At 43.3% G+C, this 109823-nt stretch overlaps 7 protein-coding genes and 1 long non-coding RNA gene across 11 annotated transcripts in view; 5 read left to right on the forward strand and 3 right to left on the reverse strand.

Moving 5' to 3' along the window:
- Positions 1-951: 951 nt before the first annotated feature.
- On the reverse strand, positions 952-23822 carry dusp16.L (dual specificity phosphatase 16 L homeolog). Its single transcript, XM_018240888.2, has 7 exons — positions 23665-23822; positions 7335-7824; positions 6276-6417; positions 5363-5526; positions 3925-4084; positions 3631-3754; positions 952-2268 (listed from the first exon to the last, which is right to left on the reverse strand). Exons 2-7 carry the CDS (start codon positions 7563-7565, stop codon positions 1158-1160), a joined length of 1932 nt encoding a protein of 643 aa, XP_018096377.1. The 5' UTR covers positions 7566-7824; positions 23665-23822; the 3' UTR covers positions 952-1157.
- Positions 23823-30976: 7154 nt separating this feature from the next.
- On the forward strand, positions 30977-37049 carry crebl2.L (cAMP responsive element binding protein-like 2 L homeolog). Its single transcript, XM_018240889.2, has 4 exons — positions 30977-31229; positions 32920-33117; positions 35246-35390; positions 35484-37049. Coding segments are annotated over exons 1-4 (360 nt in total). The 5' UTR covers positions 30977-31214; the 3' UTR covers positions 35486-37049.
- A 9797-nt stretch (positions 37050-46846) lies between these two features.
- On the forward strand, positions 46847-52884 carry gpr19.L (G protein-coupled receptor 19 L homeolog). The gene is made up of 2 exons (XM_018240890.2): positions 46847-46987; positions 50949-52884. The coding sequence occupies exon 2, from the start codon at positions 50971-50973 to the stop codon at positions 52216-52218; it is 1248 nt and encodes a 415-aa protein (XP_018096379.1). The 5' UTR covers positions 46847-46987; positions 50949-50970; the 3' UTR covers positions 52219-52884.
- Positions 52885-56291: 3407 nt separating this feature from the next.
- Positions 56292-57780, reverse strand: LOC121401376. Its single transcript, XR_005966188.1, has 2 exons — positions 57505-57780; positions 56292-56571 (listed from the first exon to the last, which is right to left on the reverse strand). It is a non-coding gene; the product is annotated as an uncharacterized LOC121401376 (long non-coding RNA).
- A 2696-nt stretch (positions 57781-60476) lies between these two features.
- pex26.L (peroxisomal biogenesis factor 26 L homeolog) lies at positions 60477-69785 on the forward strand. Of its 4 annotated transcripts, none has more exons than XM_018240837.2 (6): positions 60477-60867; positions 64120-64332; positions 65451-65591; positions 65694-66016; positions 67140-67286; positions 69002-69773. In XM_018240837.2, exons 1-6 carry the CDS (start codon positions 60824-60826, stop codon positions 69097-69099), a joined length of 966 nt encoding a protein of 321 aa, XP_018096326.1. In that variant the 5' UTR covers positions 60477-60823; the 3' UTR covers positions 69100-69773.
- A 2613-nt stretch (positions 69786-72398) lies between these two features.
- Positions 72399-77862, forward strand: tuba8.L (tubulin alpha 8 L homeolog; the record flags this gene model as incomplete). Its single annotated transcript, NM_001096986.1, is given in 5 exon segments — positions 72399-72464; positions 74374-74596; positions 76018-76166; positions 76668-77348; positions 77506-77862. Coding segments are annotated over 5 exon segments (1371 nt in total). The 3' UTR covers positions 77800-77862.
- Positions 77863-95242: 17380 nt separating this feature from the next.
- On the reverse strand, positions 95243-103693 carry atp6v1e1.L (ATPase, H+ transporting, lysosomal 31kDa, V1 subunit E1 L homeolog). Its single transcript, NM_001086298.2, has 9 exons — positions 103597-103693; positions 99003-99068; positions 97404-97513; positions 97216-97282; positions 96666-96755; positions 96512-96580; positions 96262-96356; positions 95785-95872; positions 95243-95641 (listed from the first exon to the last, which is right to left on the reverse strand). Exons 1-9 carry the CDS (start codon positions 103627-103629, stop codon positions 95579-95581), a joined length of 681 nt encoding a protein of 226 aa, NP_001079767.1. The 5' UTR covers positions 103630-103693; the 3' UTR covers positions 95243-95578.
- A 4706-nt stretch (positions 103694-108399) lies between these two features.
- The window catches only part of bcl2l13.L (BCL2-like 13 (apoptosis facilitator) L homeolog), a 27730-nt gene continuing 26306 nt past the window's right edge, over positions 108400-109823 (forward strand). Inside the window, exon 1 of the mRNA XM_018240891.2 lies at positions 108400-108555. The gene's annotated coding sequence lies outside the window, so the exon portion shown is untranslated. The remainder of the gene's footprint in view (positions 108556-109823) is intronic.

The raw sequence follows: 109823 nt of genomic DNA on the forward strand, positions 1-109823 counted from the left end.
AGCCAAGAATTTACCCAAGGAAAGATGACAAATCAACACAAAGGATAGAAAGCGTTCGTCCAGGGGGCAGAATTTCGAGAGACCTGATTGGGCTGAATTCACGCACACTGAGCGGATTCATATGAGAGATGATTACAGGTTGGAATTCGGTAGAAGTTGGTTAGGGGAGAGGGAACCCTAGGCTGGAAATACAAGTACCTGCCCAAGCTTGGCCTTGTGTTGTTGCAATACAAACATCCCCTCGACAACAACACAAACAGCTGCAGAAACATTTTATATTGTGTCCTGCCTGCCTTACCCCAAAACCAGCTCTGAAATCAGAAATGGAAGGTTCTAGTGCACACGGTCTAGGGGCTCCCTGAGGGGTGGAGACCTTATGTATCCAGAGGTGGGGGGCACAGTGCTGAAAATACAAATTAAAGGGTAACTATCGCAAAAATTAAAATTTAATATAAGCTTCCTCATACTGAAATAAGAAACTTTCTAAATACAATCAATTAAAAATTCTGTAGCGTTTCTGAAATAATCAAGTTTATCGTCACTATTCCTCTCTCAGCATCTGTTTCTCCTCATTCAGCAGTTGGGTGTCAGATGAATGATCCAATATATCTTATACGGGGGCTCATTTTGCCTGGAAGATGTATTAGAGCTCACTCTATTAAACTCACCAGACATCACGTCTCTCTACATGCAGGATTTGTGCAAAAGTTATATTTCAACAAAATAACTGCCTTTTGCACAAACTCTGCATGTAGAGAGACGTGATCTCTGGTGATTTTAATAAAGTGAGCTCTAATACATCTTCTAGGCAAAAGGAGCCCCCCTATAAGATGTATTGGATCATTCATCTGACACCCAACTCTTGAATGAAGACAGAATGAAGAGAAACAGATTCTGAGAGAGGAATAGTGAAGATAAACTTGATTATTTCAGAAACGCTACTGAATTTTTAATTGATTGTTTTTAGAAATCATCTCATTTTAGTATGATGAAGCTTATATCGAGATTTCATTTTCACAATAGTTCCACTTTAAGACCCAGCACTTTACTGTACGGATGACTGATTCAGATTAACAGGGAAAAGAAGAAAAACAAACAACGAGACCAGAAGCTCAGCTCGCTGACTCCCTGCTACCCTCCCCAACCCGCAGCCAGTCTCAGGACACCTCGATGATCTCCATGCTCCCGGAAAAGTTCGACTGGCTGCCTACTTTCCCCAGTTCTTCTCGAGATCTGCTGTCTGCCAGCCCTTCCCCAAACTCCATCTGACAGCTGCGGCGCTTAAACTGCTTCTCGAAGGGACTTTCCTCGTGCCAACTTCGACGGGAGTCCCCGCGGGCTGAGGGTTTCTGCCTCCTGCGCACCGCACAGGAGCTTTCTGCAGGGAGTTGCCCACAGCTGTAAGCTGTGAATGTCCCGCCCCCATACAGGGCGGAGGCAGAATAGAAGTGGGCGGGGGAGTCAGAGGTGAAGTACCAGCTGCCAGTTAGTGAGGTGGCCTGTGTTGTTAGAATGTCTGAGTGCCAGTCTTTGAGGCCCAAGCCAGATCTGGCCAGGTGCTGCTGGCTGCTGGACAGTCCAAACAAGAAGTTTGTTTTGCGGTTGTCCTCCATACTTCCGCTGCGGAACAGTGGGGTGGCTAGTGACCTCTGGGGCAGAACGCTGGCCCGTCCCATGTGCTGTTGTTGCCTGAGAGTGGCCTCTGTTTGCCGGGTACCAATGGTTTTATCTAGGACCCCCGCCGCTTCCTCTTTGTCTGGACTCGGCTCCGGTGTCTGCTCAGAAACCTCCTCGACCGGTGAGAACTGGCACATCTTGCCGCCACCTTCCAGGGTAGGGGGAGGTTTGTAGAACTCTGTATTGTCCTCAGAACTGGCGGAAAGAGATGTCACGCAAAAAGGCACCGACTTGATATCCAGAGAGAACGAGCGCTTGATTTTATTGCTGTCCCCGAGCTTCTCAGTGGGAGACACATGAAGTCCGTTGAGGCCTTGCAGAAGTGGGGTCTCCTCTACGCATGAAGGCGGCTGTACTCTGGAGGGCTCGGGCTGCGGCTCTGCTGAGGTAGGACGGCTATGCAGCGGGCTTGGTGGGTGGTGGGTCTCTGCAGAGCCGACTTGCTCGTTGGTGTTAAGTTCCAGCTGAAGTTTCAGTTTACACGGTGGCGCCGTTTGCCCAGTATGAGCCTTAATTTTCTTCTCAAAATCTAGAAGCTGCCCCAGGAAGTTGAAATTCGGAGAGATGGTCGGTCTCTTCTCCTTCACAAACCTGGAGGAAAGCACAGGAGATGCCATAAAGCATTTTATAGAAACCGGCCCCACAAAGCCATTACATTTTTAGAAATGTTACTACATTTTTGCAATTGAAGGCTGTGTTACTGTACAAGGATGCAAAGAGATTGGGTTGTGCTCTCCAGGCCTCCAAAACAGAAGGGGGAAAAAAACATCATTCCAATGAAATACAGAAAGCATAAATACAAATACAGACAAAAGTCTGAGCCAAACAGGGTTATTTTCTTGTCTTACACAATACCTATTGTAAGCAGCAGTCCTGTCCTGCTTTATGGCAGCTGAGATTCTAGCTATCTGTATAACAGAGCATTCTGTCCCAGTGGCTGCACAGATCCTATCTGATCCCCATTGTAAGCAGCAGTCCTGTCCTGCTTTATGGCAGCTGAGATTCTAGCTATCTGTATAACAGAACATTCTGTCCCAGTGGCTGCACAGATCCTATCTGATCCCCATTGTAAGCAGCAGTCCTGTCCTGCTTTATGGCAGCTGAGATTCTAGCTATCTGTATAACAGAACATTCTGTCCCAGTGGCTGCACAGATCCTATCTGATCCCCATTGGAAACAGCAATCCTGTCCTGCTTTATGGCGGCTGAGATTCTAGCTATCTGTATAACAGAACATTCTGTCCCAGTGGCTGCACAGATCCTATCTGATCCCCATTGTAAGCAGCAGTCCTGTCCTGCTTTATGGCAGCTGAGATTCTAGCTATCTGTATAACAGAACATTCTGTCCCAGTGGCTGCACAGATCCTATCTGATCCCCATTGTAAGCAGCAGTCCTGCCCTGCTTTATGGCAGCTGAGATTCTAGCTATCTGTATAACAGAGCATTCTGTCCCAGTGGCTGCACAGATCCTATCTGATCCCCATTGTAAGCAGCAGTCCTGTCCTGCTTTATGGCAGCTGAGATTCTAGCTATCTGTATAACAGAGCATTCTGTCCCAGTGGCTGCACAGATCCTATCTGATCCCCATTTTAAGCAGCAGTCCTGTCCTGCTTTATGGCAGCTGAGATTCTAGCTATCTGTATAACAGAGCATTCTGTCCCAGTGGCTGCACAGATCCTATCTGATCCCCATTGTAAGCAGCAGTCCTGTCCTGCTTTATGGCAGCTGAGATTCTAGCTATCTGTATAACAGAACATTCTATCCCAGTGGCTGCACAGATCCTATCTGATCCCCATTGTAAGCAGCAGTCCTGTCCTGCTTTATGGCAGCTGAGATTCTAGCTATCTGTATAACAGAACATTCTATCCCAGTGGCTGCACAGATCCTATCTGATCCCCATTGGAAGCAGCAGTCCTGTCCTGCTTTATAACCAGGATAAGTGCACAGCAATTACCTATAAGCCTCATCCAGGGACATGTCCATCCTCTTCATGATATAGGCAATAGCAATGGTTGCAGAACGGGAGATCCCAGCTAAGCAGTGCACTAGGACACGGTCATTTGAAGCCTTGGCTTTCTCTGTTTCATAAATAATCAAAAGGAGAAAAGGTTATAGGCTGATCATTTACTAAGACTCAGGTTGTGGGTCGAACTACAGCTCTCACTTGTCTGATCAGTTCACTTAGTTCTTTGCTAATGTTTCTTGCATGAAAGACGCCGGAGGAAGAGCAGATATACCGTGGCCCTACCTATGAAATCCACAGATTTGTCCAACCACGGCAGGATCTTTTCGCAGAAGCTGTCGTTCACAGGTACCCGCAGAAAGTGAGAGTCTGAGATGAAGTCTGGTTTGGGGCAGGTGTTGCTGGCGTTCAGTACGTACCCGATTTCATTCTGCTGAATCAGCTCCTGCGCCGGGGGCAGAAAGAAAGGTAAGTGACTGGGAAATTCTATGGGGGGAATTCACAAAAGTGGAGTAAAAGTGATGATAAACTGTTGTAAAAAAAACTTTCTCCATATTTACAAACAGAAATCCGCCTAAATTCCGACTCAACTGCCACTTTTTATTTTTTAGTGAAAGAAAGTTTACTGACACTAAAGCTCAGTATAACTCTTTTCCATGTGTCCGATCAATTCTAAAATAATTTGCTCTGATTTGGTTCCCCCAATCTTCATTTCACACCTCTTGTAGGTGCCCCATTGGGGAGTTATTAGCCTATTAATAGAGATTAGCATTTTATAGTCAGGGCACAAGTTTCTGTCTAACTCTATAGGTAAAAAATTCTCATTAACAAAACAAGTAAAACCAGCACTTTAGGATGGAACTGCTTTCTGGCAGTCTGTTGTTTCTCCTACTCAATGTAACTGAATGTGTCTCAGTGGGACCTGGATTTTACTATTGAGTGTAGTTCTTAGATCTAACAGACAGCTGTTATCTTGTGTTAGGGAGCTGTTATCTGGTTACCTTCCCATAGGGTTGCCACCTTTTAAAATAATCTTCACCGGCAGGTGGAGGGGGCGGGGTTAAAAGGGCAGGCCGTGATGCTAAAGGGGGCGGGCCATGATGAGCTATTGGCTGGCCAGGTTGTGCCATCAAAGGGGGCGGAGCCAAACACACACATTTGGCATGAAGCCCAGGAAAAAAGGTGAGTTTGGAGCAAGCCACGGGCTTTTTTTAGGTGTATTACAAATTTACCAGCAGCTACATTGCCGGTAAATTTGTAATACCGGCCCCGGCCTTGGCTGGTGTTTTACCGGCTAGGCCGGTAAAATACCGGCCGGGTGGCAACACTACCTTCCCATTGTTCTGTTGCTAGGCTGCTAAGGGTGGAGGTGATATCACTCCAATTAGCAGTACAGCAGTAAAGAGTGACTGAAGTTTATCAGAGCACAAGTCACATGACTGGAGGCAGCTGGGAAAGTATATGTCTAGACTGACCGGCTTAATAATCGTTAATCACAGAATTGATATCGTTAAAATGTCGTGGGAAAGACAAAATAGGAAAACTTTCTGTTTTAAAGACAAATTCACAAAAGTGGAGATAGGGGTTTGTGAATTTGGTAGGATTTTTTTTTATTTTGTCTGAATATCACCACTTTTGTGAATTTCCCCCTATGACAAAAACCCCACCTTCTGGATACGAGATCATAGGATAACAGGACCTGGAATCTGGTGGAAGACCTCACCTTGTTGAGTACGTCCTTTTGGCAGCCGAGGTACAGGTGAGGGAGAATGCGAGTGGGGCCCACGCTGGACACAGGCAGGCAGGGCTGGGAGATGCAGGTGGGAACCATAGAAGCTTTGCCTTCACACAGCCCAGGGAAGCACGCGGAAAATTCCGAAAAACCCCCTAGACAGCGAGTAAATTACGATGAATTATGGTTGGAAAAGTGCCATAGCTAAGGGGCAGATTTATCAAGGGTCGAATGGAAAATTCAAATTCGAATCAAAGCTGTCAAATTCGACTAGGGAATAATGAGTTAGTTTTGAGTTTTTTTTAAAAAAATTACATTTTCGAGATTTATCATACTCTGGCCCTTTAGGAACTCAAATTTGGCTATTCTTCCCCGAAAACCTGCCGAATTGCCATTTAAGTCAATGGGAGAGGTCCAGGGAACACTTTTGATTTGTTTTCAGCCTTCCTTTAAACTCGGATGGAATCAACCCGATTCGAAATGTATTTGATTTGAACTTTAAAAACTCGATTCGAGGTTTTTCTCCTAAAAAAAACAAAAAAAAACTCGGATCGAGTTTTTAAAATTAGGAACAAATTAGATTCGCGTTTTGGGGTCGAATCCATTCCGAGTTTAAAATTTTTTATTATTTTAATAAATTTCGATTGGTTGAATTTAGAATTCATGGGAGTTTAGGGGAGTTTTTAAAAACTCACGTGAATTTGAAATTCGAGCTTTGATAAATCTGCCTCTAAGTGTCAGATATGAGGCAAGTTTACAGTATTTTTATTCTTAAATCACAAATTAATTGAGAATTGTCAGTATAACTTTAAATCCCCCCACCCCCATAAGGTGCTTTCTCTACTGTAAGCTTCCATCAGCTTGTTCTAGTCCCACCCACTGCTTGAGTCCCAGACTCCAGTACCTGAGAGAAGTTGCACATTGTGGAACAGTTTGTCCAGTTTCCCAAGCAGAACAGACAGGAAACACTCGGCAGGCAAAGCGGAAACATCCACCGAACTCTGATCATACACGACCACCTGCTGGGTCTGGCAATCCAGTTCCACCTGTAGAGGGAGACACAGAGTAAGGGCAATAAACATGGCTGCTGCCACCAGTACTGCAGAGACTACAAGCACATTCACTAGTGTATATTTGCTATCGGGTGAAATCTCAGCGCCATTCTCAGAGCTTCCTCCTAAAGGGAACTCTGAGTATCACTCATGTATTATAAAGCATAATGTACCCCCTACTGTAAACGATAAGGATATTAGAAGTCACTGAGGGGTTGTTCTGTGACCATATAAAGGCACAAGGCTGCAGGCTGAGTTATACAGGGAACTCTGAGTATCACTCATGTATTATAAGGGATAATATACCCCCTACTGTAAATGATAAGGATATTAGAAGTCACTGAGGAGTTGTTCTGTGACCATATAAAGGCACAAGGCTACAGGCTGAGTTATACAGGGAACACCGAGTATCACTCATGTATTATAAGGGATAATGTACCCCCTACTGTAAATGATAAGGATATTAGAAGTCACTGAGGGGTTGTTCTGTGACCATATAAAGGCACAAGGCTGCAGGCTGAGTTATACAGGGAACTCTGAGTATTACTCATGTATTATAAGGGATAATGTACCCCCTACTGTAAATGATAAGGATATTAGAAGTCACTGAGGGGTTGTTCTGTGACCATATAAAGGCACAAGGCTGCAGGCTGAGTTATACAGGGAACTCTGAGTATCACTCATGTATTATAAGGGTCGGCAACCCCCCCCCCCTCCGAGCTTCTTTAGAAGGTCAAAATAACTCTTTACACTTCACTATTAGAAAAACACACATAGATAATAGAAAGTAATTGAAAAAAGTTGTTATTTCTGGGGAACTATCTGAAACAAACTGAACTGAAAAAGGTGTTGGAAGGTGAGCAACCCCTAAAGTAAAAGAGCAATGGACTATGCTCTGCGCCCCTCCTCACCGTGTGTTTGGCCAAGTGCTGGATGAGTTCCACAATCTGGACCTTGTCCTGCTGCAGCCTCCTCTTCATCAGTTTGGAGCAATTGATGTTGACGGCTTCGAGGATATGAGCGGTGTTGAACTCCACAAAGGGGCGACTGTCAATGAGCAGCAGCTTCTCCGTTCCCCCTTCCATCCAAGTGACCAGCTTTTCGGCAGTCAGTATCCGGCATTGGGGACTCTCGGAGGCCATCACAGCGCCTCTGCCCAGGTGGAGGAGCAGAGTGGGGGTCGGTTATGGTTCTGTCAGGCTCATTGTGCTCCCCAGGTGCATCAGGGCATCGTGCTGATAAGAATCTGACAGTTGGACTCGTCTCACTGGCGGCCGGGGAGCTTGTTTGGGAGGCAGTTGCACAAGTACAAACAAAAGATGCTGCGACGTTGTATACGAATTACATCATTCCTTCACCTTCGCTCCCCAGTTCAGCCTCTTCCTCCTCCTTCAGCTGTGCCTGCAAATGGGGGGGACGGAGCACATGGGGGAGTTCAGCAATGTTTCTCTTTCACGGGAAGGGAGGAGAATGGAAAAAACATTGGAGAAATCCAAACTCATGGGGAAGGTGCAGAAGAAGAATGACAGGCCAAGGAGGAGATGATTAGGGGGAAGATAAAAAAGCAGAATGGGAATGAGCTCATCGCTATTGGATTTAGTCACAGGCACTTCTACACACCACGTTAACTCTCACACTCCCACGCAAATGAGACTAGTGAGACACCGTAGCTTTCCAATTCACCTCCCACCAGAAGTGCACCATGCTGGAAAAGGCGAGTTAGAGCTCAACTACAACTCCCAGCAACCCCCCTGGGCAGGACCGGTTATCCAGAATGCTCAGGACCTGGATAATGGATCTTTCCGTAATTTGGATCTTCATACCTTAAGTCTACTAGAAAATCATGTAAACATGAAATAAACCCAATAGGCTGGTTCTGCTTCCAATAAGGATTAATTATATCTTAGTTGGGATCAGGTACAAACTACTGTTTTATTATTACACAGAAAAAGGAAATCATTTTTGACAATACGGAAGGGTGGCTCGGCTTTGTCCAGTCAAGGGGGGCCCGGCTTTTTAGGAAAGTTCAGCACTGCCGGACCCCCCTTCAGGCCCGGGCCACTTATACCCCCTGTGTCCCCCTGATGGCGGCCCTACAGAGAGAGAGATATATATATATATATATATATATATATATATATATATATATATATATATATATATATATATATATATATATATATATATATTTATTTATATTTCTTTTCCCTGTCGAAGATTCCTGTAAGGAATCAAAACATTGGACTTTAAATAAACCTTTATTTTATCTGAACTTTTGACTATGTGGAATCATCCTTGGAGTGCTGTCACCTGCTGGGATATATATATATATATTTATACACAAACGCACACTCTCTCTCTGCGCTTCATATATTTCCATTATGACTGAGAATTGGGGCTGGCGTGTGGCATAACTGCTTTCATTCTGAGTGTCTGCAATAAGCCAATTTGTCTCTTGTTAAGTGCAGATATGACAGCGGCACTTACAGAAGAGAGAACCTCCGAGTACAACAAAGAGTGACTCATGAAACTCTATAGATCTGTCCTTATGTACTCGCGGAGTGAAAGAGGACTATCCGCCCACCTGGGGAATCCCAGCAACCTCTCACAGCTGATTCAGGCTCATCCACCACTCACCGGAATCACCGCCCAAAAACAATCATTATATTCCCTGCACTGTTGGTTCTCCTCTCACAACAGCAGACAGACCTGGAGGAGAACAGACTTCTGCTACATTGTTTAAAGAGTCAGAACCAGGCAGGGACACAATGACAATGAGGACTGAATGGATTTTGGGAAGTTGCCGAGACAATTTCTTTCAATGGGTATAAGGTTTCAAGTGGAGTTTCCCTTTAATAAAAAGTTTAGGGATTAAAGGGGTTGTTCCCCTTTAAATAAACTGTTAGTATGATGTAGAGAGGGATATTCAGAGACAATTTGCAATTGGTTTTCATTTTTTATTATTTGTGGTTTTTGACTTATTTAGCTTTTTATTCAGCAGCTCTCCAGTTTGCAGTTTCAGTAATCTGGTTGCTCGGGTCCAAATTCCCCTAGCAACCATGCATTGATTTGAATAAGAGACTGGAATATGAATAGGAGAGGCCTGAATAGAAAGACGAGTAATAAAAAGTAGCAATAATAATAATAATAATAAATGTGTAGCCTTACAGAGCTTTTATTTTTTTTAGATGGGGTCAGTGACCCCCATTTGAAAGCTGGAAAGAGTCAGAAGTAAAAGGGAAATTATTCAACAACTATAAAATATAAATAATGGAGGACCAATTGCAAAGTTTCTAGGACATTTTAGAACATACTAAAAGTTACCTCAAAGGTGAACCACCTCTTTAAGATGAAGAATACGGGGTGTGGTGTTGTTTAAAAATGACACTTAGGGGCAGATTTATTAAGGTTCCAGTTGTGTTTTCCACGAAAATTCAAGGTTTTTTTTTTTTTTGGTCAAAAATAAATTTTTCAGGTTAAAAAAGAAAAACCTTGATTATTATTTTTTTTTTAAACTGGAATCATTCGAGATTTATTATACCCTGACCCTGAAAACAGTTAGATTCCGAAAATACACCAACTAAACCCTGAACACTATAATTTGGGTTTTCTTTTCATTCAAGTATTTTCTTAAAATTAGAAATCATTCGAGTTTTGCGTTCATTCGAGGTAAATTAAAGGAGTTATTTACTAAAATCCAAATTTTATCTCATATTAATAAAAAAAACACGACCAAACTCCCATCCCCGATTTGACCTTATTTGTTAATTAAAAGAACTTGAATTAATTGGATTGGGGGGAAAAAAACCCTATAAAATCATCAGATTTGTTTCTGACTGTTTTCACGAAATGCTCCATTTTTTCAGGTTTTTACATGAACACCCTGAATTTTTCGGATTTTCAGGCTAAACGCAGTACAAACCCTGATAACTTCAATTCAAACTCCTATAAACTTATACAGGACCTCGACAGTGTGAGATGGCGGATTTTCACATTCGGGCTTTTTGCAGCATCGGGGTATAATAAATCTTGAAATCTTGAATCTTTTTGTTCCACAAAAAGCCCGACCAGATAAATTTGAGGTATAATAAATAATCGAGATGCACCAAATCCACTATTTTGGATTCGACCGAACTCCCGAATTCTTCGCTAAAAATTCAGCCGAATACCGAACCGAATCCTAATTTGCATATGTAAATTAGGGGTCGGAAGGGGAAAACATGTTTTACTTCCTTGTTTTGTGACAAAAAGTCATGTGAATTCCCTCCCCGCCCCTAATTTGCATATGCAAATTAGGATTTGGGTTCAGTTCGGCCGGGCAGAAGAATTCGCTGAATCCTGCTGAAAAACGCCCGAATGCTGAACTGAATCCTGAATTCGGTGCATCCCTAATAAATAACATCCTAAAACTTGGCTTGTGATAAACAACTAGGGATGCACCGAATCCAGGATTTGATTCGGTATTCGGCCAGGATTCGACCATTTTCAGCAGCATTTGGCCGAATACTTGTGCCTGGCTGAACCGAATCCAAATCCTTAAAATCATGTGACTTTTCGTCACAAAACAAGGAAGTAAAGTCCACGGCTCTCTTTTACCCTCCCCCTCACTCATTTGCATATGCAAATTATGGTTTGGATTCGGTTCGGTATTTGGCCGAATCTTTCGCAAAGGATTCTGGGGTTTGGCCGAATCCAAAATAGTTGATTCGGTGCATCCCTATAAATAACCCTTTAATGACAAAAGATTCTGCTTTTACTATGAGTTACTAGGATGCTTTAGCCTAGCAACCAAGCACACAGGTCAGGGAGATGAAGAGGAAAAGTAACCCGCGCTGCACAATATGTTGGCGCTTTATAAACACATGTTTACATTCAGGGTCGGACTGGGCCGGAGGGAAACGCAGTGGGCCCCAGATACGCTCCTTGTGGGTGCTATGGTTTAGAGTCCTGCGCGGAACCGATTTGTTAAATCCGACCCGCATACTTACCTGGTTGGACCTGCTACCTGACCCACAAGTACCTTATCCGCAACCCGATCCGCGACCCGCTGACTATCAAGAAACAGGAAGTGCCGTCGTTGTAAACCAGAAGTGACATCATTGGAAGTAGGCGTGATCAGAAAAAAAAGAGTAAAACTCGCTATTGAGAAGACCCGCAAACCTAGAGAACCGCTGACCCGCGTCTATACCCGCTCCCGAAATTTCTACCTGCAACCTGCAGGGTTCCGCAGGTTTTTGCAGCTAACCCATGGGTACCGACCCGCTGCAGGACTCTACTGTGGGTGCTGTGGACTCCCCCTCCCCTGGTGGGACCCCCATACCCCACTCCTCGCTATTTACTTAAGACCCGACAAAGTGAATTGTGACCCAGCAGCACCCGATACAGGGAAGTTACTAAATGGGGAAGAAGCAGGAGGGAGCCAGTGAGGCAGCTGAGGGATTTATATAGAACTTCTACACCCCCAGCCTTGCACCTCCCCCCACTAGGACATATATTAATATATAGGGACTATTTTAGGCAGGTGCCAAATACAAGACAAGGGAGACTTACTGACCCGTTCCCTTACACACAGCCCCCCAATATTCCATTCTCTCACTTCCTCACTGTTCTCTCATTCATTCACTGGTGTAATCATTAAAGGACCAGTAACATCTTTTTTTTTTTTAATTAGTTTGTATAGACCGGGAAAAAAAACCACCAACGCAAATTAAACGTTAAAATTGCAAGTCTTTATTAATAAATTACTGAATCTCCGCTTGTGCTCCTCTTCAGAAAGCGACCTGGCGATCCATCGTTCCTTATAGGATATAGCCAGTGAGGAGAAATCGAGTGCCGCGCGATTGTCGCCTTTTCTGAAGGGGAGTGCAAGCGGAGTTTCGGTTATTTCTTAATAAAGACTTTGCGATTTTAAAGTTTCATTTATGTTGGTGTTTTTTTTCGATCTATACAAACAAATTTAAAAAAAAAAGAAAAGGTTACTGGTCCTTTAACCCCCCCATGTGAACCAGCTGCTGAGCAGGAGCAGAAAAGTCGGGTCAGTCCAAATCAGGGAAGGATCGATGCCCTTTCTATTCCCCGTCCGGGTGGTTGCAACTTTTGAAACAATGCAGCAGAAGCTGGTTAATTAACAAACCTATGAAGATTCAGGCAAGACTGACTTGTGCTACATTGTTTCAAGAATCAGAACCAGCAGTGCACAAGGGAGAGAAGAAAATAAAAAAAAGGGAAGTCGGAAGCCGGCATTTGAAAGTGGCGAGCCTCGAGGAGCAGTGCGAGGTCGACCCGAACCCCACATATCACTATTAGCCAAACTTTTTTCGGTTTACTTCTAAATACCGTGTACATAGAGGAAATAGATGCTTCCTGGTATTTACATGGAGTCCTGATGGAATTAGCAGAGTTTTATTATTATAATAATATCTAATAATCTGGGATCTCTTCTAATGGCCAAAGAAATGATTATTAACGAGAGCGATAACAAGGTGCTGAAGCAAAAGTCGTTTATGATGGAAAACTTCTCCCGCTAGCCACTTTATGTGTTTATTGGCCAGTTAAAGGGCGCAGATCGCAACAGGCTTGAAACTAGAAGTCGGCATGAAACAGTCAGTTTAATATTAACCGGATGACATTGTTATCTATAAATGTCCTGTAATCTGGTGATAGATTAACCCTCACACTGTTTATTATGTAACACTCATTACTCTGTCATTTCTTTTTCTTAAAGGAACAGCATCACTTTTTATATAATATTTCTGCCACTGGGACAGAATGCTCTGTTATACAGATAAATAGAATTTCAGCTGCCATAAAGCAGGGCAGGACTGCTGCTTACAATGGGGATCAGATAGGATCTGTGCAGCCACTGGGACAGAATGTTCTGTTATACAGATAGCTAGAATCTCAGCTGCCATAAAGCAGGACAGGACTGCTGCTTACAATGGGGATCAGATAGGATCTGTGCAGCCACTGGGACAGAATGCTCTGTTATACAGATAGCTAGAATCTCAGCTGCCATAAAGCAGGACAGGACTGCTGCTTACAATGGGGATCAGATAGGATCTGTGCAGCCACTGGGACAGAATGTTCTGTTATACAGATAGCTAGAATCTCAGCTGCCATAAAGCAGGACAGGACTGCTGCTTACAATGGGATCAGATAGGATCTGTGCAGCCACTGGGACAGAATGTTCTATTATACAGATAGCTAGAATCTCAGCTGCCATAAAGCAGGACAGGACTGCTGCTTACAATGGGGATCGATAGGATCTGTGCAGCCACTGGGACAGAATGTTCTGTTATACAGATAGCTAGAATCTCAGCTGCCATAAAGCAGGACAGGACTGCTGCTTACAATGGGGATCAGATAGGATCTGTGCAGCCACTGGACAGAATGTTTTGTTATACAGATAGTTAGAATTTCAGCTGCCATAAAGCAGGACAGGACTGCTACTTACAATGGGGATCAGATAGAATCTGTGCAGCCACTGGGACAGAATGTTCTGTTATACAGATAGCTAGAATCTCAGCTGCCATAAAGCAGGACAGGACTGCTGCTTACAATGGGGATCAGATAGGATCTGTGCAGCCACTGGGACAGAATGTTCTGTTATACAGATAGCTAGAATCCCAGCTGCCATAAAGCAGGACAGGACTGCTGCTTACAATGGGGATCAGATAGGATCTGTGCAGCCACAGGGACAGAATGCTCTGTTATACAGATAGCTAGAATCTCAGCTGCCATAAAGCAGGACAGGACTGCTGCTTACAATGGGGATCAGATAGGATCTGTGCAGCCACAGGGACAGAATGCTCTGTTATACAGATAGCTAGAATCTCAGCTGCCATAAAGCAGGACAGGACTGCTGCTTACAATGGGGATCAGATAGGATCTGTGCAGCCACTGGGACAGAATGCTCTGTTATACAGATAGCTAGAATCTCAGCTGCCATAAAGCAGGGCAGGACTGCTGCTTACAATGGGGACACCTTTTTTTACACAGCTCCTTTATTATACATGACACATAGCTTCGTACCTCCGGTATAATCTGATATTTTGATACTTGTTCCTTTAAGAATACGTTTTAAAAGAAAACACGAATGCAACAATTGCAGCCTATCAGCGTTATCACTGACACGTAATAAAAGAAGTGTACTGAACATATGAAACAGAACAATTATGTGTCTATAGCTGCACAAGTAACGGCTTTTTATGAAAGTAAGAGAGAGATCAGTCCAGTCCGTATGTCCTATAATAACACTCGCTGATGTCATCGTGATAGAGCGATAAACCTTTCACTCTGGGTGATGTCACTGCTTTTAAATGAGACGCTCTCAGTGCTTACATCATGTCAGCCAATCAGAGGGCTCCTCTCCAGAAACCAATGGGGCCTCGCATTAACCCTTTGGAATCTGAGGGTCTCACAGTCCACTGTTAGGGCTCTTACACATGAGCGTTTTTACCTGCGTTCCGTTTTTCGGCGTTCAGCCGCAGGGGAGCGCAGGAATAGACGCATTTAATTATTTCAAATGGGGCTGTACTCGCACAGGCGCATGTAGGCGCCGAACGCAGGAAAAATGCAGCATGTTGCGTCTCAACCTGCGTTCGGCGCCTACATGCGCCTGTGTGAGTACAGCCCCATTTGAAATAATTAAATGCGTCTATTCCTGCGCTCCCCTGCAGCTGAACGCCGAAAAACGGAACGCAGGGGAGCGCAGGTAAAAACGCTCATGTGTAAGAGCCCTTAGTCTGCCCATGTGCAGGGTGTATAAAACTACTACTGATTACATACACCAAAGACCAAGCCCTGTCTAATAATGGTTCAATTTGGCAAATAATACAATAGTAACCCTGTTATATGCTAAGGGGGCTCTGACCAAATGTTGGCCATCTCCAGGAGGAGTTTGGGGCATCCCATTATAATTATATTAATATAATTGTAATATAAATTGTAAAATATAATTAAGTAATATTATAATTAATCCTTATTGGAAGCAAAAACAGCCTATTGGGTTTATTTCATGTTTACATGATTTTCTAGTAAGGTATGGAGATCCATATTACACAAAGATCTGTTATCCGGAAGATCCCAGATGCCAAGCATTCTGGATAACAGGTCCTATATCTGTACCTTAAATCTACTAGAAAATCACGTAAACATTAAATAAACCCAATAGGCTGGTTTTGCTTCCAATAAGGATTAATTATATCTTAGTTTGGATCCACTACAGGGTACTTTTATTATTACAGAGAAAAAGGAAATCATTTTTAAAAATTTTGGATTATGAGGATAAAATGAAGTCTATGGGAGACAGCCTTCCTGTAACTCAGAGCTTTCTGGATAACGGGTTTCTGGATAACAGATCCTATAACTGTATGGTGTAGAGAGTGATATTCTAAGACAATTTGCAATTAATTTGGATTTTTTGTGGTTTTTGCGTTATTTAGCTTTTTATTCAGCGGCTCCCCAGTTTGCAGTTTCAGACATCTGGTTGCTAGGGCCCAAATTACCCTAGCAACCATGTATCGAATCGAATAAGAGACTGGAATATGCATAGGAGAGGACTGAATAGAAAGAGGAGTAATAAAAAGTAACAATAAATTTGTAGCCTTACAGAGTAGTGATGTGCAGGCTGTCCTGATACCCATGGGTCGGACAGGTTCGGGCCGACCCACACATAACTATTACAGAGTATTTGTTTGTTTGACGGGTGACCCCCCACCCTCCCATTTGAAAAGCTGGAAAGAGAAAAAGGCAAAAAAATTAAAAAACCATAAAAAATAAATAACGAAGACCAATGGAAAAGTTGCTTAGGATGAACCATTCTGTAGTATGCTAAAAGGTGACCCTTCCCTTCAACACCCCCCAGTGGCACGAGAAAGAGAGAGGAGTCTGTGTTGCAGTTGTACTGGCCCTTTAATGCACATGCAGAGAAGATGAAGTCATTCGCTCTTTGGCCTTGTAATAAACTGCTCTCATCCAGTCCATGTCCCTTTATCCCTGAGATAAGCGTGAGCTCATGATTGTACATGTGAATAGCCGCTCTCATTCAATAGCAACTCACAGCTCTGCTCCCACTACTCACCCTCTCTCTGCTCCATTCAGTATATATATATCTCAATGGCTGGACACACTGCAAGAAATACCCACATTTCGTTCCAATACACAGACAACCAAATAGCATTCTAGAGGCAACTTCCCCTTGAATTTGATCTCTGACTCCATAGGTCACATGTGAGGGAGACCAACAATGATGTCAGCAGGGGTGTGATGTCACAATTAACACCTTGTTCTATATCAGTCACAGATCCACGTTGCTAAATCCAGAAACGTCCGGCACTGGGATCCATAAAAGAAATATACAGCGTTTAACAAATGTAGCCTGGGGTTTCTATAGTGCCTGTCCCTAGCAACCAGCTGCTGTATAGAAAACATGGAAATGACTCCCCCATGCTCACACCCCCAGCTCTGTCCAATGCTGCCTGTATCCGAATTTAAAATTCGGGTGCAACCAATGGGAAGCAGGAAACAAGGCCGGTAACCCCCCCCCCCAAAAAAACAAACAAACACTGAAGGTAAAGACGAGTTTCCCTGAGATTCGCCAATTTTCCTGGTAGCCGGGAGCACCCACGCAGAGCTGGACCAATGCCTGCAAGCAGCTGGCTACTGCTGGTAACAGAAATGTAATTGGGGGATTGTTTATGCTCTACCCCCCCCAGTCAAGTCATTTTTGCCAGATGTGTAATATCAGATTTATTAAGGGTTGAATTAATTTTTTTTTATGGTCAAAACTCTCATATTCAATTTGTGAATTATCCAAACTCGATAATACTATTAATTTTGAGATTGATCAAACTCTGGCCCTTTAAATAATCAAATTAGACTATTCACTGCCTAAAACCTGCCGAGTTCATGTATAAGTCATTGGGAGACGTCCAGGGAGAAATTTGGACATGTTACTCGCCTTCCTGACATTCGAGGTTTTGGGGGTTTTTTTCGGAGAAAAAACTTGAATCGAGTATAGTCAACTTAGATTCAAGTTTTCAAGTCGGTAAAATTTGTGCGAGTTTTAGATATTTGATTTTTTTAATAAATAACCCCCCAATCGAGTTAAAAAAAACTCACATGAATTCAAAATTTGACCTTTGATAAATGTGCCTATATATATATGTATCTATCTAGCCCAGCAGAATAAATACAAGCAGCACTACACAAAGACAATAAATGACTCATCCTGGCTGCCTTCAACCAGCCTTCAACCAGACTCCTCATTCAGGCCAGAGAGAAAGAGGGCCCGAGAGAGAAAGAGAGAGGGCCCAAGAAAAAGAGGGCCAGAGAGAGAGAGAGAGAGAGAGAGAGGGCCAGAGACAGCCTGAGAGAAGGGCAGAGAGAGAGAAATGGCCTGAGAGAGAGAGCCAGAGAGAGAGAGGGCCCGAGAGAGAGAGAGAGAGGGGCCGAGAGAGAGGGAGAGAGAGGGAGAGAGAGAGAGAGAGGGCCCGAGAGAGAGAGAGAGGGCCCGAGAGAGAGAGACCCCGAGAGAGAGACGGCCCGAGAGAGAGAGGGCCAGAGAGAGAGAGAGAGAGGGCCAGAGAGAGAGAGAGAGAGAGGGCCAGAGAGAGAGAGACCGAGAGAGAGAGGGCCCGAGAGAGAGAGAGAGGGCCCGAGAGAGAGAGAGGGGGCCCGAGAGAGAGAGAGGGCCCGAGAGAGAGAGAGGGCCCGAGAGAGAGAGGGCCCGAGAGAGAGAGAGAGAGGGCCCGAGAGAGAGAGAGAGGGCCCGAGAGAGAGAGAGGGCCCGAGAGAGAGGGCCCGAGAGAGAGGGCCCGAGAGAGAGAGGGCCCGAGAGAGAGGGCCCGAGAGAGAGAGGGCCCGAGAGAGAGAGAGAGGGCCCGAGAGAGAGAGAGAGGGCCCGAGAGAGAGAGAGAGGGCCCGAGAGAGAGAGAGGGCCCGAGAGAGAGGGCCCGAGAGAGAGAGAGGGCCCGAGAGAGAGGGCCCGAGAGAGAGAGAGAGAGAGAGGGCCCGAGAGAGAGAGGGCCCGAGAGAGAGAGGGCCCGAGAGAGAGAGAGGGCCCGAGAGAGAGAGAGGGCCCGAGAGAGAGAGAGGGCCCGAGAGAGAGAGGGCCCGAGAGAGAGAGAGAGCCTGAGAGAGAGAGAGGGCCCGAGAGAGAGAGGGCCCGAGAGAGAGAGGGCCCGAGCGTTTGCAGGATCCATGTCCATTCATGCTGACATAATCCTTACCCGGGGTTTCCTGTCCACAAATCTAACAATGAGCCACTAGGTTTCCTACCTGATGTTAAATAAAATCACATTTTGTCATCACTTATGGGAAAGATTAATAAATATAAGTTGTTAAAGGGCAAGTAACACGTGACAAGAAAAATAAATTGGAGAAAGAAAAAGGGTTTCCATTTTTTTCCTATAGGCTATGACTGTAGGAAGTTGCGGAGGAATCATTAGTACAAAGGCTCTCATCCAACCCAAAGGGAATTCACTGGCGAGTAAGGGAGGAATGTAGCACTTCCCAGTTGGGCAGGGAAGGGACCAGCACAGACTGGATGGATGCTGGGAGTTGTAGTTTAAAGGGGGTTGTTCATAGCAGGGTGTATATACGATATCTACATAGTGACCAATACAGGCGGTAAGGAGGGCCCTGGTCATTAGAGCTTACAATCTAAACACCGAATGACGATTCCATTCATCCCGAGAGACACACAAAGGGCTGCAAGGTCGCCCGTATGCCACTGCCATTAAAAATATTTTTTCCAACGTCTGCAAAAAGAATCCTCTATGGTTATACTTAGAAGGGGACAATAGAGGGATAAGAAATGTGGGGCAATGTACAGTGGGAATGCAACCACAAGAGCTGACAAGGTTCAGTTCAGCGGGAGGCCACAGGAATGATCAGGAGTCTTGGCTGAAATATGTTTAATGGATCGATTTCATGTTCTGTATCCACAACTAACACTCAGCAATCCAACGGAATATCCATAATGTCTGGCCCCAAGTCACCTGCACTGCAGGAATCCCCCAGAGATCACTTCCCCTCTCTTCTGCTGCACTGAATTAATGACTGTAAACTAGCAAACCAGAGTCTGACGGAGTCATTCTGTATCTCTCTGTACACTTGTACAGACTATGAGCAAACTTAGGGGACTGTTCCTGCTGAATTGTGCTTAGTACAGGGGAATTCCTATGCTGCCATAGTTTTATGGGATCTCTCTGTACAGACTATGAGCAAACTTAGGGGACTGTTCCTGCTGAATTGTGCTTAGTACAGGGGAATACCTATGCTGCCATAGTTTTATGGGATCTCTCTGTACAGACTATGAGCAAACTTAGGGACTGTTCCTGCTGAATTGTGCTTAGTACAGGGGAATACCTATGCTGCCATAGTTTTATGGATCTCTCTGTACAGACTATGAGCAAACTTAGGGACTGTTCCTGCTGAATTGTGCTTAGTACAGGGGAATACCTATGCTGCCATAGTTTTATGGGATCTCTCTGTACAGACTATGAACAAACTTAGGGACTGTTCCTGCTGAATTGTGCTTAGTACAGGGGAATACCTATGCTGCCATAGTTTATGAGCAAAGAGCAACAGTCCCATTATATATATATATATATATATATATATATATATATATATATATATATATATATACAGTGTGTATATATATATATATATATACACACACACACACACACACACACACACACACACACACACACACACACACACACAGAGTATATAAAGCAGCCAAATGTGCATGAATCAGCTCAGGTGGCCAGTGATACAGAGAATGGGACTAGTGTTTATATTATATAATTTTGCGGTGGAGTGAGCGACACTGTGATTTGTGGACGTGATACAATTTACATTATACAGATTATACAAATGATATACATTATACAGTCACATTCCTATAGGAGGCCAAACCTATAGAAGGTTCCTTCTCCTCTGCTTCTTTGTTTTCCTTCTAAGATCTGGAGTTTATTTGTTTTCGAGGCCCCCCTACATGCACCCCCCAATCATGGGAAAGAGCTTCTCCCCCCCCATTCCATGTCACATAGTTGCACCATGACATCAACTGTTGTGAAGTCCGTCCCACTCTGGGGTTCAATTCCCCCGCCCCCCGGAGCTGCAGCTGTGCTCACAATAAAGTGATGTCACCCAGTTCTGTGCATTAACCACTTCAGTGCCAGGGCGCCTCATGCAAAGCCTTGTCTCACAGTTTTATGTACAACATTAAAGGGAATGGAAATTTGCAAAAAATGTAATTCTAAGCAACTTCCTGACATATATTTTATTCCTCATTTCAGCGGGTGTCTTGCAAATGTCTGCACTGCTGGTTTTCTCTTTCGAAACAGGGTTACAAAATTCAGCCTTGTCTGATCTACATTGTCTCCAAAGTCATAATCACCGGGCGGGGAACAGAAAGGGGACAGGGAGATCCAGCGCTCACTTGTATTTGTAATTGTGTTTAAATATCATTCAACATTTGTATTCATATTGGGAAGTAGTACAAAATCACTGTTTCAGATTTCATTTGTTGGGTTTATATGTGGGTTTATACACAAAGAGAGAGAGAGCGAAGAAGAGAGAAAGAGTGAGAGAGAGAAAGAGAGAGCAAGAGAAAGTGAGTGAAGGAGAGAGAAACAGAGAGGACGATAGAGAGTGAGAAAGAGAGAGAAACAGAGAGAGAAAAAAAGAGTGAAGGAGAGAGAAAGAGAAAAAGAGAGAAAGATAGAGTGAGAGAGAGAAAGAATTAACTGTTAGCATGATGTAGAGAGGGATATTCTGAGTCAATTTAAATTGGTTTTCAGTTTTTATTATTTCTGGTTTTTGAGTTATTTAGCTTTTTATTCAGCAGCTCTCCAGTTTGCAGTTTCAGCAATCTAGTTGCTAGGGTCCAAATTCCCCTAGCAACCATACAACTGATTTGAATAAGAGACTGGAATATGAATAGGAGAGGCCTGAATAGAAAGAGGAGTAATAAAAAGTAGGGATGCACCAAATCCAGGATTCGGTTCGGGATTCAGCCTTTTTCAGCAGGATTGTCTGCCCAGCCGAACCTGAATCCTAATTTGCATATGCAAATTAGGGGCAGGGAGAGAAATCGCTTGACTTTTTGTCACAAAATAAGGAAGTAAAAAATGTTTTCCCATTCCCACCCCTAAGTTGCATATGCAAATTAGGGTTCGGATTCGGTTCGGTATTCGGCTGAATATTTCATGAAGGATTTGGGGGTTCGGCCGAATCCAAAATAGTGGATTCAGTGCATCCCTAATAAAAAGTAGCAATAACAATACATTTGTAGCCTTACAGAGCGTTTTTTTTTTTTAAGATGGGGTCAGTGAATTGAAAAGTTGCTTACAATTAGCTATTCAATAACATATTAAATGTTAACTAAAACTAAAAACCTGTCCCTTTGAATATGATCATGAGCCTGTTCTGAATCAAGTTTTCAAGTCCTCCATTTGGACCAGAACAACTACCCCCAACACTGGCATCTTTCCCCAAAAATGTGCCCAAGACACAAACCTCTCCTGCCAACCCCTTAGTTCCAAAACCTCCAAACTTCAATTATCATGAAGGCCTGTTATATAGTGAATAATGTACCCCCTGTCGAGAGATATAAGGATATTATGAGTCACCAGTTCTATAAGCAAATAAAGGTTGTGCTTTTATACAAGTCATGGTACTCCGAGGGGACCTCTAATATCCTTATATTTTACAACAGGGGGTGCATTATTCAGTAAATAACAGGCCTTCATGATAACTGGAGTTAACTGCAAAAAAAAAATCCCAGATTGGGCAACAGTGAGAGCGGAACTGGCCAATCACCCTGCAAGATTGTACCAAGTTCTTGTTAGGACACGGCCACTGGCGAGAGACGTTACATAATCACTGAAATAAATACACCGTGGAAACGGGAAGTTGAGTAAGGAACACGATAACTCAATAATAACAGTAATATTATTAATAATAATAATAATAATAATAATAAGTACATAGGGACACATATCCCACATGAACATCAATCCTAGGCCCAGGCTGTGTGTCACACACACACACACACACACACATATGGGACACACACATACATATCAGGGGACACACACATCGGGGACACACACATCGGGAACACACACGCCATGTTTCTCACTCACCCCTTTTTGGGTAACTTTTTTTCTACCCCTAACTGGGGTAACCAAGGAGAAACAAGAAGCTTATGAGAGAAACAATGGGCTTATGGGAGAAACAAGGGGCTTATGGGAGAAACAAGAAGCTTATGAGAGAAACAATGGGCTTATGGGAGAAACAAGGGGCTTATGGGAGAAACAAGAGGCTTATGGGAGAAACAAGGGGCTTATGGGAGAAACAAGGGGCTTATGGGAGAAACAAGGGGCTTATGGGAGAAACAAGGGGCTTATGGGAGAAACAAGAGGCTTATGGGAGAAACAGGAGGCTTATGGGAGAAACAAGAGGCTTATGGGAGAAACAAGGGCTTATGGGAGAAACAAGAGGCTTATGGGAGAAACAAGGGGCTTATGGGAGAAACAAGAGGCTTATGGGAGAAACAAGAGGCTTATGGGAGAAACAAGAGGCTTATGGGAGAAACAAGGGGCTTATGGGGGAAACAAGAGGCTTATGGGAGAAACAAGGGATTTATGGAAGAAACAAGAGGCTTATGGGAGAAACAAGGGGCTTATAGGAGTAACATCTGTGGTTATTAGAGACCCAGAGGGGTGCAGGACAAACCAGAGGTCCCTCACAGTTGCTGAACTACAACTCCCAGCACTAACTCCCAGCGACTGCCCCAATGTGAAATACCCCTAAACTATAAGCAAAGAGCTCAGCAGACTTAAGCAAACCTCACAATCACTTTATAGGAAATGAATACATGTTCCTGGCCCAAAAGCTTGCAATCTAGCAATGCAGTCAGGGAGAAGGAAAGGAGAACTTGCCCCTGAAAAAAGAGAGAGAAGAGAAGGAAACCTCAGGGGGATTTGGAGGAATAACTCGATGAGACTGGCCTGAAACTTTGTCTAAGAAATCGTTGCAGGACTACAACTCCCACAATCCCCACTGAGAGGCTGAATCTGCTTATTCTTGATATAACCTTCATTAATGACACTTATTAGCGCCCAGGAGCAACTTGTGCCGCCCCACAGCCCCTCACATGGTCTAACGTGACGCAACATGACAGCAAAGGGCACAGTGACGTCACTCTGCCCACTTACTCACCCGCTCTGCTGAGCTTGGGTTCCGGGCCTCGTCAACCGGGTCACCGTGCGGGGTTGCGGGAGGTGCGGGTGAGAGCCGGCTGCGGTGAGGTCACCCGGAGAAGAACAGCATGACGTCAACGCTAGCCAATCCACGAAGCGAAATGAGCTGAGGGGCGGGACTGACCGGAGGAGGGGCTGGGGGCGTGACTGAGATGTTGTCGAGTGTCAGTGTCCATGTGCGTCAATGAAAAAAAGGCGGGGCCGCGCGTACGTCAGGCTGTGGGAGGGTTCTAAAGGGTCACGTGAGGCTTTTATGGAGCTTCGGCGCAAGGTGTTTGTGATTGACGTTTAAAGGGGAACTTTACCTTTTATTATGTGAACCTTTGTAAGCCAACTGGTGTTCATTAGTTGTTTCATATTGTGGCCCATTCCTGGCTGAAGATGCTGTCAGACTGTGAGGCTCCAGTTTCACACACACGATTTCTCTGCTTTAGTTTCATTACAGGAACGACGCCCTTTAACCCTTCCACTGCCACCTGTCAACTGTTTAACTTTTTTGTTCTCTTTCAGTTCATAGATAAGCAATATATTGGGATTTTGTTTTTTTAGGACAACCTAAGCTTTCAGGAGATACCAGAATGTTTGTGCAATTCTACTTCTGTTACAAGATAAATGGGGTTATGTAATAAAAGGCACTGAGTTTGCCCCAGTGCAGTAACCAATAGCAACCAATCAGCAGGCAGCATTTACTGCTCACATGTTTTACTGCAAAAACCTTATCGGTTGCTATGGGTTACTGCTCCTGGGCAAACTTGGTGCCTTTGATTACATATGGGGGAGCGACTTCTAAGGGCAGAGACACACACAGCTATTTCGGGAGATTAGTCTCCCAGCGACAAAACGCTTCTTCGGGCGACTAATCTCCCCGAACTGCCTTCCCGCCAGGTAAAATCTAAAGTTGCCCAAGTTTCCTCGTGAGGCAACTTTGGAAAATGGACGTTCCAAGTGCCATCCCGCCGACAATTTACATTGAGGAGATTAGTCGTCCGAAGAACAAGCGATTTGTTGCTGGGCGACTAATCTCCCGAAATAGCATCGTGTGGCTCTGCCCTTAAGGGTAAGGACACACGCTCAGATTCGGGGAGATTTAGTCACCCAGCAACAAATCAATTCTTCGGGCGACTAATCTCCCCAAACTGCCTTCCCGCCGGCTAGAATGTAAATCGCTGGTGGGATGGCACTCGGATCACTTCGGTTTTCTGATACCGCCCAAAGTTTTCTCGTGAGGCATCTGTGGGCGACTTCAGAAAACGAAGCGAGTGCCATCTCGCCAGTGATTTACATTCTAGCCGGCGGCAAGGCAGTTTGGGGAGATTAGTCGCCTGAAGAAGAAGCGATTTGTCGCTGGGCGACTAATCTCCCGAAATAGCAGCTTGTGTCTCTACCCTAAATGTCAAAAAATTAAAAAAAAAAACACATTTTCCATAATATAAACAAATAGAGTCAGGGGTGATCCTGGCGACCCTGCATATAGTAGAAACACAATTTATTTTATGCATGAAAATACAACTGATTTGAAAATTCCTGTCTCCTGAACGCGCCAATACCCAATATGTTTCGTTTTCGCTTTTTGGAGATTTCAAAAACTCCCAGCAGTGCCAATTCCAAAGCTCCTGAAACCTGCATAGTTCTGATTTCAAGGGAAAATAAAATTGCACTGAAATTAGGTTTTCCCCTAACAAACACTTTTTTTACATTTTTGACGAATCCAAAATAAGTACGTTTGTCTTTCTATTCCAAGCTACCTAGTCAAACGCTTTCCTAAAGTTACAGGGTTTTATAAAATTTTTGAAAAATCTTTTATTTTGTAGCATTGTATCTCTCACATATCATTAGATACAGAAATACATCTCCCTAAATATGAAGGCCAGGGGTCAACTGAACAGTTTGATGCCCAATGTGCATTGGTTTACCTAAGTATGTGGCCTCTAGGCTCCCCAAAAGGAAGACACCCCATATGATTTATCGTTTCTGTCATTCCAGCTAATCAGTGGCGTAACTAGATATTACTGGGCCCCACAGCAAATTATTTTTCAGGCCCCCAAAATGTTTAGAGTTTGACTTGTTTCTCCAATATTTATTGAAATTGTATATGAATTAGGGCCTCATGGGCCCCCTATACCTCTTGGGCCCCCCTGCAGCCGCAGGGTCTGCTTCCTCTATAGTTACGCCCCTGCAGCTAATGCAAAAACATTTACTGCATTATATGTAAGGTAAAACTACAAAAAATACGCTAAAAAAAGCCAAAAAGCCATATATTTTTGGAAAGTACTCTCATTCCTCCAAATCCAAAATGGGTAACCATGTGTTTCTGCTACAATGTTCCAAACCACAAAGCTTTCCTAAAGTTGGAGCTTTGAAAAAATCACCTAAAAACTTCCACTTTGCAGCATCTTATCACCCACATATCATTAGATACTGAGATAAATCACCCTAAATTTGCAGGTCAGGGGTCCACTGAACAGTTTGATGGCCAATGTGTATAGGTTTGCCTAAGATTGTGAAATGTGCCTTGTGCATACTAATGTGATGGCTTATATCTACACTTAGGGGCAGATTCACTAAGGGTCGAATATCGAGGGTTAATTAACCCTCGATATTCGACTAGGAATTAAAATCCTTCGACTTCGAATATCGAAGTCGAAGGATTTAGCGCAGATAGTTCGGTCGAACGATCGAAGGATAATCGAAGGATAATTCCTTCGATCGAACGGTAAAATCCTTCCCCATAGGCTAACATTGACTTCGGTAGCTTATGATTCGAAGTCGTAGTCGAAGGTCAAAGTAGCCCATTCTATGGTCGAAGTAGCCCAAAAAAAACATCGAAATTCGAAGTTTTTTACCTTCGAATACTTCACTCGAAGTTAGTAAATCGGCCCCTAAGTCATATACACACCACTAGATGTGTTAAAAGCTCCAAAAATGTACAGAGACCCTGAAAACCATATATTTTTGGAAAGTACACATTTCTAAATCTCGCCTAAAAATGTTGCAATTTGCCATATTTATCTCAAACTATTTTTACTATACAAAGGCAAATCACCCTAAATATGAACAACAGAGGTCTCCTGAACATGTTGATGCCCAATATGTGTAGATTTACCCAGGGTCGGACTGGGGGGGGTCAGAGTCCTACAGTGGGTCGGATACCCGTGGGTTACCTGGAAAAAAAAAGCAGGCACCCTGCGGAATGAGGGGAGGATTTTCAGGTTACGGGTATAGCGCTGGTCGGGTTGCGGGTCTCATCTAAAATTCTTATCTTATGAAATATTGTCTATATTTTATTCCTTTTAAAGTTTTACAAAACTTGTTTCTGTCCCGCCTACTTTTGATGATGTCACTTCCGGTTTGCAGCACCATCACTTCCTGTTTGATGGTGGTCAGCGGGTGGATAAGGCAGTTGCGGGTCCCGGTCCGGTAGCGGATCAAAGTGGGAAACTATGCGGGTTGCGGTTCGGGTCATGGGCTGCGGGTTTGGTTTGGGTCCGGGTCTTAGAAATTGGTTCCACGCAGGACTCTACATCAGGGCCCCCGCACTCCCCCTCCCCAGTTGCAAACCACCCCTCTGTCCCCCTCCTGCCCAGTACCTTCTCATCTTGATGTGATCAGGCGGAGGAGGTCAGACTCTGGAGAGGAGGTCAGGCAGACAAGCACTGTGGTGCGGGTCTTGGCCGGCGGGGCCCACAAGGGCTGGGGCCCACCGGATTTTTTCCCTGCGTCTCGCTGGCCCGGTCCGACGCTGGATTTACCAAAGTTATGGGATATGTACAGACCCCAAATGAAAAAGGTGCCAACTCAGCTTTTGCAAACAGAGCCCCCTAACTGTGTGTTATGTCTCCCAAGACTGCACAAAGACCCCCAGAAAACCATAATAATGCATATATACGTCTTTCTACCCCAACTTTTGGGACACAATGTTTTACATACAAAGGAAAATCACCCTAAATATGAACGCCAGAGTTCTACTGAATAGTTTGATGCCTAATATGCATAGATTTAGCAAAGGATGTGGTATGTACAGATCAGTGGGGTAATTAAATATTACTGGGCCCCACAGCAAACTATTTTTCAGGACCCCAAAATGTTTAGAGGCAGTGTCGGACTGGGGGGCCAGGGGCCCACTGGAAATGCTGTCCAGGGGCCCCATCCCCCTACTGTGATGAGCCACTCGGCACACATGCACGAACTGTGCCACTCGGTGCGCTGCTCCACAATTATTATTATTATTTTTTTAACAATCTGAATATCGAGAGAGGGGGTCCATGAGGGTCGGAGTCCACTGGGTTTTTTCCCGGTGTCCGACCCTTTTTAGAGGTTGACCTGTTTTACCAATATTTATTGAAATTGTATATGAATTAGGACCTCATGGGGCCCCTATACCTCCTGGGCCCCCCTGCAGCCGCAGGGTCTGCTTCCTCTATAGTTACGCTCCTGATACGGACCCCAAATGAAAAACGTGCATATGAATTTTCACGCCTGCCAACTCTAGGCCCCTAGGACCCCAGCCAAGAGTCATTCTCATCAGACCTTCCATAGGCCCCTATAGCCAGTGACATTACCATAAAGCAATTTGGGCAGTCTATGAGGGCCCCTAGTTTGGAGCAGAACTTGGGCAGGACCGTAACCTGTGCCGATACACATCCCCCTTCAACTACAGGCCGACATCTGATGGGAATCACCATTGGCTGACCCCCGCCCCACCAAAACCTCTAGTATAATTACTCCAACCCTGCAAATAACATCTTTTAAAAGGGTGGTTCAGCTTTCAGTTAGATTTTAGTATGTTATCAAATGGCCAGTTCTGAGAAACTTTTCTTCATTACTGTCTTTTTTTTATATATATAGTTTGAATTATTTGCCTTCTTCTTCTGATTCTTTCCAGCTTTCAAACGGGGGTCACTGACCCCATCTAAAAAACAAATGCTCTGTAAGGCTACACATGTATTGTTATTTCTACTTTTTATTACTTAGACCCTCTCCTATTCATATGACAGTTGCTTATTCAAATGAATGCATGGTTGGGTTGCTAGGGTAATTTGGACCCTAGCAACCAGATGGCTGAAATTGCAAACTGAAAAGCTGCTGAATAAAAAGCAAAATAACTCAAAAACCACAAATAATAAAAAATGAAAACCAATTGCAAATTGTCCCAGAGTATCACTCTCTGTCTACATCATACTAACAGTTAACTCAGTGGCGGAACTACCGGTGGAGCAGGGGGTGCGAGCGGGCCAGGGCCCGCACCCCCTCAGCGCCGCACGCCACTCAAATCAACCCGGCAGCGCGCTGTACGGAGGGGGCGGGGCCCGGCTGCGCATCACGCACCAGGGCCCGCCCCCCTCTAGGAACGCTGCTGAGTTAACTCAAAGGTGAACAATCCCTTTAACATCTACTAAGTGGGCCCTGGATTTTAGGTTCTCTAGTGAAGCCCTGTCTGACATTAGTTGTTGTGCCCAGCCACACCTACTAATTGAATAAATCCCACCCCTTTTCTCTATGCCCCACCCCTTCTCAAGTCCACAATGAAAGTGTGTTTGTGGATGTAATAACGACTACAGGCTTGTGATTGGTTAAACCTGTTTGCTTAATAGGAACAGCTACTGGGTAGAGAAAGTAGCTGGGCTGTGGGAGCAAAAACAAAATGCTGATTTCTACAAACGGTGTAGAATCTTTAAAGAGATTGTGCACCTTTGCGTTAATGTTGAACATGATGTAGAGACTGATAATCTGACACAATCTGTAATTGGTTTTCATTTTTTTTTATTTGTGGTTTTTGAGTTATTTAGCTTTTTATTCAGTGGCTCTCTGGTTTACAATTTCAGCAGTCTGGTTGCTAAGGTCCCAATTCCCCTAGTAACCATGCATTGATTGAATAAGAGACTGGAATATGAATAGGAGAGGCCTAAATAGAAAGAGGAATAATAAAAAGTAGCAATAACAATACATTTGTAGCCTCACAGATCATTTGTTTTTAGATGGGGTCAGTGACCCCCATTCAGGGCCGTCATCAGGGGGGGACAGGGGGGACAAGTGTCCCGGGCCTGAAGGGGGGCCCGGCAGTGCTGCATTTTTGAAAGAGGTGGACCCCCCTTACGAGCGCCTGAGCCGTGCAGCCATTTCGCAGGTTGCCGAATGCGGAAGTGCCGAGGCCCCAAAGCGGCGAAAAGACCCGGTCTAGAAAACAGCCGAAATTAAAGTACTGAAGCGGCGAAAAGACCTGAAGTCTTTTGGGGCCCCAATTTTTTTTGTAACTTGTAAGGGGGGCCCTGCCACCAATTTATTTATTTTTTAAAATTTTTGGGGCACCAATGTTTTTAAAAAAAATGATTTGGAAAAAAAATTTTGGGGCCCCAATTTTTTTTAACTTGTAAGGGGCCCTTGCCACCAATGTTTAAAAAAAAAGAATTAAAAAAATTTGGAAAGCTGGAAAGACGCAGAAAAACTAAAAGGCAAATAATCACAAAACTATAAATATATATATAAAAAAAAAAAATGTAGACCAGTTGAAAAGTTGCCTTTCTATAACAAACTAAAAGCTTATTTAATGTAAAATAAAAAAACTCACACAGCTAAATATAATCTAGAATAGCATAGGCCCATAAGCTTTACATACCTCCTAACATTTTGGAAGTAAAAAGAGGGACAAAAATTTTTTTTCCCGCACGTAGCACAGCAAATTTTTTGACCACACCCCTTTCTGTGACCACACCCCCTAATTACCATGTTTCAGGTTATGAAAGTTTGAAATTATTTCTCCTTATCTAAACTGTGTTTTTGTGTCTCAAAATTGTTACAAAGTATCTTATTTGCACCTTTTAGCTGTTCTGGGCTCTCTGCTAAAAGCCAATTAAGTGAGAAACTTTGTTTCTTTTTCTGGCTGTTCAGTGCAGAGAAAAGAGGGACTTTCCAGTACAAATGAGGGACTGTGGGTTGAGCTGTCAAAAGAGGGACTGTCCCTCCGAAAAAGGGACAGTTGGGAGGTATGGCTTTATAAATATTAAGGAAAAGCTGGTGCAATGCTGTACAAACAAGCCTGTGTTCACTAATAGATCCTTCTACTAAAATCGGTGCTTTCTGGGATATGTAGTCTCTTCTACCCGGAAGCCTAAGTACGTCTAAACATTCCGAAACTACGTTATCCGTCAGACCAAGCGGCGGTGTTGTTGTAACCACACGCTTCTGGCCGCGCTGGAGGACGGGAAGTGGAGTTTGTAGCTCACCTTTCTGATTCGTTTACGGCTAGGGGGCGTGGGCGCAAGAACTACAATTCCCATAACCCAGTTCGGCTTCCTGACAGCTTTAACAAGCCGAGCTATTGTAAACAAATATGGGGTTCTCTTAGCAGGCCTGGCTGGAACTGGTTACCAAGCAGCGTCAGCGAGTTCGGGCACAGAGAGGATCGTGAGTCTGGTCGGGTGGGGTGTCTATTCCAATAGCCTCCAGCCTGTTTGTAGCTGCAACTAGTGAACAACTCAGCCCACTGGAGATCACCCACTTCTTCCTCTCCAGATGGATAACAACAAGGTAAGGCATTCCCTGTGTCTCTATGGCTGGAGTGGTAACCAATAGCAACCAGAAAGCTGTTTAAAGGGGATGCAAACACTTTTGGGGAGGGGTGTATAGATCATTCTCCTCCTAGCATGGATTATATGTAAGAGCATAACTTCTTAAAAGGAGAACCAATGCCTCAAAATACAAATGGCTGGGAATGCTGTGTTTTATATACTGTACCAGCCCTGTAACAGTAATGAGCCAGTTCTCTTCCACCTTGGATCTTGTTTTGTGAGTCAGGGGCACTGCACATGCTCAGTGGGCTCTGGGCTGCTGCTGAGAAGCTAATGCTACAGGGCTGATTATTAATCAATTCTGCTGCAGACTGTACTCTGTAAATTAATTCCCAGTAGCCTTGTATTGTGGCTTTTATACTTTTCGGGATGCACCAACACCCCCCCCCCAAATCCTTCGCAAATGATTCGGCCGAATACCGAACTCGAATCCTGGGAAGGGGAAAACATTTTTTATTTCCTTGTTTTGTGACAAAAAGCCCCGCGATTTTCTTCCCTGCCCCTAATGTCCGAATTGGAGTTGCCATCTGTTCGGTTTTGACCTGAACAGTTCGGTTTTTGGAAGGCCTGTTCGGGTGTCAACTTTGTGTTCGGTTTTCAGCCCCAACAATCATCTGGCCAATAGACGAAAAACATTTAAATACTAAGCTACCCGCCCCGACTTGGCTTCGTTACTATCGATTGCAGTTCATTTCTTATCATCACAGAAAAAGCAAATATATGATTTTATTTCTGAAATTAGCATTGCTGCATTTCAGATGGATAATTGATTTCTGTATAATAGATCTCATCCCTGTAATTAAAGGATTGGGCTTACTCATCAAGCAGAATAGCGATAGGGTTGCCTCCTGTGTGGTTTCGACCTGGGCATCAACACTTTAAAACATTGACAGTGATGCAATAGCCTCACCCTGGTGTCATAACTTCATCTCTGATGTCATCATGCCTGTTCCTACATCACTGCCCCACCCCCAATGCTATCTGCCCTGTCCCCCATCAGCAGAGGTTGCAACCCTAGTCCGAATCCTGGATTTGGTGCATTCCTAGTGTATATACTGTATACAGTGAGTTGGGTTAGTAGTGACAACAGCACAGAGCATGTGCAGCGAATCAGCAGAAAAGAAGATGGGGAGCTACTGGGGCATCTTGGGAGACAGATCTTTACTGCTAAAGGGCTGGTACCGAACCCCAAAACATATGATGTAATTAATTCTTATCTAGCTTTAGTTTAACTGCAGCATGCTCTCTGATAATCACTTACTGGTTATAATACCCAGTCGCTCGTCCTTCTGTTTAACCCAAGACATTTGCTCGTGCCGTGATCAGACTCCATCTGGACCCACAGTCAGGGCTCAGCCGCTTCAGTGATGCACTGCGTGTGGTTATATCCCCTTCTCTGGTGAGTTGCCGAGCCACATTCAGTAGCTGTAACTGCTGACATCTGGGTGGTCTCCGGAAGAGCCGAATGATGCCGTCTGTGCTCCAAGGCAATTCCAAAATCATGTGCCGGTCACATGCCTGTAACTCTGCCCTCCCCACAGTCTTCATGAATGGTTGGACCCAAAAGCACTGAGTTTGATAAAACTTCTGTTCATTTCCCACCCAACATTAGAGGCCTGAGACATGTCTCATTTTATTTTGGTTCATAGGTGTCCTGCGGGAAGGTGAAGAAGCCCGGCAAGAGAGGGAGAAAACCCGCCAAGATAGATCTGAAGGCCAAACTGGAGCGCAGCAGGCAGAGCGCCCGCGAGTGCAGAGCCCGGAAGAAGCTCCGTTACCAGTACCTAGAGGAGCTGGTGTCCAGCCGCGAGCGAGCTATCTGCGCCCTGAAGGAGGAGCTGGAAATGGTAACGTATGGGTTAAAAGTCTTAAGCCAATGGGGAATTTGGGGTGAAAAAGTGATACTTTTATGGGAAAAATGTTTTTTTCAAAACGCCTCAGTTAATAGTGCTGCTCCAGCAGAATTCTGCACTGAAATCCGTTTCTCAAAAGAGCAAACAGATTTTTTTGTATTCCATTTTGAAATCTGACACGGGGCTAGACATATTGTCAGTTTCCCAGCTGCCCCCAGTTATGTGACTTGTGCTCTGATAAACTTTAGTCACTCTTTACTGCTGTACTGTAAGTTGGAGTGATATCACCCCCTCCCTTCCCCTCCCCCCAGCAGCCTAACAACAGAACAATGGGAAGGTAACCAGATAGCAGCTCCCTAACATAGGATAATAGCTGCCTGGTAGCACTCAATAGTAAAATGCAGGTCCCACTGAGACACATTCAGTTACATTGAGGAGGAGAAACAACAGCCTGCCAGAAAGCAGTTCCATCCTACAGTGCTGGCTCTTTCTGAAAGCACATGACCAGACAAAATGACCCGAGATGCACCTACACACCAATATTACAACTAAATACACTTGCTGGTTCAGGAATGACATTTTATATTGTAGAGTGAATTATCTGCAGTGTAAACTGTGTCATTTAGAAATAAAAAAAAATACATCATAAAAATCATGGCAGAATCCCTTTAAGGGGTGACTTTGCTGACAAATAAAGTATTTATTGCCCCTGGAGACTCATTTATAAACACTGGGCAAATTTGCACCTGGGAAGTTACCTGTAGCAACCAATCAGTAATTAGCTTTTTTTTTTAAACCAGCTGCAGGTTGAACAATAAATGGAAACATTTGATTGGTTGCCATGGATTATTGCTCAGGTGCAAAGTTGCCCAGTGTTTATAAATGAGCCCCAGAGTGTATAAAGCATCTCTGCATTTGGATGGTGTTGCCCAGAAGTCCCGTGCAGAGCGCAGAGTAGTTGCCCCTGCTTGGCCCAACATAACAAGAGCTGTTCTGGCACCGGCTCCAGACCTGTGTAAATCCCTGGATTTGGAAACTGACAGTTTGTAATAAACAGAACAGAGAGAGGGGAAATTACATTTCTTCCATCACTCCATTGCACTTGTGTTATTATGTCATACGCTGATGTCATTTTTGGCACAGAGGTGTTTTGAGACCTCACACTTTTCCATGGTAATTAGTGTTTGGGAAGGAGAATCTGGCGCCCAGATTTACTTGGCTTCATTAAAGCTGATCTGGCTGTGTAACGAGACTATTCCAACGAGTTCTAATTGTTGTTTTGTTTTTTTATACTGAAAAGTTCAGTTGACCACCCAAGGCTGTATATTTGTATTTATACATATGGGAGGAGGTGCCATATTGATTCCCTTAGACAGTACAGTATGAGGGTATAGCTTATTGTGTGCCCAGAACATTCCTTCTCTGTATATTTGTATTTATACATATGGGAGGAGGTGCCATATTGATTCCCTTAGACAGTACAGTATGAGGGTATAGCTTATTGTGTGCCCAGAACATTCCTTCTTTGTATATTTGTATTTATACATATGGGCGGAGGGGCCATATTGATTCCCTTAGACAGTACAGTATGAGGGTATAGCTTATTGTGTGCCCAGAACATTCCTTCTCTGTATATTTGTATTTATACATATGGGAGGAGGGAGGTGCCATATTAATTCCCTTAAACAGTACAGTATGAGGGTATAGCTTATTGTGTGCCCAGAACATTCCTTCTCTGTATATTTGTATTTATACATATGGGAGGAGGTGCCATATTGATTCCCTTAGACAGTACAGTATGAGGGTATAGCTTATTGTGTGCCCAGAACATTCCTTCTCTGTATATTTGTATTTATACATATGGAGGAGGAGGTGCCATATTGATTCCCTTAGACAGTACAGTATGAGGGTATAGCTTATTGTGTGCCCAGAACATTCCTTCTCTGTATATTTGTATTTATACATATGGGAGGAGGGAGGTGCCATGTTGATTGAAGAAGAGTAATGAAAGTGCTGTGCATACAATAAGCTTTAGCCTAAAAACCAATATCTTTTTATTATATATATAATTTAAGTTTGTGGTTCTTGGTGTTGTATTTACGCTGCTCTCCTGCATTTCCAGTACAAACAGTGGTGCGCAGCAATGGACCAAGGGAAAATTCCATCTGAGATCAAAGCGCTGCTCAGTGGGGAAGATATGAAGGCTGGCTCGAACCAAGTGAAGCAGCACAGGGGAGTTAAAGCAGATCCGAGTGGGAAGTGTCCGTGTGAGTATGAGTGCTGGCTGGTGTATAATGAAAGCACCAAACTTATAGACACGAGGCATCACATCTGGACATCCCTTGTTTTCTCTCTTTCAGGAAAATCTCTTTCCTGGACCTGTTCACCTACTGATCGCCCCTGTCTCTCGGAGAGAAGGACGACCTCTGACTACCAGGTCTCTGCACTTCTGCTACCTCTGCCTGTTACCGATTGTAAGGGTGACACCTGGTGGTGAAGGAGTGGAATCCAACTTTTTATTTTTTCCAACAAAATCCTGCTGATAAAGAGCAATGCGTAGTTCTTCTTCAATCCAAAAAGAATAAGGGGGGGGGTCTGGTCTCACTGTGAGAACTAGACGCCCAGGATTGATGAAATTCCGAAACATCGGGGGTGTAGAGCATTCTCTATAACTGATCCAGAATGGTGTCAGCGTTAGAATTCCGCTCCAGTTTTGGAATCTGGTGATGGTTTGGATCCAAATTGCCGTCCTCCCTTTTTTTTTTTGTGGCCCTTAATCCTGAGCACCCTGAGGACATCAGACTTCTATCAACCAGGGGATGTCCCACCTGTCTTCCACTTGTTAAAGGGAAAGTTAACCACCGCTGTTTGGTTCGGTGACACTCACAACTGTTTCGTTTAAATACAGAGCTGGAATTGCAATAGACCAATTGCATCTTGTCTTGAGCTGCCCATAGACGTGCAGATTTACCTTCATGTTCGGTGCCATCTCCCGACCTGCCACTAACCAATCAGATCAAATAAAGTAGTAAAAGAACAGATCAGACGATGTTCCGCCCCTGACAGCAACCGTCCGACAGTTTCTCCCACTGATATCGGAAATACACGCTGAGATATTATCAGTAGCCGATAATTATCTAACCTGTCTGAATGACCGATCGCCATGGCATGAAAAATGTCTCGAGGCTCGAAAATCGTCAAATCTTTGCGTCTATGGCCAGCTTTAAGCTTCCGCAATCATACTAACATTCCCTTTGCAGGGCACAAGTACATTATGTTGTCTTTCCTTTACAACACTCATTTTTTTGGTGTTACTGTCCCTTTAATCCTCGCTCATTTACTGATTATTTTTTGTTTTTTCTTTAATTGCGATAATAACATGTTCCTCTAACTGCCTAGTGATGGGGTTAAGGATTGGTGCACGCCTTCAATTAACTATGTGAATTAACTACACTAGAGATGGTGTTAAATAGTCTTGATCACAAACGGTTTTAATATGCTTGACAAAGGGGATCACCCCGAAACGTTGCATCACGCAAATAAAATACAGCAAGGGTTGTCCCTGCTTGCAACTAAAGACCTGTGTGCCGGTGGAACTACTTACTCTGTATTAGTTCAGCCCACATCACTACATTGAGTTCAGCGTAGCTTTGTGTCGTGTATAAGGACACAGACACCTCTGCTGGGAAGTCGTTCCATGCATCCACTCCTGCTGGAAACAGTAGACCTGTGTGAAACCCACTTGCTTCCTTATTCGTACATAGTTCTGTTGTAACCATTATCGTTGTCTATGAATATCATGGAGCCTCCTGTTCTGATCCGCTTTGCAAACATATACTGAAATAATTTGGGGTAATTGCAGGGAAGCCGCTGTACTCCATGTTGTATTATTCTTACACGCCACTATAAATCGATACCTCCCGTCATTTCTGATTTGAAGAAGCATTTTTGTTCAAGCTCCTCCCACAACCCCACCCCTTTCTGCATCCACGAATCAGCGCTGCCCTGCTTACTGCAAACCTCCCAACTGTCCCTTTTTCGGAGGGACAGTCCCTCTTTTGACAGCTCAACCCGCAGTCCCTCATTTGTACTGGAAAGTCCCTCTTTTCTCTGCACTGAACAGCCAGAAAAAGAAACAAAGTTTCTCACTTAATTGGCTTTTAGCAGAGAGGCCAGAACAGCTAACAGGTGCAAATAAGATACTTTGTAACAATTTTAAGACACAAAAACACAGTTTAGATAAGGAGAAATATTTTCAAACTTTCATAGCCTGCCAAATTTTGTAAAACAAACATGGTAATTTGGGGGTGTGGCCACAGAAAGGGGTGTGGTCAAAAAATTGCTGCGCTACGTGCGGAAATTTTTTTTTTATCCCTCTTTTCACTTCCAAAATGTTGGGAGGTATGTACTGTAGTTTTGCATAATAGGTATAAATCATAGGGATTTTTGCTCGTTTTCTCTATTCGGTGCAATTTGTCTTGTGCTAACCAAGCTCTCCTGTCGTATTTGCACTATTTCTCTCTCTGGGAAAGTGTTGGGGGGCTGACATAACAGGGGCAGGTGTGTTTTGTTCTTTTTTTTACCCCAGTCTGACTCCCAATTGTTTTGTTTGTTACTACGGTGGGGCACAAGCCCCTCTTTAGCTTGCGCCCAGTGTCTCCGCACAGATCCGGAATAAAACACTAAAGCTGAAGTTTTTTTGGAGCCATTCACTTGAAGCTGCTGGAGTTAATAAGGTCAAATTCAGAATAGCGCAGTTAAACCGGTGAAACTTTAATTGTGATTATTTATAGGACCAAGGACGTCACCAAAGGGGGCAGGGCAGGCAAGCGTATATAACTGGTTCTGTATTTGCCATTCCAGCATAAATTACGATTTTACACCTATTTAAAGAGCTTATAGTTTTTTATTTGTTTGCCTTTTTCTTCTAACATAGTAAGTTAGGTTGAAAAAAGACACACATCCATCAAGTTCAACCTGTTAAAAAAAAAAACCCATCTGAAGCCTCTCCAATTTGCCTCAGAGGGGGAAAAATCCTTCCTGACTCCAAAATGACAATGGGACCAGTCCCTGGATGAACTTGTACTATGAGCTATCTCCCATAACCCTGTATTCCCTCACTTGCTAAACACTATCCAACCCCTTCTTATACCTATCTAATGTATCAGCCTGTACCACTGATTCACTTCCCAGCTCTCCCTGTAACACCCCTTTCCCTCCTCTAATCTCATTGGCTCCCTCCTGTCTGCTGGGAGGAGCTATTGGTGAATAAAGCATCCGACCCTTCCTTATACCTATCTAATGTATCAGCCTGTACCACTGATTCAGGGAGACAATTCCACATCTTCACAGCTCTCACTGTAACAAACCCCTTCCCAATATTTAGGCGGAACCTCTTTTCTTCTAATCGGAATGGGTGACCTCGTGTCAGCTGGAAAGACCCAGGGCCGGCCTTAGGCCAATTGGACCAATTGGGCCCCGCACCTCTGGGGGGCCCCGCACCACAGGGCAGCACAGATAATATTTCCCTCAGCACATGATGCTGCCTGGCCTGCCCCCAACTTTGAGAGTCCAGCCCATCCCCAAATCCATAGGTCTAGCCTGCCCCCAACTCTCATAGGCCCAGCTTTCCTCCAACCTTGATAGGCCCTGCCTGCCCCCAATCCAACCAAGCCTGCTCCCAAGCTGAATTGGCCAAGCCTGCCCCAAACTAATTGGCCCAGTCCACTCTCCTATTTCCTCCCTCTCTCTCTTACCCTGTGTGCCCCTATTATGTTACCTTGTCTGCCCCTTTCCTTTCTATTTTGTGCCTGTATGCCCTTATTTTCCTAAATACTTGGTGTGGCAGTAGCCAGCAACACTTTGTCTAGGGGCCCCGCCAACATGGTCCTAATTGGGCCCCACATTTGATAGGACCAGCCCTGGAAAGACCTACTGGTAAATAAAGCATTAGAGAGATTATTATATGATCCCCTTATATATTTATACATAATTATCATACCACCCCTTAAGCGCCTCTTCTCCAGCGTGAACATCTCCAATTTGGCCAGTCTTTCCTCATAGCTAAGATTTTCAGTTTACCAGCTTAGTTGCCCTTCTCTGTACCCTCTCTAAGGGCAGAGACACCAGCTAACTGAATTAGGGAAGAGACACACGCGAGGATTTGGGGAGATTTAGTCACCTGGGACAAATCGCCTCTTCTTCGGGCGACTAATCTCCCCGAACTGCCTTCCCGCCGGCTATAATCTAAATTGCTGGTGGGATGGTACTCCGAGCGCTTCGTTTTCTGAAGTCGTCCGAATTTGCCTCACGAATAAACCAGGCGACTTCGGAAAACGAAGTGCTGTGAGTGCCATCCCGCCTCCGATCTAGATTCTAGCCGACGGGAAGGCTTTTCGGGGAGATAAGTCGCCCGAAGAAGTCACCGGGCGACTAAATCTCCCCGAATCCTCGCGTCTCTGCCCTAATTCAGTAATGTCCTGTTTGAGCACTGGAAACCAAAACCACTGTATTCTGAGTCTTTCATGCTTTCAAACAAGGGTCACTGACCCCATCTAAAAAAACATGCTCTGTAAGACTACACCTTTATTGTGATTGCTGCTTTTTTATTACTCATATTTTTATTCAGACCTTCTTATATTCCAGTCTCTTATTCAAATCAATGCATGGTTACTAGGGTTATTTGAACCCTAGCAACTAGACTGCTGAAATTGCCAACTGGAGAGCTGCTGAATAAAAAGCTAAGTAAGTCAGAAACCACAAATAATATGATGTAATACCACTCTCTACATCATACTTAAAGTTAACTTGGATATGAGCATGAAAGCTCGGATTTTAGATTACAAGAATTTCTGTAGGGAAATGAGAGAGCAGACAGTAACCCTTCCAACACTTTCCTCTTGTCTCTATATATTAGGTACCTATCTAGTGTTACCAATCCCTATTTCTGTAGTGAAATGAGAGAGAGCAGACAGTAACCCTTCCAACACTTTCCTCTTGTCTCTATATATTAGGTACCTACAGTATCTAGTGTTACCAATCCCTATTTCTGTAGGGAAATGAGAGAGAGCAGACAGTAACCCTTCCAACACTTTCCTCTTGTCTCTATATATTAGGTACCTATCTAGTGTTACCAATCCCTATTTCTGTAGGGAAATGAGAGAGAGCAGACAGTAACCCTTCCAACACTTTCCTCTTGTCTCTATATATTAGGTACCTATCTAGTGTTACCAATCCCTATTTCTGTAGGGAAATGAGAGAGAGCAGACAGTAACCCTTCCAACACTTTCCTCTTGTCTCTATATATTAGGTACCTATCTAGTGTTACCAATCCCTATTTCTGTAGGGAAATGAGAGAGAGCAGACAGTAACCCTTCCAACACTTTCCTCTGGTCTCTATATATTAGGTACCTATCTAGTGCTACCAATCCCTATTTCTGTAGGGAAATGAGAGAGAGCAGACAGTAACCCTTCCAACACTTTCCTCTTGTCTCTATATATTAGGTACCTATCTAGTGCTACCAATCCCTATTTCTGTAGGGAAATGAGAGAGAGCAGACAGTAACCCTTCCAACACTTTCCTCTTGTCTCTATATATTAGGCGCTTGTATAGTGCTACCAATCTATATCAATATATATAAAATATGTAGTACCATGTAAATAAGTGGCCATTGTACTACGCAGCAGTAGTCACTAGCCCATTTGGCATCGGCTGTAACTGCTAAAGATGCTCGGACACTGGGTCCCAGAGGGAAGTGATGAGGGAGGGAGGCTGCAAGCTCGGTTGCCATGGAGATAATGACGAAGTGTGAGTACCACAGACAGATGCATGGGGGAGCCAGTGATCCTTCCAGTGGGTGCAAGATGGAGACGTTGGTCTCCCCGGGAGAGTCTTGTTATTTTCCTGAATGATGCATTTTGAGCAAATACGTTGCCATTAGGAGGAGCCGGGAAGCAGCAGGGGATTTAGAATGAAGCATCTGCCTGGGGAATTTATCATGACCTTGCCCAGCGGCAGGTAAGTATTCCTGGCCATCATGGCCACCGTATTGTGCTGCTATGGGGAAGGGGGGGGGTAAAAATATATGAGGACGTGGGAAAATGTAGGACAGGGTAATGTTGCTCCAGAGAATGAGCAAATATAGGAAATAAACAGAATGTACAGAGATGGGCCCTAAATGCACAGGCAGAAATCAGCCAATCAGAGCTGGGTGTTTAGTGGGATTCAGACAAGGGTAACGCATATGGATTGTGCAGCCCTGAAGAGCAGTGAGAGCCCGGTGGAAAGTAAAGACCCATCATTGCACCTAAGGTTGCCCCCTGCTGCGTATTGTAGCGTATCCAGCCCATAATAACTGGGGCCAGAGTAGCCAATTGGGCATATATACAGTGAATAAACTATCCCCTCTTGTAATATATATATATATATATATATATATATAAAACTACAGCAAGGACGGACCACTCTAAATACATCCCATTGGTTTTTGTCTGCTGAAGGCCTGTAACTACTAGAGAGTATAGTAAAGCAGCACAGTGCTGGGGGGGGCAGCTGGAACCATGGGATGGAGGGAATAACAAGGCAGTGTCAGTGGATGAGCTGAAATGAAAAAATGTTATATTTGCAGACAGTGTGTTTTAGTTAAGGTTCTGCAACTGTGGGGCAGGACTCAACACACTCAGGGCCCAAGCTTTATTTGGGGCTCCACTAGGCTTACACATTAATATATATATATACCTAAATGAAAGCAACAATGCTTCTTGTCCAGAGGAGGGAGCACCATCTATATCATATTGTTTTCTCTGTGTGTAACTTTAATAAAGTGATATCACTGAGCACTAGGAATGATGAGGTCACGTGTGGCCCCAGAAGCTTCAAATGTTGTCCATCATTCCTTACAGTATGAGGGTATAGCTTATTGTGTGCCCAGAACATTCCTTCTCTGTATATTTGTATTTATACATATGGGAGGAGGAGGTGCCATATTGATTCCCTTAGACAGTACAGTATGAGGGTATAGCTTATTGTGTGCCCAGAACATTCCTTCTCTGTATATTTGTATTTATACATATGGGAGGAGGAGGTGCCATATTGATTCCCTTAGACAGTACAGTATGAGGGTATAGCTTATTGTGTGCCCAGAACATTCCTTCTCTGTATATTTGTATTTATACATATGGGAGGGAGGAGGTGCCATATTGATTCCCTTAGACAGTACAGTATGAGGGTATAGCTTATTGTGTGCCCAGAACATTCCTTCTCTGTATATTTGTATTTATACATATGGGAGGAGGTGCCATATTGATTCCCTTGGACAGTACAGTATGAGGGTATAGCTTATTGTGTGCCCAGAACATTCCTTCTCTGTATATTTGTATTTATACATATGGGAGGAGGAGGTGCCATATTGATTCCCTTAGACCAGTGATCCCCAACCAGTAGCTCGTGAGCAACATGTTGCTCTCCAACCCCTTGGATGTTGCTCTCAGTGGCCTCAAAGCAGGTGCTTATTTTAGAATTTCAAGCTTGAAAGCTAATTTTAATTGCATAAAACCGAAGTATAGTACCAAGTACAGCCTGTTGTAGGCTGCCAGTCCACACAGGGGCTACCAAATAGCCAATCACAGCCATTATTTGGCACCCCAAGGAACTTTTTCATGATTGTGTTGCTCCCCAACTCTTTTTACGTTTGAATGTGGCTCACGGGTTAAAAAGGTTGGGGACCCCTGCCTTAGACAGTACAGTATGAGGGTATAGCTTATTGTGTGCCCAGAACATTCCTTCTCTGTATATTTGTATTTATACATATGGGAGGAGGAGGTGCCATATTGATTCCCTTAGACAGTACAGTATGAGGGTATAGCTTATTGTGTGCCCAGAACATTCCTTCTCTGTATATTTGTATTTATACATATGGGAGGAGGTGCCATATTGATTCCCTTAGACAGTACAGTATGAGGGTATAGCTTATTGTGTGCCCAGAACATTCCTTCTCTGTATATTTGTATTTATACATATGGGAGGAGGGAGGTGCCATATTGATTCCCTTAGACAGTACAGTATGAGGGTATAGCTTATTGTGTGCCCAGAACATTCCTTCTCTGTATATTTGTATTTATACATATGGGAGGAGGTGCCATATTGATTCCTTAGACAGTACAGTATGAGGGTATAGCTTATTGTGTGCCCAGAACATTCCTTCTCTGTATATTTGTATTTATACATATGGGAGGAGGTGCCATATTGATTCCTTAGACAGTACAGTATGAGGGTATAGCTTATTGTGTAATTTCAAAACCCACCTGGGCTTTAAATTAGTAGCTAATTCGGCTGCAAATCCGCCAGCCAGGCAACCCTGGAGCTGCCATAGAGCAGTCTGCTCAGTGCAAACCAGGATTCCCATTATACACTGGTGGGCGGTGCCTGAATCTAAACTCCGCTTCCCATTGGTCAGTTTATCCTGCCCGCCCCACACTCGGTCAACTCTGTCCCTGGGATGCTTTTTAGTTTATAGGGGTGAATTAAATATCCTTCATTACATTAACAGATACGACTCTTTGCTTGATAGGGATACGGCGCAGAATACAGTTATTATTTATACAAATATAGCCAGGCTTTCTCCATTAGTAGTCTGCAAAGGAACCTGGAAGCTCCCCCCACTTTGGGTGTCGGTGGTTTAGTCCCGGTGGGCGGGGTTTCCTTGTCAGAGAGCTGCGGCTGCTGGATAAGATGTTGCACCAGTGAATTCTCCTCAAAGCGTTGTGAGACTGGAGTTTGGAGGGCGGGGCTAAGAGAGGACGGGATGCGGTGAGAGGTGAGGCGTCTGGGGAATGGGGTGGGTGCGTGGGGTCCGTATTGACGTTTAACCTCTTAGCTGCTGGATGCTACTGACATGTAATGGGAGGAGGATTCATATTGACAGAAGCTTCTCTATTCTCCATTCATTCCTCATTTGCTCTGGTCCCAGTGTGACTCGTACGTGTTATTATTGTGTCTGTCTGTCCTTTTCTCTTCTCTGCTTCTCACTCTGGAAACAATTACTCGTTCCAAGCAACATTTCAATTGCTCTTCATTGTTTTGTTTTTTTAAATTATTTTCCTTCTTCTACTGACTCTTTCCAGCTTTCAAATGGGGGTCACTGACCCCATCTAATAAACAAATGCTCTATAAGGCTACAAATGTATTGTTATTGCTACTCTTTATTTCTCCTCTTTCTATTCAGGCCTCTCCTATTCATATTCCAGTCTCTTATTTATACCAATGTAGGGTTGCTAGGGGAACTTGAACCCTAGCAACCAGATGGCTGAAATTGCAAACTGGAGAGCTGCTGAATAAAAAGCTAAATAAGTCAAAAACCACAAATAATAAAAAATGAAAACCAATTGCAAATAGTCTCAGAATATCCCTCTCTACATCATACGTAGTGGCAGATTTATCAAGGGTCAAATTGAAAAGTCGAATTTTTAAATTCGAATCTCGAGCAAATTTTAGTGTCCTTCGACTAGGGAATAGTCCAAATTTGATTCGAAAATTCGAATATTTGAATAATTTGACTATTTGCCATCTAAAACCTGCTGAATTGCTGTTTTAGCCTATGGGGACCTCCTAGAACTTATTTGGAGTCATTTGGTGGACTTTGAAAAACCAAAGTTTTTTTTTAAATACTTCAAATCGAATTTGATTGAATACGACTAGGGATGGGCGAATATTTTCGCCCTGTTTCACCGCGGAAATGACGCCCATAGACTTGGACGACGTCGCGCGCTGGTGGCAAATTTTTGGCAAAACAAAATGGGTCAAATTCGGCCAAGCCTAAATACGACCCGTATATACCCATATATACAGCCTATTCACTCAAAGTTAAAAAATGTGTTTGTTTTTTTTAATCAATTTCGTTGGTCTTTTTTTTTATTCGAATTGATGGGAGTTTAAAAAAACTCCCATCACCTTGAAATTCGACCCTTGATAAATCTGCCCCTAAAAGTTTACGCAACCCCTTGAATCTAATTGGGTTATTAGTTTCTGGAGTCAGAACGAGCAGTGCATAGAAAACAGACAATTGCTTTTAAAGGGGTTGTACACCTTTGAGTTGACTGTTAGTATGATGTAAAGAGGGATATTCTGAGACAATTTGTAATTGGTTTTCATTTTTTATTATTTGTGGTTTTTGACTTATTTAGCTTTTTATTCAGCAGCTCTCCAGTTTGCGATTTCAGCAACCTGGTTGCTAGGGTCAAAGTTACCATAGCAACCATTGATTGATCAAAATAAGAGACTGGAATATGAATAGGAGAGGCCGGAATAAAAAGATGAGTAGTAAAAAGTAGCATCAACAATACAGTCGTAGGTTTACAGAGCATTTGCTTTTAGAAGGGGTCAGTGACCCCAATTTAAAAGCTGTAAAGGGTCAGAAGTAAAAGTAAATAATTAAAAACACTATCAAGAAATAATGAAGACCAACTAAAACATTGCTTAGAATTAGCGACTCTATAACATACTAAAAGTTAACTTAAAGGTGAAGCACCCCTTTAATAGCAATACAATTTCACCTTTAAACCCAGTCAGAATGTGCAATGAGTGGATATTGGTTTGTTGCAAAGAATTCGATTTGTTATGAGCTAAGGGGGCCCAGTCTGAAGGCCAGTTAGGGGGAGATTTGGTGTGAGTGTTTACATATTTGTGTCCTGGCTACCCCTGGAACTATAGCAGGGTGACACCCCAATGTTTCTATATATCTGTAACCTTGTTATGAGCTAAGGGGGCCCAGTCTGAAGGCCAGTTAGGGGGAGATTTGGGGTGAGTGTTTATTTGTACCCTGGGTACCCCTGGAACTATAGCAGGGTGACTGTTACCCCAATGTTTCTATATATCTGTAACCTTGTTATGAGCTAAGGGGGCCCAGTCTGAAGGTCAGTTAGGGGGAGATTTGGGGTGAGGGCTTATTTGTACCCTGGGTACCCCTGGAACTATAGCAGGGTGACTGTTACCCCAATGTTTCTATATATCTGTAACCTTGTTATGAGCTAAGGGGGCCCAGTCTGAAGGTCAGTTAGGGGGAGATTTGGGGTGAGGGCTTATTTGTACCCTGGGTACCCCTGGAACTATAGCAGGGTGACTGTTACCCCAATGTTTCTATATATCTGTAACCTTGTTATGAGCTAAGGGGGCCCAGTCTGAAGGTCAGTTAGGGGGAGATTTGGGGTGAGGGCTTATTTGTACCCTGGGTACCCCTGGAACTATAGCAGGGTGACTGTTACCCTAATGTTTCTATATATCTGTAACCTTGTTATGAGCTAAGGGGGCCCAGTCTGAAGGTCAGTTAGGGGGGGATTTGGGGTGAGTGCTTATTTGTGCCCTGGGTACCCCTGGAACTATAACAGGGTGACTGTTACCCCAATGTTTCTATATATCTGTAACCTTGTTATGAGCTAAGGGGGCCCAGTCTGAAGGTCAGTTAGGGGGAGATTTGGGGTGAGTGCTTATTTGTGCCCTGGGTACCCCTGGAACTATAGCAGGGTGACTGTTACCCCAATGTTTCTATATATCTGTAACCTTGTTATGAGCTAAGGGGGCCCAGCCTGAAGTCTGAAAATCCTGCTCATTAACTGAACCCACATGACGCCAGCCTTTAATTGTTTATCCTTCATTAGCATCATACTCGTGATTATGTTGCTATAGTAAATATGTATTAGTAGGGCTCATGATTTAAGTCTAATACCAATGTTTTATTTTCTATTTCCACCTGGGGCGCACCATCATACACAGCTATGGGACAGTTTGCTTCAAAATGAACTTCCGGTGTCTGCATGGGCAGCCTGGTGTAGTTGAACTACAACTCCCAAATGTCACCTATGCACACTAAAGGTAATGTTAAGATTATTGTTCCATTGTTACAATGATTGTTGATGTTTTGATCATATAACTTAGTGGGGGGGGGGTCTGAAGACACTTTTCCAATGAATAGTCTGTTATGTAAATGACCTCAATATACGCAATTTTTACCCACAATTTTCAGCCTGTTGAAACGAATCTTGTGTGTGTGCGTCTTTGCTCATTATAGAGTGATGATGTTATTCCTGGAACAAAGAATCAGGAATATGGATTAATACTTTGCCCAGGATCAATATCCCGTATTTCTTTCCATGAATGACTTGAGCTCGGCTTTCTGCAGTTAATCGTCTTGAATCGACGCCGTGCTTACGAACTAACGAAGGCTCCGCGTGTGAGTCTTCTCACCTTAGAGAATAGGTGCCATCTTGAACGATTCGTTTAGTTCCATGTTTGCGTCTCTGAAACGATTTCAGATAGACCTTATAAGAAACACGGCTTTGTCGAGGTTCAAGAGGTTTAACCGATTCAAGTCAATCACGCTATTCACTGCGCCATCAGTCGCCTGTAATATGGTATTGCCGATATCTATACTTAAAGGAGTGGTTCACCTTGAAGTTAACATTTAGTATGTCATAGAATGGCCAGTTCTAAGCAACTTTTCAATTGGTCTCCATTATTTATTTCTTATAGTTTTTTTAAATTATTTGCCTTCTTCTTTTGACTCTTTCCAGCTTTCAAATGGGGGTCACTGACCCCATCTAAAAACAAATGCTCTGAAAGGCTACAAATGTATTGTTATTGCTACTTTTCATCACTCATCTTTCTATGCAGGCCTCTCCTATTCATATTCCAGTCTCATTCAAATTAATGCATGGTTGCTAGGAGAATTTGCACCCTAGCAACCAGATGGCTGAAATTGCAAACTGGAGAGCTGCTGAATAAAAAGCTAAATCACTCAAAAACCACAAATAATAAAAAAATGAAACCAATCTCAAATTGTGTCAGAATATCATTTTCTCTACATCATACTAAAAGTTAACTCAAAGGCGGACAAACCCTTTAAAGGGGTTGTTCACCTAACTTTTTGTATGATGAAGATCATGATATATTAAGATAATTTGCAATTGGTTTTATTTTTTTATTATTTGTGTTTTTTGAGTTATTTCCCTTTTTATTCAGCAGCTCTCCAGTTTGCCATTTCAGCCATCTGATTGCTAGGGTAAGTCCCATAGCAACCATGCATTGACTTGAATAAGAGACCGGAATATGAATAGGAGAGGCCTGAATAGAAAGATAAGTAATAAAAAGTAGCAATAACAATACAGTTGTAGCCTTACAGAGCATTTATTTTATAGATGGGGTCATTTGCAAGCTGGGAAGACTCAGAAGAAAAAGGGAAATAATTCCAAAACTATAAAAAAGAAAAAATGAAGGTCAATTGCAAAGTTGCTTGGAATTAGCCATTCTATAAAATACTAGGTGAACCACCACTTTAATATCAATATTCCAAAAAGGTATATAACCACCATGTATATGAATTAGAATCCCCCTCTCCCAACATTTCAGGAAGGGTCAGCTTCCTCTTTAATTCTGCCTAAACCCTAGATATTTAAGTTATTTCCCATTAGAATTTCAAAACCTGCCCAGTTTTTGGCCAGGCTATCAGGAGGGCCCCATACATGGGCCAATAAGAGGCAGACTTGCTCTGTAAGGGGGGTATTGGCCACGTCACCTCACCCCTGTGATTAGGGTTGCCACCTTTTCCTAAAATTTTTACCCGGCTGGTGGGGGGCGGGAACAAAAGGGGGCAGACCGTGATTTAAAGGGGCGGTGCCATGATGTAAAAGGGGGCAGGGCCGCATTGCCAGAAGGAGGACAAAAGTTACGTTTCATGGGGATTAAGGGTATTACAAATTTAGCGGAAGCTACATTGCCGGAATACCGTCCCTGGCATACATGGCCCAATAAAAGCTGTGACAGCTTATTGGCCCATGTCTGGGGCCCTTTGATGGGTTTCCCGGCCAATACCTGGGGGGAATAATATCAGGCAGATATTGATTGGACAAGGGAGCAAGGCATGCATGGATCTCCTTTGTTGTGATCTGATCATTTGACCCTTGAGCCCAACAATCGGGTCAGCCTAAAATCAACCAACTCAAGGTTCCCAAAAATGTATGGCCAACTAGTTGCACTACTACAGGTTCATGGGCCAGACTGAACCTGCCACAGACAGACTCGCACTCCCCACCCGCATGCAGGTCTATGACTGTACCAGCAGGGAGTCGTTGAAAATGCTTTTATCTGGCAATGAATGGGTTAAGAACCGAGTCTGCAGGGTTAATTAATTTACCCCCTGTGCTCCTCTTCTCATTATCCCTGCGGTCTCCAAGGTCGCATAATGACCATTGCACTCGAAGCATTCAGCCGTCGCCATGGTAACCGGGACGTCAGCGAGGGGCGCTGAGGCGTGGGCCAATCTTGTTCTGTGTTTTCTGCTAACCCTCCATTATGTGCTGCGCTCCCCCATCATGAATGGCAAAAAATAAAAATTGCTTAATGGAAGCTGGGTTTATTCAGTTTGGTCCGAGGACAATTACTGTTCAAACAGAACCGGGTTATGAGATAAATAGGGGCCCGATCATAAATCACCAACACTGGGACACAAACATTCAGTCTAAGCTCTATGGCAGCCACGTGTATTTATTCTACTTGTATTCTACTTGTATTCTGGGAAAGCAGCTGCCACTTTTTTATGGTTATTTGGAAACATTCTTGTAAATGTTATGGTTTATATACTTGTACTTATTCTAAATTGCAAGGCACAAAGCAGATCTTCTTGGGCTTTTATTTATAAATAATGATAATGCCTTCATGTGTTGTTGGACTACAAGTCTTCTTGGGCCATCTCTCCCTACTATACCTGCTATCCCACAGTCACACTCCCTTCCCAGAGACTATTATCCACTGTTACTATAGGCACCATCTCTCCCTACTATACCTGCTATCCCACAGTCACACTCCCTTCCCAGAGACTATTATCCCACTGTTACTATAGGCACCATCTCTCCCTACTATACCTGCTATCCCACAGTCACACTCCCTTCCCAGAGACTATTATCCACTGTTACTATAGGCACCATCTCTCCATACTATACCTGTTATCCCACAGTCACACTCCCTTCCCAGAGACTATTATCCACTGTTACTATAGACACCATCTCTCCCTACTATACCTGCTATCCCACAGTCACACTCCCTTCCCAGAGACTATTATCCCACTGTTACTATAGGCACCATCTCTCCCTACTATACCTGTTATCCCACAGTCAAAGTCCTTTCCCAGGTAACAATGCACGTTTAAAGCTCTGTGCATTCACTGAATATATGATGTTACAGAAAATGACTAGATAGTGCCATAGTGACTTGGGTAATGCCACACAGGGTTAATGAAGTGCAGACTAAGAATCAGTTGGTCCAGATCCACTGCATCATGGTGGGTACAGACATAGTCAGACAGCAGGAGAGCAGGAGATAGAGGGGCTCTTTCTCAAACTTGAGCTAATACTAAGGTCACAAAACAGCCCTGTGTGGGTGGCATTAGCCTAAATGTGTATTATAAACAGTCTTTATGTTCTCTCTCTAACAGATTGGTGCCGTCATTGGTTTAATGATTAACATTGTGTTGTCTTGTTCTCTCCCTGCACTTCCCATCTTCCCCCCCCCCCCAAAATTTTCCACCAAACCTAATATATCACCTGCTATTTTCATTTCTCCCATCAATACTTTGCTTTTTAACCTGTTTTCTCTCTGGTCCTTTTATTGTTTTTTCATTCATTGCTCCTTTGTTGGTTGCCCCAACATGTTTCTGCATTTTCTCTTTATTAACACTATAATAACACCTTGTGACTCTCTCTTTGCTCTTTGTCCCTTTCCTTTCTTCTCTTCATTACCCCAATCTTCTGCCCTTCTCCCTGGCCTCTACTTCTCCCCACAGGGAACTGAATCTGCTGTTGAACATGGTGCTTGCCCATGGCATGGATTCCAGTCGGCCTCAGCACAACCTTCCCACCATCCTTTACCCGGCACACAACACAAGCTTGACCACCTGCCCTATGTCCACGGGAGAATTGTGGGTACCCGGACTCTACAAAGATGGCGTCACGGGGAAGACAAATGGCACGGTGCCAGCCCAGTTACTCTTCCCCGGGGAGATAGCTGCTGCTGGCCTTATCTTTGGAGTAATATGGATTCTTTCTCTGTTTGGTAATGCATTGGTCTGCCTTGTTATCCATCGAAGCCGGAGAACTCAGTCTACTACTAATTACTTTGTGGTGTCTCTGGCATGTGCGGATTTACTGCTCAGTGTGGGCAGCGCTCCCTTTACCCTGCTACAAGTCACCTCTGGCCGCTGGGCACTGGGCAATGCCATGTGCAAGCTGACACGCTATTTCCACTACTTGACACCAGGAGTCCAGATTTATGTCCTGCTGTCAATCTGCCTTGACCGCTTCTACACCATCTTGTACCCTTTGAGCTTCAAGGTGTCCAGGGAGAAAGCCAAGAGGATGATCGCCGCTTCGTGGCTCTTCGACGCCGCTTTTACATCGCCTGTCTTCTTCTTCTACGACGGTGTTGACGGGCACTGCAATTTCTTCCCACCCCCATCCTGGGATGGAGCTGCTTATGGGGTGGCTCACCTAATAGTGGGCTTTGTGGTTCCGTCTGGGCTTATAATCCTCTTTTATCAAAAGGTAGTGAAATACATTTGGCGCATTGGCACGGATGGGCTCACGGTCAGGCGCACAATGAATATTGTGCCAAGGACCAAGGTCAAAACTATCAAAATGTTTCTCATGCTCAACGCCATATTCATGGTGTCCTGGCTGCCATTCTACGTGGTGCAATTGTGGCATCCGGATGAGAACGACAGGAGGCAGAGCTGCTTTGCTTTCCTGGCAGTCTCGTGGCTTTCGTTCGGTTCCTCGGCTGCCAAGCCCACCCTGTACTCTGTCTACAATGCCAACTTCCGGCGAGGCATGAAGGAGACTTTCTGCATGTCCTCCATGAAGTGTTACAGGAGCAATGCCTACACCATCACCACCAGCTCTCGCGTGGCCAAAAGGAACTACGTGGGCATCTGTGAAATGCCCGTCCCTGCCAAAACCGCAGTCAAAGAGTCTGTGTACGATTCTTTTGACCGTGAGGCCAAAGAAAAAAAACTGGCGTGGCCCATTGACTCCAATCCCCCTAATACATTTGTATGACCCCAGAATGGACACAGAACAGTCATAAAATATTTATTCTATCAATGCAGGAGGGGCGGGCCTCTCCAGCACCATAAGGCTTAATAAGAAATGCTGCAAAAGGGGTACAATTGCTTCTCTTGTTATTTTGACTGATCCATTCCCTTCATTAAAGGAACGCTAAAATACTCACACTTGTTAAAGTGAAAATATATCCTATTTATAAGTACATTTCTGTTAGTATGATACACCACTTGCCATTAGAAACACTCTTAACAGAGCACAAGCGCCATCTAATGGCCAGTAAGAGTAAATACAGTTTTTCAAGGCGTTAACAACATGGCAGCTTTGTGGTTTTCGTGATCAACGAATAGCAAGCCTGGACAATTAACTCTACTTATAAACAGTGTATATTTTCACAGTATTGACATTACATTGCACCTCTTTTTTGAGTAGCCTTGCCATAGCAGTTAGGCCTTATACTTATATTGCCATTCATGTATTGTCATAGTAAATTATATTTTCCTGTCCAGTATGATAAACACCTGAGAGCTTATTTACAAGTGTTAGGCATAAAAATGGGTGCCGAATTCAATACGTTTTTTATTAAAGGGGAACTATCGTAAAAAATGATAATTTAATATAAGCTTTATCATACTGAAATTAGAAGTTTTCTAAAAATAATCAATACAAATTTTGTAACGTTTCTGAAATAATCAAGTTTATCCCCCTTTCAGCATTTGTTTCTCTTCATGCAGGAGTTGGGTGTCAGATATTCATTGACAGTTAGATCCTATATATCTTATAGGGGGGCTTCCTTTTGCCTAGAAGATATATTAGAGCTCACTCTATTAAAATCACCAGACATCATGTCTCTCTACATGCAGAATTTGTGCAAAAGGCAGTTATTTTGTTAGATTTTGTTTGTACTGGAATCAGTTATTTGAGTGAGCTCTAATACATCTACTAGGAAAGGAAGCCCCCCTATAAGATAAATTGGATCTAACTGTCAATGAATATCTGACACCCAACTGCTTCAAGAAGACAGAATGAAGAGAAACAGATGCTGAGAGAGGAATAGTGAAGATAAACTTGATTATTTCAGAAACAATGCAGAATATTAAATTCATTATTTTTAGAAAGTTTCTTATTTCAGTAATTTAAAGCGTATACAGCAGAACCCCCATTTTAATCAGCTGGCTACTCCTGCCTTGTATTGTCAGGGAAACACTCTTGTTAGGGCTCTTACAGACGAGCGTTTTTAGGAGTGGACGCACTGAATTCTTTTCAATGGGGCTGTACTCACACAGATGCATGTAAGCGCCGAACACAGTAAAAAGACAACATGCTGCGCCCCAACCTGCGTTGGTGCTTACATGCGTCTGTGTGAGTACAGCCCCATTGAAAAGAATTCAGTGCGTCTAAACCTGCACTCCCCTGTGGCTGAACGCATGAAACTGGAACGCAGGGGATCACAGGTAAAAACGCTCGTCTGTAAAACCGAACACATATGGAATCCACAGCCTGCATGGCTAATTAGCAATTAATTTAGATGCATGCTGCAGACTGAACTGATTTGGGGCTCTTACACACAGGCGTTTTTTTTTTTTTTTGCGTTGCGCTTTCTTCCGTTCAGCCACAGGGGAGCGCAGGAGTAGACGCACTCAATTATTGTGAAGGGGGCTGTACTCACGCAGACGCATGTATGTGCCGAACGCAGGTGAAATGCAACATGCTGCGTCCCAACCTGCGTTCGGTGCTTACATGCATCTGTGTGAGTACAACCCCTTCAAAATAATTGACTGCATCTACTCCTGCGCTCCCCTGCAGCTGAACGCATGAAACCGGAACGCAGGGGATCTCAGCTAAAAACGCTTGTATGTAAGAGCCCGTAGTGTTGCCGGTAAAGTATGTACTTTTCACATAGCACCACTTTAGTAAATGAGTCTATTGCCAATTTGATTTCCACTGGCAGCCCTGAACCTGCCATTAGCTGATGGGGGCCTAGTAATCACAGGTCCAGGAATACTTACAGCCTGTTCTGTTGTTGCCAAAGGAAAGCAATCTGAAGCACTACTAGTGCCATAAACCGTGTAAACAGTGAGTGTGTTTTTCTTTAAAAAAAATGTCCTGCTCTCCCTGGCTCCTCCCTTTTGTCGGCGACTGTTCCTTGCGTAGTGAATTAGCCAAACAAAATTCATACTGAATTGTAATTGGTTAAGCCAGTACAGGAATTCATCTTTAACTGGAAGAAATGGTAAGCCATAGCAGAAACATTGCTTACAGCAAAGGGGAAAAAAACTGAAATGCACATTTTTCAAAGTAGATTTGAATGTTTACATAGCAAGAAAAATCTTTCCCGTCATGGTTAAAAACATGATCATATATATCAATGACAAGTGGGTATTTTTATCATCTGTCTGTTATGTACACATATCACTGTGGTGTCTCATATAAGCAATTCATGTATTTTGGTTATTGCCGGATAACCATGTAGCACACAGTGTAAACATCACATACCTTTCCGGCACTCGGATGGTTAAATGCCGGGATATGGGTCCGATTAAGCAATATTTATGCCAGGACTGTTCTTGAAAAGAAACAACTGCTGGGCCGCAGGCCGGTCTCCCCTGTTATGGTAGGCACACTACTGAGAGAAAAATCTTATTTTAACTCCAAAGTAAAAGAATGTGGGTTTGTATTCATGTAAATAATAATAATATGATCAGTCCTGGAGGAAGGATGTGATTAAGGATAAATCCCAGCACAGTTAGCGCATGGGACAAATGGATTATACATTCCACAGTATGAAATAAATGTCGCACTTCAGCAATACAGTGAAAATAATGTGGATATTTGCTACCCTGAACACTAAACAGTTATTTTTTTTAAAAAAATCCTTAAATTGGTCATGCACCAGTACAGGTGTGGCTGCACTATATCCTTCACGAAGGATTCGGCCGAATACCGAACCGAATCCGAAATTGCATATGCAAAGTAGGGGTGGGAAGGCAAAAACATTTTTTTTTGTGACAAAAAGTCACGCAATTTCCCTCTCCACCCCTAATTTGCATATGCAGATTCGGTTCGGCCGGACAGACGGATTCGGCCGAATCCTGCTGAAAAAGGCCGAATCCCATACCGAATCCTGGATTCGGTGCATCCCTAATATATATATATATATATATATATAGTGAATAAAGTACGCCCTCTTGTAAAATATAAGGATATTATAAGTTACAGAGGAGTTTCATGACCATATAAAACCACGAGGCAAAGGCCAGGTCATGGAACTCCAAGGTAACTTCTAATATCCTCATATTTTGCAACTGGGGGTACTTTATTTATTATAATACACAGCTTTCAGTGAGTCATGTGACAGAAATTACATCAGAACTCACCATTTATAAGGATATCATTTACAAGATATTCATGGCTTTTGTGTATTGTGATATATATATTTATATATATACACATACACACACACACACGGTTACTGGTATACTGTTTGTCTTTGTTGCAGTACAGGTATGGTGTATGGCTACAATAAATGTAGTATTACACTATGACTGCACTACAGTAGTACAGCTATGGCTGCAATATGGTAGTGGCTACATGGCTGCACTACTGTACAGGTATGGCTATGGTACAGTACAAGTATGGCTGCGTTACTGTACAGGTATGAATATTGTACAGTATAAGTATGGCTGTACAGTTATGGCTATGGTACAGTACAAGTATGGCCACATTACTGTACAGGTATGGCTATGGTACAGTACAAGTATGGCTGCATTACTGTACAGGTATGAATATTGTACAGTATAAGTATGGGTGCACTACTGTACAGGTATGAATATTGTACAGTATAAGTATGGGTGCACTACTGTACAGGTATGGCTATGGTACAGTACAAGTATGGCTGCATTACTGTACAGGTATGGCTATGGTACAGTACAAGTATGGCTGCATTACTGTACAGGTATGGCTATGGTACAGTACAGGTATGGCCACATTACAGCATGGCTAAAGGAGCACGAAGTCCCTGGTTGCAGCAGGGGTATCTAGGACAGAAGAGATCTCAGCATTATCTCTCAATCTGTATTTTTCCAATGAAATGTAAATGTGAATCTTGTAGGGTTTTCCCACTTTTGTTTGATCCATTGTTGAAGAAAGGGCTACATTTCAATAAAATTTCTCCCTGCGCTACCAGACTTGTCTGACTCCTGTTCTGTTATATTTCTGGATCTGCCTCTCTCTCCGGCGCAGATATCACTGCTGGCTCAGCCAGAGATCGAGATTATTTGGTGACAGCTGGCGTGTGTGGGTGAGTCTCCTGCTGGGTATCAGCCTGGTCTTATCTGTCCAACGCCACGCCTGAAATGTATAAGAAAAGAACCTGAATATAAAGGGGAACTCCACCCAAATATTTTGCATCATGTAATGCTAATTGACTTCCTAATACACATTTTCAGTGATTTTATATTTACTTGCAAATGCAATTGCTATTAAACGCTGTGTCTCTAGCTGTTTATATTTTTTACGCTGCTGGTCCTGACACTTAAAACAAGGTAACAGAAAGCCGCTGAATATGTATTCTTATTATTATACCCCCAGCAGGAACAGCCCCCTAGGGTTCATAGTCTGTACAGAGAGATCTCATAAAACTATGACAGCATAGGTATTCCCTGTACTAATCACAATTCAGCAGGAACACCCCCATCCACAATGGTCAGGACCTGGAGGTTTTCAGTATTTTTGATCACCATATCTTAAAGGGGTTGTTCGCCTTTAAACAAACTGTTAGTATGCTGTTGTAGAGAGTGATATTCTGAAACAATCTGCAATTGGTTTTCATGTTTTATTATTTGTGGTTTTTGAGTTATTTAGCAGCTCTCCAGTTTGCAATTTCAACCATCTAGCCATTGCTAGGGTCTGTCTTACCCTAGCAACCATGCATTGATTTGAATAACAGACTGGAATATGAATAGGAGAGGTCTGAATAGAAAGATGAATAATAAAAAGTAGCAATAACAATACATTTGTAGCTTTACAGAGCATTTCTTAGATGGGTCACTGACCCCCATTTGAAAGCTATAACATACTTAAAGTTAACTTTAAGGTGAACCAGCCCTTTAAATCTGCTAGGAAACATTTAAGCCCAACAAGATTGTATGCCAATAAGGATTTGTGCAGCTTAGTTCCCATCAAGTGTAAAGTTCTGACTTTCCTTCAATTTTTGATTTAAATTGACTATATGGGAGATGCCTTTCCTGTAATTTAGACCTTTCTGGATAAGAGATCCCTTACCTGTATACATTGGGCATATTAACTTCTGGCCTGTCAGCAGCCACGTCAAGTTATCAGGAGCCCATAAATGGCAAACACAAGAGAAAAGCAAAAACAGCTACATTGGAGGAGAGAGAACAAAAAGTATTAAGTAATAGGAAATTAAAGGGAAATGGGACGGACAGACTGAAAGACTAAATCGCTAGCAAATGATAAAGGGGACACAACAGATGGGTTAAAGGGGTGGTTCACCTTTAAGGTAACTTTTATTATGTTATAGAACAACCAATTCTAAGCAACTTTTCAATTGGTTTTCATTATTTTTTTGTTTTATAGTTATTTGTCTTTTTCTTCTGGTTCTTTGCAGCTTTCAAATGGGGGTCACTGACCCCTTCTAAAAAACAAATGCTCTGTAAGGCTACAAACGTATTGTTATTGCTACTTTTTATTACTGATCCTTCAATTCAGACTCTCTCCTATTCATATTCCAGTCTCTTATTCAAATCAGTGCATGGTTGCTAGGGGAATTTGGGCCCTAGTTACCAGATTGCTTAAAATGCAAATTGAAGAGCTGCTGAATAAAAAGCTAAATAACTCAAAAACCTTCAATAATAAAAAATGAAAACAAATAGCAAATTATCTCAGAATATCCCTCTCTACATCATACTTGGTTGGTAAACAAACCCTTTAAATGTCTGGACATGAAACATCGGAACAGCAGATATAAAACAAGGAAACAAAAACCATAAAAAATTGCAGTTTTGTTCTGCAGTCGGAACTTTGACGATCTGGTTGTTAGGACTTGATTCCCCTAACAACCTGGGGCGCAGTTCAGAAAATCGACAGCAGAGGGCGTGCAATAAAATAATGGGAGCTGTAAATGTAATTGCTATTGAAAACAGTATTTAAGAGATTTCTGTTCTCCGGTTCTGACTCCTGAAACGAGGCAGCAGAAGTCATCACTCACCAGGATCTGTTACACAACCATGCATTGATTTGAATAAATAAGAGACTGGAATATGAATAGGAGAGGCCTGAATAGAAAGAGGAGTAATAAAAAGTAGCAGTAACAATAAATTTTTAGCCTTACTGAGTATTTGCTTTTTAGATGGCGTCAGCGACACCCATTTAAAAGCTGCAAAGAGGCAGAAGAAAGAGGCAAATAACTATAAATCTATAAAAAAAAAATAATGAAGACAAATTGAATAGTTGCTCAGAAATGGCCATTCTATATCATATTAAAAGTTACCTAAAAGGTGAACCACCCCTTTAATTTCTGATTAAGTCATGGCTTCTATAGCTGAGCCCAACCTACTCATCCCTGACATCACCAAGGGGGTGACGCAGCTTTATAAATGAAAGTCGGCAGGTCGATACCAGAACCTACTCAGGCTCACTGCCCGCTGGAATTTTCAGCTTTCATAAAGTTTATCTTTTACCTGCTATACAAATGTGAGGCCTAACTTTTTCCTAGAAAGGGGTGGTTTGCCTTTAAGTTAATTTTTAGTATGTTATAGAATGGTTTAAAGGGGAAGTAAAGTGTAAAATAGAATAAGGCTAGAAATGCTGTATTTTGTATACTAAACATAAACATGAACTTACTGCACCACAAGCCTAATCAAACAAATGATTTATGCTTTCAAAGTTGGCCACAGGGGGTCACCATCTTGTAACTTTGTTATACATCTTTGCAAGACCAAGACTGTGCACATGCTCAGTGTGGTCTGGGCTGCTTAGGGATCGTCTTAAATGATCAAAACAGCACAAGTCAAATAATATCTGCCAGAAGCCGATACAGCAAGACTGATTAATAATCAGAATATACAGACTGCACTGGGTCCTGTGTTGTCATGTAATCTAATGTGGATTTTATAGTTTTTGTATTGTTTAATACAAACTTTCTCCAACTCTGCAGAACCAGTGGCTGCAGCAAAATAATCCTCCAAATAGAATCCCAGTTTATCTGTTTAAATCTGGCTCCATGATCTTTGTCCCTGCAGCTGGAGTTGGAAACAGTAAAGGGAATGTAAAGGTAAAAATAAAATCCAATACAAATCTCTACACAGTCACCGACTGCTCTACAGGGAAACAAACAAAGCTGCTTGAGTTCTGCATGGCTGGGAAGTAAGGCGGGGGCTCCCCCTGCTGTTCATAAGTAGGATTGTTTCCCTGCAGAGCAGTTAGGGACCGTCTGACAATTCCTATCCACAGCAGTAAATGGAGAATTTCACTGCATACAGTCAGGTTTCTTATAAAAACGGTACACATTTTTTAATTAAAGTATATTGGAGATAGATTTCTTTTTTCTTTACAGCAACTTTTATATTGGTCTGCATTTTTTATTTGCCTTCTTCTGACTCTTTCCAGCTTTCAAATGAGGATCACTGACCCCCAACTAAAGACAAATACTCTAAGGCTACAAATTTATTGTTATTGCTACTTTTTATTACTCATCTTTCTATCCAGCCTCTTATTCATATCCCCGTCTCCTATTCAAATCAGTGCATGGTTGCTAGGGGAATTTGGACCCTAGCAACCCGATGGCTGAAATTACAAACTGGAGAGCCGCTGAATAAAAAGCGAAATAACTCAAAAACCACAAATAATAAAAACCAATTGCAAATAGTCTCAGAATATCCCTCATCATACTAAGAGTTAATATAAAGGTGCACAAGTCAGAGAGTGGCAAGTTGTGACAGAAGCTGATATCCTGGAGATGACAGGCCCATTAGAAAGGCGAGTGTTTCATAGGGAAAAGTGGGGATCACCTCAGCATCTTTATTGACAAGCACTGGGGTATCAAATATAGAATCTTTATTCCCTTTAGTGATTTGATGGCAGCTCATTAACCCAGGCCGCAGTTAAAAAGAGCCAATTAGACCCCGACCTTTACGTCAGGAGGGACAATCAATTCAGCCAACACCTTCCCGCCAATGGCAACTTCCACCTGTGTTTGTGGGAGGGGGGGTTATATTGATTTTTCAGTGAGGTGCTATGGGAATTATTATCTACTACCTAACACATATGTCCCGCCTCAGCTCTCATCTTCCCCAGACCCCATTCCACCCTCACAGCAGCCCTCGCCTGTTACACTGCCAGTCCCATCCCGCGGTGCTTCAGAACCTCCCTGCCAGTCCTTCCACAACTCCACATACCCCTACTCTGGCTTTCTTTAGGATATGGTCACGTGGTGCAGCTCGCAACCCGATACTTCCCATGCATCGAGCTAGACACGCCCCTCCGTCTGTCATCGCACCCGCCCACACCTTGGTCACGTGTCTGGAATGTCAGCGCTTCCTGTGTGTGGATCAGCTGCTGCGTTCCACCTGTTAGTGTGTAAATGCCGGAAAGGAACAGCCGTACCCGGGGAAGGGTTGGCGAGAGGTGAGGGGGAATCTTTGCTGTGCTCATGGGGGAGTGCACTTCTGTACTGGGACTAATTCAGTGACACATTTGCTTATGTTCTGTGTCCTCTCACCTGTATTTAGTGTGTTGTTATTATTATTATTATTATTATTATTATTATTCAGGGGGAGGCCATATTGCTGGGCCCTGATCAGAACCCAATGTAAGTGGAAATATGCTGAACTATATTAAAGGTTGGGCTCCCCTTACCTACTGGATCCTCTCCTGATGGCTGCTCTGCCTGATCTGTGTCTTTACCTGAAACAGCAGTGCAATTACCTGCCAGCAGCAGACCCAATGGCACCAGCAGACCCAATGGCAGCAGCAGCAGACCCAATAGAAGCAGCAGCAGCAGACCCAATAGCAGCAGCAGCAGCAGACCCAATAGCAGCAGCAGACCCAATAGCAGCAGCAGACCCAATAGCAGCAGCAGACCCAATAGCAGCAGCAGACCCAATAGCAGCAGCAGACCCAATAGCAGCAGCAGACCCAATAGCAGCAGCAGCAGCAGACCCAATAGCAGCAGCAGCAGCAGACCCAATAGCAGCAGCAGCAGCAGACCCAATAGCAGCAGCAGCAGACCCAATAGCAGCAGCAGCAGCAGACCCAATAGCAGCAGCAGACCCAATAGCAGCAGCAGCAGACCCAATAGCAGCAGCAGCAACAGCAGACCCAATAGCAGCAGCAGACCCAATAGCAGCAGCTGACCCTCAGTAAGGGTCATTATCCTCCCTGCACTCTTGTTCTGCCTTTACCATGATGTCATATTCATTTGTTCATGGGCTGGGGAGGGAGGGGTCCTAGGTAATGGAAGTTACAGTTCAACTTATTCATCCTCTTAATCAGGGGTCCCCAACCACCGGGCCGTGGGCTGTGCTGAGCTGCAATAGCTGCAAAAACAACATAAAAGCCCCTAATTACCTGCAATCCCAGCTCACTGACGCGCCATTGCCATAGGCGGATGGTGTTTTTTTTTTGTGTGTTTGGAAAGGCTAAAGATAGTTATACAAGGGCTAACCTAAAGCTAATGTCACATATAGTGAATTGATCACTGGTGTTCAAAGGGCATGTAAAGGCAAAAAAAAACATTTTTACTTTCTTTAATGAAAAAGAAACCTATCTCCAATATAGTTTAATTAAAAAATGTGTACCGTTTTTATAAGAAACCTGACTGTATGCAGTGAAATTCTCCCTTCATTTACTGCTGTGGATAGGAATTGTCAGACGGTCTGCAGGGAAACAATCATACTTATGAACAGCAGGGGAAGCCCCCGCCTTACTTCCCAGCCATGCAGAACTCAAGCAGCTTTGATTGTTTCCCTGTAGAGCAGTCTGCGATTTGTATTGGATTTTCTTTTTGCCTTTACATCCCGTTTACTGTTTCCAACTCCAGCTGCAGGGACAAAGATCATGGAGCCAGATTTAAACAGATAAACTGGGATTCTATTTGGAGGATTATTTTGCTGCAGCCGCTGGTTCTGCAGAGTTGGAGGAAGTTTGCATTAAACAATACAAAAACTATAAAATCCACATTAGATTACATGACAACACAGGAGCCAGTGCAGTCTGTGTATTCTGATTATTAATCAGTCTTGCTGTATCGGCTTCTGGCAGATATTTTTTGACTTGTGCTGTTTTGATAATTTATGATGATCCCTAAGCAGCCCAGACCACACTGAGCATGTGCACAGTCTTGGTCTTACAAAGATTTATAACAAAGTTACAAGATGGTGACCCCCTGTGGCCAACTTTGAAAGCATAAATCATTTGTTTGATTAGGCTTGTGGTGCAGTAAGTTCATGTTTATGTTTAGTATATAAAATACAGCATTTCTAGCCTTATTCTATTTTAGACTTTAGTTGCCCTAACTACCTCGCATGGGTCCATTCAATAGGAACTTAGCAACAGCTTATTCAAAACAAAAGCATTAACTTTTAAGTTTCAGTAATATAACTGAAAAAGCATAACTTTGTACTTCCAAAATTAATTTAGAGCATTGCAGTAACCCCACACATAAGAAATCTGCAGAAAACTGATGATGAATTAACCCTAGACAAGACACTAAGGTCACCGCTGTAGCAACAGGATAGAGAAATGAGGAGCTAACAAAGAGACTGAATAGAGGCACCGTGGGGTTAATACATTTGGAGCAGAGATAGAATTGCAGCAAAGACAGAGGGTGGCTGGTTAGGAATTACATTTACAATTATGGTATTTGCGTGAAGTTACATGAAGTTAAACTGTTAACTTTGTTTCATCTAAGACAGATGTATTTCTGGCTGGAGGAGTGAAAAATGCGACTCCATTATATAGCTTTATTTTGCAGACAATAAGTAGAGTGCCTCTTTTCACGAGGATGCTAGCCATAAGCCACATGGTGATTAGTTAAAGGTGGGGGACCCTTTAGACCCTCCTGACTTGAAGAATTACAGCACTGGCAGTACCTTCATTGAAAGAAATTAGGGATGCACCGAATCCTCTATTTTGGATTCGGCTGAACCCCCGAATCCTTCGCAAAAGATTCAGCCGAATACCAATCCGAATCCTAATTTGCATGTGCAAATTAGGATTCGGTTCGGCCGAATCCGAATCCTGCTGAAAAAGGCAGAATCCCGAACCGAATCCTGGATCCCTAAAAGAAACACTCTGCCAGACTGCAACTACAGGCAAAAGCAGTTGTTACGATGCGCATAGTTTCAATAATTACGCCGCACTCGGAGGCTTACAGAATGTTGCTCACCCCTATGGACTGTTCCTGGAACTTCTAATAAGCAGCTACTGTGAATAACTGATTGGCTAAGATGACAATTGAATCTCCCACCAATCAGAGTGGTGTTTTCCACTGCTGCTTCTAAAGTATAAAAAGCTGCTGGGATAGAGGTGAGAAAATTTTCTTTCGCCTCAGTTTTTTGTTTGTGTGTGTATATTTTTTTTGACCTGCCAGGCACATTTGGGGAGGCTTAGCCTTGACAATAGCCCAGGAAACTTTCTACTGATCGCGAGAAGGACCAAAATTCGGTTTGGACAGTTTTTTTTGTAAGTCTGAAATGCACCCACGCATCTACATTCCCCTCCCGGTCCTCCTAACAATGTCTTCCTTAAAACTGGTTTGTGGTGCAAAATAGGTTGGGGACCGCTCCTTTAGGAACCCCTTAGCCTTAAACCTAAAAAAAAAACCCCTGTAACTGGTATGCAATGCAGCATTGTACATATGTTCTCTTCTCTTGTCAGCAGGAAGTCCATGGCGGTTGCAGAGAATGTGTCCAGCTGTTCACTAAGCGCTATGTGGGATTGGTCTCATTTGTCATTGTCTGGGACCCCACCGGCTGTGCCCATGTTGGATGCAGCTGCCGACCTGCTGGTACTGGAGAGAAAATTTGCACCGTCCCTGGAACTGTGTGAGAGAGGTCTACAGATCCTGAGTGCTGAAGCAATGGATGCAAAGTGAGATTCACTGCCGTTTTGTGATCACAAAGTGTATACAGTAACATAAGGGTAACCACCACCCTGCTATAGATCCAGGCACTAAGAGACACTCGCCCCAAATCTCCCTACAGGCTAGCTCTCTTAGCTCATAAGGTTACAGATATATAGAAACATTGGGGTAACATTCACTCTGCTATAGTTCCAGGAGTACCCAGGATACAAATAAGCACTCACCCCAAATCTCCCCCTAACTGACTTTCAGGCTGGGCCCCCTTAACTCATAACAAGGTTACAGATATATAGAAACATTTGGGTAACATTCACTCTGCTATAGTTCCAGGGGTACCCAGGATACAAATAAACACTCACCCCAAATCTCCCCCTAACTGACTTTCAGGCTGGGCCCCCTTAACTCATAACAAGGTTACAGATATATAGAAACATTGGGGTAACAGTCACCCTGCTATAGTTCCAGGGGTACCCAGGGTACAAATAAGCACTCACCCCAAATCTCCCCCTAACTGACTTTCAGTCTGGGCCCCCTTAGCTCATAACAAGGTTACAGATATATAGAAACATTGGGTTAACAGTCACCCTGCTATAGTTCCAGGGTTACCCAGGGCACAAATAAGCACTCACCCCAAATCTCCCCCTAACTGGCCTTCAGACTGGGCCCCCTTAGCTCATAACAAGGTTACAGATATATAGAAACATTGGGGTAACAGTCACCCTGCTAAAGTTCCAGGGGTACCCAGGGCACAAATAAACACTCACCCCAAATCTCCCCCTAACTGGCCTTCAGGCTGGGCCCCCTTAGCTCATAACAAGGTTACAGATATATAGAAACATTGGGTTGTCACCCTGCTATAGTTCCAGGGGTACCCAGGGCTCAAATAAGTACTCACCCCAAATCTCCCCCTAACTGACCTTCAGACTGGGCCCCCTTAGCTCATAAGGTTACAGATATATAGAAACATTGGGGTAACAGTCACCCTGCTATAGTTCCAGGGGTACCCAGGGCTCAAATAAGCACTCACCCCAAATCTCCCCCTAACTGGCCTTCAGGCTGGGCCCCCTATTTGAATAGTAAATTATTTAATGTGCATCAGTCTGAGCTCTACTTCTTTACCGTTGAGGTGTGAGCAGGTGAAGACGTCTCTGTGTACCATCGGGATTCAGTGTTTGGCCGAGTTGGGGCGATGGAGGGAAGTGCTTCCTTGGCTAATGCAATATTACCAAACTCCACAGGAGATGCCGTGCAATCTTATGGAGATGTGGTGAGTCTTGTATTCAGACCTTTTTCTTGCCTTACGTATCTGTTTGTGGATATCACATTGTATCTGTGAAACCACCACACCACAATGTTTTCTCTTTTTCAGCATTTTGTTATATGGAAAAGTAAAGCAGCCTCAAGTTATGCTGGACGTGAGCAGTGATTGGTTGCAAGTTCAAGGCAATCGGCTACTACCGAACTGCTGCAGGGTTGCGGAGCTCCATCTGCTGCACATACTGTTACCCCTGGGGCTGTTCTCCGATGCCGAAGCTCTGGCTCAGGAATCTGATGTGTTCACGGAAAAGCAGCAGGAAGTAGTATTAACGGTTGTAAATAAACACAGGAGGCATTGGGAAGAGGAGGAAGCTGCTGCCATATCAGAGAGAAACCAGCACAGCCAACTGGAGACAGAGACAATGGGACAAACTGGTATGAATATGCCTGGAAAACCCCCCGAAATTGGCCTATCAATAGTAGTGTCTCTGTTGATACTTATTATATCTGCAGTCAAGTTGAAGCCACAGATCCCCTTCAGCAACATATTCTACATGCCCACAAAGTTTAAATGTAACAAACATATAACCTCGTTTTCCCCAGCCTTAAAGGAGAAGGAAAGCTCCAAGACAGTTTATTGGCAACAGATTAGCAAAAATAGTGCAAGCTACAATGCTATATTTATTCTGCAGAATGCTTTACCATACCTGAGTAAACAGCTGTAGACACTGTCTCTCTTTGTTTAGGATAGAAGCTGCCATATAAACTTGGTGTGACATCACTTCCTGCCTGAGTCTCTCCCTGCTCACTTACAGCTCTGAGCTCAGATTACAGCAGGGATGGGAGGAGGGAGGGGGAGAGGAGCAAACTGAGCATGCTCAAGCCCTAGCCCTGGAGGTTTAAGCTGAAAACAGGAAGTCTGATACAGAAGCCCATGAGTACACAATAGAAGGAAAGAAATGTGGTGTTTCTTTTGACAGAGGACTCAGAGCAGCATTACTTTGAGGGTTTACTGATGTATTTATATAGACCTTTCTGATAAAGCTTACTTAATTTTAGCCTTTCCTTCTCCTTTAACCACCCAGTTATTGTTGGGGAGTAGTTTTTGGCTTGAGAAGATACTAGCTGAGTAATAATGATGTCCATTTGGGTAGGAGGCCATTATTATTGCCCTTTATTCCCATTATCTGTCTCTCTAATGCAGGGACCCCCAACCTTTAGTACCAGTGAGAAACATTCAGAAGTATAAAGGAGTAGGGGAGCAACACAAGAATGAAAAATATTTATGGGGTGCCAAAAAGGGCTGTGATTGGCCATTTAGTAGCCCCTATGTGGACTGGCAACCTACATTGAGGCTCTGTTTGTCAGTATATCTGGTTTTTATGCAACCAAAACTTGTCTCCAAGCCTGGAATTCAAAAATAATCACCTGCTTTGAGGCCACTGGGAGCAACATCCAAGGGGTTGGAGAGCAACATGTTACTCATGAGCTACTGGTTGGGGATCACTGCTCTAATGTATCGCTATCCCTTCTCATATAAATCTTTATACTGTTGCAGGTAAGGTACAGAGGAGAATCCTAAATGTTGCCCATCTGCTGTTAAGAGCACTGGGAATGGTTGCAGGACTAATACGAAGGGCACCTCTCCGGAACATAGCCCTCGCTGTTTTACTCATCTCCGTTATTCTACTGCGACTGGATCCGGGTGAGTGATCATTGTCCAAATAATAGTCTTGTTTTATTTACAACAGATCTGAACAGTAATTCAGCATCAGCGCTTCAACAGCAAAACTGTGTATTTTTAGAAGCACAGGTGGTGTGTCACTAGCACATGTTTGAGCTGTGGAAATCCTGTAAAATATATCCTTATAAATGATCAGTAATAATATTGGCTATATCTAGTGGTTCATGTTTGTGTTATACTGAGCATATTAGAAGTCACCTTGTAGTTACAGACCTGTATAACTCAGCCTGCAGCCTTGTGCCTTTATATAGTCACAGAGCTCTTCAGTGACTTCTAATATCCTTATCATTTCCAGTAGGGGGTACATTATCCCTTATAATACATGAGTGATACTCAGAGTTCTCTGTATAACTCGGCCTGCAGCCTTGTGCCTTTATATGGTCACAGTACAACCCCTCAGTGACTTCTGATATCCTTATCATTTACAGTAGGGGGTACATTATCCCTTATAATACATGAGTGATACTCAGAGTTCCCTGTATAACTCAGCCTGCAGCCTTGTGCCTTTATATGGTCACAGTACAACCCCTCAGTGACTTCTGATATCCTTATCATTTACAGTAGGGGGTACATTATCCCTTATAATACATGAGTGATACTCAGAGTTCCCTGTATAACTCAGCCTGCAGCCTTGTGCCTTTATATGGTCACATAACAACCCCTCAGTGACTTCTAATATCCTTATAATTTACAGTAGGGGGTATATTATCCCTTATAATACATGAGTGATACTCAGAGTTCCCTGTATAACTCAGCCTACAGCCTTGTGCCTTTATATGGTCACAGAACAACCCCTCAGTGACTTCTAATATCCTTATCATTTACAGTAGGGTTTACATTATCCCTTATAATACATGAGTGATACTCAGAGTTCCCTGTATAACTCAACCTTGTGCCTTAATATGGTCACAGAACAACCCTTCAGTGACTTCTAATATCCTTATCATTTACAGTAGGGGTTACATTATCCCTTATAATACATGAGTGATACTCAGAGTTCCCTGTATAACTCAGCCTACAGCCTTGTGCCTTTATATGGTCACAGAACAACCCCTCAGTGACTTCTAATATCCTTATCATTTACAGTAGGGGGTACATTATCCCTTATAATACATGAGTGATACTCAGAGTTCCCTGTATAACTCAGCCTGCAGCCTTGTGCCTTTATATGGTCACAGAACAACCCCTCAGTGACTTCTAATATCCTTATCATTTACAGTAGGGGGTACATTATCACTTATAATACATAAGTGATACTCAGAGTCCCCTGTATAACTCAGCCTGCAGCCTTGTGCCTTTATATGGTCACAGAACAACCCCTCAGTGACTTCTAATATCCTTATCATTTACAGTAGGGGGTACATTATTCCTTATAATACATGAGTGATACTCAGAGTTCTCTGTATAACTCAGCCTGCAGCCTTGTGTCTTTATATGGTCACAGAACAACCCCTCAGTGACTTCTAATATCCTTATCATTTACAGTAGGGGGTACATTATCCCTTATAATACATGAGTGATACTCAGAGTTCCCTGTATAACTCAGCCTGCAGCCTTGTGCCTTTATATGGTCACAGCCTTAAGCCCTATATACCTATATATGCAGATGTTCTTTGCTGTTATTCTAATACCTACAATTCCATACATGTTAACTATTTCTTTGTGTTTTTCTACAGCATCCCCTGCAGCCTACGGTCCTATATCCAGCCTGATCCTCTTGCTCCGCCAAACCATTGCCAGCATTTTCCAGAGACAGCCAGACCGGCAGATGTGAGCTTTCTGAGAGTTAAATGGAAGAAAACCCAAAACACTGATTGTTGTATCTGAAACATTGTAATAATGCAGAATTACAGTGGTGCTCTGTCGGACCTTGTAAAGGGAAAGTTCAGTTTAGATTTAATATCAAAGCTCAAGCTGCTGTGGCTGTTCAACGTGCATACGGGATCCTCCTATTAGGATCCTGCTGCTTTTTCCAAAAACCCTAGAGAAACTCTAAAATTTAAACCTGCCGCTAAAATGGAATTTTCACATCATTACTATTTTAATGCTAACGACGTTCTTTCTACAAATCATTAAATGGGCGCTGCTTCCTGATCTATTGTTAATGGCAGCTGATGCATTTCTCTTTTATGTCGCAGCAGCAGAGAAAGTGTTAATTGTGTTCCAAAACTGGGATATTTGGCTCCGGATGTCGCTGAACTACACTGGGAGCTGCAGTGCGGCTGCAATAAAAATGCTCCAGTTATTTCCGATTTAGAATATCCGTTGCTATTTGCGCTCAAATTGCAGTCAATTTTTTTTTTTTAATAATGAAATAGAATTAACCTTGGCCCCAGGCTTTGATCTACAGATTTGTATCTGAATGGAAAGACTTTGTCATTTATTTTAGTAATATTCCTTAATTTATTGGTCTCATTCTGATCACTTATTTGTACAATAAAATCAGTTTTAAAATAAAAAGTGTTTTTTGTATACAGGGTGCAGAGGACATGAAATCTCCAGTGGCAGCAGCACCATTTTTTACCATCGAGGCTTCAGAGGGCACGTGCCTAGGGGTGTATACTGATTACTGATTCGCCAATGTTTTCCTATATCTGAAACCTTATTAGGCGCTAAATGGCGTAATTATAGAGGAAGCAAACCCCGTAGTCACAGTGGGGTCCGGTCTGTGGGATCCGCTTCCTCTATTGCTATCAAACCCCCTACTCCCCGGCCGCTCTCTTACCTGCACCAAGGAAGGGGGGCGCAAGTTTGATTGGAGTGGGTGGAGTCAGGGCGGGCAGAGGTGGGACATGGGCGGGAGGACAGGGATCAGAGTGTGCCAGGCCCCTCTGAAGATTTTTTTGCAGGGGGTCCGGCGCCCTCTAGTTCCGCCGCTGTAAATGAGGCCCTGACCAAATGCTGGAACTCCAAGTACCTATTATTATGTTAATTCGGGTAATTTATGACCACTTTCAGTTCTTTAGCTACTTTGTTCTTACATACGTAGTTACATAGTAAGTTATCTTGAAAAAAGACACCTGTCAATCAAGTTCAACCTTTCAACTTTTTTAACCTTGCCTAACTGCCAGTTGATCCAGAGGAAGGCAAAAAGCCCCATCTGATTTTCCCTCAGAAGGGGAAAAAATTCCTTCCTGATTCCAAGATGGCAAACGGACTAGTCCCTGAAACTTTAGCTACTCAAAGTGCCCGGGTGCCATTTAGGGTTGCCATCTGTCCATATTTCACCCGGACAACCTGGTTTTTGGGAGGGCTGTCCGGTTGAAAAGTGCCCGTCCGGATTTCCAAATTTGGAAATCCGGACAGGCCATTGACGTTAATTAAATGGCGGTCAGCCAACTGCTGATTGCCACGTCATCAGTCCTGCCCCTGATGTCATCTGCCCCCTTGATGTCATTGGTCCGCCCCCTGACATCATCCACCCACCCCTTTTCCCCCTATCAGAAAAGGTGGCAGCCCTAGTGCCATTGGCCTTAGGCTTAGTATAGTATAACCGTGGCCCAAGTGTTTCACTTACCATTGTTCTATTTTATGTACAAGTTGGTCCGGCTGTTTTTTTGAAGGTCACCTTGTCCCTCGACTGTCCCAGTTTGCAATGACTCCGGCTCTGCTACAGCAGCTGAAATACTAAAGTCGGTGAGGTTGAAACTGGCACTTGAAATGCGTTTTAAAAGCTGACCGGACAACATTTAAATGGACGGCACAGTTAGAAAGCCCATATTGTACGACCAAATCAGTTTTACATAATATTGGCAGAAGCTGGCATTCGCCGTAGATTTCAACAGGATAATAGAAGCGATTTACGGCGATGCGTCTGCAATCGACACAATAATCTTCTTTATTTAGGAGAGAAGCATCAGAATTTAGTAGCATAATAAATTAGGTTGAAAAAAGACACACGTCCATCAAACTCAACCTTTTAAGTCTATGGGGCAAATTCACTAACCTCCGAAAATTTGCCAGGGATGGCTTCGCTCACAGCGCAACACTTCGGGCAGGTGTAGATTCGCCAGGACAACCCTAATTTACTAAAATCCAAAGTTGCGTCCCGGGCAGCATACACTGGCGAAGTTTCGCTAGCGTTGGCTAATTTGCATGCGGCAGGAAGTTAAAGTACAATGGCCGTATATGTTGCAGCCAATACATTACACCACACAAGCCTGGGAAACATTCATAAAATAAAATAGAGTTGTTATTTTGCCCTATACATGTGCCCACTGTATAGTTTAGGTGCCATATGTTAGGAAATGTAGGGGGGAAGCCGGTTACCCCAAAAAAAATTTACGCTATTTTTCAGCCTATCACCCTGATAAAGGAAACAACGCCATTGTTTTTTGGGACTTAGAAAAAATTTCAACTATTTTTTAGGAAGTCCTATCTACTCTATTGCACTTCCCTGGTCTAAAGGGGCGAAGGCAAATCTGGCGCAAGAGGTAACGTTCAGTAAAATCCACATCTTAGTGAATTTGTGTAGTTACGTCCATTCGCCAGAGCGCAAATCGCGAGGCGTTAGGGAGTGAAGTACCGCTAGAGTCTATCTCCTTCGCTAGCGAAGTTACGCCAGCGACTGTTAGTAAATCGGCCCGAAATGATGTCACAAATTTTCATCTAATCTAAAATCTAATGTATCAGCCTGTACCACTGATTCAGGGAGACAATTCCACATCTTCACAGCTCTCACTGTAACAAACCCCTTCCCAATATTTAGGCGGAACCTCTTTTCTTCTAATCGGAATGGGTGCCCTCGTGTCAGCTGGGAGGCCTACTATATAAGAATTTATATCGGCTGACAGGGCTGCTGTATGATTCACTATGTATAGCAGTCCTACCCCCTTCAATTTTCTATTCTTGTCTACAAGGGCTTTCATTAAAAAAAATGAAGACAACAGAGGGTATATGTGCCCTTTAACCTATGGCCTGACATTGATTGCTCATGGCAGAGCTGAACAGCCTGGGATTTTATGTGTGTGTGAATTAGCAACTGGTGGCTGTTTATAGCTCTAGAGACTTGAAACCAAATCTGTGCTGCTCCCTCCACAGCCCGTCCCTTTTCGGCAACAGGACTCAGATCCGACTGGGGTTTTGGAGAGAATAGGAGAACCTTCTCTATCCAGGATGTGGGGGATCAGAAGCAAATCAGTACGTTCTGGCTGGGAGAGGGTTGGCAGCACTTATATTTCCTGGGATTAGGTTTCATGCCAGCACCCAGGGGTGCAATGTGATTGTGTGGGGTTACTGCAGGGAGAGGTCAGACCTGTGAATAGTGTTCCTTATGCAGGGTGGGTGCTTAGGTGAGCAAACTTAGGGGGCTGTTCCTGCTGAATTGTGCTTAGTACAGGGAATACCTATGCTGCCATAGTTTTATGGTCTCTCTGTACAGACTATGAGCAAACTTAGGGACTGTTCCTGCTGAATTGTGCTTAGTACAGGGGAATACCTACCTATGCTGCCATAGCTTTATGGGCTCTCTCTGTACAGACTATGAGCAAACTTAGGGGCTGTTCCTGCTGAATTGTGCTTAGTACAGGGAATACCTATGCTGTCATAGTTTTATGGGATCTCTCTGTACAGACTATGAGCAAATTTAGGGGTCTGTTCCTGCTGAATTGTGCTTAGTACAGAGGAATACGTATGCTGCCATAGTTTTATGGGATCTCTCTGTACAGGCTATGAGCAAACTTAGGGGCTGTTCCTGCTGAATTGTGCTTAGTACAGGGGAATACCTATGCTGCCATAGTTTTATGGGATCTCTCTGTACAGACTATGAGGAAACTTAGGGGCTGTTCCTGCTGAATTGTGCTTAGTACAGGGAATACCTATGCTGTCATAGTTTTATGGGATCTCTCTGTACAGACTATGAGCAAATTTAGGGGCTGTTCCTGCTGAATTGTGCTTAGTACAGAGGAATACCTATGCTGCCATAGTTTTATGGGATCTCTCTGTACAGACTATGAGCAAACTTAGGGGCTGTTCCTGCTGAATTGTGCTTAGTACAGGGAATACCTATGCTGTAATAAGAACTGCCGTGTACCTTTTAGGGGGGCTACTCCCACATGATGCAAGGTTACATGAAAGCAGGGTAAGGTTTAACATTCATACAAGGGGTCATTTAGCAAGAACAGATAGTGATCACATTTGACATTAAAGGAAAATGAAAGCCCAGAGGTAAGTTTGCTTATGTCAGTGACTTTTGTGGAATAGAACTGCTGTCCTCCAGGGACCCTATGCCAAATGATATCCAGCAGCCAAACAGCCTCACTTGTCTACCGTGGCCTCACTGGGGGCAGTGCATGTATAGTGTGCCACCGTACTGATATATTCTGCACTGCTTCACAGCCCCTGTACCAGTGGAGCTGACAATCTAAAGTCTTTATCACACACTATGGTCAGTTTTATCTGTATGTTTTTGGAGTGTGGGGGTTGAGTTAACGATTAGTATGATGTAGAGAGTAATATCCTTAGACAATTTGCAATTGGTTTCCATTTTTTATTATTTCTTTTTTTTTGAGTTATTTCACTTTTTATTCAGCAGCTCAATTTCAGCAATTTTAAGCAATCCGGTTGCTAGGGTCCAAATTCCCCTAGCAACCATGCATTGATTTGAATAAGAGACTGGAATATGAATAGGAGAGGGTCTGAATATAAAGATGAGTAATAATAAGCAGCGATAAAAACACATTAGAAGCCTTACACAAATTTTTTTAAATGGGGTCAGCGACCCCATTTGAAAGCTGAAGAAGAAGGCAAAGCATTTGAAAACTATGAAAAGAAAGAAAGTTTCTTAGAAGTGGCCATTCTATAACATATTACAAGTTAACTTAAAGGCAAACTACCCCTTTATTCGGCATCAACATCATGTAAGAGCGATCGGAAAGTATATTATATAAAACAGGGGAAAATCGCTGGTCCACCCTAAAACTATTGTTGTCGAATGGAGGGCCCAACTTTTAGCAGGTCCAGTCTCCACATCTGCCTCCCCTCTCGTATGACCCCAATGTCCTTGTGTTTACAGTTCAATCTCAATTTCCTTTTATTTGTTTCCCTGCAGAGGGAGTGCATTTCTGTGCACATTGGCCAAGCCGGCCTTCAGATTGGCAATGCATGCTGGGAACTCTTCTGCTTGGAGCATGGCATCCAACCAGATGGCACATTTTTGGACCAACCGAAGTTGAGCAGCTCAGCCGACTCCTTTGAAACGTTCTTCAGCGAGAGCAGCAATGGGAAGCGCGTGCCACGGGTCATTCTGGTGGATTTAGAGACCACGGTAGTAGGTAAGTTTGATAAACTTCTAGTTGTGTTACATTGTGGTTTTATATTACCTGTCCTTTAGTGAATTCTGCCTGATGTGAGGGACAGTTAATCTAGGAATGCACAGAAAGATTTGTTCTTTTGCCCAGTTTGCCCACCCACAAATCTATGCCAGCAAAAGTATTCCCCTGTACTAAGCACAATTCAGCAGGAACGGTCCCCTAAGTTTACTCATAGCCTTTACCGAGAGATACTATTTCTGCTGAATTGTGCTTAGTACAGGGGAATACCTATGCTGTCATAGTTTTATGGGATCTCTTTGTACAGACTATGAGCAAACTTAGGGACTGTTCCTGCTGAATTGTGCTTAGTACAGGGGAATACCTATGCTGCCATAGTTTTATGGGATCTCTCTGTACAGGCTATGAGCAAACATAAGGTGGCCATAGACTGAAAGATCCGCTAGTTTGGCAACATCGCCAAATGAGCGGATCTTTCCCCAATATGCCATTAACAAGCATGGCTATATCGGAGGTAATCTGATCGTTCGGCCGTATGGCCGAACGATCTGATTACGATGTGCCATGGGCTCCGGCAGGATCGGTCGGGTCAAAATTAAACCTGACCGATCAACCAATCTCCGCCGGACGAAAGATGTCGGCACACAGAACACACGATCCGAAAATCGTACAAATCCTCTATTCGTACGATAGGATCTGTGTGTCTATGGCAACCTTCAGGGGGCTGTTCCTGCTGAATTGTGCTTAGTACAGGGAATACCTATGCTGCCATAGTTTTATGGGATCTCTCTGTACAGACTATGAGCAAACTTAGGGGACTGTTCCTGCTGAATTGTGCTTAGTACAGAGGAATACCTATGCTGCCATAGTTTTATGGGATCTCTCTGTACAGACTATGAGCAAACTTAGGGGACTGTTCCTGCTGAATTGTGCTTAGTACAGAGGAATACCTATGCTGCCATAGTTTTATGGGATCTCTCTGTACAGACTATGAGCAAACTTAGGGGACTGTTCCTGCTGAATTGTGCTTAGTACAGGGAATACCTATGCTGCTACAGTTTTATGGGATCTCTCTGTACAGACTATGAGCAAACTTAGGGGACTGTTCCTGCTGAATTGTGCTTAGTACAGGGGAATACCTATGGTGCTATAGTTTTATGGGATCTCTCTGTACAGACTACGACCAAACTTAGGGGACTGTTCCTGCTAAATTGTGCTTATTAAACCAAGTCCAACTGAATCAGTGAAGGAGAAACACCCCTGTTTATTATAAGCACCACCTGCAAATATTTCATTACAAACCTCAGGCTGCTTCCACTTACCCATCATTCCTATTTGATTGTGCCACAAGATACAGATAAATCAGTGAAGGTGAAACACATAAATATGAGGAAGGCTCACTGTATTAATTACATTTTTCCTAGATGAGATTCGGGGAGGTACATACCGACACCTGTTTCACCCAGAACACATTATCACAGGCAAGGAGGACGCGGCCAATAATTACGCCCGAGGACACTACACTATTGGCAAAGAAATCATCGACCTCGTGCTGGATCAGATACGGAAGCTGGTGAGAGACACAGAGAACTCTGATATAGAAGTGTAACTGTTGAAGGCACTGAAACCTGACTCTGGATGAACTGCCTTTTCTACTGGCCCACAGGGGACGGGGTGGGTGGTCCATTCTAATTTAATATTTGAGAATTCCTAGGGACCCTCTGCTTTCCCTCCTCACTGATTCTGGATATGCCGTTTCTGGATCAGATCTAGACCGAGTCCGCATGTGTACAGAGCAAGCTGATTGGCCTGCCTGACCAAGGTTTGAAATCTAGTTGAGTGAGGACCACATCTGAGCGTTGATTCAATGGATTACCTTTATAATCCAACCAAATGATTGTATCAGCCTGATCTGGATCACCAAGGCGGAAACCAAATTGAGCAGAGGTCAATTTATTTGGCAAACTAGTTATACTTGATTCTTTTCTTGGCTGGGTGGAGATGTAAATACAATGCACAAGTATGTTTGTCTTGAGCAGATGGTTCTTAACGCATTTCTCTTTGTCCCTTTCAGACTGATGCCTGTTCCAGCTTGCAGGGTTTCCTGGTTTTCCACAGTTTCGGAGGAGGAACCGGATCTGGCTTCACCTCTCTTCTCATGGAGCGACTGTCCCTGGATTATGGGAAGAAGTCCAAGCTGGAGTTTGCCATATATCCAGCACCGCGGATCTCCACGGCAGTGGTGGAACCCTACAACTCAATCCTGACGACGCACACTACTCTGGAACATTCAGACTGTGCCTTCATGGTAGACAATGAGGCCATTTATGATCTGTGCCATCGAAACCTGGACATTGAGCGGCCAACCTATATGGCGCTGAACAGGCTCATTAGCCAGATTGTCTCCTCCATCACGGCCTCCCTGAGGTTCGATGGTGCCCTCAACGTAGACCTGACAGAGTTCCAAACTAACTTGGTGCCTTACCCGCGCATTCACTTCCCTCTGGTCACCTATGCCCCCATCATCTCTGCAAATAAGGCTTACCATGAGCAAATGTCAGTGGCAGATATTACCAATGCTTGCTTTGAGCCGTGTAATCAGATGGTGAAGTGTGACCCCCGCCACGGGAAGTACATGGCCTGCTGTATGCTTTATCGTGGTGATGTGGTGCCCAAAGATGTCAACGTGGCCATCGCCTCTATAAAGACCAAGAGAAGCATACAGTTTGTGGATTGGTGTCCTACTGGATTCAAGGTGCCTGGTCAAATACCTTTCATATCCCTCCTAAATCCATATCTTCTCCCCCATGTGACCCCTACCTCACCTTGATATCTTCCTTGATCCTACTATCTTTCCACCTCCATATCTCTTCTTCTTCTTGTCATCCCTCTAATATTCTTGTCTTTTTCAGGTGGGCATTAATTACCAGCCTCCCACCGTGGTGCCAGGAGGGGACCTTGCCAAGGTTCAGCGTGCAGTCTGCATGCTCAGTAACACCACGGCCATCGCTGAGGCCTGGGCACGGCTAGACCACAAGTTTGATCTGATGTTCGCCAAGCGTGCCTTTGTACACTGGTATGTGGGCGAGGGCATGGAGGAGGGCGAGTTTTCTGAGGCTCGAGAGGACTTGGCAGCCCTGGAGAAAGATTACGAGGAGGTGGGAATAGACTCATTTCAGGAAGAAAATGAAGGAGAAGAATATTAAGAACCTGAGACTTTCATGTTGGGTCTTGCAAGACTTTTTCTAAAATAAAAATACCTCAAATGAGTCACGGGACCTCTATTATTGTCCAGATATCCAGAAAGTCATATTATATAGCGAACACATCCAGATATGGGGCTTATATGGCGCCTCCTGCTGGCCTTTATTCCAAGGACTGGCAGTTGTTTGATGCTGGGAGTTGTAGGTGAAAACCACATTGCACAACCCTGCTCTATACCCTACCCCCACCCAGAGGCAACATTTCTCACCATTTTAGGATTAGGACATACAGGCAGATTCGGGGAGATTAGTCGACAAATCACCTCTTCTTCGGAGCCACTAATCTCCCCAAACTGCCTCCTCGCCGGCCAGAATCTAAATTGGAGATGGCACTCGGAGCACTTCGTTTTCTGAAGTCGCCCGAAGTTGCCGCGCGAGGAAACTTCGGACGACTTTGGAAAACGACTCTCTTAGAGTTCCATCCTTCCAGCGATTTACATTCTAGCCAGTGGGAAGGCAGTTCAGGGAAATTAGTCGCCTCGAAGAAGAGGAGATTTGTTGCCGGGGCACTAATTGCCCCTAATCTGCCTGTGCCCTGACCCTTAGTGTAATAGTTACCAGCCTTTTACTTAACACCAGTTCCAGCATCAAAAAACATGTTTTTTTCTCCCCTCACATAGGTTCATGGGCCGGACCATCAGTAATAATGGTGTCTGATACTAGTTAGAATGGCCTCTCCCAAAGGGGCCCCAGTTATTGTCAACAGGGCCCTCTTGGCTGTGGCTCCTTTCATCAGTTATAAAGGAGATCCAATGGATGAAATGCTCCAATATCCCAGCCATTCCAGAATTCCACCCATGGTCTGTTCCTGTCCCCTTTGTGACTCACGATTTTGTATCACTTGGGCGCCATTTAATTTGGGGCCTCTGATTGCAGTACCCCCGGCAGCCCTGGTGCAATGTGCAATTTCACGGACACAAGTTATCGGAGTATATTTATCAGAGTGAAGTTAGAGATCGGCACAGTCCTCTAGAGGGAAATTCCGCCACTCTCCATTCATTTCTATGGGAGAAATTATAAATGGGTGAAAGTGAAAGTTCATCTGTTAACAAATACGCCTTTCAAAATCCCATAGAAATGACTGGAGAATGGCGGAATTTCACTCTAGAGGACTATGTGGATTTCTAACTCCACTCTTTGATAAATATACCCCATCATGGTTTTTTTTTCCACCCACAATTGATTTCTTCCCCCAGAATTTCAACTTCATTTTGGGCGCACACTAAGTTAGAATGTTATGTTAGAATTATGTTATAATGCATAAAGTTTCAATTTCTAGTGTTTCTTGAACCAGATATATACAGGTATGGGACCTGTTATCCAGAATGCTCGGGAGCTGAGGCTTTGTGGATAGCAGATCTTTCCATAATTTGGATCTTCGTGCCTTCTAGAAAATCATGAAAACCTTAAATAAACCCAAAAGGCTGGTTTTGCTTCCAATAAGGATTAATTATGTCTTAGTTGGGATCAAGTACAAGATACTGTTTTATTATTACAGAGAAAAAGGAAATTATTTTTAAAATTTGAATTATTTGTAGAGTTGCCACCTGCCCGTGTCAAAACTGCCTGCCCAGTTTTCCAAATTACGAAAACCAGGCAAAATTTCCTATAATCGACGCGGCGGCCAATCAGTGATCACTGTCATAGCCTGCCTCTGACATCACAGCCCCGCCCCCGCCACGTCACTGTCCCGCCCCTGCCACGTCACCCTAATTATTTGGATAAAATCTATGGGAGACAACATTTCTGTCATTCAGAGCTTTCTAGATAACAGGTTTCAGGATGACGGATCCCATACCTGTATATTTTTTTTTTTAAAGATTTTTTTGTCACTGAGCGCAGGTTCCCTCTTGGGAAGTGCAGCACCCGCAAATGTGTACAGAAGTCACAAAGTGTATCTTTCCCAATTAAAATAGCCATTTATTTTAAAGAATACAGCTGCAGGTATGGGATCCATTATCCGGAAACCCACTATCCAGAAAGGCCGTCTCCAATGTCACAGAATTATTACACATTTATTCTGTTTCCATTGACTTTCTGTAAGTAGGGTGATTGTTCTCCATGTGTCTCTGTGGGGTTCCTCGGGGGACTATGGTGCATGTGTGATGGGACCCCTTTAGATTGTAAGCTCCTCCACGAGTGATGTGAATGAGGAACAATATCTGTAGTGCTGATGGAATAGATCTGTGCTATAACTATGTAGGATAATAAAACTCACAGAGTCACTATCATTCACGTGTATCTTCTGTCCCTGTTCTGTTTTTTATGGAAACTGTGACTGATCAGATTCCTGACTCTACTCCCAGCACCCCATTTATAATCTCCTTAAAACATAATTTCCCACTGAGAAGGTAAATGGGGACGTATTTAGAATGTGAAGAGCTTTGAGGATGAATTAAAGATCCAATGAATGAAAAGGCCCAGAATCTTTTATTATGAGGTGACGTCTTCCAGAAGGAACAACTTAAAAGCAATAGAGACTTGAGCAAAGTTTCAGGCTCAAATGTCAACATGACAAGTAGAAGACTCTGTGGCTTCTTCCCCTGTGGGCATTGGTCATTGGCCTATGTCTTCATGTTAAACAAACAGGATAACAATGCACATCACCTATAAGACCCTTCCAATTCAATCATTTAAATCCTAAAGGCCCCCATACATGGACCGATAAAAGCTGATGAAAGACTCGACAGCTTATTGGCCCGTGTGTGAGGCCATCCGACGGACGGACTTCCCCGATCGATCCGATCGTTGGGCCCAAGCAGGGCCGCCATTAGAAATCACGGGGCCCCGTACAACAAAATTTTTGGGGCCCCCTGGGCCCCGCCCACACTGACGACCAAGCTCCACCCCATATCCCGCCTACTCCACATCGCAGTTAAAAGACCACACAGACATCAGCACTAAAAAAGTAACCCCCCCCACACAAGTTGTAAAAAGCTATTGATGGTCAGGGCCCCCTTATAAAAAATTGGGGCCCCAAAAAAAAAATTAAATTTTTTTTTTTTATTTTAAATAAAAAACATTGGTGGCAGGGGCCCCCTTATAAGTTAAAAAAAACTTGGGGCCCCAACAAAAAAAATGTAAAAAAACTAAAAAATAAACAAACATTGGTGGCAGGGGCCCCCTTATAAGTTAAAAACAAATTGGGGCCCCAAAAAAAACATTTGAAAAAAAATTAATTTTTTTTTGAAAAAAAAAAAACATTGGTGGCAGAATGTGCCTGGCTAAACTGAATCTAAAGCATTAAAATCACATGATTTTCGTCATACGAACTACAAAATAATTTTTTTTTTCTTTTTAACAATTATATGCCCTTGCCCATTATTGAGTCTCACCCTATAATAGGGGTAAATCGGGACAACTGATACCCCATCATTTTGTACAATCATAAATAAAATCATGATGTCATGGTAACACATATTCCGATTGGTTGGAAGAGAACAGCCTCACTTTACAGCTCTGGCCTCTCTCTCCGTTTATCCCTTTCGTTTTCCTAAGAATTTGTTCTCCTCCATGTCTGTAAATCAGCTGACTTCTGCTACATTGGTTAATTGGTCAGAACCAGAAATGCAGAGAATAGAAACAGCCAGGCAGATCCTGCTTTCCATAGCAATTACATTTACACATAATGAATGGAAATTAGGAAGCTGCTTAAAGGGGTTGTACACCTTTAAATTAACTTTTACTATGATGTTGACAGTGAAATTCTGAGACAATGTGCAACTGGTTTTTTATTTATTATTATTTGTGGTTTTTGAGTTATTTAGCTTTTTATTCAGCAACTATCCAGCCTGATGTTTCAGCAATTTGGTTGCTAGGGCCCAAATTACCTTAGTAACCATGCACTGATTTAAATAAGAGTCTGGAATATGAATAGGAGAGGCCTGAGTAGAAAGATGATTAATAAAAAGTAGCAATAAAACATGTATAGCCTTGGGTTGAGATCCCCTTTTATGCAATTAAATAAACAATTTAACATTCTCCTTGCCCCCAAATAAAGGCAAAGCCGAGCCCAGGGCACCTACAGCAGAGGCCTGGATTAAAGATGTTCTTTGTTGTATAATCAGCGTCAGATGTCTGGGATGTCTATGGCCTTATCTGACCCCAGAGACATGCAGAGAGCACTCATCTGTTTGACCAATATACAGCTCCATATGTGAAGTCTCATAGGAACGTGGGGTGAAGTCTCTAAAGGCAAAAGGGCTTCATTATCCCAATGATGCTTGGGAAGATACTTATTTAAAGGGGAACTTCAACCAGAAACATTTTTGTTGCATCCTATAAAAAAAAAAATGTATATAAAATATCATTCTAAGCAACTTTCCAATATCCATGCATTAAAACTCATATATTATTTGGGGATGTAACTGCTACTGAAAATAGTGTCTGTCTGCCTGTATTTGTTTTTCAGCACTGCTGGTTCTGACTCTTGAATCCAGATGATTAAAAGACTTAGAGAAGAGCCGACCACTGCTCTATTGTTTATACACTTAACTTTAAACCCAGTGAGGAGGAGGAATTAACGGATATTAGGAAGTTGTTTAAAATCAGATTGTCTTTTATTATTGGGGTTTACATTCCTTTTAGCAGTAACAGAAGAGAAGCACGAATATAGAATCCTTTTTTAGCCAGGTCACTAATGTTCTTTGCCCATTGCTACACTGTGGCCTCAAGACTGATGTAAAGTCACAGGGTGATACAAAGCAGATTTCAGACCCTACAAAGGACTCTCCAAGCTCTGAAGCCAATGATTCTGGCTATGAAGGTACAAAACCCCAGACCCCCAACCTGGAAAAACCCTCTGCAACAACAGACAATAGAACACACCGTAAAAGCTCTTCAGACATGGAATCTGAATCAGAGAGCAAGGAGTCTAACTTAAAAGGCCCTTGAATAGGCTCAGAAACCAAGATTCAGGTGGGTTCTACAGACAAGGACCCAGAGAATGTTCAGAGCCACATTACTTCCCAGATGATTGATTTGGCTAAGGATATTGAAAAGCAACTGGATTTGATGGAGTCAAATCAAGACCCGTCCACTGATGGGAGCAGTCTCTCCTCTCCCGATACCAGCTTGCACCACAACGTTTCAGGCAGTGCTCATGATGTGGGGGTTCAAAATGTCCCTTCTTCTGGGGCAGATGAAAAGTCCAGCCAGGCAAATAATAATGTCACGGTTCATCATCCCACCAAGTTCCTTGAGGAACGTTCCACCACAGCTCCCTTTAACCTCAAATCGATTACTTCAGCCTCCCACCATCTGCTTATCACCAAAGCACCTCAAGGCAATACTCATAATAAGGAACCTGCCAATGGTCAACAGACACCGATTGAGAAAGACGTTAAAAATGCTTTAAGTTCCTCTAGGGTTGGTTCTCGTCTCTCAGAGGAAAGTTCAACCACAAAAGCCCTCAAAACTCTTCATCTTACTAATAGCACAAAGATTCCAGATACTACGTCTCTGCATAAGACCAGAACCCCCGTACTGGCCCCGCACTCTGCCCCTTCAAAAGTTTTCCCTGAAAGAAGATCAAAGACGACTACCCTCTTTCCTGAACCTGGAGTTCACACCAGTCAAACCCTCATAGACAGAGTTACTTAAAAGTCCTCTGATCTTGCCAACCCTGAATCCAGTTTTGAGGAAGACCATCCTGATCTTACCCAGCACAATGCCCAAAGTGACAGAGCCAGTAAGCTGGATACTCACGGGGCTACTGACAACTTCTTCTTAGAGGAAAGATATGGCTTAGTGGCAGCGCTGGTCTTTGGAGTGGTGTTCCTACTGGTGGTAATAGGCCTTGTAGGTGCAAAGTCTCCCAAGTGCAACGCCAGTACCAGTACAACAAGGTAGACTATCTCATCAATGGCATGTATGTGGATACGTGAGGAAGTCGCTGGAATGGATGGATTATATGGAGTGCTTAAACCAAAAGACTGTTTTGTTGGCCAACAAGTTACTAAACCCCTACAGGAGGTTGGGCTCTCTGGAGGACATGCAATGGATGGGAATATCACAAGTGGGGAGGGGCACGCAACCATGCCAGTTGAGGTAGAATGTTGCCCCTGAAACCCACTTGACCCATGTGTCATAAAATGGGACGTCTTTACTGCTTTGATGATATGAGTCAAATAGTGAGGCAGGGTTATTAACGGTATTGTGTATTAATGGATTTACACACTGTCCTTATTACTGTGGCTCTCACTCACTTGTTGATAGAAGATCATAGTTGTGAGGCTCCAAACCAATAATGAGGCCAAAAACTTTGTACATGTTCCTTTTGTCTCCAACAGCGAATGTGCAGCTCTAAGAGTGACAACCTCCATAAGATCTAGTGCTGGCATTGTGTGTTTACTTTCCCTAAAGGTGACCATACACAGAGAGATCCACTGGTCTAGCGATGTTGCCAAACGAGCTGATATCTCTCCCCGATATGCCCTATGCCTAGAGGTGGGTGATATCGGACTGATCCGATCGTGTGACCTAGGGCCCAATGATCGGATCATAATGCAGGAGTACGGGCAGTCGGATTGCGGGACCGCGTCAAAGAACAGATGCGGTCTGTGATCAGCTTGGATTTTTAGCCCTGCCCGATCAACATCTGCCCAATTGTCGGCCAGATATTTATCGGGGAAGCCCATCGGAGGGTCCCATATACGAGCCAATAATTTGCCGACTCGGTCTGTCGTCAGCTTCTATCGGCCCGTGTATGGCCACCTTTAGGCCTTGAAGGCAGATAACAACAGCCCAGACATTTGGGGGCCGCCGCTTTAGTCAGGTGTAAAATGCTATAGGGGGATAACTACACAAACTCCATGTGCACTGGCCTTCTATGCTCACTTTAATAAACTCCCACCTTGTACCTTAACCTGAAGCCTGAATGTCTTTGCCTGTCCCTACCAATATATTGAGCTGGTTCCATCAGGTACCAGAAATACTGCAGACAGAGTTGTTTCTACAGTAGGGTTTCTAAATAGGGATGCCAAAAATAATGGATATCTGTGTTTTAATGAGCCCTTATCATAGCTCAAGGAATTGTCATTTTATATTGGCTGAACTGTCCCCAGCAGTTTTCAAGAAGGCGAGATCTGTTGGTGACCCGCCCTATATGAACTCGCCAACCACTAATTATATTCTCCCATTCTAGTCATTGACTTAAAAAAGGTACAATTATTACAGGGGAATATTGTTGGGGCCACATATTCCATATTGTTGGTTACTTCTAATACCCTCTGCATTCCAGAAGGTGGAGCTACAGTCCTGTATTTTCTACATAAAAGATATGATTATTATTAAAACGTTTGAAATGACTGGAGGCTCAGCTCAGAAATAGGATCCAGAGCCAATTAAAACTAAGACACACCTGCTGTGATGGATGAAGGAAAGTAATACAGGAAATTAATGATGGTCTGGACCTTCTAGTGCCCACCAGAGACCCTGACATTGAGGGCCCACTCTCACGACAATTACATGTAAATCTAGATTAGGGGCATATTTTTCAAAATGTAATTAGTATTTTAATAAATTAGACCTCATTTATTATTGAAAAAGCACTATTTAATCGGATCGGGGACAAATACAGAGATGACTGAAAATCCGAATTTTACAAGTTTATTCCCAAATCGTTTAATATTTTCGGCTTTTTCCCCAAAAAGCCCAAATGTTTTGTATTTTTTTTTGAAAAGTCCGAAAGACATGGATTTTCGGGCTAATTCCAGAACAGACCACAGAAACGTCCAAATAGGATAGGGACCTCTCCCATTGACTTATATACAACCTCAGTAGGTCTGAGAAGCTGGATTTTCAGATTAAAACTTTTTCCATCCTCAGGGTGAAATAAATATTGAAAAATTCAAGGTTTTTTCACCCAAGAAAAATTTGGATTTTAAAGTAAATAAAACTCAAATTTTTGGAGTTTTTGGCATTCAGACTTTAATAAATAACCCCCTTAATGTTGTACGAGTCATACAGATCTATGGGGAAAACAGAAAGGATTAATAGGAATTGTCCTTGGCTGGGGCCAGGAGGGCTACAGTAGGAAAAGTCATTTTGACTAGTTGGAAGAGGCTGATTCTGCTGGGATATTTCAAACGAACCTGTTTTATTTTTGGCACTGCTGTGACATAACTAGGGAGACAGTCGATTACCTTTAAATATTCCTTTTGATCTTTTGTTATTGAGTTTCTGGCAGGCTCCATGAGGTGTAGACCCCCCAGTAGCGACACCACTGCAAAGGAAAAACATTTAAAATTCATGATTCTTTTCACTTTACTAAAGTCTTTCTTGAATTCTCGTAGCCATCAGCTGTATCTGTTTAAAGTTAACTTTTAGTATCTGATAGATTGGCTAATTCTAAGCAACTTTTCAATTGGTTATAGTTTTTGAATTATTTGTCTTCATCCTCTGTCTCTTTCCAGCTTTCAAATGGGGGTCACTGACCCCATCTAAAAACCAAACGCTCTGTAAGGCTACAACTTTATTGTTACTGCTTCTTGTTATTACTCATCTTTCTATTCAGGCCTCTCCTATTCATATTCCAGTCTCTTATTCAAATCAATGCATGGTTGCTAGGATATTTGGGACCCTAGTAACTAGACTGCTGAAACTGCAAACTGGAGAGCTGCTGAATAAAAAGCTAAATAACTCAAAAACCACACATAACAATAAATGAAAACTAATTGCAAATCGACTCAATATGATTCTCTACGTCCTACTAAAAGTTAATTTTAAGGCGACCAACCCATTTAACCTTTAGATTCCACCAGTCGGGCTTGATATGTTGTGATCATGACTTACCACAAGATGGCACTATAATCAGTATAATCAGTATAACAATATGACGCTTGGATGCTCTGACTGTGAATGAAACTTCTCCAACATACAAAGCCACACAGAGCTTCACAGTGGAGACCTGATAATGAAGTTTAGAGTGTAACAATGGCAATAGATGCATGGATGCGGCCGCGATCCGATGGGATTTTCTAACCTGCCCGATCAGCATCCGGCTGACTTTTGGCCTGATATCGATTTGGGAAAGCCCGTCGGGGGGCTCTACACATGGGCCCAGGTCCGGACTGAGAATTAAAATAGGCCCCGGCATTTCAGGTACACAGAAGCCCAATCAGCCCCCACCAGCCCACTAAATACTGACTTTCTATGGGACCTTATAGCAGCCCCTCTGGCATTTGCCAGAACCCACAGATTGCCAGTCCGGGCCTGCATGGGCCGATAAGCTGCTGACTTGGTATGTTGCCATCTTTTATCGGTTCGTATATGGGGGGCTTAAGACTAATGCCGCTGGACCAGGTGCAGACACACTAAGTGGATTTCAGGGCCACAAAACATACTTGTGCGTTTCTACGCCAAATCCTGCTCCATATGTCGGAACCAGGGCTATCGCAGTGACTCTGCTTGCTTGCACAACAGAAAGGAGATATGAGTTGAGGGATGTTTCATATGAGAAAAAGCCTGGTCTGGCATTAGACTAAAGATGGCCATGCAGTGTCAGACTGGGCCAGGAAAAACCTGGCTTAATGGGCCCCACTGAAGCAAGCCCACATCCCTCCCCCCAATTACATGGAGGGCCCTTGAAGTTGCAGTCGTGATAGGACCCAGACACCCCAGTATGATCATGCTCTCATTTAAGGGGCATTTTCTTCTCCACATTTGGCACAAGTCTTAAGGTGGCCATAGATGCAAAGATCCGCTCGTTTGGCCACATCGCCAAACGAGCGGATCTTTCCCCGAAATGGCATTAACAAACATGGCTATATCGGGGGTAATCTGATTGTTCGGCCGTATGGCCGAATGATCCGATTACGATGTGCCGTGGGCTCCGGCGGGAATGGTCGGGTCAAAATCAAACCTGACAGATCGACCGATCTCTGCCGGACGAAAGATGTCGGCACACGCCACACACAATCCGAAAATCGTACGAATCCTCGATTCGTAAGATAGGATCTGTTTGTCTATGGCCACCATTAGTGGATTTACATTTATCTTCTGTAAACAGCCAGAGTAAAGGATTTAAATAGCAGGGAACTATGTTTATATACACACAGTCAAGCAGCTTCAATAGAGCAACGTATTAAAGGGCCAGTATACACCAATAGATATAAATAGAGACAGACAGACCGTATACACCTGGGGGAAAATAGCCGAACTGTAAGGACGGAGAGTGAACCTAATCTGGATTGCTGAGAGATCACATAAAATCACGGGGAAGCATAACAAAAATAAAGACATGGGGGGAGAGAAAGCCAAAACACCCAAGACTATGTTCTCCCAATTCCAAGCAATGCTCAAAGAGGAGATGGCGACCATTAAACTAGAAATAGCGTCTCTTATCACCAAGTCATGGACATTGCAAATAGAAATGAGTCTGTAGATAATACGGTAGAGACCCTAATACAAGTGAACACTCACCACATAAAAACCATTATCACTCTCCAACGCCTCCTTGATGACATGGATAAAAAGGGCAGATGGAACAATCTGTTTATTAGGGACCTACAGGAACTTCTGGATGGGGGAAATCTACATGATATAGTGATATGAAAGGGTGCAAAGAACCCTAAAACCGAATTGCCTCCCCATGGATACATCCAGGGACATTAGTTTCTGTTTAATCCGGTTTACAGTGAAAGAGGACATCAAAGCCAGGAAACTACGGGTTATCAAGTTCAAGGTTGCTGACAGGGTCGGACTGGGGGGCCTGGGGCCCACCGGGACTGCTGTCCAGGGGCCCCCCTCCGGCCCCCTGCACCCCTACTAAAATGCGTCGGCCCAGCAACACCTCCGCTTGGCGCGTATGCCAAGGGTTCTGGCCCAGCGGGGGCCCACGAGGGTCGGGGCCCACCGGGTTTTTTCCCGGTTTCCCGCCGGGCCAGTCCGACACTGGTTGCTGATATTGTTATTCTATAGGACTTTTCTTGGCATACTTTACAACAGTGCAGGATGGTGAGACACAAACTGCAACTCCTTAAAGAGAAAGGTCTTTTGTTTTGCTGGACTTATAGATTTGCAATACAATATCTAAAGATGGCAAAACATATGTTCTCAATAAGCTTGAGGACCTTCCTACCTTTTGCCAACCCTGCAATATTGAAGAACCAAATTTGGATGAATGGAGGAAATTATTTCAAACCCACAGAACCCAGAGCTTCCCAGGAAAGACTTGGGGACAATGGCATCTAAAAGTAAAAGAAAGAAACAGTAACAAACAACAAAGAAAATCAACACACCTGAAACCTGACAGGCGCCCAAACTATTAATGTTTCACTGTCTCCAGTTAAAGGAGAAGGAAAGGCATGTTATACTACTTGGGGGTGCCAAAAGTTAGGCACCCCCAAGTGATCACATTTACTTACCTGACACCCAGGGTTGGTGTTTCTATCAGCAGAAATCTGCACCGGTCTGGGGTTATTCCAGCAAGTACCACGGAGCAATTGTCTTTCAGCTTCTTTTTTCTTCTTGCGGCGGCTCATGCGCAGTAGAGCGAAAGGCCGAACTTTAGCGAAAAAGTCGACTATTTCATTCTACTGCGCATGTGTCTGCCCCGGGAAATTTGAAGAAAGAAGAAGCCGTAAATCGCTCCTTGGTGCTCACTGGAATAAGTAAATCCGGGTAAGTACTTGCGATCACTTGGGGTTGCCTAACTTTTGTCACCCCAAGTAAAAATGTCTTTCCTTCTCCTTTAAGTATGACTCTGACTGTGATCTGATCTGAATACATATGTGACTAGTTTACATATACTTCTATATCCAGAGTCGATGCCCCTGTGTTCTGCCCCACTTGGTACATCCCTCCACCCAGGGCCCAGACTGCCAGATTGTGGTCTCCCACCAAAGATCTAACTGTTAACCCCATTACCTAATTAAACAAAAAACCCATGACTTTTGTTGAGTACAGTTTGATGTAAATCTATTTTTTTCTATTATTTCTATGAAGGTAAAGGACACATTTAGTACAGATGTTCCAAGGCTTAGATGTTTATGTAGTAAAAGGTTTCCCACCTGACTGCACTGAGACTTACCTTTACAAGTATGATCCCACTTAATGTTTTCTCTCTTAATGTCAGTGGGTTAATTATACATATGGGTAGGAGGTGCCATATTGATTCCCTTAGACAGTACAGTATGAGGGTATAGCTTATTGTGTGCCCAGAACATTCCTTCTCTGTATATTTGTATTTATACATATGGGAGGAGGAGGTGCCATATTGATTCCCTTAGACAGTACAGTATGAGGGTATAGCTTATTGTGTGCCCAGAACATTCCTTCTCTGTATATTTGTATTTATACATATGGGAGGAGATGTCATATTGATTCCCTTAGACAGTACAGTATGAGGGTATAGCTTATTGTGTGCCCAGAACATTCCTTCTCTGTATATTTGTATTTATACATATGGGAGGAGGAGGTGCCATATTGATTCCCTTAGACAGTACAGTATGAGGGTATAGCTTATTGTGTGCCCAGAACATTCCTTCTCTGTATATTTGTATTTATACATATGGGAGGAGATGCCATATTGATTCCCTTAGACAGTACAGTATGAGGGTATAGCTTATTGTGTGCCCAGAACATTCCTTCTCTGTATATTTGTATTTATACATATGGGAGGAGGTGCCATATTGATTCCCTTAGACAGTACAGTATGAGGGTATAGCTTATTGTGTGCCCAGAACATTCCTTCTCTGTATATTTGTATTTATACATATGGGAGGAGGGAGGTGCCATATTGATTCCCTTAGACAGTACAGTATGAGGTATAGCTTATTGTGTGTCCAGAACATTCCTTCTCTGTATATTTGTATTTATACATATGGGAGGAGATGCCATATTGATTCCCTTAGACAGTACAGTATGAGGGTATAGCTTATTGTGTGCCCAGAACATTCCTTCTCTGTATATTTGTATTTATACATATGGGAGGAGGAGGTGCCATATTGATTCCCTTAGACAGTACAGTATGAGGGTATAGCTTATTGTGTGCCCAGAACATTCCTTCTCTGTATATTTGTATTTATACATATGGGAGGAGGAGGTGCCATATTGATTCCCTTAGACAGTACAGTATGAGGGTATAGCTTATTGTGTGCCCAGAACATTCCTTCTCTGTATATTTGTATTTATACATATGGGAGGAGGTGCCATATTGATTCCCTTAGACAGTACAGTATGAGGGTATAGCTTATTGTGTGCCCAGAACATTCCTTCTGTGTATATTCTTTGTATATTCTCTACCATTCACTTCCCAATGTTTGCCAATGTGTATAAACTCGGACAGAAGTCTCCCCATGAGAAAGCGCTGTACTACAATTCCTTTCTGGCCTAGTGCATTGTGGGGTGGCTTCTGTGGCTTTCACACCTCTAAATAGCGAGACCCTCCCAAAACGTTCCTCTTGTCTCTGTCTCTATATATTAGGTATCTAGTGCTACCCAGGAGTGATCATTATACTACAGAGGAACCTCAATTTTACATCCCCTGATTTTAAGTTGTTTTGTGGTCCCACCTATATATTATGCAGAATACATTTCCCTCATTTTACATTTTCCTGTATTTTACATCATTCTTTTCTGGTCCCCTGAAAAACATAAAATGGGGGTTCTTCTGTATTACAGTAAGCAAAGGGATCGAATGATACAATTCCCACCCTAACAGGAAGATAAAAGGGGGAGAGGCTAATTAACTTGGGGGTTTCTGTTCCCTTTCTTGTGCTCAAAACCAGGATCTGGACCTTGAAGAAAGGAATCGGAAAAGATACTTACAATGGAATCCTGGACTGTGCAAGGTATGGGCTTGAGCATCTCTTCACATATCTATGTTTCCAGCGCCACCTACAGGCTAGATTTATTCACTACTCTATTCAAATCAAAATGGATTTCAATCAGGTTATATATAAAATTTTGAGCAATATATTTATTCTATCAATACAAACATTTATATATTATGTATGGGGGTTGCTGGGCCTATTTTTCTCATGTGACCTCCCTCCATCCCTATCATTTGTCACCTTTGTCATTACAGGAGGATCTGGAGGAACGAAGGCCCCTCTGCTTTTATGAAGGGGGGCGGCTGCAGGGCCCTGGTTATTGCCCCCCTCTTTGGAACAGCCCAGGTGGTGTATTTCATAGGCATAGGGGAATGTATTCTGGGATACTTCAACTAGCCCCGTCCCCATGGGGACAGAGAGGTAACTGAGATCACAGCATTTAAAGGGGAAGTAAAGTCTAAAATAGACTAATGCTAGAAATGCTGTATTTTGTATACTAAACATAAACATGAACTTACTGCACCACAAGCCTAATCAAACAAATGATTTATGCTTTCAAAATCATCAGCTTGTAACTTTGTTATACATCTTTGCAAGACCAAGACTGTGCACATGCTCAGTGTGGTCTGGGCTGCTTAGGGATCGTCTTAAAATATCAAAACAGCACAAGTCAAATAATATCTGCCAGAAGCCGATACAGCCAGACTGATTAATAATCAGAATATACAGACTGCACTGGGTCCTGTGTTGTCATGTAATCTAATGTGGATTTTATTGTTTTTGTATTGTTTAATACAAACTTTCTCCAACTCTGCAGAACCAGTGGCTGCAGCAAAACAATCCTTCAAATAGAATCCCAGTTTATCTGTTTAAATCTGGCTCCATGATCTTTGTCCCTGCAGCTGGAGTTGGAAACAGTAAAGGAGATGTAAAGACAAAAAAAAAATCCAATCCAAATCTCTACACAGTCGCCAACTGCTCTACAGGGAAACAAACAAAGCTGCTTGAGTTCTGCGTGGCTGGAAAGTAAGGTGGGGGCTCCCCCTGCTGTTCATAAGTATGATTGTTTCCCTGCAGAGCAGTTAGGGACCGTCTGAGAATTCCTATCCACAGCAGTAAATGAAGGGAGAATTTCACTGCATACAGACAGGTTTCTTATAAAAATGTTACACGTTTTAATTAAAGTATATTGGAGATAGGTTTCATTTTCATTAAAGAAAGTAAAAATGGAATTTTATTTTTTGCCTTTACATCCCCTTTAAATGTAGGATTCATTAGAAGGGTCCCTCCATTGAGGCACCCCCTCGCCCTGGTACTACAAAGATCCCCACCCTGCAGATCCAAAGCAGGCAGTGGGCTGGGATCTTAGGGGATTTCTACTGGTGGCTGAGGGACCATGAAGCCCGCTATTGGCTAGATAGATGGTCTGTATGTTCACAAGGCAGGATAATCAGAAGTATCAACCTTCCAAGGCATTGTACAATAATGTTACAATAGGGGAGGGGTCAGTGAGGTCCAGCAAAGTGAATCAGGGGTCCAGAAAAAATGTATTGCATTTGTTCAGGTTATGGCCTTTTTTACAAACACTAAGGGGCAGATTTATCAAAGGTCAAGGTGAATTTTCAAATGAAATAAAATAAGCTATTTTTTGTGTACTTCAACTAGGGAATAGTCCTTATTCGATTTGAAAAAAATGAAAATATCGAAATGTATCATGTACTGTCTCTTTAAAAATTCGACTTCAATCATTCACCATCTAAAACCTGCCGAATTCCTGTTTTAGCCTATGGGGGACCTCCTAGAACCTATCTGGAGTAAATTGGTGGACTCTGAAAAACCGAATTCGTTCGAATGCGCTATTCCTTCTATTCGTAGGATTCAAATTCGGCCGAATACGGACCTATTTGATCGAAAATGGACCTATTCGACCAAAAAACAAAACAAAAAACCTTCAACTTAATTTCAGTTGGTCTTTTTGAATTCGAATTTCGAGGTTTTTTCAATTCGAAATTCGACCCTTGATAAATATACCTATATATTTATATGCAGTATTAATGGGGTCTTGTTTCTGGCCATGGGAAATAATGCCTGTGCCTGGGTAATAATCTTGAGGATATTCAGCAGGGCTGCCGAAACTTCACCCGATGACACCCTGCTCAATAGCCTTTTGCTGGCAGGGGATGCTGGGATTTGTAGTGTAATAGCTGGACAATCTCATATATATATAGTTCTAGTCTCAAGTACTGCAAGTATTAGGCAGGTTGTAGATAGGAGTCCAAGCAACTGGCCAAACTGCCCACCCTGAGATTACTTACGGGTCTTGTATGTGGTTGGAATTTGTTATAATGGCATGAAAATGAACTTTATGTATTTAATTTGGCCCATGTGACCTAAGTAGAGTAGCACAGAATGGAAGTGAAAGAAAGGACTGACAGCTGGAGGGACCACACAACTTTATTGTAATAAATAAACATCACAATGGGCATTGAATAACAAGGCTGATGGTTTTAGTGGAGAGCCACATATACAGAACAATGAAAACAAGGAGTAGCCATGCTGGTTACTGGCAGCCGTGCCAGCAGTAGGCGGGATATACAGTGAATGGGGGGCGAGGTTTCGCCAGCTCTGTCCAACCAATGAATGAAGCGGATTATCTGGATCTGGGGATTTATTGTAAACGATAATGTCGATCATCCCCTTTAGCTAAGGATGCTGGGAAACTAAAGACTGCTCTCTCCTCTGACTTCCCAAGTTGGGGCCAACCAGGCATCTCTGGGGGTCAGAGATATGTTTCCAGGTTTTAAAGGGGAAGTTAACCAGTCAAAAATGTGCTCAGACGGAGAATAAGCAGGTTAAGTTACCTGCCCAGGTAGATAACTGGGAGAAGCTACTTTAAAAAAAGGTGAACTTCCCCTTTAAATAGCTGGTACCGTTTTCCCTTGAATCCATTATTTAACTGACCAGTACAGGTAATAACATACTGGGGGGAGGCATATGCTTTATACTACAGGTTGGGCAATCTGGAACAACAGGGCAACTGTCGCCTAAACAGGAAACTTCCTTGTGGCCAACACGTGACCACGGCACACTGGTGACTAACGCACACGCCGCACTTTATATTTGACTTCACAACTAAAAGGAGTGTGCAGTTTGATTTTGCCTTTGTTTTCCACCCCGACTTCCTCTTTCAGCAGGAAGTTCCTAGAAAGGCCAATGACAGGAACTGCATTATTTTACTTACAAGGGGAACTAAAATATGGCAAATGAACGTTTAAAAAAAAATGCAATTCTGCCCTTTAGTTTTTAGGAACTTTACACTGCTAATATCATGAATATGCCAACAGGAACCAGTAGGATAAGTTACTGATACAGGAAGCATCTCCTGGCACCTCTCTGCTCAGTTCTATGGCCCCTGTCAGTTCTTTAATCCAACAATGAGCGATAGGACTGAGCAGAGATGTGGCAGGAGATGCTTTCTGCATCAGGAATTCTGGCAACTAACAAGACCAGACAGAACAGCAGGGGACACTTCTGGTGTAAAACTGCTAACATCGGGAAAACAAAAAAAGAAAGTTGCAAGGGTGCTCAGAACAGCACTTTTACATGAATTTGTTTGGGAATATTTAGTTCCCCTTTAATCTCAATAAGAGTGCAACAGACAAACTATTACCATACATTGGGGTGCAAATCTTATAAGAGCATCAGCACACACAGCTGGCTGACCCCGCCTCCCCCCAATACTGACCAATAAGACAATATAGGATTGTTGTGGTTCCAGTGGCCCAATAACAAGCCTAGTTCTTACACGACTACAATATATAGTTACAGACAATGAAACAAAAAATAGAGAAATTCAGGCTTTCCGCAATGTGACTCCTCCGGGAGTTCGGCAGTGAGACCAGCGTCAAACTACTCCCGGCACCCTCAGTCCGTTACTCCCAGCGGCCTCAGTCCAGGAACTTTCGGTTGGTGTTGGCCCCAAATAAAGCAACTCGGATTTCTGGCATCATCTGTTAAACAGAAGAAGGGGGAGTAAACTGGGATGTACAGCCTGAGGCACTCCAGCGGTTACTGAACTACAACTCAACACGTCCAATGACAGATACGGGAGTTAGAGGCAAATGCGCAATGATCTCTGGATTAGTGGCTTTACCTGCTGAGCAATCAAGTCCAGCCGACTCTCCAGCGTGTTTGACACTTTGATTTTCCCATTGCCGTTATAAAGCTCCACTCCTCCAGCTCTGCCAAGGCACAAGAAAATAAAGGGTAAGTTAGCCATGAATTGGTTGCTTTATAGACCGCGACTGTCTGTAGTCCCCAAATCAGCCCCGAATCCCCTCGCGCTTCCTCATCAGCTTCAGTTTAGGGCCCTCTTATCCTTGGGAATAAGATATTGAAGCTGCTTATCCTTAAGCCCCCTATACCACCTGAGCCCCCCAGTATTCTCACTGTCTGTCTGTTTATGCCCCCACAAGGGAAGTACTTATAGCTAAAGCGGGTCCCCGATCACAAAGTACAAGGAACCTTCTGAGCATTTGTCTGGTGATGTCCAAGGGGGCTAATTTAAGCCCCCCTCATAGATGCAATTACTATAAGAAAAAGTAAATATACAGTAAAACATGTGCCTTACATTTCGGGGGTTAGATGAGTCTCTTGATCAATGATCACCTCCACCCCTTGTTTGGTAGCAGCCTTGTAAGTGGGGATGCTCTTCTGCACGGAAGCCTGCAAGGACAGACAGACAGTTACAATACAGACAGTTTGATATTTATCTGATCACTTCCTGCTTGTGGGATAAACCCTACCCTCCGCCTGAGTCCAAGCTGCAGGGTACAGCCGGGCAAGTTATATGCAGATCAGCAATATACAGAGGAACTTACCGTAATTAGAGGGAGGTCTTGCTTACGGCAGCGGATCACCACCTTGGGTTCCAGGAGTTGGAACAGACCCTGCAAATAATCCGGATCAGAACAAAAGAGTCAGTGAGCGAATAAGAAACAAGCACCAAATGCACCGGCTGGAAGTGACACGAACCTGTAGAATGAGTCCATCAAGCAACATCTGGTACCGAGCCGTGTCCTTCACCACCCGGGCGAGTCTCTGCCTGGCCTCATTCACCAAATCCTACACCAGGAGACACAGTGAGATTTGGGGTGAGCAGGTGAAAGGTGACGGTTACCCTAATGTTTCTATAACCTTGTTATGAGCTAAGGGGGCCCAGTCTGAAGGTCAGTTAGGGGGAGATTTGGGGTGAGTGCTTATTTGTGCCCTGGGTACCCCTGGAACTATAGCAGGGTGACTGTTACCCCAATGTTTCTATATATCTGTAACCTTGTTATGAGCTAAGGGGGCCCAGTCTGAAGGTCAGTTAGGGGGAGATTTGGGGTGAATGTTTATTTGTGCCCTGGGTACCCCTGGAACTATAACAGGGTGACTGTTACCCCAATGTTTCTATATATCTGTAACCTTGTTATGAGTTAAGGGGGTCCAGTCTGAAGGCCAGTCAGGGGGATAATTGAGCTTATTTGTACCCTGGGTACCAAGGAATAAGACATGCCACTGACAATGCATGGAACCTCCTTACCGAAATGTGATCATCACGAGCTTTAAGCACCTTCAGACGAGCTTGGTTCAGCAGGTTTGACATCTGACTGAGGGTTACAAAGTGACAAGTTAGTGTGAGACAGCAGAACCTCTTACTGGTCCTCTGGGTATAGAAACAAAAAAAAAAAAAAAAAACATTTTAGAGCAACCCCTGCAAACCAAACTTACATTTTCTTTTGTTGCTCAATCTGTTTCTCCTTCTTCTCATAATACTCCATGATCTTCAGTCTCTGGGTCTGCACCAGTCGGCCCTTCTCAATGTTAAACTCCTCTTCTGCCTACGGCAAGTGAGACATAAATCTGTGTAACTTGCCAGGGGCATCGGATTCTCCATGAAATGTGACCAAATATCTCATGGGCCAAACAGACTGATAATGATAATGGAACTGAATGGGCAGAGCAAAGGCATATTAAAAGTCTGAGCTGTTAAAGAGCCAGTGTTCCTCTAGTAACTGCAGCAACATAGGGAGATCCCATAAAACTATGGCAGCATAGGTATTCCCCTGTACTAAGCACAATTCAGCAGGAACAGTCCCTAAGTTTGCTCATAGTCTGTACAGAGAGATCCCATAAAACTATGGCAGCATAGGTATTCCCCTGTACTAAGCACAATTCAGCAGGAACAGCCCCATAAGTTTGCTCATTGTCTGTACAGAGAGATCCCATAAAACTATGGCGGCATAGGTATTCCCTGTACTAAGCACAATTCAGCAGGAACAGTCCCTAAGTTTGCTCATAGTCTGTACAGAGAGATCCCATAAAACTATGGCAGCATAGGTATTCCCTGTACTAAGCACAATTCAGCAGGAACAGTCCCCTAAGTTTGCTCATAGTCTGTACAGAGAGATCCCATAAAACTATGGCAGCATAGGTATTCCCCTGTACTAAGCACAATTCAGCAGGAACAGCCCCATAAATTTGCTCATTGTCTGTACAGAGAGATCCCATAAAACTATGGCGGCATAGGTATTCCCTGTACTAAGCACAATTCAGCAGGAACAGTCCCCTAAGTTTGCTCATAGTCTGTACAGAGAGATCCCATAAAACTATGGCAGCATAGGTATTCCCCTGTACTAAGCACAATTCAGCAGGAACAGCCCCATAAGTTTGCTCATTGTCTGTACAGAGAGATCCCATAAAACTATGGCGGCATAGGTATTCCCTGTACTAAGCACAATTCAGCAGGAACAGTCCCCTAAGTTTGCTCATAGTCTGTACAGAGAGATCCCATAAAACTATGGCAGCATAGGTATTCCTCTGTACTAAGTACAATTCAGCAGGAACCGCCCCTAAGTTTGCTCATAGTCTGTACAGAGAGATCCCATAAAACTATGACAGCATAGGTATTCCCCTGTACTAAGCACAATTCAGCAGGAACAGTCCCCTAAGTTTGCTCATAGTCTGTACAGAGAGATCCCATAAAACTATGGCAGCATAGGTATTATCTGTACTAAGCACAATTCAGCCCCATAAGTTTGCTCATAGTCTGTACATGAGATCCCATAAAACTATGGCAGCATATGGATTTCCCTGTACTAAGTACAATTCAGCAGGAACAGCCTCTATGTTTTTCCTATAATGTACAGTTAGAATGTTTGCTATGGTCCAGTGGAAATGTTATTACCTATGTACAAGACACGTACCACGAAAGTGTCAAGACAACCAGCCTGTGGTTAGAATGCTGGATACCTTGGGGTTAATCAGGGAACCCAATGCTGAACCAGAGGGTAGGAAAGTATTTTGGATGCTACAATGAATGGTCCTTACCTTGGCATCTATTTCTTCCGCCTTCTCGTTGGCTTCCTGCTCAATGAAAGCCATCATGTGCTTGATCTGCAAATACATCAGCAACACCATTTAGATTTTTACAAAATTGAATGGTTAAGACACAAAAGGAGCACAACCCCCAACCCAGTGGGTTCCCCTGTTTTTTTGCCCTACTCCCAGCAGCCAATGGGAGAGGGTGTGGCATAGTTCTGCAGGTGGAAGTGTAGGGAGACAGAGGACATGTGACCCTAGAGAAGCCAAATTATTCTCATCCAATCATTTGGCCCCTGGGCCAGTGACCACATGATTATGATTGAGCCCCACCTTAAACCCTAGGAGCAGATGGGGCAAAGCTGTGATTTATCATGTCCCAATGAGGAATGTGGCACCTATAGGATATGATCTGTCTATGCTGAAACAGGATCCTGCCTGTTTGTGTGACCCATGTCTACTACATTCTGCAAGTTCTACACCCCGACCCCCCCCGCCCCACGGAAAAATAAACACACGATCAGGATTCCACTGCTGTTTAGCAAACACAAAGATTCCCAGGTAAAGACCTTAAAGGCGTTGTTCACCTTTAAAATTAACTGTTAGTATGATGTAGAGAGTGATAATCTGAGACAATTTGCAATTGGTTTTCATTTTTTTATTATTTGTGGTGTTTTACTTATTTGGCTTTTTATTCAGCAGCTCTTCAGCAATTTGATTGCTAGGGTCCAAATTCCCCTAGCAACCATGCATTGATTTGAATAACAGACTGGAATATGAATAGGAGAGTAAAGGAGTAATAAGATGTAGCAATAACAATACATTTGTAGCCTTAAAGAGCATTTGATTTTTTAGACAGGGCCAGTGACCCCTATTTGAAAGCTGGAAAGAGTCGGAAGAAAAGGGCAAAAATTGCTTAGAATTAGCCATTCTATAACATACTAAAAGTTAACTCAAAGGGGAGGTCCGCTTTAAGTGAACTTTTAGAATGGTACAGAATCGCCAATTCTAAGCTATTTTTTTAGTTGGTCTTCATTATTTATAGTTTTTTACTAGGGATGCACCGAATCCAGGATTTGGTTCGGGAATCGGCCAGGATTCGGCCTTTTTCAGCAGGATTCGGATTCGGCCGAATCCTTCTGCCCAGCCGAACCCGAATCCGAATTTGCATATGCAAATTAGGGGTGGGAGGGAAATTGCATGACTTTTTGTCAGAAAACAAGGAAGTAAAAAATGTTTTCCCCTTACCACCCCTAATTTGCATATGCAAATTGGGGTTCGGATTCGGTTCGGTATTCGGCTGAATCTTTCACGAAGGATTCGGGGGTTCGGCCGAATCCAAAAAAGTGGATTCGGTGCATCCCTATTTTTTACATATCTGCCTTTTTCTCCTGACTCTTTCAAATGGGGGTCACTGACCCCATCTAAAAACAAATGCTCTGCAAGGCTACAAGTTTATGGTTAGTTTTTTTAATTTCTTATCTATCTATTCAGGCCTCTCCAATTCATATTCCAGTCTGTAATTCAAATCAATGCATGGTTGCTAGGGGAATCTGGACTCTAGCAGCCAGATGGCTGAAATTGGAGAGCAGCTGAATAAAAAGTTATATAACTCAAAAACCACAAATAATAAAAAATGAAAACCAGTTACAAATTCATCATACTATGAATTGATACAACTTTAATGTCATGTGATCATTCAGCCCATGGGCCAAGTACTGTTGTTGTGAATCCATATTGGGGGGGACTGTTTGGGGGCCGAGTTGCCAGTTTTCCCTTTTATGTTTGCCAAGGGCAGAAATGCTCATTTCTCATTGGTTGCCAAATCAAGCCCTGCTGGTTATAGTGGACACAGTTGGTGTTTTTACCTAAACAAACTATTGGACCGACCCTACTGATCCAACTAGGGAAACCCAGCTCAGGCCAGACCGCTTCTGATTATGACTCTGTGTAGCTTCTAGAGCCAGAAGAGAGCGGTTCTGCCCGATACTGATGTTTACTGTCAACACATACAGCCCGGGGACCTTGAGAAGGAGATGGGGAACGTGTTAAACTCACTTCCCAAAACATCACTGGAGTTTTCCTGAGTTGTCACACAGGCCCCTGTGACCTTGACTGCTCCTGCCAACCCAGAGTGGCATCAACACAAAAATCTGTGCCTTTAAATTCACGGTACCTAAAATAGTAGGTTCGATTCTCCCTACCTCTATGAGCTCAACTCTGGAATTCATACATATTATTATTATTATATTTAGCTACCCCTGCTTAGGAGGCATGTGCCCTGCTGTATCAGACTGGCATCAGCCTGGCAAGTCTTGGCACATGCAGATGAATAGCTTCTTCACTTCCTGATTCCATGAGGATCATGTGATCTACAGAATCATGTGATCCCTCCGACTCCATTGCTGGTGAACGAATAAGGTCACACTTCCCTCTGTTTAAAGGGCCACACGTTAATGTTCAATTATAAACCCCCACCCTGTCTCCTAGAGGATGCAAAAGCTCTCACTGCTGGGGGGCCCAGGATCAATGACTTTATGTTTATGAAAACACATTTCCACTGCTTAGGAGGGGCCCTAAATGATGTTACTGTGGGGCCCAGTAAGTTCTAGTTACCCCACTGGTGTAACTATCTTTCAATGGCCTAAATACTCAGTTGTAAGAAATCTAGTTCTATACAGGGGCCCATTGGGGAATGTGGTGCAGAACTACAACTCCCAGTGTCCTCCATGATCATAACCAGTAAGGCTGCCTCTAAGACTCTCTTAACTCCACTGCATTCCTATTGGTCGTATCTCTGAGGAAGTGCGCAAACACGAAACGCGTCAGGCGACGCTAATCGGATAAGATTGCCGTTTTATACCTATGATCGTAAATTGAGCGGTTCTTGAAGAAATCCCGGAGTTTGCTGCTGAAACGGTTGGTGAGAGCTTCCTTAGTCACATGGACAAACTGGCAGTTAGGAGCCTCTCAGTGTCTGGAATCTAAAGCCAATTCCTAAGGAAAATCCCTAATGTGCCCAAGTGGCATCAGATCAACCACATTCCTACAATCTTTCGGAAGTCACACATGCACTAGACTTACATAAATACAATATTCATTTTACTGCACCCCTCTCTCCAGTCACAGGCAAGCTGTGGGACAGTATAGTGGCTGGGTGTTGGGGTGCAGGGAGTCGTATCATGTAGAACGCTGCCCGTGGCTAATATACAGCAATAGCAGGAGGTAGCCAAGCATCAGGTGCAGCTGGGGCAAATCAGATCTCAAGGCATGCTGGGAGTTGTAGTAAAACAGCAGTCAATGGCTTTAATAGAGATAATGTAAGAGGTACAAGGGAGAGTCTAAACACTAGCTGCCAGGGGATGCTGGGAGTTGTAGTAAAACAGCAGTTAATGGATATTATAGAGATAATGTAAGAGGTACAAGGGGAAGTCTAAATGCTAGCTGCCAGGGGATGCTGGGAGTTGTAGTTAAACAGCAGTTAATGTCTATTATAGAGATAATTTAAGAGGTACAAGGGGAAGTCTAAACACTAGCTGCCAGGGGATGCTGGGAGTTGTAGTAAAACAGCAGTTAATGGCTATTATAGAGACAACGTAAGAGGTACAAGGGGAAGTCTAAACACTAGCTGACAGGGGATGCTGGGAGTTGTAGTAAAACAGCAGTTAATGGATATTATAGAGATAATGTAAGAGGTACAAGGGGAAGTCTAAACACTAGCTGACAGGGGATGCTGGGAGTTGTAGTAAAACAGCAGTTAATGTATATTATAGAGACAACGTAAGAGGTACAAGGGGAAGTCTAAACACTAGCTGCCAGGGGATGCTGGAAGTTGTAGTAAAACAGCAGTTAATGGCTATTATAGAGACAATGTAAGAGGTACAAGGGGAAGTCTAAATGCTAGCTGCCAGGGGATGCTGGAAGTTGTAGTAAAACAGCAGTTAATGGCTATTATAGAGATAATGTAAGAGGTACAAGGGGAAGTCTAAATGCTAGCTGCCAGGGGATGCTGGAAGTTGTAGTAAAACAGCAGTTAATGGATATTATAGAGATAATGTAAGAGGTACAAGGGGAAGTCTAAACACTAGCTAACAGGGGATGCTGGGAGTTGTAGTAAAACAACAGTTAATGTATATTATAGAGACAACGTAAGAGGTACAAGGGGAAGTCTAAATGCTAGCTGCCAGGGGATGCTGGGAGTTGTAGTAAAACAGCAGTTAATGTATATTATAGAGACAACGTAAGAGGTACAAGGGGAAGTCTAAATGCTAGCTGCCAGGGGATGCTGGAAGTTGTAGTAAAACAGCAGTTAATGGATATTATAGAGATAATGTAAGAGGTACAAGGGGAAGTCTAAACAATAGCTGACAGGGGATGCTGGGAGTTGTAGTAAAACAGCAGCTGATCATCTAAAAAAGGGGGCTTGCAGGTTAAAGCAAATGAGTTTCCCTCAAAGCCAGAGCCTTGGGATGTGCCTAATAAATCTCCCGACCCCCTCCCGGGTCCCCAGCAGCAGGTGTACAGCAGGTATATAATATATAAATGTGTGGGTGGTGCCATAGGAATAACTACTGCCACTACCTTAATCCCTTCTCCCGCTCACCTGTTTCTGTACGTCGGCATCGCTCAGCGCCATGGTAGCGGCTCGGTGGGAGACAGAAGGGCCGGTGAGAATCGGGTGACAGCGACACAATTACACTGGCAGCCAGCTACTTCCCCTTTATACGGCAGTCACCTGACTTCGACAGCGTAACGCCCCCTTCCGGATCACGTGAGAGACGAGGGACACCCCCAAGCACACGTTTTGTCTTTTTTTCTCTCTGGGTCGGCTTGGGCCCGCCCACTTGCTGTGTAGCGATTGGTGGATCCGAGAGAGTAGTTTGAATGGAGCGATCCGCTCCGGGTTTTGGCACAACATTCTCAGATATGTGCGGAGTCACGGGCTCTGCTGCGGTGGGAGAGCTCAGGAATAACAGGACTGGAGTTCCATGGCGCTGGAGTTAATACCTGGGGCTCTTATAACCTTCTCGTGGAATAGGAAGGTCAGAGAGGCTTCTCTGTGATCCCAGAGAGTCTTTAACTCCTTACTAACTGGATTCAGCGCTTGGCTGGTGCACAAAGGGTTAAGGGCAACTGGGTTGGGGTTTTTTTAACAAAACGGGGACTACCTACATTTGGGGGGTCAGTCAGTATAGCCACGCCCTCTCTGGGTTGTCTGGACCCACTGAAAAGGTCTAAAACCCTGCCAGGGGTGTGACCAAGGGTATAAGTGGGTGTGGAATGGGCGTGGTCAAGACACCCCTGGAAAAACCACCATTGTAGGCGTCGCAGGGGTTGTTCACCTTTAAATGACAGAGAGGAATATTCTAAGACTATTTGCAATTGGTTTTTATTTTATTTTGGAGTTATTTAGCTTTTTATTCAGCAGCTCTCCAGTTTGCAATTTCAGCAGTCTTGTTGCTAGGGTCCAAATTCCCCTAGTAACCATGCTCTGATCTGAATAAGAGACTGGAATATGAATAGGAGAGGCCTGAATAGAACGATGAGTAATAAAAAGTAGCAATAAGAATAAATATGTTGCTTACAGAGCATTTGTTTTTTTAGATGGGGTCAGTGACGACCATTTGAAAGCTGGAAAGATTCGGAAGAAATAGACAAATCATTAAAAAAAAAAAATGTTAACTTAAAGGTGAACCACCCCTTTTGCTTAGGGAAGATTTGAGAAAGGTTTCTAATTTTATTCCTAAACAGAAGAACATCAGAGCAGCCTCTTTCACCAGAGAACCAGCAGGTGGCGCTGTTGTAACACAAATTCATTCATATTAACAGCACATGTATCCCTTAATATCTTGGAATTAAAACAAAATAAATAATGAATGTAAATTACAAAAGCGCTTAGAATAGCCCCCTCGTCAATGTTACATTCACTTATTTTTAAGGTTTACTTTTCCTTTAAGAGTATGTGAAAAATGCACAATTTAACTTCTCCTATATTGGTCAGTTGTTGGTTTTGTGGCTTCAGTTGGAGACTCAAGACATGGAGGCAGCGGTTTCAGCTGCAGGAAAATAATGCTGAATAATCCCCTGGCCACCACTGTATTATTTTAATACTCTTAAGGCCCCTGCCACCAATGTTTTTTTTAAAAATATGTTTTTCGGGCCCCAATTGTGAGGGGGGCCCTAGCGCCAATGTTTTTTTAAAAAAAATTTTTCTGGCCCCAATTTTTTTAACTTGTAAGGGGGCCCTGGCACCAATGCTTTTTTTTAAAAAATTTTTTTTATGGGGGGCCCTGGCACCAATACTTTTTTTTTTTAAACTTGTAAGGGGGGGGCCCTAGAACCAATTTTTTTTAAAAAAAGAATTTTGAGGCCCCAGTTTTTTTAACTTGTAAGGGGGGCCCTGGCGCCAATGTTTTTTTAAAAATATATTTTTTTGGGGCCCCAATTTTTTTAACTTGTAAGGGGGGCCCTGGTGCCAATGTTTTTTTTAAAAAAAAAATTTTTGGGGCCCCAAATTTTTCATTTGTAAGGGGGGCCCTGGCACCAATGCTTTTTAAAAAAACTTTTATGGGGGCCCTGGCACCAATGCTTTTTTTTTTAAACTTGTAAGGGGGCCCTGGCACCATTTTTTTTTAAAATTTTTGGGGCCCCAGTTTTTTTTAACTTATAAGGGGGCCCTGGCGCCAATGTTTTTTTTTTTCAAATATTTTTTTAGGACAATTTTTTTTAACTTGTAAGGGGGGCCGTGGCACCAATGATTTTTTAAAAAAATATTTTTTTGGGGCCCCAATTTTTTTACTTGTAAGGGGGGCCCTGGCACCAATGCTTTTTTTTTTAAACTTATAAGGGGGCCCTGACCATCAATAGGTTTTTATAACTTGTGTGTGTGGGGGGGGTTACTTTTTAAGCGCTGATGTCTGTGTGGTCTTTTAACTGTGATGTGGAGTGGGCGGGGTCTGGGGTGGGGCTTGTGCACCAGGGTGGGTGGGGCTTGTGCACCAGGGTGGATGGGGCTTGTGTGCCACTTTATATTATCTTGTGAATTGGGTGCAAAGCAGCCCGGGAAATAGAGATGCAAGAAAAAAACACCACTGCAGTAGTGATGTGTGGACTGGCCAGATTCCTGCGGGACCTACTGGTCGGGCAGGTTGGGCCGACCCCGCACTCACAAGTTATTAGGTCAGACAACCAGGCAACATCATACCTCCCAACATTTTGCAAATAAAAAGAGGGACAAAAAAGTTGCCGCGGCAAATTTTTTTGACCACGCTCAATTTTTTGGCCACACCTCCTAATCACCATATTCATTTTACAACATTTGGCAGGTTATGAAAGTTTGAACATATTTCTGTTTTTTTTTCCAGTTATTACAGTTTTGCTAACGAAGGTGAATTGCCCTTTAAGCTGTGAGTCTAATTTTTCCCAAGGGACCTGTTCTCTTATATTGTTCCAATTTGCTTATCTCAAAATTGTTACAAAAGTATCTTATCTGCAGCTGTGGCTGTTCTGGGCTCTCTGCCAAATGCCAATTAAGTTAGAAACATTGTTTCTTTTTCTGGCTATTCAGTGCAGAGAAAATGGGGACTTTCCAGTACAAACGAGGGACTGCGGGTTGAGCTGCCAAAAGAGGGACAGTTGGGAGGTATGAAACGTTTTGGCCTTAGTCTCGCCCTTTCTCAATCCGTTACGTTTCATATATTGGCAGAATCTGTGCAGAATGGGGGTACAATGGAACAGGTACTACATTTTTTCAACACTAGATGGCGCCACAATCCCGATTAAGCAGACAAGCATCATGGTGTTTTCTACTACTGGGAACCAAAGGCAATGTTCTTAATCTGAACCCAATAATCTGTGTAGTGGGAAGGGGGTGCGCGGGCCTGGATTTGTGGAGAGACCACCAAGGCTTTTGCAGAATTTCTTTTTTTTTTTTTGTGATAACGGTTTCCAGTCAAAGTAAACTGCCCAGAATTCTAATTTTCTCAAAAATGTATTCCTCCCTCTCTATTCACAGAGCACTTCATCATATTCTAGAAATTAATTTAAAAGCTTAAAGTCACATGACTTGGGGCAGCTGGGAAATTGACAATATGTCTAGCCATGTCAGATTTCAAAATTGAATATAAAAAAATCTGTTTGCTCTTTTGAGAAATGGATTTCAGTGCAGAATTCTGCTGGAGCAGCACTATTAACTGATTCATTTTGGAAAAATTTTTTTTCCCATGACAGTATCCCTTTAAGGTAACTTTTAGTATGTTATAGAATGGCCAATTCTAGGCAACTCTTCATTATTTATAGTTTTATAGTTATTTGCCTTTTTCTTCTGACTCTTTCCAGCTTTCAAATGGGGGTCAGTGACCCCATGTAAAAAAAACAAATGCTCTGTAAGGCTACAAATGTATCGTTATTGCTACTTGGTATTCCTCATCTTTCTATTCAGGCCTCTCCTGTTCATATCGCAGTCTCTAATTCAAGTCAGTTCATGGTTGCTAGGGGAATTGGCACCCTAGCAACTAGATTGCTTAAAATGGAAAAAAAATGAAATAACGCAAAACCCTTAAATAATAAAAAATGAAAACCAATTGCAAATCACTCGCTACATCATACTAAAAGTTAACTCAAAGCTAAACAACCACGTTAAATCTAATAAAGGGATTGTTCACCTTTGAGTTAACTGTTAGTAAGATGTAGAGAGTGATAGCCTGAGATAATTTGCAATTGGTTTTCATTTTTTATTATTTGTGGTTGTTGAGTTATTTAGCTTTTTATTCAGCAGCTCTCCCGTTTGCATTTTCTGGTTGCTAGGGTCCTAATTACCCTAGCAACCCTGCATTGATTTAAATAGGAGACTGAAATATGAATAGGAGAGGCCTGAATAGAATGATAGAAATAACCATACATTTGTAGCCTTACAGAGCATTTGTTTTTTTTTAGATGGGGGTCAGTGACCCCCTCCCCCATTTGAAAGAAAAAGGCAAACAATTTAAAAACGATAAAATTTATAAATAATAAAGACCAATTGCTAAGTATTAGCCATTCTATAACATACTACACGTTAACTCAGGAGAACAGCCACTTTAAATCTATTAATCCTACTGCAATGAGTCACAATGTGGACACGTGACAATGTACAAGAAATGCCAGCAGTATACACAGCATGTTTATGGCTCCAGTCCAGCAGAAGCAATTCATTAATATTATTGGGATTTCCGTACTGTAGAGGTGACTCGGAGCCACAGAGGACGCGGCGTCCCTTTAATAGGCCAATCCCTGCTGATTAGAAGCGTCACGGCCCCTTGTGCGCCCTTTCTGCGTTTCAAGCCTCGAGCAAAGCGACAACGCCACGCCCATTTTATTCAATTTTCCGATTCCAGCGACCTGCGTGTTTTTTTTTTTCATTCGGGTTTCTGATTGGCTGACTTCGCCCGGGTGACGCGAACTTGAACTCTGCAGCGGGCGTGGTTTTTCCTGTGAGCTCCGCCCCCTGTCATGGCTGCGGCTCCTGTTTAGAACTGGAGCCGGGAGAGAAGCGACTGCTCAGCCAGAGCTGCGGCCGCAGCAGGTGAGAGGGGGCGGGGAAAGCTCTTTGTATGTCCCACGTGTGCGCTCCTGCCCGTTGTATTCACTTAATGCCCCAATACCCTCCTATGGGGCAGACACTGGGGTAACTAACAGGTGTCCCTCTAACTGCGCGTCTGCTGCAAACTCCTCTCAATGGGACCTGAGTGTTACATAGGGGACACATGCCCAGGGACTCATGTCTTAACTGCAGTATTAATGAACTTTTTCCTTAATGTAATCAATTATTAGAAAAAAAATTAATTAAAAAAAAAAAAAAGTTGTGTTCCTGAACTGCAGGTTCAGACTCCTGAAACCCCTGCCAGCAGATCAGTCACTGCTGGAGCAGAGTTAACCTTTTGCTGCCTCTGTTTTGAGAGTCAGAACCAGCAGTGCAGAGTTAATAACAGATATGTATCCACTCACACTTTGTATATCTATCTATCTATCTATATATATCTCCTGATTGTACTGCTCTATGGAATATGTTGGTGCTCTTATACATTCATTTTTTTTCAAGGACATTGTTTATATAATAATAATAGTATCTAATAATAATAATATATAATAATAATATATTATGATAATATCGAATACTAATATCTAATAATACTAATATCTAATAATAGTATATAAGGTGTCTTTGGGGGGAATGTACCATATTAATCCATGTGTGCGGGGAGGAATGTGCCTGTTGGTTTTGGGCTGAGCCGGGTATTAGTCACAGGCCAGAGGGCGTGTGATGTGTAGCAGAAAGAGCAGCGGTCCGACTGTAACTCACTCACTGTTCAGTCTTATCTCGTGTGACACTCGCTGATTCCCTCACTTGTGAAACAGAAGAAGTAAAGAGATAACAAGTTGTAACACAGATGACTATATATATTTTAATTAATCATGGGGCCCTGTGTTACTAATCTAACGGGTCCCCAATTATTAGTCCATCAATCACCAACAATAAGAATGGGGTCCCCCATATCCCTGGTTCCCCCTGACAACTACCCATTATGTCTAAAGACCTCACACCCAAACACTAAATATCCCCCCATATCCCCACCCTTCTGCAGCCAATGAGTGACACCTCCCCGTCTCTTGACCCCACCCCTTCCTGTACTTCACCCTGACAGGGGTCAATTTTGACCCAGCTCCAACTTCCACTCTTCCAAGTTTTAAAGGGGAACTACACCCAGTAAGTGTGTTTTTATTCTATTTGCATAATGAAATATAATATCTAAGCAACTTCCCAATATCCATTCATTCCTCATTCTCACTGGG

This window comes from Xenopus laevis, chromosome 3L (genome assembly GCF_017654675.1).
Source record: "Xenopus laevis strain J_2021 chromosome 3L, Xenopus_laevis_v10.1, whole genome shotgun sequence".
NCBI lineage: Eukaryota > Metazoa > Chordata > Amphibia > Anura > Pipidae > Xenopus > Xenopus laevis.

Excerpts from the sequence above, each read along its gene's own strand:
- dusp16.L (XM_018240888.2), bottom strand. The coding sequence starts at position 7,565 with ATGGCCTCCGAGAGTCCCCAATGCCGGATACTGACTGCCGAAAAGCTG. Across the intron at positions 5,527-6,275 it reads CAATGTGCAACTTCTCTCAG|GGGGTTTTTCGGAATTTTCC; the intron begins GTACTGGAGTCT and ends CTCGCTGTCTAG. Across the intron at positions 3,755-3,924 it reads CAAATCTGTGGATTTCATAG|AGAAAGCCAAGGCTTCAAAT; the intron begins GTAGGGCCACGG and ends TTTATGAAACAG.
- crebl2.L (XM_018240889.2), top strand. Across the intron at positions 33,118-35,245 it reads TGAAGGAGGAGCTGGAAATG|TACAAACAGTGGTGCGCAGC; the intron begins GTAACGTATGGG and ends CTGCATTTCCAG.
- gpr19.L (XM_018240890.2), top strand. The coding sequence starts at position 50,971 with ATGGTGCTTGCCCATGGCATGGATTCCAGTCGGCCTCAGCACAACCTT.
- pex26.L (XM_018240837.2), top strand. The coding sequence starts at position 60,824 with ATGCCGGAAAGGAACAGCCGTACCCGGGGAAGGGTTGGCGAGAG. Across the intron at positions 64,333-65,450 it reads GCTGAAGCAATGGATGCAAA|GTGTGAGCAGGTGAAGACGT; the intron begins GTGAGATTCACT and ends TTTACCGTTGAG. Across the intron at positions 66,017-67,139 it reads AGAGACAATGGGACAAACTG|GTAAGGTACAGAGGAGAATC; the intron begins GTATGAATATGC and ends ATACTGTTGCAG.
- atp6v1e1.L (NM_001086298.2), bottom strand. The coding sequence starts at position 103,629 with ATGGCGCTGAGCGATGCCGACGTACAGAAACAG. Across the intron at positions 96,357-96,511 it reads AAGACCTCCCTCTAATTACG|GCTTCCGTGCAGAAGAGCAT; the intron begins GTAAGTTCCTCT and ends CTGTCCTTGCAG. Across the intron at positions 95,642-95,784 it reads TGGACTTGATTGCTCAGCAG|ATGATGCCAGAAATCCGAGT; the intron begins GTAAAGCCACTA and ends TCTGTTTAACAG.